Consider the following 144,179-nt stretch of genomic DNA (forward strand, 5'->3'; position numbering starts at 1 on the left):
AGTTTATCTATGTTTGTACTTATCTGACATAGGAAAGCCCTGTTCCCACCTCAGATGTTATTAGCTGAGACAGGTTGACCATACAGCCTAATTTCTTAGAAACTTACAAATAGAGTACAGAATTCCCAATTCAGTTTTCCAATAATCCTGAATCTGAAACTAACTTTTAAAGTTGGACTGACTAAATATCTGTAGCACAAGCATGGGAAAACCAGAAAGCTAGAAACCCATAATATATACATAAATGGAATAATAACTACCAAGAGGAAGGAGAATAGTATCATTAAAAAACAGAGAGAACACGCAGAGATTGAAATAACTGAATCATTGATTCAAAGCATAAGTAATTGTATTTCTTCTGGCTCTGAATACACATGAAATGATGACATTTTATGTATGTAGCACACATTTTCCTTAGATTAGGTATTTTCTCCTTAAACACTTCATTTTCTCTGTTTTCTTCTTAATCCTTCTAAACCAGTACAAAAAGTTATAAATCCGGTCAGATCCTTGACTACTGTGGCTTGGCTGCAGTAAATAAATAGGTGTGAGACTTTGTGCAATAAAATCACTAATGATATAACAACGCACAATGGTGATGATCTTAAAAATATAAAAAGTAGACAGAAATCAGTTTCATTTGGATTCATCCATAAAGGAAGGTCTAAATATAGTCAACTTGAAGTTACCAATGTTGTAATTTAGAAGTAAAAATATAATACAATGTATACAGCTGAAATATTTAGAATATACTGAAAATTACTAAGCTCAAATTTTGAGGGTAGTGAAGATGCAACATAGTTTTATTCTAAGCCAGGGAAAGAAACACGTTCCTCCAAACTGTCCTAGAAAATTGCAAAATAAGCAGAATAAAGGTAATTTTATTAGATACTGAAATGAGCATCCTGGTTGCAAAGTTGTGTGTTAAATACAATGTCACAAGAAGTACTTTTAAGGAAATTATCAGTTTAAATAAGGGTAGTTGTAAAGTTGGCATGGTGGATAGGTGCTAGGTTCTATTACAAATGTTGTCATAAAGATACAGGTATGGAATTTACCATGAATACTGGTTTAAGAATACCAGAAAAAGTAACGGTTTCTTCCTTAATGTTCAAGGATCACCTCCTCCAGGCTCAGGAGCAATGCATCCCAACAAAGAGAGAGTCAGGCAAAAATGCCAGGAGGCCTACGTGGATGAACAGGGAACTCCTGGAGAAACTCAAACAGAAGAAGGAAGCCTACAGAGGGTGGAAGCAAGGACAGGTAGCCTGGGAAATTACAGAGAAATAGTCCAAGCAGCCAGGGATCAGGTTAGGAAAGCTAAAGCCCTGATAGAGTTAAACCTTGCCAGGGACATCAAGGGCAAAAAGAAAAGCTTCTATAGGTATGTCAGTGATGAAAGGAAGACTAGGGAAAATGTGCATCCTCTCTAGAAGGAAATGAGAGACCTGGTTACCTGCAATATGGAGAAGGATAGGGTACTTAATAACTTTTTTTTGCCTTGGTCTTCACTGGCAAGTGCTCTAACCACACTGCTCAAATCACAGAAGGCAAGGGCAGGGACTGGGAGAATGAAGAACCACCCACTGTAGGAGAAGACCTTAGGTAAGACCATCTAAGGAATGTGATGGTGCACAAGTCTATGGGACCTGATGATGTATCCGCAGGTCCTGGGGGAACTGGCAAACGAAGTTGATGAACCTCCGTCCATCGTATTTGAGATTTCATTGCAGTCTGGTGAAATTCTTGCTGACTGGAAAAGGGGAAACATAACCCCCATTTTTAAAAGGGGAAAAAAAGGAAGAATAATTGCATAATTTTTTATAAAAAAAAAAACCAAAAACCTAGCTGAAGACATGCTGTAATATAAAATTTATCACTGAAGGTATCTTATTTGTCCTAAAGCATATGAAAGTCACAGAGGTTGAATTCATTGTTGTTATTCAGCTTAAGGGCTTGGCTTAAGTTTAGCAGATCACAGGATCCTTCCACAGTTTGGAAGGGACCTTCAGAGGTCATCCAGTCCAATCCCCCTGCCAAAGCGGGTTCACCTAGAGGAAGCTGGACAGGAACATGTCCAGGCAGGTTTTGAATATCTCCAGATAAGGAGACTCTACAATCTCTCTGGGCAGCCTGTTCCAGTGCTCTGCCACCCTCACCATAAAGAAGGTTTTCCTCATGCTGAGAAGGAACTTCCTGTGTTCCGATTTGTTCCCCTTGTCCTGTCACTGGGCACCACTGAGAAGAGTTTAACCCCATCCTCTTGACACCTGCCCTATAGATATTCATAAGCATTGATAAGATCCCCTCTCAGTCTTCTCTTCTACAGGCTAAACAGACCCAGGACTCTCAGCCTTTCCTCATAAAAGAGGTGCTCCCTTCCCTTGATCATCTTTGTAGCCCTCCACTGGAGTCCCTCCAGTAGTTCCCTGTCCTTCTTGAAGTGGGGGGCCCAGAACTGGACACACTACTCCAGACAGGGAGTACCAGGGCAGATGGGAGGGGGAGGATGACCTCCCTCGACCTGTTGGCCATGCTCTTTTTAATGCACCCCAGGAGACCATTGGCCTTCTTGGCCACAAGGAGACACTGCAGCTTCATTGTCAACTTGCTATCCTCCAGGACTCCCAGATCTAGTATGGGCAATGGCACACTTCTGAAGGTCAGCTGCAAATCATTACACAAACTGACAGAGAACCTCACCTAAGAAAGACCAGCTCATGCAGATCATAGAGTTTTTATTGATGTGACATCTGAGACACATTGTGAAGATAATAACAACAGACTCCACAGCATTTTAGAGGTAGGTAAAAATCTATCTAAGGCTAAACCAGCCTGACTGTTTGATCTGTTATGTTAATGATTTTGTATTTTGTGAACACTGTAAGTTCCCAGAAATAGGAGGTCCACCGAGGTGTTTTGACTCCCGGGGTAGGACATCAATATGATGCCCTTCCTAATCTATGCAAGCATGAGCCTTCTGACCTCAGCAGGATCTGAGGCAACTCCATCTCTCACATGCTTGTACATGTCTCTATTTTCTCATATCTGGTAGCTGCTCAAAAGGGGAGCAGAGTGGATATTTCTCTTATACTGCCTTGACTATCTCCCTCAAAAGAGCCACAAAGATATTTCCTCACTGTCTTTCATTTTATCTGGTTTAGAGACTACTGTTCACCACCAGCATACATCAATATGATAACTTGGAAGTGATGTGTTTCATCCTTCCATTTCAAGAACCTGGTGTGCACATTAACCTCCTGCAAACTGCTCTTTAGACTGTAGTTTAAGCATCCTGTAATAGACTAAAAAGATTCTATATTAGAATTGTACTCATGTTATATAACTGTATCAACAAATATGCATTTAGATGCTTCAACATAATTAATTTTAAAAAAGGATTAATCTGTTCTTTAAAAAAGGTGTCTACTTTGACATCTAATACCACAGTATTTACATAACATTTTAATTCACTGGAAGGTTCAGCATTCTAAAATATGAAAATCTGGACTGTTGATGATATTTTAAAGGTGATGCAACCTCTTTCCTTTCTTTTAAAAATAGTACAAATATACTTATTCATTGAATCTTTAACTAGTATAAATATATTTTTTATAAACCACACAAGATTAATTGCCTCTGCGTGTGGCACAGGGAATGTCAGTTTCTCACTTGACAACAGAGGGAGCAAATACAGCTAATTTAAGACAATTTTCAGATTATTATAGGAAGGTGAACTCTATCCCACTCTTCCTTTCAGTTTCTGGGGCCCCTTTGTCATTATCTGCATTTCTAAGAAACAATAATGCATCAGTGCTAAATTTATCTGCTTTTATTCCTTTTCCTCCCTTCTGAAATTTCTTAGTTGAAATCACATCCATAGTTAATCTCTGGGATTTAATAAATTTGTAGCCACAAATATCTTCTAAGAATGCAAAGCCTGAATTTTGTGAGGGTCTTCTAAGCCAATTTAGTGTTTTAATGTATATACTTAGTCTAATGAAATGTCCTTGTAAATTTTCAGATTTTTCTGTAGCAGCTCTAGCCCCAGGCCTAAATTCAGGATCTGTTCAGTTTCAGGCCAGCGTGTAATGAGATGAAGATCAATAAGAACAATTTTTGAGAGACTACAGAGATATGCATAAGAACGATAGAGAGTGAATCCAGGTACTTAGTACAATTTTGACAATATCAATGACAACCAGCTCCCTGTCAGAAAAAAAATAGATGTGATGCAGCACCTTCAGAGTGGTATTTTGAAGAAGTCAAGGAATGAGATGAACAATGAGGAGAGGCATTTGAAGCACAAACGACTTTACCCAGAGCTTTAAGGTGGATCATCCTAGGTATTTTCTTCCTAGTGAGCTCTTCAAATCTCATAAACTTAAAATAAATTACAAATTATGTCACAGAAAAGTTGCATTTTTAAATGATAAAACTTGAAATGACCAAGGAAGACAGCACAGAAACAAAACATAAAAGGTTGAAAAAGGGCTCAGTAAGAGTTCTTGCCTTGCCTACTGTGATTTTACAAGCAGGTCTCAAACTTCAGGCTTGGTTTCAGTCAACTCAGTAACTAACTTGGAACTAACTGCAGTTCTTGTTCGTAGGAGGATTTCTTCCATCACTTCTGACACTTCACTTTCTGTTTCCTGGTCTTATCAGCATTCTTTTGAGCTTCCATCTTGCAGCTCCTTGCAGGGACTCCTCACTGCTACTGCCATATCCTGCGATCTTTGGAGTCTCCTTTTACTCAGCAGGCTCAGTTACTTACCAGGGAAGGAGCAGTCACCTCTTTTCCAGAAAATCCACATTACCCACTCACTCTCAAGGGAGAACACACACGTAAATCATACATTGTCTGTCAACTAAGTTCAAGTGAAGCTTTCATGAAATAGAACAAAATATTTTTTCCAGATTTAAAAAGCAGCAACAAAAGAGAGGTTCTCTGTTTCATGTTATGGGGTGTTTTTCTCGAACATAATAAATTAAATGCTTCTCTGAAAGCTATTCTGTTTGATTGAGACACTTCAAAGGTTAATTTGCCTTTCTGTATATACAAGTTCCTTTTGTTACCAACTGTCTAGTTTTGTCTAGCTTCATGTATAGAAACATTTACATAAATCTGTTAAAATACTGGCAAGATCCCAACATTACAAGGTCATTCTCAAGTTACATAATTAGAATACAAATTGGTTCACACATTGACACACTGCTAACAAAATAATGCTAGAGGGTGCTCTTTATTTCAGCAGTGTTTCAAGAGCAATAAAATTAGTAACAATTATAAATATAGCAGTTAGTGTTGCCTAAAGCAAGAGGAGCTGGTTGAAAGCTAGTTTTGTGATAACTACCCTTAAAGCAAATGGACTCTTGATCAAATAACACTATTGGCAAGGAAGACCAAACAATCTCCCTAAATGTAGAAATGAATCATGTTTATGATAACCCATCTAAAAGTTCTGTACAGTTATGAATTCACATCATGCCCCTCTCCCCTCCCTACTTCCCCTCTTTCACCGCCCCAGTAGGGTAGGGAGAAGAGGGAGAAAAAGGGAAAAAAATTCTTTTGGCTTGAGATAAAGACAGTTTAATAGAACAGTAATGGAAGAGGAAAATAATCATAATGATAAAAGAATATACAAAATAAGTGATGCAATACCATTGCTCACCACCCAACGATTGATTGCCCAGCCTGTCCTGAGCAGTGATCATGGATTCCTGCCCCTCGACCAACCACCTTTCATATACTGAGCATGATGTCTATGGTATGGAACGTTCCTTTGGCCAGCTTGTTCTGTCTATGTTCCTTCTCAACTTTTACGAGAAGCTGAAAAAGTCCTTGATTTAATATAGGCATTACTTAGCAACAACTAAACCAACATGTATTATCAACATTATTCTCATACTAAATACAAAACACAGCAGCTACTCAGAAGAAAATTAACTGTGTCCCAGCTGAAACCAGGACAACATTCTTTAAAAACAGAAGTTTGTTGAAAAAGCTATAATAGTTTGCATAGATGTATTTGAATGTGTGTTACTTGTATGATATATTGGCAGAACTGCAGTTCTGCAATTGTGACACAAACGAATGTGACTTGCTTGTCATCTTAAATTCTCTGCAGATTATCACGTGTGATCATTTGACAGAGAACCTGCCAAGGCACAGAATTTAATTATTTTAGCAATGAATTTGTGAATCTCAGACAAGAGAGGAGAGGAACTTTCTGAGAGTGAAGATATTTTGGGATGACCAAGTTCATCAAGAATCTAATGAGATTAGATACCTTTTAGATAACTGCACACCACCAAAACATCTGTTTTCTGTAAGTATCTAAATGAAAAACAGACACAGAATGTTCTCCAAAGTTGTGTATCTGTTGAAAAACATTCCAACAAATAGAGGCAATTTCTCATTATTTTTTTAAATTCCAATGTTATAACTATTTAATCTAAAGTGATTTTGTGACTGGAGTATATAATGATATTGATTGGTATCTCACATTTCTATGATGTCACAAAAACCTTTCCAGGAGCTCTCCCTTTTTACTTGAGACTTTCGTCTCAGCTGGGGCTTGGCTGTCCCCATCCCCAGGAAGGTGTCCAATGACCAGGGCTGGGGCTGAGGCTGCCCTAGTGCCCTTCAGCTGCCCTGGTTCTGGCTGCATGGTCCTGCCCTTGACAGACCCCAGATGGCCCCTGGCCACCCCAGCACCTTGACTGCTTTGTTGTTCCCTATCCACAAACACACAGTCTGTTCTGTACTACATAATAAATCTCTGCACTCAAAAGGTACTTTTCTGAAAAGCACAATGCAGCTGAAATAAATAGTAAAAAGAAAAAGAATAGGAAATGGAATTTTCCAGGTAGTTTTACAAAGGGTCGCATGAGTACAGTGATGAGTCAGGGTTACCAATGTCCCCAAATTACTGTGTTTTTCTTAATGAGGAAGGACTGTGAAAGCAATTTCAATTTTTCAGTTGAGATCCATTTATTCATCTGACAGAGTGAAGGAATACGAATGTAACTGTTACCAGTCAATTTAGCTTTAGAGCCAAAAAAATGCAGAAAAAACATCTATTTTTTCTCATTGATGAGATTACAGGTTTAGTTGTTGTATAAATTATGCAGATATGTTGTAGGTGCACAGTATTGTCAACTTTCACACTATATTTTGTGACTATCACACACTAATTTGACTGATTAATAGCACCGTGTCCAGTGTAGAAAAAAAAAAAAAAAGTGTATGTTAAAATAATTTAGAACAGTTAACAGGGATAGCTCAAGAATTATTTATCTGAAAAGGATCATCACCAGATGGGGATTTTTTAGTTGTGTTCTGGCTATCTGCAATGTTCCTTATTAAAAAAATGGACAGAAATATAAACCACTACTGATAACATTTGCACATGTCAAAGGGGCTGATACAGTGAGAGTAATAACGAGATCAAGTCAATCAAAGAGAGAACTGGACCATTTGGTGAGGTAAGTCCATTCAAAGAAAATGCAATTTAATACAACTATAATCAAAGACATACCCCCAAGAACAAGTTCATGCCTACATAATGAGACTATTCTTAAAATCAGTAATGGGATAGAAGGGTCTTTACTGTTGAACACATTTATGCCAGAGGACACAGTAATGGGTCCTTCTAGGGTTAGCTGCCAACGAAAAACCTCATCACTATCTCACACTCCCAGTAACCCTCCACTGTACTCAATGTGAGTCAAATTTAGGCAAGATATGTGTTCCCTCCTCCTCACTACAAGTGGAAAAATGAGCTCTGCACTTCGTAGCACCTTAACAGATTTTCCTGCATTTTGTCATTCATATTTATCTTCTTATCCTATCTTCCTTTCACTTTCCTCTTTCCAGTTGCTTGAGAAACAGAATAGTGAGATTATCCACTGCTGCAAGGTAAAGCAAAGCATCATACAGGAAAAATGAGAGAAGCATTTGCAAGAAGAGAAAAGGATATTAGTAAGTCCTATGAGAAGGACTGGTCAGTAGGACACTATGGGGATCTGTGTCTAACAGTAAAAGGCCAAAGGTAAATGAGCTAGACAAAGGGAGACAGACCCTCACTCCCATCTATGATTTCTAAAACTTTCCTCAGACTTATAGAAAACCCAGAACAACATTGTTGAGATGAAAAAAATAAAATCAATTTCAGCTATACAGCTGAGAAGCTTTAAGACAGCTCTGGCTACTGCTACCCTTGAATGTAAGACAGGAAACAAGTAAGTAGAATCAGTGCAGTGTTTTTACCTTTGTACTATGGTGTAGGCAATGTTAGATTTCAAATTCTATATGTAATTTTGTTATTTTTATGTTTAAAAACGTATGTTGGAAAACTGAGAAGAACTGAGAACGGTAAATTGATTTGTGCAATAGATGAAACGTTAAAATGAGTATTTCCTTCTCTTAGTTTTTTAGTAGGTCATAAGAAAAAAAAAAATGTGTTGGAAAGTATCTTTACTTGCCTTGAAGGAGAGAAAATGTTGAGAGTTAAGTAACTTTTTTTTTTCCCAGTGAAAGAGAGATATATTAAGAAATTAATGGTTAGAAACTGATGCAACCTAATTCAAGCCTTTATATTTGATTGAATTAATTTTTAACTAATTTTGACCAATAGCTACTTTCTAATCGAGTCGCTGAGAACACTTTTCACATACATGGAAATACATAGCACCTGAGTAGACATGATCCTGAGCATCCCGCTCTACCTGCCTCTGCTCTAGGCAGGGGGAGCTAGTCCCCTTTGAGAGGACCTTCCAACCTATGTAGTGTTTCTGTGGTTCTGTAATTTTATCATATATTCTGCATTATGGTACAAACACCCTTGTGATTTTTAAATGAACACTTTAACTTGACTCCTCACCAAAAAAAAAAAAAAAAGAAACAAAACCAACTTACTTAAAACAAAAACAGTTTTAAGATAGTTTTAAAATATCTCTTCAAGGTGATGAGGGAATCTGATAGTTAACTGAGTTGCTGATAGTTAACTCAGAAGGTCTTGTGGGGGATGTAAACGTTGGAGGTTGTCTTGGACAGAGTGATCATGAAATGATACAATTTTCAATTCTTGCTGAAGCAAGGAGAGGGGCCAGCAAAACTGCCACGTTGGACTTCCGAAGGGCAGACTTTGGCCTCTTCAGGAGCATGGTTGAAAGTGTCCCTTGGGAGACAGTCCTGAAGGGCAAAGGTGCCCAGGAAGGCTGGTCGTACTTCAAGGAGGCACTCTTAAAAGCCCAGGAAAGAGCCATACCCAAATCCCAAAAAACAAGCAGGAAGGGAAGAAGACCAGACTGGCTAAACAGAGAGCTTTGGCTGGAGCTCAGGAACAAAAAGAAGGTTTATGATCTTTGGAAAAGGGGCCTGGCAGGCAAGGAGAAATACCAGGAAGCGGTGAAGATATGGAGGGGGAAAATTAGAAAGGCCAAGGCTCAAGCCGAGCTCATCTTGGCCACTACAGTTAAGAATAATAAAAAGGGGTTTTTTTCGGTATGTAAACAGTAAAAGGAAGATTAGGGATAATGTGGGCCCACTGATGAATGAGATGGGCACCCTAGTGGTGGAAGACACGGAGAAGGCAGAGTTGCTGAATGCCGCCTTTTCTTCAGTCTTCACTGCTAAGGCTGTCCCTCATGAATCTCTGGCCTTGGAGGCAAGGGGGAGGGTATGGAGAGAGGAAGTTTTTCCTCCAGTAGAGGAGGACCAGGTTCGGGACCACTTGGCCAAACTGGACATTCATAAGTCCATGGGCCCTGATGGGATGCACCCAGGAGTGCCGAGAGAGCTGGCAGATGTTATCGCTGGGCCACTCTCTATCATCTTTGAAAGGTCATGGAGAACAGGAGAGGTGCCTGAAGACTGGAGGAAGGCCAACATCACTCCAGTCTTCAAAAAGGGCAAGAAGGAGGACCCTGGGAACTACAGGCCAGTTAGTCTCACCTCCATCCCTGGGAAGGTAGTGGAGAGACTCATTCTAGATGTCATCTCCAAACAAGTTGAAGAGCGGGGGGTTATTGGAAGTGGGCAACATGGGTTTACCAAGGCTAAATCATGTTTGACCAATCTGATAGCTTTCTACGATGCTATAACTGGTTGGTTGGATGAGGGAGGGCAGCAGATGTCGTCTACCTCGACTGCAGCAAGGCTTTTGACACAGTCTCCCATAGCATCCTCATTGGGAAACTAAGGAAGTGTGGGCTGGATGAGGGGACAGTGAGGTGGATTGAGAACTGGCTGTGTGACAGGACCCAAAGGGTAATGATTAATGGAGCAGGTTCAAGCTGGAGGCCTGTAACCAGTGGTGTCCCCCAGGGGTCGGTACTTGGTCCAGTCCTGTTCAACATATTCATCAGCGACCTGGACAAGGGGACCGAGTGTATCCTCAGCAAGTTTGCCGATGATACCAAACTGGGAGGGGTGGCTGACACCCCAGAGGGCCGTGCTGCCATCCAGCGAGACCTGGACAGGCTGGAGAGCTGGGCAAGGAAGAACCTCATGAGGTTCACCAGGGAAAAGTGTAGGGTCCTGCACCTGGGGAAGAAGGTTAGGCACCAATACAGGTTAGGCGTGGACCTGCTGGAGTCAAGTTCTGAAGAGAAAGATCTGGGGGTCCTGGTAGACAGCAAAATGACAATGAGCAAGCAGTGTGCTCTTGTGGCCAGAAAGGCCAATGGAATCCTGGGCTGCATAGGGAAGAGTGTGGCTAGTAGGTCGAGGGAAGTCCTTCTCCCCCTCTACTCTGCACTGGTGAGGCCACAACTGGAATACTGCATCCAGTTCTGGGCTCCCCAATTCAAGAGGGATAGGGAACTACTGGAAAGAGTCCAGCGAAGGGCAATGAGGATGATTCAAGGATTGGAGCATCTCCCTTATGAAGAAAGGCTGAGAGAGCTGGGACTCTTTAGCCTGGAGAAGAGAAGGCTGAGGGGAGACCTTATCAATGCTTATAAGTATCTGAAGGGTGGGTTGAAGGAGGAGGGAGCCAGACTCTTTTCAGTGGTTGCCAGTGAGAGGACGAGAGGCATCGGGCACAAGCTGGAACGTAGGAGGTTCCACTCAAATATGAGGAAGAACTTCTTTATGGTGAGGGTGACAGAGCCCTGGAACAGGCTGCCCAGGGAGGTTGTGGAGTCCCCTTCTTTGGAGATTTTCAAGACCCGCCTGGATGCAGTCCTGAGTAACATGCTCTGACCTGCTCTGGGCAATCCTGCTTCATCAGGGGAGTTGGACTAGATGATCTTTATGGTCCCTTCCAACTCTAAAAAGTCAGTGAAATTCAGTGAAATTCAGTGAATCTTTATACAAGAAATGCTGCAATATCAGGAAGGGACTTATTTTCTAACATAACTCTTCATATAAATCTTTCCATATCATAGCTTAATATCTAGGGTCAAATGGTAACAGTGCTAAGGAGTTTTAGATGAAGTTGGTCAGATAATTAACCATTGTTACCAAGTTATTGTGCAATAACTAAAGATCTCCAATGTTGAATCAAGGAAGTGGGCTACTGTCTTTAAACTAATTTTCTGTTACTTTTAAATGAATGCTATCTCAGGAGATACTTCTTAGACATTAGAAATTATTATAAAAGACTAGGCCAGTGTTAAACATTCAGATCTTTTTTCCTCCACTATAATTAATAATTAAATTGCCAATTTCATAAAAATGACATTAATGAAAGAATTCTATTTTTTTGTAATGATCAATAATATATATTTAATTTAACCAACACTTTTTAGTTACATTAATCACTTGTTAGAATATAGTAATAGATAACAAAATTACAAAGGGTCCAGAAAGATCTGACATGTACAGCAATATAAAATTAAAACTTGCTTATAAAATATTCAAAAATACAACTCATGTATATAAGTTAAAATTTTGAAAAAACGTTTCAGCTAGACAATATTAATCAACACATAGAAGTTTGTTTTTTGCATATACTTAGGAACCACAGAAGTATTTTCAGATTAGATAAATTTCTGTAAATTTCAGGAGAAAAGATTATATGTATTGAGTTAAATTTAACTAGAGAAAAATGGAAAATGGAAGTTGTGTATATTTACTTTCTTCAGTTTTCAGAAGAAAAAGGTTCTGATATTTCATGGTGGAATTATGTGTTTATTCTTAAATTTGTTTTGTACAGAAGGAAGAGTCTGAACACTTTGATTTAGTGAAACCAAACATTTCAAAACAATTTAAAACTTTGAAAAAAGAAAGCTATTGTTATCACATTTAATCCTAGTTTATCCTGTATATCTGTAAATTCTAATACAACCAGATTGATTTGCTCACTATTGCTTTATGAAAATTATACATAAAGTAGAAGGTTTTGTTAGGTTTCACTGATAAAAATCTTAAACTTGAATGCTTTATTTCACCTTTTACGTTTGAAATCAAATGTCTATAATTAAGGGGAAAATTAAAAATTCAGGAAAGTTTTTAAGCAAAGGTAAAAATGAAGTAAGACTACAGTATCAGTAGATTAGAGTTTTCTATGCAGCAAGAACGTTCACAATTTTGATGCAGAGGGATTAAGTCATAGGCCAGGGAACTGATAATCTCTCACTTTAAAAATGCAATCCAATTTCACTAAGTATATATGTGGTGTGCTTGAGCTCTTAAATTCCTGAAAAAAAATAATCAAGGAAACAGAAAGATTTTTAAAATTAATACGAAAATCTGTTAAGTTTTTAAAGGATAAAAGCTACAGGGCATATTCTAGTTGTTTCTAGAATTTCTGCTCCCTTTTTGTATGACTATTCAAATATCAGCCAAAATCCTGCAAGAACATAGAGTCTTGACTCTGCACTTACAAAAGACAACATAATTACTGTGATATGATTCAGAATTAATCTCTGTATTAATTTTACATAGTCTCTCCCACCCATGATCAAGTTTAAGTTTTCCCTAAAAACTGTAATCCCTATGTCTAGCACAAGGCACAGTGAGTAACAATACTGCTTGAGGTTTACTCACATATCTGTGACCTTCCCAGACTTCCTGTACGTGGGAAGGAGAACGTTTTGTGGTTTTCAAATACTAAATATCCATACACAGTTGAATAAAGAATATGACAAGGCCATATGGTTATACTTTCTGGGGGAAAAAAAGCAACTCTTAGGTGCCTTTTGTATGTGATGTTTCTTTCTGCTAATCCTTCACAGTTAATTAAAAGGGGGAGAATACAAAGTTCCGCATCCCCAACTAACTGATAAAATATGTTCCTCACAAATGGTTCACTTGGAGTTGCTTTCATGTTGACCCAAGTTTATGGAGGGGTTCTCCTTTTTAAATAACTTTATATCTTATAGTCAACTCTAAGTCTACCACTTCCAACTTTATTTTTTAATTATTGAAACAACAGCATAATATGAAAAAAAGACTAACCAAAATAAGTCATGCCAAAACAGAAGAAATAGCCTATTAGTCACTGCCAAGGACAGTTTTATTTAATTTTCCTCTGAAACCTCTTAGCAAATGCGTTCACAATTTAAAATATCTACAGCAGCACAAATGCTTAGCCTGAAGTAGCCAAGAGTTGCGGATGGTAGATTTGGAATTGTAACTAATGTGGCTCTATGCCCAGAGTGAAGCAAGTCTGTTGCGTGGTATCTTGGCTTTGTGCTTAAATTGTAAGGAGAAATATATAGACATGTGTCAGCTGAATCTCTTTTGTCTAGTATCCATTTCTGGTTTTGCCAATCACATCCTGATGCACATGATTACTGAACTATTCCCCTATTTGAGCTAACATTTTTCCAAGTGGGCCATCCTTACTTGATCCCTTGCCTTATGCAATGACTGCACACCTACTACTGCAGTTTATTCAGTTGTTAAATTATAATCTCTACATAGTCAAAGACAGGGTCCTGGAACTTTCTTTCCCCCTCCCTCCAATAATTAACAACATTTTAAAATGTTCGAATATCGGTCATTGTATTTAATAACTACTCAAATTTCTCTCATGGAGACGTTTAAATTCTCATATACCTTAGTGTGAATTCTTCCCAGCTACTCAGAGCCTTTCTGAAAAGCCAGTGAAGGAAACCAATAAGGCAATATTTGCTATTCTTTCATATACAGTGATACCTATATCGTCAAGACATTTACCATATCAAATGGCAAGGTACTAATCCAAACATTTGTAATGAACTAATAGTTAAAAATCATAACTTTAATTATGCAAGTATGATAGAATAATAAAATAACTGAGGTTTGAATGGACCTTTTGAAGGTCAGACAGAAAAACTCTTTACTCAAAGCGGAGCCATGTAACAGTTAAAGAAGGTTGCTTATGGTCTTGTCATTTGAGTCTGAATATCTCCAAAGATGAAGATTCTGCAGCCCCTCTGGGAAAATTTTTCTGGTGTTTGATAGCTCCCATGGTGAAAAAAAAAAATCTGATAGAGATTTTCCATGTTCCAAATTATTTCTGTTGTCTCACATTATTGCACTGTATAATTCTGAAAATCTGGATCAATCTTCTCTACACCTGTCTTTAATAAGCTCTAGAAAGCAATAATAGTCTCCCCACAAGCTTTAGGATCATAGAATCATAGAATAGTTTGGGTTGGAAGGGACCTTTAAAGGTCATCTAGTCCAACCCCCCTGCAACGAGCAGAGACATCTTCAACTATGTCAGGTTGTTCAGAGTCTCATCCAACCTGACCCTGAATGTTTCCAGGGATGGGGCATCTACCACCTCTCAGGGCAGTTCCAGTGTTTTCCCACCCTCATTGTAGAAGATGTATTCCTTAAATCTAGCCTATATCTACCCTCTTTCAGTTTAAAATCATTACACCTTGTCCTATTGCAACAGGCCCTACTAAAAAGTCTGTCCCCATCTTTCTTATAAGCCCCCTTTAAGTACTGAAAGGCTGCAATAAGGTCTCCTTGGAACCTTCTCTTCTCCAGGCTGAACAAACCCAACTGTCTCCACCTGCCTTCATAGGAGAAGAGTTCCAGCCCTCTGATGATTTTTGTAGCCCTCTTCTGGATGTGTTCCAGTAGGTTCATGTCTTTCCTGTGCTGAGGGCTCCAGAGCTGGACACAGTACTCCAGGTGGGGTTTCACTGGAGCACAGTAGAGGGGCAGAATCACCTCCCTCAACCCACTGGCCACGCTTCTTTTGATGCACCCCAGGATCCAGTTGGCTTTCTGGGCTGCAAATGCACATTGTCGGTTCGTGTCCAGCTTTTCCTCCACCAGTACCCCAAAGTCCTTCTTTGCTCTCAGTCCCTTCATCCCCCAGCTTGTACTGATACGAGGGGTTGCCCAACCCAGGTACAAGACCTTGCGCTTTTGAACTTCATAAAGTTCTCATGGTCCCACTTCTCAAGCCTGTCAAGGTACCTCTGGATGGCATCCTGTCCCTCAGGCGTGTCAACTGCACCACCCAGCTTGGTGTCATCTGCAAACTTGCTGAGGATGCACTCGATCCCACTGTCATTGATGAAGATATTAAACACTACTGGTCCCAGTATGGACACCTGAGGTACACCACTTGTCACTGATCTCCATCTGGACACTGAGCCATTGACCACTACTCTCTGGGTGTTACCATCCAACACATTCCTCATTCACCAAACATTCCATCCATCAAATCCATCTCTGTTCAATTTAGAGAGAAGGATGTTGAGGGGGAATATGTCAAAGGCTTTAGAGAAATCCAGATAGATGACATCCGTAGCTCTTCTTTTGTCCACTGATGTAGTCACTCCATCATAGAAGGCCACAAGGTTGGTGAAGCAGGAATTGCACTTGATGAAGCCATGCTGGCTGTCTTGAATCGCTTCCATGTGCCTTAGGATAGCTTCTAGGATGATCTGTTCCATGGTGTTCCCAGGCACAGAGGTGAGGCTGACAGGTCAGTAGTTCCCACGGTCCTCCTTTCTATCCTTTTAAAAAATGGGTGCAATATTTCCCCTTTTCCAGTCACCAGGGACTTCACCTGACTGCCAAATGTCATGGGGAGCGGCTTGGCAACTACATCAGCCAATTCCCTCAGGACTCTGGGATGTATCTGATCAGGTCCCATCAACCTCTGTATGCTCAGGTTCCTTCTTCAGACTAAACAGACAGCTTTCCCTCAGCCTCCCCTTATATGTCAGTTGCTCCAGCTGGCTTCCAGTAGGCCGCTGGACTCAGTTTGAAAATGTCTTTCCTGTACGGAGGAGCCCATACCTGGAAACAGTATTCCAGGCGTGGTCTCAACAGTGCTGACTAGAGAGGAATCATCCACCTGATCTCAAAGCTTTTCCTAATGTATCCTTGGATGCTGTTGCCATTATTTGCTGCAAGGACACATTGCTGGCTCCCATTCAGTTGGTTTTCTACCAGGATTTCAGGTTATTGTTTGGGGGTTTTTTTGGTTGGTGGTTGGTTTTTTTGTTTGTTTGTGTTGTGGAGTTTTTTTAATACATATATACACATGCATCCTGGGACTCTCCATCTAGCAGTCCTTCAAGGGTAGACTCTCAGTGTCTCTTTTTCCATGCAACATAGGACACAGGCTTTTGCCTCTGCCAAGTCTCTGTGAAGATCCTGTTAGATCTCCTGTTTATTCCTCCCAGTTTTGCAATATTAATTATTTATCCTTGAACATTTTAAATAAGGATTTCAGACATTGATTCTGATACTATATAATCTGAGGGATTTTTGTGTTTGTTTGTTTGTTTTTTAATCTCTAGTCAATATGTCTTTTTATACTCAGCTGCACTACAGTCTATCACATTTGCTGGATATTGCCTACCGAATTTCTGAAGTCCAGATTTTTCTTATCTCTAACACTTGATGTCTTGATATTTAAATGCCTACTTCACTTTAAGTTTGAGAGCAGTTTTTCTGAAGTCAGTTACATTGATTAATGTTAAGCATGAGCTTAATTGCATTGTTGGACTGTGGCCAGAATGACCGATGTCTCATCTGTTGCAAGCTATTAATGACTCTTTGTAATCAATGCAGATGTAGTGAGAAAGTAGGATGCCTTGTTCCTCAGTGAAGGGATGTCTGCCTCCTAAATTTAGATACCTAAAACTTAGGTTAATATTTAGGACTAGAAAGTCTAAACTACTAATCTATGGTCTCTGTGATACAATAGGGAGAGATTAAGATCTTTGCAAAATCCATCTTCCCATTGCAAGGAAAGTGAAGTATTCTTGGGAGCTGTATCTTTTTCACATTGTTCCCAGTAGAAGAAATGAAGACAACTGGCTCAGAATGCATGATAAACTTCATATGACAGCAGCAATGAGAGATGACTATCACCTTGGTAGTCAAAATCATGCTACAACACTACAGTACTTCAATTACAACTATTAAGTATGTGGGATAGATTTTTTTTTTTCCTTACTCTTGTGCCATAGTAAGCACAATTATACAGAAGACTGTCCTTAACTGTTGATCTATGTAAAGAGGAAGTTGCATCTCGAGGAAGGAACCTGGGCATTTGGGGACCATGCTTCTTGGAGCAACTCATTAGAGAACTTGGAAGAGGAAAACCACATCTTGCTTCTATTCTTAACAGTAGACAGATGAATTCAAATTTCAGTCTGCTAATAGCCATAAAGCATTAAAATTCAGCTTCTGTGTGGAAAGGATAAGGCTCACCTATCAAATTACACTGTAATAATACCTAATTTTAAGTTCAGCATTTTAGAGGCTTTGAGGAAGAGTATATCACTAAATAACCAAATAGGCAAAGGGGAAAATGGAACAGCAAACAAACAAACAAACCCTAGCTCTACTGAACAGCAGAGCATAATCTTGCAGAGGTAAATAATTCAAAACGGAAGAGTTCAAATAAAATCAAGTGGACAGAGAATGAAATTCTCAACTTAAATATTAAGGCATAATGATGTAAAGTAAAAATAGTTTGGTATAAATTTTTCTTTGAGTAGGATTTATACAAAGAGCTGAAAGGATTCACAGACAAATAAGGATTGAACAGGCTGAACAGAGGAGATGGGATGCATTAGATTAGAAATATTACATATTTTTTAACATACATATTTACTATTGAGAAAGATAGAGAAATCATGTCCTTTAAAGCTGAAACATCATATTTATGAAAGGTAAGTCTCAGAAACTTTCTCACATGTCAATAGAGGTGGTTTTAAAACAAAATTAAGAAAGTAAACACATTTACAGGACCAGAGATTGTTCACACAATAGTTCTAAAATAAATCAGATTTAAAATTACTGAATCATTAGATGTGGTGTGTATTGCCCTTAGCATCCTTCCACAGAAGAATGGAAGGCAATAAACAAAATGCCACTTTTTTGAAAGAGCCCTGGCTAACCTCAGGAACTGTAGGGCAGAAGAAATACAACAGAGAATAGAATAAATATAAAATATAGAACATAGGAATCAGAACACAGAGCAGTAAAATAAAACTTTAATTTGTCTACCAGATACACTGTTTGAAACCGTAACAGCAACAGAATTAGTGGGTTTGTTTGTAAATATAGTCTATTTAGAGAATAAAATTTTTTGAATTAATTTTCATCTCACACACCTTTGAAGAAGTTAACAAGCAGAGGAAGAAACACGATCTAGTCAGTGTGCCTGTATTATTTCATCTAGGAACACCTCCAATTTCCCAGGACATCATACACGGTATCACAGAATCGCATAATGGCTAAGGTTGGAAGGGACCTCTGGAAGTCAACTTGTCCAACTCCTCTGCTCAATCAGGGTCAACTACAGTAGGATTTACAGGACCATGTCCAGATGGTATGGTCTGTCCTGGTTTGAGGAATGCATTTAGGAACTACACTAACTGCACGTAGTACTCGAGAAAGATCACAGTGCCAAGAATCTCTCTGCTCTCCTCACTTGCTGCTGCCTACAGAGGTGAACTTTCAGTGGTCAGGCTGTCTAAAAGCTGTGGTGGAGTCCAAAATGACCTAGAACACCTCAGGAAGAGGATCACAAGGTATGCTGCAGCTAATATGTAAGTGCAGGTATAGACATAGAATATGTAGATTTGTTAAAAATAATAAAAAATCCCAAGCTGTCTTGTTACTAAGTTAATTAAATTAGCAGTCACAGAATAAGAGAGAATGTTTTTCAATAAGTAAAAATATTTAAAAGGTAGAAATAAAGGAAGAACAAATGAACACTTCTTATAGTGGAGATAAGGTACAATGAAGTTCTTCAAACCTAGTCTGGAGTTGTCAACATGTTTACAAAATATATAGAAAAGGGAGTAAAACCTGAAGCAACAAGATGTACTGATACAATGAGTAGTGAAAACCAAAATATTACTAAAGATCAGAAGAACGTCACAAGTCCGAAAGACTGAGTGATAAATGCAATTCAGTATTTTATACGCAAAGCAGAACTGAAGAGGAGAAGCAACCATAAACATACATGCACAGTGATATGTTCCTAATTAATTGTTAGAGTTCAAGAAAATGGTCTTATAGTCATCATACATAGTCTTCTGAAAACAGGAGGAGAGAGGCCATAAAAACAAGAATGTTGGTACTAGGTCTGTTTGGAATGGAGTTAATTTTCTTCTTTCCTCATAGCAGCCTGGTGCCGTGTTTTGGATTTGTGACTAGAACAGTGTTGATAAAACACTGGTGTTTTGGCTGTGGCTGCACAGTGTTCGCACAGTATTGAGGATTTTTTTGGTTTTGTTTCTGTTTTAACTTTTTCTCATTCTGCCACCCCAGCGAATAGGTTGGGGGTGCACAAGAAGTTGGGAGGGAACAAAGGCGGTACAACCCCAACCTACCAAAAGGATATTCCACACCATATGACATTGTGCTCAGGAATAAAAGCTCAAGGAAAAGAGGAGAAAGGGGGTAGTTTACGTTATTTGTCTTCTAATTCCCAGGAAGTGGTTAGGCATCTGCCTGCTAATGCAAAGTAGGGAATAAATTGTTCATTTTGCTTTGCTTGCAGCTTTGCTTCACATGTTAAACTGTCTCGACCTATGAGTTTTTTCTGTTTTGCCCTTTTAATTCTTTCCTCCATCCCGCTGAGGGGGAGTGAGTGAGTGACTGGCTGAGGGCTTAGCTGCCAGCTGGGATCAATCCACTGCAGTATTACAAATTATTATAAAGAACAAAAAAGATGTAGTTTTGCCACTTTGTAGTTCCATGTTGAATGTGCATCTTGAAAATCAAATATATTCTGGTCTTCTCATGCAATTCAAAGATGATATTCTAGAAATAAAAAAAAGTTACAAAGGGGAGAAAGAAGAATAAGTTAATGTATCATCAGATGCCTGCCACTTGAGAAGGTACTAAATAAGCAGCTAGAGAGGTGGTGGATGTGGGGACATACATTAGACAGATGATAAAACTATGAACGATGTATTTATGAATAAATAAGGAATAGTAAGTAATTCACAGCTTCTCATGGCTTAGAAAGATTGCATTATGCTTAATTTGACAGACTGAAAGCAAATCAAAATAGTGGCCTTTTCCACCCCAATTGTAATTAAATTAGTTAACACATCACCAAAATATGTTGTGAATGCGAAAATTTGGTTTAAAATGTATAAGATGGTAGTGCTGTTTAACTATTTTTTTTACATCTATAAATTACTATTAAATGCTATGATCTAGATGTGCACTTCATTTAGGAATCACCTTCAGAAGCTGAGATGGTGCAACAGATATAGATTTTCTATTATACTATTTATCTGAATATTTGTTATTAACCACTGCTGGGGACAGGGCATGAGATTAGATGTAGTATACAGATCTTTCACCTGTGCCATCATATAAATTGTCATAAATTTATGTACCTCATAAACCTGATGTATTCGCATACAGTAAATGTAGTCAATAGAAAGAGCCAGATATCTCTGGAAAGTTACTCACCTAGGTTTCTCTTCTAGAGATACCTTAGGTAAATGTCTACAGTTGGATTGTATGAATACTTCTCAATGATTTGCATCAGAAACATTTTCTGTTTGTGCAAAAGAAGAGATAACTGTCCATGAATATTCCCAAATATTCCATGTGTTGAGAAGACCAGAATATGCAATACTGAAGGTAGATGTGATTCTTTAGAGTTATTTTAGAACCTATTTTCCCTCACTTAGTTGTGCTATGCACAGATAAATACATCATTTATGCTTGTACAAAACTAAAAAAATATTTATAAGATTCTGACTGGAGAGACCTGTAGCATATAACTCCACTTCTGTCTTAAAATACGCGATAAAAGTGTGTCTTATTAATTTCCAAGCAATCTTGACTCAATGGCCCTTCTTAGAATCACACAGACTCAAAGGAAAAAAAAAAAAGAATCACATTATTTTCTTCATACATTTCCTTATACATTTCACTAACAGGTCGTATCAAGGTGCTGTACTTGTTCTGCTAGTATCTCAATACAAGCTGTATTAGGCTGCTACTGTTTCAGATATTTAAAAGCCTTGCTTTAACACTGCCAAGATATGCCATGAATGTCAGAGTGCTTTAAATCAAAACTGAAAACTAACTTGTTTTTCCCTTTGCTTTCCATCATTAGCTTGGCACTGCAAGCTGTGTTATTAATTATTGTACATCTCTTGCAAAGCACCTTGAGATGTCTTGCTGAGATAAGGTACTATGTCCTCTAAATGGAAGTTGCTTCTGCTATTCAGTCAGAATCAAGTCTAAAGTACAGTAGACCAAGGTCTTTCAAAAGTTTCATCAACTCTAGAAAGTTTAATGTAAGTTAATTCTATAAGGTTGATTCTAGAATCTGCAGACTATAGTTTACAGTTTACAGAAACATTTACAACTGTGTCTTCAAAATAACTGTATATTCATAGTGTTTTATATCAGCCTTGCATATCTTTATTCAGGTACAATGAACCACATAAAGAGAAAGACAGAGGAGATGCAGATATGAGATTTCTGTTAGTATTCATATGATGAACTTCCAAAACATACTATTCGCACCATGTGTTACTGTGTTAGCTTAGAGGGAGTAATGAGGAAGACAGATAGATCAACCTAAGAGAAGTACAGTTACAAATCAGGACAGTTTCTTGAAGGAAGAAACTTCTTTAATACTGCTGAGTTATTTTAATGTTTTGGTTAAACATCATGGAGCTTCAAATTGCATCTGAGACATTAACAGTTTATTTTAAAATGGGATTAGCTGTAGTTTTGTGATGCTTTAGAGCCAATCTCATTCCTAGCAACACTCTTTTAAAAATGTACTTGGCCTAATTCCACTGTGATTCAGGCTTTTTGTCAATACAAATGGTTTTCTACAGCAGGAGAGGTTTAAAGGTTACAAAAGATCTACCAAAATTATGAAATCACAGGAAAAAAAATAATAGAGAATGGAAGATTCTTAACATTAGGGTTGACTTCACTGCTGAAGTCAAGGCTTGTTCAAATATAAAGAGGACTGACATTTCTCCTCAGTTAGTTCACCTTCTGGCTATGCATGCGATGAGTATCTAGCTCATGCATCATCCTTTATACCGGTAGATCTCCAAATATACATGAACATAATTTTATCTCAGAAAGGAAAAGTCATCTTTCAAGAACTCAGAAGAAGATCACTGACACAGCTGGACACTGAACTCATGTGTCCTATGGGTGAATACAGCTCTCTGCCTAGTCTCTCCATTCTAGTTTTATAAACACACTTTCAGAGATTCTCTGCTAAGGCAACAAGATAATTATTTTAGCAGAGGAGCTCTAAGGTTAAAATGCAAGCAACTCTAAGCCATGGCCAGATATTTATTAAAATCAACCATTAATAAAAACATCTTGTATGCCAAATATGGGAATTGAAAAACAAAGTTTGAGAAACATATTTGTCTGTACTTTTCTAGTTCTGTGTCTCAGAATTCTTGTCCTGTGTTTGGCATGGAATGCAATTCCAGGTACCCTGTGGCTCCCTCTCTGCTCATTTCTGCCAGTGAATCATTGTATATTAAATGCCATGTACTGTGGAGACAGAACAAGCAGACTTCTTGGTATCCACAGAAAATTGCCAGGGAGCACTGAGACATTCACAGGACAGGTATTACAACAAAATGGACAATTTTCACAATTGTAGCCTAGGCATTGCTAGCCAGCAATGGACAGGCATAGGAAGAAGTGATTACAGCATCCCGACTGCAACTAAAAGATTTCCTATTTGGTGTCAGATCTAGCCTCAGGACAAGCTTGGTGGTTAATGAATATTTTACGGTTAAGTATGGGATGACCATACATGAAAAAAAAGAACGCATTATGGTGAAGGTATCAGTCATAACAACATTTATCATTCTGGGCCCTTGCACAATTAAACAAGTAAAAATGATGACACTGGGATCCTGATAGGATCCTGGGAAGGAACATTTTACGTATTTCTTGCTCCCTTCTTGCTACCTATTTTTTATTACTCAGCAGTACATGGTCATAAAGCGAAGAATATCACTTCTAACATCAAGGATACTGAGTTAAACCTAATGATATGGGAGAACTGACTGGGCACCGACAGAGTCAGCAGTTTATCCCTATCTCTTGAAATTTCCAGGCTCAAGACTAATCTGTACTTTATTTTGCCACTGCATCTTGCATAATGTTTGCAGAAGCCCATGTAAAACACAGGCTGAGGGCTTCAACAGCAAAAGAGATAGAAAGTGTGACATAAGCTTAAACAGTAGAGCAGTAGAATTTCAATGTGATTTCAATTAAAGCATGCACTGAATTTTCATTTTCATAATAGTCATAACACCCTGAAGATTTGACTAACTTTCCCTTCACCTTTTTCTCATCACCGCATGTTATACCATTAGAGCTATGGAATCTCATTTACCCATGAGGATGATGTGATATCTTGTAAAAACTTGTACACTTCCAAAGACCGTATTTGCAAAAACTGTACTTATGTTGAAGATACTTAAGGAGCCGAAATGTGATGACGTTTCCCTAAATGAGGCTTTTATGAAAGAACTAATTCACATTTATTTACATTCATTTTCTTAAAACTACTTTCTTTCCTCTGTGAAGAAATTGTAAGTGGTAGTTCAAAAGAACCTTGATATCAAAGCTAATGTTTGAACTGATTGGTAAGCCAAGTGCACTTAACGAGCCCTTGTGATATACTTTGCTTTGCAGTTATCTCACGGAATGTTTGATTTCAAAAGCGAATAATAAGCCTCAGTTTATCTCACATAGCTTCTGCTAAGCAGACATATTTTGATGTCTATTTTAAATTGAACCTGAAGATTTAAATACTGGTCCAGCTAATAGCGTAATTGTGTTTCTGACAAGACAGTTCAAAATAAATGATGCTATTGACTAGAATGAAAATACAAATCTTAACATTTCTTGCTTTCCAGCCCTACTCTGTTTTCATTCACATATATTTTCTATTTTATCACAAGTGTTTCATTATAGTGCAGACAGAGCTAATACTGAATAAATCCATTTTCTAGCTATTAAATCTCAATGTTTTGAAGTTAATCTGGACCTTATACTGATGGTAGATAAGAATAACCTTTTAATAGGATCTTCTTTTGCTTTTCTATCTGCAAGTCCTAGTGGGCTTAAAATTGGTATCAAGATTTTACAGCTTTTTAAAATAAGCATTCAGTCTTTCCCCATTCTTTCTTGTATATCATTCCAGCAATACAGGCCTGAACAGCTCTGTGTGTACCAATTTTAACAACTAGTTCAGAAGTTAATTTTTCTATAAAAAAAGAATGTGGAATAAATTCTTATTTACCTCCTCAGAGATGTCATGAAGAGGCATTCACATGCTCCACAGTGCTCAGCTGGGATGCTTCTGCAGTAAAACAGCCAATGGTCAATATATAATATGTTGTATTACTATTCAGTTTTAAATTATTATTCACTGCTATTCCAAAAGTTAGATGTCACCACATGTTCATGTGTGAATAAGAATGAAAAATGTGTGTTGCAATAATTATTCATAGTGAATTGTAACTAGCACAGGTCAGTGATGATCCACAGATGCAAAACTGATCAACTTTGATTTTTTAATCATACGTCAATTAACTTCTTATAAGTAGTAAAACTGTGATAAAGGAAAATAAAAATATTTTTATTAGAAATTCAAATCCTTTGAAAGTGTGTTAATTTTACAGGATTTTTTTCCAAAGGTATCACGACATACAATTTCAACACTTTCTCTTAAATGATGGTGTCACATACATTATTTTAGATCAGATGTGATAATTGCACCGTTTGCTCTGATACTAACTATGTCAAACAATTACACTCATACTGTTACCCTTTAGTGAACCCCAATAAATAATTATGACTAAATAGTCTCTGCCAACTTCTCTGACAGTAGTCGGCTGTCCAATTTTTTACTTTGTTCAGCTTCAGATTTCAGAAATCAATTCTTGTCATGCTTTGGAATAATAAAGAGGCCATGAGAATTTAGCATTTTCTCCCAAGAGATTAATAAATGAAGAAGGCATCTTCTGATTTTCTCACTGATAAATCAAACAGCTCTATACCTTCCAGTCTTCCTCAGAAGACTTCTTCCTTCACTGTAATCACATCATCTTACGGGATCTTCTGTGAATTTTCTTGAATCTTATGGAAAAAACATCTAGTAACCAGCAGTATAAGGTATCAAATTGTTTATCTAACACACGTGGACTGAAGCAACAAAATCAACATCCTGCATCCATAAACTACACTGTTGTACTAGTATATCATTCAATTATTTGTATACTATGATCCCTTTTATTTTTTTTTTTTTTTCCTTAGCCCTAACCAGCTAGGATACAATTCCCTGTGCAGGAAGCCTGACCTGTGTTCCTGGCTCCTAGACAGGCTTGTGCTTGGCAGCTTGAAATCATGTTTTGTTTTAGTGAACTCAGCTTAAGCAGTGACCCAGATCATTCTGTATGACTGCCCTGCATGGATCATTGTTTTCTACTCTGTCAGTCTTGTATGATCTACATATTTTGCCAACAATGATTTTTTTATTTGCTTCTATGCCACTGATAAAAATATTTCAAGACCTATTATTGTGCACTTCAGAAATCCAATGGAAATGTCCCCATTAAATGCTTAATTGTCCCAGATGACTTCAGGAAATATATCAGCCAGGCATTACTATGCTTTCAATGGGTCTTTTTTTTACTGTAATACTTCTCTATACTAAGTCAAATGTTATAAACAAGTTTATTCTTCTTCACAAAAGATGAAATCAAATGAGAAAAACCTACTGATGATGTTCTTTACAAAGAGTAAAGTAATTGTTGAATAATAGATGACATACACAATGAAGTAACCTGTTATCCCGTAACAGTTATTTTATTGCATTAATGTTCTTCAGTATATTCAGAAGTTGTGTAAAAAAATAATTTGGTTTTTTTTTTTACGTTTATGCTTACAACAAATTTTCATATTTACCACCACATATTAAGTTGTACATATCATGCACTGTTAAAAACGGCTTAAAATTTATTAAAAATAATGAAAGGAGAAAGAAACACAAGACTAGTGTCCTTAGTCCTAGTTTTGCAACTGTATTCTAAGAAACCAATGTAGAGTGAGTGATGTTTTGTTTTGCTAATTTCTTTTATGTCATTACTGTTTTCTCTGTAAATTCATGGACGTTATCACAGTACACAGGAGAGAAATCTAGGGTATTTTTATATAATTAAAATAAAGTAGTTTATATATCCCAAGAAACATATTTTTCCATTGTAATAAGCAGGTTCCGAAGAGCTGCATTTCTTCAAAAGCCGCATTTACTTTCATTAATTATAACAAAATTTTAAAGGTGTTTTGGAGACCACTTTAAGATTGAGATCATATGCTTGAATCTGACCCTTACCAATTATGGCTAACCACTTTCACAAAAGTTTAGATTTTAGGCTCCTACCTATCTTACAAAATACTTTTACAGTAATACAATCAAAGCTTATGACAATTCTGAAAACAGACAGATTAGGTAGATAAACTATTTATTGTAAAAGAGAGAAGAAGGAACACTGAACATTTCTATTCCTGGAGCATTGTACAAGTGACATTCCACCAACTGGAGACTGTCAGGCATAATTCACAATGCCACATTTTTCTTTCCCCAAGGGAGAGAAGTATTGCATTTTTCCTGAATATGAAATCTCTCATCCCATAAACATTAGCTGTGATAATACACTTGGTAATTCTATAATCATGCATGTTTTGACTACTTCTCCTATGAGGATGCATCAAAACTTTGTTTCAACAATTCTATGGTCCTGATGCTGTTCTAGCTCACCCCTTTAGGGCACCTTGTTTACCATATATGTAGTATAAAGCAAATCAAAGAAGAGGCAAACCAGACACACACAAAAGCATTCAGTTGTTTAAAAGTTTCACCACCCTCATCATAAAAAATTTCTTCCTTATATCTAGTCTAAATCTACCCTCCTGTAGTTTAAAAACATTACCCCTTGTCCTATCACAACAGATGCTGGTAAAAAGTCTGTCCCCATCTTTCTTATAAACACCCTTTATATAGTACAATACAGCAATCGAGTCTCCCTGGAGCCTTCTCTTCTCCAGGCTGAGCAACCCCAACTCTCTCAGCCTGTCTTCATAGGGGAGGTATAATAATAATTGATGATTAATTTACTTCTACTTCCTTTATTGTTATGGTGCTCACCTAGTGATACACTTCAGGCACAGGAACAAAAGTAAAAGGGAACAAAACCCAAAATGGATGCCTAAAACAATGCATGTATGTCTATAACAATTTAAATATCTCATATTTCTGAAAGAAAATATACTCATCAGAATTGTACTCAGAATTTTTTAGTGTCTTACATAACGTTGGAAAATTAATATATTTCTGAGAAAAGTAAGAATAATTCCATTCAAAATGACAGTCTAATCTCCTACAGCCGTTATAACTTTTATAATAGCTGTTTTCATTCTTTATGAACCAAGTGCTCTAGACTAATCAACTTTTATGAGGTGCTGCGTATCACTTTAAAATATATTCTAAAGATGTCAGTGAAGTATTTTTATGTATTGAAGTTTATTAAAAACAAAAATTGAGATAAAATGTTTACAGAAAACATTTTCATACCAATTCTTCTGAAGAGCTTCAACTTTAAGGCATTTAAATCATATGACACAATATAAGTCTATTTTTTAAGAAATTCAGCCAGCCTTTTTAAGTCTCAGAAGCACAATTTTAGCTGTTAAGACGCACAGTTTCAATGCCTCAAAATTTCCAGTTTTTTCCTACAAACATTTTTAAAATATATTTTTCTCCATGCCATGTGGTACTACTCAGACATCTGTAATATAACATCATTTTAGTGTCTTTCTTTCACACTGGGAACCTTCAACATCTTTCTGGAGGTTTATTCCTTACTTGCTTGTTTTAATAATGGTAGTATTTATTTCTCCTCTGCCTCTTAATCCAGTTTGGTGTGCATTGGAATTAACACATTACTTTCTTCCCACACTTCCCTAGCAATTTTCCTTAATCTGGTTCTTTTTCTAAAACTCACTTTTTTTCTGACACAAGAAGAAGTGGAAAATAACTGGACTGGATTCAATTTAGAAGATGTAAATTTCAGTCTCAGTACTGCCATTCATCTTTTGGGTGATATGAAATAAATTATTTCTCTGTGAAGGTCACTCTTTCTTTTTCCAAACTTTGGCTATCTAGAATAAAAAAAAAAAAAAAGAAAAAAAAAAAGTGCTTTGAATATGGAGAGGTTGCTCTGTCACCACAGTAATATGAACTTTATTTCTTTTAATTACTCTCTCATAGTACCACTCCTTTTTTTGATCCTCACCCCACCTGAACCTCTATTTCCTCTGATAAAAGCCCTCTAAGATTACAGTTTTCTTTAATAACCCTCAAACATCCATGATGTTACCTTTTCTTGCCTTTATCAGTCCCTATTTCTTTAGTTCTTAATTTGTTCTGATTTGAAACTTTTTGTTGACTGCGTTTTACCTCCAGTGCCCATACCCAAATTCCTCTTTCTTATTGTCAACAACAGGACTGTAAATCTTGACTGATGAATCTGCATGAAGACAAATGTTAACTAGTGAGAAAACACAAGTAAGGCTCTGTTAGTAAGTACGAAACTTTGGATGCCCAAGATGACCACATTACCATTTTCTGTGGCTTTTATGTACTAAGACCACCTATAAAGAGACAGTGTTTTGGTTTAACTCTCTTAAAGGTTCTCAGGGTGTCTTCCCTGGACTGGAAAGGAGGATCTCTTCATACAACCAGTTTTTTGTGACATCACACAAAAGAAAAATATACAGGAATTAATTTTGTTCAAATTTCAAGGGAATCTAAAAATCAGATACATCAATAGTGTGTTTGATAATTAATATTGAATAAACTAGTAGTAAATAACTGGAAGCAAACAAATACTGCAAACAAATACTCAAGTACTGCGTCCAGTTTTGGGCCCCCTACCACAGGAAAGACATTGAGGTGCTGGAGCAGGTCCAGAGAAGGGCAACGAAGCTGGTGAGGGGTCTGGAGCACAAGTCTTACGAAGAGAGGCTGAGGGAGCTGGGGCTGTTCAGCCTGGGGAAGAGGAGGCTGAGGGGAGACCTTATTGCTCTCTACAAGTACCTGAAAGGAGGCTGTAGAGAGGCGGGGGTCGGTCTCTTCTCCCAAGTTACAGATGATAGGACAAGAGGCAATGGCCTCAAGTTACGCCAGGGGAAGTTCAGGTTAGATATTAGGAAATATTTCTTTACTGAAAGGGTTGTCAGGCATTGGAATGGGCTGCCCAGGGAGGTGGTTGAGGCACCATCCCTGGAGGTATTCAAGAGAGGAGTTGACATGGTGCTTGGGAATATGGATTAGTGTTGGGTGGTGTGGTGGTGTGTGTGTGGGTTGCGTGTGTGGTGGTTTTGTTTTTGTTTTTTTGTGTTGTGTTTTTTTTTTTTTTTTTCATTGGTTGGACTAGATGATCTTAAAAGGTCCCTTCCAACCTCTGTGATTCTGTGATTCTGTGAAATATACTGGATGTGTTCTGTCACCCACAGTCTTTTAACATCAATTAACTAGATAATTATCTTACTATTTCTTAAGACACTCAATTTGTTGACAAAATTCATATTATTTTTATTATGTTATTAACAGTGGTTTTCCTTAGCCATTTTATGCTCAGAATTCTACTTTTCTCACTTAAAACAATGTTGGAAACTGCAGTCTTGCCTACTGACTGTAGACAAGATAATGATCAGCTATTCTTATTTTCACTGATTGCTTGTTTTTAAAGAAAATTGTTTATATTTTAAAGCATTAAAACCAGTTACAGTACTGTTTTTTCTCAGTCTTAAGATGTTGACTATATTTTTTCTCTTTGGTAGTTTTATGAAAACATAGTGACCATAAAAAATACGCTTATTTTTCTAGATTCCCTGTTTCCTTTCTATTTTCATCTATAAAGTCAAGGAGTTGATGTGCTTTGCAAAGATCAAGCAAACAAATACATGAATAGTATCTTACATTTGTAGTGAAAGCTGCTGAAATCAAAAGGCCTATAAAAAAGCCTGATGGACTTCATCAATTTTTCATTATCTTCTGTGCAGTATCATGACTTCAATGGTCATGATCTAACCTTGTCTATAGGTTGCTAATCTAACCCTGTCTAATTTTACTTTGTCTATAACATGGTGGTAAGAAACTGTCCAAGATGTCAGAAACACAGATCTGAGCTCCTGGATGCCAGAAATAAAGATTTGAACACCTTCTAGCTAAGGATAAACCAAGATTATTTCTTGGTGATTAATAATTAGGTTATTTCATAAAAACCTGATGGCTCACTAAACATGATCTGTGGTGTAGGTGGGATCAGTATCTGAAATCCAGGAAAATACATTTTCCAAGAATGTGAGTGAGGCTTGAGGAAGAAGATGGAATATAGCTCTTATCAAAATACCAGTCTTTTTGGACCATCCCCCTAAGATGCCCAGCCCTCTTTGTATATTGTGCAGATTTAAATGCCTCGGTTTCTTATTGCACCATGAGAGCCTTCTACCTAAACCCATTGTACTTCAGCCACTAGTTCTTGTCTTCTACAGTTGATCCAGCTCTAAATGTTCATTGACCTTGTTCTTACTTTGATAAGTCATAATATAGCTTAAAATTAAGTACGACCTTTGCAGCGCTCTATCACTAGGCTGTTTATCCTTTTATGCATTAGCAGGATTTTAAAAATATGAAAATTTATTAGCTAATGTTCACAATACATATAATGAGAGAAACAGTTTAATTCATAGAACAAACCAATGATTTATTGCCATATTATGAAATATGATACATAGAACAAAATGTCTTATTATAATAAAATTCCAAAATGTAATTTCAATTTTAGCTGATTATGTGTTATTCACTCTTCATTATGATCCATTCTATTGTAAAATCATGCAATACTTAAATTTGTTTTTCAAGTAAATTCTGTCTTGATATCCTTTTCTTTAGAAATTTCTGTTTAGTCATATTGTGTAAAATAAGCCTCAAACTTGTTGCAATTTTTAATTTGAAAGATTTGTGTGCATGTGTATATGTACAAGACAAATCAGTGAGCAATACCACATAAAGCAATTATCAATGTAGTCTTCTAACTTATTTACACTTTCTTCTGTGGTATAAGAGTATTAATTTTCTCCATTGATTCATTCAGAATAATACAGAGTGCCTTGCAGTAATCTTTTTTTAAGCACTACAAAAATTCAAACCCACAGCTTGATGAAAGCCTATGCTTAATGATAGACTTCTGTTCATGATCTATGGATATTGTGCGGGCTGGGACCGTGTTTGAAATACAGAAATAATGTATTAGTCTTTGCAAATGTTAATTCAAGAACATATTAAGAAAGGGTTGTATTTCGAGAAGAATCCTTCAGACATAATATCTAAGATTTATCCATAGTCATATTTTCACAATCACACCGATATTGCTAAAAACTATGTAATTATTTTTTCTAATAAATAGTGTGGGTATTTTTTGGTCTGACTCATTTCATTGTTTTCAAAGCCACCTGCACAAAATTGAACTATGGAGCGTACCTGCTAGCTGGGAAACAATTTTAAAGAGATTGTTATCAGACATTCCCTACATTTTAGTGCAATGTATGTTCAGTGAGATGATGATCTTTTTAATATCAGTGCAAAGGAGTTTAATGAAATGAGAAAATAGGTTCCATATTAAATGAAATAGTAATGTCACACACTGAAGGGACAACAGAAAAATATGCCTAAATGTAAGAAAAAGACATTTACAAATCCTAGCCTGTTTTTGTTGTCCAAAAATAAATGGCATTGGTAAGCAAAGTAAATATTATCCTCTTAATTAACCTGGTTTTTAAGCATATATAATTAAACCTCCAGCTTTTATTGTACTGTTTATAATTAGGCTAATTTTTTTTTTTGATGCCCTGCTTTATGAAATCCTGTGCACCACCTACTCTCCTTTGCAGTTGCTGCTACACATAGACATTATGATTAGGGACATGATGCACAGGTAGCTGGGTAGTCTTGGTCAGGACATATACATGGAAAACAAACAAAACCCAAATCTAACTTCTTAGGTGTTATTTCTGCTTTTCCTTTTTCAGTAAAAGATATTCTCATCTGAATATCTGGACTTAGAGAAGGTACTAGCACTCAGATGTCTGAAACTGTCAGAGACGCTGTAATACTTATATTTTATCCATTAAATATCTCTTGTTGTGGGATCCAGACACAATAGAAAGTATCAAAGGCAAGAATCCGTCTGCAAAAGTCTCCCATATAAACTACTGGAATAAATGTTTTGAGTATTTGACCCGGCTTTCACAACGTGAAAATCAGAGATGGCAACATTAGGATCCTCAGGCTGTGGAGAGTATGTAGTAAGTATGTAGTAAGTAAAATTCCAACTGGTGGCTTCTGCAGAGGGCATAAAAATTCACTATTAGAAACAATTTTCTATTAGCAGTGAATTCTCTGTGCCTCTGGATATATTATTTCCTAGGACATCCTCTTGGCTTCAAATTTGCCAGCAGTGTGCCCAGGTGGCCAAGGCCAACAGCATCCTGGCCTGTATCAGGAATAGCATGGCCAGCAGGAGTAGGGAAGTGATCGTGCCTCTGTACTCGGCACTGGTGAGGCCTCACCTCGAGTACTGTGTTCAGTTCTGGGCCACTCACTACAAGAAGGACATTGAAGTGCTGGAGCATGTCCAGAGGAGAGCCACCAAGCTGGTGAGGGGTCTAGAGAACAAGTCATATGAGGAGAGGCTGAGGCAACTGGGCATGTTTAGTTTGGAGAAGAGGAGGCTGAGGGGGGACCTCATTGCCCTCTACAACTACCTGAAAGGAGGTTGTAGAGAAGTGGGTATTGGCCTCTTCTGCCAAGGGAATAACGACAGGACCAGAGGAAATGGTCTAAAGTTGTGGCCAGGGAGCTTTAGATTAGATATTAGGAAGAATGACTTTACTGAGAGAGTGGTCAGGCCCTGGAACAGCCTGCCCAGGGAGGTGGTGGAGTCACCATCCCTGGAGGTATTTAAGAAACGTGTAGATGTGGCACTTCAGGGCATGCTCTAGTGGCCGAGATTGTGGGGGTCTTTTGTGTGTGTATTGTTGGACTTGATGATCTCAGAGGTCCTTTCCAACCATGAAGACTCTGTGATTCTGTAATATTCCTTGCTGTGTTCTCCTAAGATGTCAGACTGAAGTTAAAAATTGAATTGATCTTCCATGTTAAATTCTGTTATTTTACTATAATAACCATCTAAGAAGATGATTTCTTGATGACAACTAGGTCAGAGCTGATCAGTAAGAAATGATACAGCATCCCACTGAAAAGCAATCAATATATTGTGGAAAACAAAAAAAGTGTTTGTCTACCTTAATAAGGAAATTATTCTATGCCATTGTTCAAGCTTATTTTGGCCGGTGGTGTGATGACATTTTTTCAACAGATTTAGGCCACATATTTAATTGCTATTATATTGTGCAAATCTAAGGAACAGAGGAGCACATTTTCTAGAACTAGATCTCATTCACAGATCTGAATACAAGCCATTCCTTTAAGGAAAAAACTGCCAGAGCTCCTAATTTACATCTTCTGGTACCAGTTGTGAATGGTACAATGTTAATTTTTCTGTAAGTACAGGATTTGATCAAATCTGTGGAATTTCCACAGAAAACAAAAGTAGAATTGAAATAGCTAGAGAAATGAAGAAGAAAAAAAGTCACCATTCCAAGTATTGTTACAAGGACCACCTAGAACCAGCTAGGATAATATCACAGAGATATTAAATAAAAAGGTTGTATTATTTCAACAACCAGGGTTGGAGTGACTACTTTTGAATGGTCTGTCCAGTTCAGATTTAGACACTTCAAAAGGACCTTCTTGGGTATGTAAGAACCATTTCAAAAATACTGAGATACAAAAAAAAAAAACCACCTGACAAGAGATAGGAAAATCATTAAAGGATCAGAAAGTGTGCCTTATTGTGAGCAATTCAAGGTCTGCATAAATCTAGTTTATTCTGAACAAGATTAAATGGCTGAATAAATCACAGACTATAAATCTGTGACCTACATGAGGAACAAGAATTTGAAATTAGATGGCTATGCAGTATAACAGAAAAGCAAGGAATGGTAATGGAAGCTATAACGACTGAAAAACCAAACAGACTTTCTAAGAGAGAGACTAACTAGTCATCAAGGAAATTTGCAGTGATTTTATAATATTTTCTATCATTGGAATTTTAAAATAAAGGTGGTTATTTTTCTCAGCTATGTGCTTCCGTATAAGGAGCTACTACATATGCAACAGGACACTCCTGTCTTTTCAGAAAGTCAGATTGAATAATTGGAATTTATTACTCATACAGCTGACAAGATCTCATTTTCCTTCAACCACTGATGAAGTACCAGAAAGTATATATCCTTTCAGAAACACTGTGGCTATAGACAATTACATTTGTTCAGCTGACTAATTCTCTAAGGTCTCTTGACTCAACTACTTGAAAAACAAATCACCTGGACAAAGATGCCTTGTGTCATTTTATGAGCTTAAGAATTCTTCTGACCTCCATCTGCCACTCCAGAGGAACACAACTCTCCCACAGGTCTTTTGTAATGTCTGCTGTTCTTGTGCTGATGCCACAGAAACCCTAAAACATCAAAACCAGCCATCAATATTAAGACAGCTGAAGTGAGTCCATTGATTAAAAAAGACCTTATGCAATGGACTTACATTAGGACTCTACAGTCTTAATTCATATAATGCTTTTCCCCAATTCTATTCTCTTCTGGGCTTTATTTAATCATAGAATCATAGAATAGTTAGAGTCGGAAGGGGCCTTAAAGATCATCTAGTTCCAATCCTGCTGTCACAGGAAGGAATAGCTTCCGCTAAAGTTAACCAGAAGTTATTATTTGAAGATATGTATTAAAGTATACAAAATTTGCCAACTTAAATCCCAAGTAAAATTCAACATCATAAGCATTCAAGAAATTAGTGAATTTTATGTAAATTGCTACATAATACTTTGTCATAACTAGAACCTATCAATCTTTTTTTCCCCATTAATAGTTTACTTGAATTAAATATCTTTTGCATACAATAATATTTAACTGTTTTTCACAAAGGTAAATTATAGATACTAGGGATTTTTTTTTATTTTTTTTTTTTTTAATTTTCAATTTCAAGCACAGACCCTTATGGCTCAGACTCCATGATTCTCAAAATCAACAAGCAGTGTATGCTGATCTGCACATTTAAAGCAAGCTCTACAAATACAATTTGCTGTGTAGGTGCAGGTGACTAATTATCAGATTTATTGTGAGTCCAGTCTTCTGCACAATGTTGAATTCGTTACACTTACCTACACATTGTGCTCAGGACCTCCTAACTGGTAAAGCTGTCAGTGGGCCATTTAGGTTATTATTGCATCCTATACTCCTCTTTCTTGATTGGAGGAAAGTGGAAGAAATGTCTTGGTTTTAAAAGAGATTTTTCTTCACTTTAGTGGCCATAAACATTCAAATCTCATTTTCTTTCATGTTTATCATCTTCATAACTTTCAATTTGAATCTCCCATCAAATACTTAGGACAAAACACACATATGAAAAAGCACAAAGCCTATGTTTTTTACAAAAACATAACATTAAAATAAAGCACTGAACGTTATACCCTTTGGGTTATAGTTAAATATGGTTGTTTTGAGCTCAGGTGTTTTTGAGGCTCTTTGCCCTTACATCAAGTATCTCAAATCATAGAATGGATCAACTGAATGTAAGCCTTTGTTATTACATTTTTGAGAAATCAGGGACAAAAAAAAAAAAAAACAAACAGTTCCAAGTATTAAGGTTAAGTGTATGTACGGACAGGGGGAACAGAAAGTGTACAAAGAGTGAATTTACTCAGCCCTATAAGGCCTTAAGAAATTATTACCTACACTCAAAGGAGAAGACTTATTCTGTGTATTTGGGATTAACTTTTAGAGTGTCTCATCTCTCTCCTCAAGACAAAAGGCATTTTGCCTTTGGGCTTCCAATTTCAGCACAAAGACATTTGTGTCAATAGGCTGTTCAGAAAGACATAACATTACTTTTTAAACAGAAGGTCAGAAGAGATATCTGGCCTATTTTTTCATGCTTAAAAAGAACAAACAAAACCAAGGAAAACCATATTTGAATATAAAATAGATTACCAAGGAAAAATATATTTGAATATAAAACAGATTTCATTACTCTGAAAATGCATTTTTTTAGGAAATAAATTGCTTTTGTGGGATTGGCAGTGGAAAAAGTATAGCACAGAAAAAAACTGTGCTATACCTAAAACTCCCTGGTCATGATCTGTAGACAAAGAAAAATTGCAAGAATCAAGACGATGCCATTCTGACTTCTTTCTTCCACCCAAAATGTCCTATCTCACCGAGGATGTATTCTGAAATGCTCCCTATTGGGTAGCTATCTTAACAACATCATTACATTTCAGAGGGAAAAAAATAAGTGTGTGTATACTTGTGCATATGCTTAAAGAACTATTAAAATCTTTCTTTCATCTAAAATCTGTCCTGGTCCGGTTATAATCATCATTCTTCTGTACAGCTACAGAATTTGAACGGTCTTCAGCCACCACATCAATCATCATAGTCAATTTATGTTTTCTTCATGCCCTTGCTGATATAAAATGGTAAGATAAGCTTCCAAACACTAATATTTTAGAGTGTTGTCAAATATTGAGCATCAAAGCAATGATCCTGCAGGCTTGTCTGTTCTTGTCCAGGCGTCTGGTACGTGTATCAGGAGAGAGATTGCCTGAAGATATTTTCTGTCACTTGTTAAAATACAGTGAATGGCTGAGAGGTCAGCCAATGAAATATTGCAGAGACAACCTCAAGGCAAATTACTTGTGTGGTATTGTTTCCACAGAATAGAAGATTAGAATTAAACACCATCTGCTAAGGCAGAGTATGTATACAATGCTATCAAAGCCTACGAGCAAAAATAGCTTAACATCATTGTACAGAATCCTGTGAATGTCTTGCAGGAAGACTGATGCCAGAGGAAATGGGAGCCTCCTCTAAAAAGAAGAAAGAGTCTATGACTTGTTTTTTTGGTTTTATGATGCCTTTAAGGTCTTAGCCAACTCTGTTCATTCACTGGTCTGTTTTCCTTCTGTATCCAACTTACCAAATTCCATCAAAGTGCCACAGATACTCATGCATAAGATCTTTTGTTGTGTTAATACTTGAGATTTAAATTCTTAATGCTATGTTATCTGAATAACAAAAACCACAAAAGTTTGTGTTCTTCAAAGCACAGAATCATTTCATTCTTGCACTATCTTCTTGGTGTCTTTGGTTTGTCCTTTCTAATAGATTTTGTTTTTTTCCATAGTCTTTTTGTTTCTTATTCTATACAGAGCTGCCTGCTGTGGTATTCCTGGGGTCATAGATGTCAATGGGAATGCACCTTTTGACATCAAAGTTTGTATTGGTTGCTGTTGAGATAATATCCTGAATTGATTGCTTCATCCACAGATAGACCATTGTATTTTGTTTGCTTCTCAAACTTTCTTTAGCAGTGTTTTTTGCTAAAACAAAATCTGTTTGGCTTACTGGGCTATGTTGGTGTCCCTCAGGGGTACTGTTTAATATCTTCATCAATAACATTGATAGTGGGATTGAGTGCACCCTCAACAAGTTTGCAGATGACACCAAGCTGGGTGGTGTGTTTGACATGCCTGAGGGAAGGGATGCCATCAAGTGGGACCTGGACAAGCTCAAGAAGCGAACTCACGTGAACCTCATGAAGTTCAACGAGGCCAAGTGAAAGGTCCTGCAGATAGGCTGGGGCAACCCTCGGTATCAATACAGGCTGGGGGATGAAGGGATTGAGAGCAGACCTGAGGAGAGACACTTGTGGGTGTTGGTGGATGAAAAGCTGGACATGAGCTGACAATGTGTGCTTGGAGCCCAGAAGCCAACCATATCCTGGGCTGCATCAAAAGAAACATGGCCAGCAGGTTGAGGGAGGTGATTCTGCCCTTCTACTCCACTCTGGTGAGATCCCACCTGGAGTACTGCATCCAGATCTGGAGTCCTCAGCACAGGAGAGTCGGTCCAGAGTAGGGCTCCAAAAATGATCAGAAGGATGGAACTCTTCTCCTATGAGGATGAGTGGAGACAGTTGGGGTTGTTCAGCCTGGAGAAGAGAAGGCTCTTGGGAGACCTTAATGTGTCCTTTTAATACTTGAAGGGGTTTTATAAGAAAGACACAGAGGATGTTTACCAGGGCCTGCAGTGAGAGGACAAGGGGCAATGGTTTTAAATTGAAAGAGGGTAGATTTATATTGGGCATGAGGAAGAAAATTTTTATCATGAGAGTGGTGAGACACTGGAACTGGTTGCCCAGTGTCCAAATCATGACACCCAGAAAAACTGGGGACACCCCACCATTGGAAGGGTTGAAAGTCAGATTGGATGGGGCTTTGAGCCACCTGATCTAGTGAAAGGTGTCCCTGCACATCACAGAGGGTATGGACTAGATGATCTTTAAGGCTTCCTTCGAACCCAAACCATTCTATGATTGGGCTTCTACTGATTTCAGTGTGAAGAAATCTCTGTAAATTCAAGCATGTCATTAATGATGTGACAATAGATATATTAAAGTTTTTAAATGTTTGAAGAATTATCAGGAAGTACTGAAGGAGCATGTTGGTTTTTTGCATTTACTAATTTCTCTTTGGTGAAAGCCCTGTTTCAGTCATTTCAGATTTAGTCTGCTCCTGATTTTAGGCTGAATCTTGTCCTGGTGGATAAGTGACTGCTGCTGCTTCTTTTGTCTCAACATTTCTTGAGCTCTGTCACTGCTGATTCTGATTTCTTTTCTCATCATTACTTTCACTTTAGCCAGAAGGATGAAAACATAATCTCCATATAGTCTGCCAAAAGTGCCTTTTCATCAATTGAGATGGTGCCAACCAACAAAGCAATGAGGAATCATTTCCCCTCTAGGAGAGAAAGCTTGTTATTCCTCTTCTTAGCTACATTCATCAGTGGGAATCCTAAGGTCACTTTTGTGTTTATGTCCAATTTGATGAAATACCGTTGCAGCCCCTGGCCTACAGAAAGTGGTTTTTTATGCTACTTCCCACTTCCCCCCCCAATCCTGTTCCAGACCTTATGAAAGTCAGTTTAGCCTATTTTGCATTAAGACTAAGTTCAGTACAGACTCCTTATCCTAACTCTTACATCTGCTTGATAATGACAATATTAGTCAGAACATGCATGTGAGGAGAAACATTCAGTGTAATTGCTAACATCACCCACCTGTAAAGTATCTGTGAGATTCCTTTTCCCAACAGGCCCTCAGTGCTTGCCTCAAAGCTCAGCCATTTATTGCATATCGCCCCCTGAACTATCTGTGATATCTGGAAATCCCTCAAAGCACTATTTTTCAGCTTCTTGCCCTGTTACCTGTAATGTCCAGTCATTTCTAACATCACCTCCAGCAGTTTCTCATGTTCTGTTAGCTAAAATTTACATCAGGCTCTAGTAATCTGCTTGCATACCATAACACAGGGCATAGCTTCATATTATATGATTAATTTCTGTTTAATAAAAAAAAAAAAAAACCCAACCAAAAACAAAACATCCAAAAAACCCCCAATTACTTTGAAGTTTCATGTTTATGCTATTAACCTTAAAAATATAGCATATGTTACTGTCATGGTTTTACTCCCACCATGCAGCCCCTCTTCCCTTAAAAACGGGGAAGAAAGAGAAATGGAATGGAAAGGAAAAATAAAGTCATTGGTTGAGAAAAATAGAGTTTAATAGAAAAATATCAGAAAAGGAAAAAAAAAACCACTAATAATAACAATATTAGTAATAACACCACAGCCTGGTGAATTGGCACTGTCCTGAGCAGTCATCACAGATTCCTGCCCCCCATCTAACCCTCATTGATATACTGAATATGATGTCTGTGTTATGGAATATTTCATTGGCCATTCCATCGTTCTGTCTCTTCTTCTATGGGAAGCTGAAAAAAAGTCCTCAAATAATGTAAACATCACCTAGCAACAACAAAAACCAATAGGTATTATTGATGTTCCTTTCACAGCAATCACTAGAAAGATAAATTAACTTTTTCTCAGCTAAAACCAGGACAGTTACATTAAAGAGTAAGTGAAAATCACTGTTTAGAACAGTGGGTACTTCACTTCTATTTCTTCTTCCTGTATGCAGTCCTACAGCATCATATTTATTGAATAAGAGTCCTTTAGAATTTATCTGTATTGTTTGCCTTCTTTCTGAAAAGTTGCCTGTTTTATTATTAACAGCAGGCCAGAGGAAATCCTCCACTTTCACTCCAGCCCCTGTAGCTAGTGAAAAGAGGAATATTTATCATGAAGAGGGAGAAGGGAAAGTTCTGACTTCATTCACTAAATTTCCTTGTTTGGAAGCTAAATCCAAAATACCAAAGGCTTTACTGCTTCTTTGAAAAATGAGCTCACTAGAGGAATGGAAATAGATTAAAGATAAAATAGAAATATCGTAAGATACAATAAATGTAAAATTACAAAGAGAAATCAGACGAAAACAGGAAAGAGGAAGAGAGGTAATAGAGGTATGAATGATGGAGAGAAAAGAAATATATACTGAAAAGACTAGGCATAAAAGCACAAAATTAAGACATAGGGAATAAGGAAACTATGAAAGAGGAGAGTGTCCATTTCTTAATGTCAATATATGAATTGCTTTAATGATAAACTGAATTGTCAGAAAAGTGCCCAGGTTAGAAATCTGGATTGAGACATAAAGATCTTCACAGAGTAGGAAGATATTGTGATGGTGTTCTCCCCTGCCTCCACCAACGTGACCTTTATTTTCTGTAACTCTGTTCAAGCCATAACCACCTGTGGTGGACATAATGGGTGTGTCTGGTCATGATGGCTGCACCCAGCTCAAAGTGGATTTGGGGTAGACAGATAACAACACAATAGCCAAGGGCTAACTTGAGCAATGCGCCCACCTAACCATCGTACTGATACTGTGGTCAATATGCAAATATGACTATAAGTCTATCATCTTACTCCCATAAATACTGAACAGCCTAAGAGCCCTTTGAGCTCTCCTGCATGGCAGCGGGCTACACGTCAGGTTCTCCCCTTGGGTAAGGACGCCTCTCAAGATTACGCTTTGAAGTTGAGATTCCTTGCTGCAACAGATCCTCGGTAAATGACTAATAGCATGTTAAACTTTGAAGCTTCACTAAGATTATATCTTACATCTACTGTTCCATGTAGAATCCTTTAGACGTAAAACATTGATCAAGTCTGGGACTAGGATTGGATCCAGCTGCATCTAGACTCCTCTCTGAGAAGGAGTTTAGAAAGCAAAGGGGTCCTCTCTGAACCTCATGACTCAATGGGAGGGTCATCCTGATGGTTTTGTCTGACTGTCCTCTATGCAGTAAATAACTAAGTGTACTTTGCCATCAAATATTGTTAAAACACCATTGCATTTACTATCAAGCTTCGTTAAATCACTGTCTTGTATCAATAAATATAACATTACTTCTCTCTTGTGAGTGAATTGCATCACACAATCCATGACATTATCTAAAAAAAAAAAAAAAAGGGAAGATTCAGAAGAGAATATAATGAGAAACTGAATGTCTGAACTAGTCTTGGAAGTTAAAAATTAGATTAATTATAAACATACATGCATACATATATATAATTAATGTTTAACAATATAAGCAACTAGGAATAAGCACAAGTAATAGTTTTATAGAAACTGAGGATGTGAATGAAAATAGAAAAAAAGATAAAATAAATTTTAATTACTTAAACTTTTTGATTATTTTAAATCTATAGAAGTACGTTAAAATTAGCTGCTGTACACTTAGATTTTCTTGGAAAAAACCTAATGTTGTTTTGAACATCCACACCCATGTATTTTGAAAAACAACCTAGCGGAAAACCATAATAGGAAACTGTTTTAACTAAACTGGAGAATAATTTTTAGAGCTGGTTAGGAAAAGATGTATTCATAAAAAAATTTTATACTGGGAAAGCAACAACATCAATATTTCACTGAATTTCACTGAATTTTTTAGAGTTGAAAGGGACCATAAAGATCATCTAGTCCAACTCCCCTGCTGAAGCAGGATTGCCCAGAGCAGGTCAGAGCATGTTACTCAGGACTGCATCCAGGCGGGTCTTGAAAATCTCCAAAGAAGGGGACTCCACAACCTCCCTGGGCAGCCTGTTCCAGGGCTCTGTCACCCTCACCGTGAAGAAGTTTCTTCTCATATTTGAGTGGAACCTCCTACGTTCCAGCTTGTGCCTGATGCCTCTCGTCCTCTCACTGGCAACCACTGAAAAGAGTCTGGCTCCCTCCTCCTTCAACCCACCCTTCAGATACTTATAAGCATTGATAAGGTCTCCCCTCAGCCTTCTCTTCTCCAGGCTAAAGAGTCCCAGCTCTCTCAGCCTTTCTTCATAAGGGAGATGCTCCAATCCTTGAATCATCCTCGTTGCCCTTCGCTGGACTCTTTCCAGTAGTTCCCTATCCCTCTTGAATTGGGGAGCCCAGAACTGGATGCAGTATTCCAGTTGTGGCCTCACCAGTGCAGAGGGGGAGAAGGACTTCCCTCGACCTACTAGCCACACTCTTCCCTATGCAGCCCAGGATTCCATTGGCCTTTCTGGCCACAAGAGCACACTGCTTGCTCATTGTCATTTTGCTGTCTACCAGGACCCCCAGATCTTTCTCTTCAGAACTTGACTCCAGCAGGTCCACGCCTAACCTGTATTGGTGCCTAACCTTCTTCCCCAGGTGCAGGACCCTACACTTTTCCCTGGTGAACCTCATGAGGTTCTTCCTTGCCCAGCTCTCCAGCCTGTCCAGGTCTCGCTGGATGGCAGCACGGCCCTCTGGGGTGTCAGCCACCCCTCCCAGTTTGGTATCATCGGCAAACTTGTTGAGGATACACTCGGTCCCCTTGTCCAGGTCGCTGATGAATATGTTGAACAGGACTGGACCAAGTACCGACCCCTGGGGGACACCACTGGTTACAGGCCTCCAGCTTGAACCTGCTCCATTAATCATTACCCTTTGGGTCCTGTCACACAGCCAGTTCTCAATCCACCTCACTGTCCCCTCATCCAGCCCACACTTCCTTAGTTTCCCAATGAGGATGCTATGGGAGACTGTGTCAAAAGCCTTGCTGCAGTCGAGGTAGACGACATCTGCTGCCCTCCCTCATCCAACCAACCAGTTATAGCATCGTAGAAAGCTATCAGATTGGTCAAACATGATTTAGCCTTGGTAAACCCATGTTGCCCACTTCCAATAACCCCCCGCTCTTCAACTTGTTTGGAGATGACATCTAGAATGAGTCTCTCCACTACCTTCCCAGGGATGGAGGTGAGACTAACTGGCCTGTAGTTCCCAGGGTCCTCCTTCTTGCCCTTTTTGAAGACTGGAGTGATGTTGGCCTTCCTCCAGTCTTCAGGCACCTCTCCTGTTCTCCATGACCTTTCAAAGATGATAGAGAGTGGCCCAGCGATAACATCTGCCAGCTCTCTCAGCACTCCTGGGTGCATCCCATCAGGGCCCATGGACTTATGAATGTCCAGTTTGGCCAAGTGGTCCCGAACCTGGTCCTCCTCTACTGGAGGAAAAACTTCCTCTCTCCATACCCTCCCCCTTGCCTCCAAGGCCAGAGATTCATGAGGGACAGCCTTAGCAGTGAAGACTGAAGAAAAGGCGGCATTTAGCAACTCTGCCTTCTACGTGTCTTCCACCACTAGGGTGCCCATCTCATTCATCAGTGGGCCCACATTATCCCTAATCTTCCTTTTACTGTTTACAGACCGAAAAACCCCCCTTTTTATTATTCTTAACTGTAGTGGCCAAGATGAGCTCGGCTTGAGCCTTGGCCTTTCTAATTTTCCCCCTCCATATCTTCACCGCTTCCTGGTATTTCTCCTTGCCTGCCAGGCCCCTTTTCCAAAGATCATAAACCTTCTTTTTGTTCCTGAGCTCCAGCCAAAGCTCTCTATTTAGCCAGTCTGGTCTTCTTCCCTTCCTGCTTGTTTTTTGGGATTTGGGTATGGTTCTTCCCTGCGCTTTTAAGAGTGCCTCCTTGAAGTACGACCAGCCTTCCTGGGCACCTTTGCCCTTCAGGACTGTCTCCCAAGGGACACTTTCAACCATGCTCCTGAAGAGGCCAAAGTCTGCCCTTCGGAAGTCCAACGTGGCAGTTTTGCTGGCCCCTCTCCTTGCTTCAGCAAGAATTGAAAATTGTATCATTTCATGATCACTCTGTCCAAGACAACCTCCAACGTTTACATCCCCCACAAGACCTTCTGAGTTAACTAACAGCAGGTCCAGTAAGGCACTGTCCCTAGTTGGTTCTCTCACCAGCTGCGTTAGGAAGCTGTCTTCCATGCACTCTATGAATCTCCAGGACTGTTGCCTCTCTGCTGTGTTATATTTCCAGCAGATATCTGGGAAGTTGAAGTCCCCCATGAGTACAAGGGGGAGTGATCATGAGGCCTCTGCCAGCTGCTTATAGAATATTTCATCTGCCTTTATATCCTGGTTTGGGGGTCTATAACAAATCCCCACCACGATGTCTGCCTTATTGGTCTTCCCCTTAATTCTTATCCATAGACACTCAACGCTGTCATCGTGCAAATTGCTCTTAACATTAAGGGCCATCCCACCACCTCTCTTTCCTTGCCTGTCCCTTCTGAAAAGTTGGTAACCATCAATCATAGCACTCCAGTTATGCGAGTCCTCCCACCACGTTTCTGTGATGGCAACTAGATCATAGTTTTCTTGCTGTACGATGGCCTCCAGCTCCTCCTGTTTGTTACCCATGCTGCGTGCATTCATGTAGATACACTTCAGCTGGGCTAATCGTCCCATTATTTTTCTGGGAGGGCAGGCACTAATTCCCACCTGTTCATGTGCAGACATTTCTGCAGTTACCATCTTATCACTACTCATGTCTTCACCGCCACATGTGTCCTTCTCTCCCTCATCAACTGCCACAACAGGCTGGAAGGCCTTGCTGGCACCTTTACCTACTAGCACTGGCACGCTATTCCCGGGCACCACTTTAGTAACCTTGGTTCCAACCCCATCCCCCTTCAAAACTAGTTTAAAGCTCTCTCAATGAGCCCTTCTAATTCTTGTCCCAATCTCCTTTTTCCCCTTTGGGTTAGGCTTCCCCCACCTGCTGCCAGTATGCCTGGTGAGCTGTAGATCTGCCCGTGATCAAAGAATCCAATGTCCTGCCGTTTACACCAGTCTTTCAGGCATGAGTTGATCTTTTGAATCTTCCTATTTATCCCCCCATCCATCCCTGTGACTGGTGGGATAGAAGAGAACACCACTTGTGCTCCTGATCCCTTGACCAGTCGTCCCAGCACTCTTAAGTCCCTTTTCATTGCCTTTAGGCTTCTGGTGGCTACCTCATCATTGCCCACTTGAAATATCAGTAGTGGGTAATAATCTGAGGGCTGAACCAGGGAGTGAATTTCCCTCTGTATATCCTTAATCCTGGCCCCAGGGAGGCAGGTGACTTCCCTGTGGGACGGGTCTGGTCTACAGATTGGGCCCTCTGTTCCACTCAGAAGGGAGTCACCTACTACAATCACCTTTCTTTTTTTCTTGGTTGATGAGGTCCTGAGGCATGGGGGTGGGTGACTAGTCCTGGGTGCCTCACTGGGTAGATCGTCCTCTTCATTCTCATTTACCTCGTCCCCAAAATCCAGAACTCCAAACCTATTATGCAGACATAACTGGGAAGGTGAGGGAGGCTGTTGGGGGTTCCGCTTGCCTCTCCGAGGAAGGATCAGCCTCCATTCCCCCCTTTCTATTAAGTCCCCTCTCTCTGCCTGGTGACAGGGTGGGAGGGGATCATCTACTTTTATTAGAGCCTCTTCTTGCTGCCTTTGCCTCAGGGTACGGCTCCACCAGTCTATTTCACTTTCGCATTCTCTGATGCTTCTTAACCTTTCCACCTCTTCTCTCAGTTCCACCACCTGCCTGAGCAGGTCGTTTATCTGCTCGCATCGCACACAATGGGTGTCTCTGGGTCCCTGTGGTACCACAGCCAGGCTCAGGCATTCAGTGCCGCCAGGGCCCTGTACGGCCGCGTCTTGGCGTGGGAACTCGGTCTGAGTTCCCACATTCTTCTTCACAGGGCCTTTGGGGCGTTTCGTTGCCATTTCCTCTCCTGAGCCTGAATGGACCATTCGCCCTCAGACTCTCCCTCTTTGTCCTGTGCATGAGCCCCACACGCTCTGCGCACGTGCGCCTGCGCGCTAATGTACCCGCCCTTGCGCTCACGTGCGCCCGGCACGCGCTCTGAACCTGCTGCGGCTGTAGCTGCTTTTAAATTTGCCGCGGCTCACCCGGCCCGCCCCCAGCCACGTCAGCCTCTCGGCTCCCTCATGAGATTCCCGACTCGTTTCGGGTCTCTCCGCTCTCCTTCAGCTTCTCCGTCTCCGGGAAGCCCCCTCTCCATCGCGATCTAAATCAAATGTAAAGCCGCAGCACTCACCGCTGCCGCTGTCGCTCTCCGCGTGGTCTGAGGGAAGCTCGCGGTATGGCCACTTTTAAATTTGATATATTTAATATATATATATTAATATATTAAAATATACTAATATTTTAATAATTATTATAATTATATATAATGTAATTATATATTATATTATATATAATATATATAATATATAATATATAATATATTATTATATATTATATTATTATATATTATATTAATAATATAATATAATATGATTATATATAATATATTATATATTATATATTATAATAATATTATTATAATAATTATATAAAAATAAGATATTTGAAACAAAGTTGGGGTTTTTTTTCTGAAATCTGATAAAAGCTTTTGGGTTCATTTTTTTTTTACTACATTTGCTTTAACTAATAGCAAATATGTTGTTTAAATTCTGTTCTTAACATTATCTGCTTAAAATCATTATTCACTTAATTTCAGATAAGCATGTACAAAATGACAAAATTTTGTGTTTATTTTTGTTCCCAAACATGCAAAAATTATTCAAATTCTGGCATTTAAAAATGTGTAAAAGTTGTTTACCAGGCAGCTCTAATGGGTGTCAGCCTTCTTTCTCAAAGTAAGTTTTTTCCTAGGATTTTCTAGGAGCGAACCTAGACAGCGGCACAACATATTGATTTGAGCTATCTTGTTCACATGGTTGTGGTTGGATTTCTTTAAGGATAGATATTCAGAAAATGCTGGCATCCAATAAAATTATGTAGACTAGCCTGTTTGTCACAATTTCCCTATTCTGAACTGCTCTGAAAAAGTCTATATTACATTAAAAGTACTTAGAATAAACCTCTAGGCTGTAATTAACATCCAACTTCAAGGATTTAAAAGTGGTATCTCTACTTTAAGGTAGAAATATTGGTTTCCTTCCTTCTAAAGGGAAGTTCTTCCTAAAGACTGTTAATTCCATCCTGAAACATCCCATGCAAGTAGCATAAATCAGACACTTAACTTCTGAAGGCCTTCAGTTATGTGAAATTCTGTTATAATTTTTCACTGTGTTTTTGCCTAATCCTTGTTCCATAAGGAATGCAGACATTTTGTTTTCTTTTCAAAATACTTTGAAACACTTTTGTTTTGAAAAGTTTTTTCCCTCTTCTACCCACGAAAGAGAATGATGTATGAGATAAACTTGACTAATGCCAAAGAGCTCTTAAAGTGAAGTTAGCACAAGGTCAAGGCTCGCATCCTCACCTGAACAACAATAACCCATCTTCCTGCAGACTTCCAATATTTTGAAAATGCAGGTGGATCGAGATCTGCAGAATTTTTTTTTTTATTCTGCTTCCTAAACTGTGGCTTGCCTTACTCATCGTATCATAGAATCATAGAATCATAGAATCATCCAGGTTGGAAGAGACCCTTGGGATCATCGAGTCCAACCATCTACCCTATACTACAAAGTTCTCCCCTATATCATATCCCCCAACACCACATCTAAACGTCTCTTAAACACATCCAGGGATGGTGACTCAACCACCTCCCTGGGCAGCCTATTCCAATGCCCGACCACTCTTTCAGTGAAAAATTCTTTCCTAATGTTCAGTCTAAACCTACCCTGTTGGAGCTTGAAGCCATTCCCTCTTGTTCTGTCAATTTATTCTTATTTATTCTTATTCTTATTCTTATTCTTATTCTTATTCTTATTTATTCTTATTCTTATTTATTCTTATTGTTCAATAAAACATTGTCACGGTTTCAGCTGGGATAGAGTTAACTTTCTTACTAACAGCTGATATAGTGCTATGTTTTGGATTTAGGATGAGAATAATGTTGGTAATGTACTAATGGTTTTGGTTGTTGCTAAGCAGTGAAGGCTTTTTCTGCTCCTCATACTGCCCCACCAGCGAGTAGACTGCGAGTGCAGAAAAAGTTGGGAGGAGACACAACTAGGATAACTGATCCCAGCTGACCAAAGAAATATTCCATGCTATATGACATCATGTTCACTATATAAAGCTGGGGGAAGAAGAAGGAAGAGGAGGGGGGGACATTTGGAGTTACGACGTTTTGTCTTCCCAAGTAACCATTACGTATGATGGAGCCCTGCTGAACACCTGCCTGCCAATAGGAAGTAGTGAATGAATTCCTTGTTTTGCTTTGCTTGTGTGCACAGCTTTTGCTTTACTTATTAAACTGTCTTTATCTCAGCCTATGAGTTTTCTCACTTTTATTCTTCTGATTCTGTGCTCCATCCCACCTGGGGGGGAGGGACAAGTGAGCAAGCAGCTATGTGGTCCTAATTGCCAGCTGGGGTTAAACCATGACACACATGGAAGTGCAAATAAAGTCTGAAATACAAAATGTTTCTTATTCTAAAAGCACAGAGGATATCAATTCCATTTGGAGCAAAGTTGCTAAAAGTCTCAAATGAGCACTGTTGACAGACCTAAGGATGATTATCCAAGTTCCTCACTATTTCCATGAAATACGTGCCAGCAGTTCACAGGTGTTTACCAAAAGAGTAGGTGAAAATGAAATTGAGTGTGATTTCACTATGGCTTTCACTAAAAGGTTCTTGCCAGGTGCACCTGTACATCTGTTAGTGTGGTGGCACACATTGCATAATTTTTGTCATATCTCATGCTTCCTGTGGTTATGTCTAGACAGAGAATAACTACATTTGTTATTTTTAAGTCTGCGCTTTTATAAATAGAAAGCTAAATATATTTGGCTGGTCAGTCACTTAGGTGGAGGCAGTTTTACAGTTTGACAGCTAAAGGCAAGTTGTCAGCAACAAATATTTTCAGGGAAATCTATTGAAAATGCTACTCTCTCTCTTGCCAGACTATTGAGTAGAACTCTACAGGAGCTGTGAAAGGAGCTAGTTTCCTGCTATCAGCTAAAATCCTTGATCCACAGGGGCTAGAGCAATATCAAAACAATAGGATTTTGCTATAGCTCTATCAGTCCATACAAGTTCTGACCAGTATGCTCTTCAGGAGACGGGATAGGTTATATGATCTAGTACCCTGTCTAACAGACCCTATGGTAATGCTTAAACTATGAATAGTGTGACCTGCTACTTGTCAGTGACAACAGACAAATTAATGACAAGCTGATACAGCAATTAAACTATCTAAAGTGGTTAAAGAATATCTTTGCTGGGAAAACTGTTATTGATTGCTAAAAAAGTTGATTCACATAGGGAAAAGAAAGAAATGGTCATGGTTTTAACTTGAAGGTAGAAGTTGCATGGAAGATATCTTTCTTCTCTTGTCTGAATATTATGGGTTTCAGATTAAGCTACCTAGAAAGAGCAGAAACAGAGCATATACTCATAGGGGAGTTTATTTTTGTTTGGGTTTTTTGTTTGTTTTTACAAGGGTAGATATATTTGCACATCTAAATATGCTTACCTGTAAAATAATATCAGTGAAAGATTTGTTCTCAGATTTTATGGTTCTCTGCCATACTTGGAGAAGGAAGGAGATTTGTGTCAGTCTAGTAGCCAAAGTAGAGGCCTGTTGCACTCAGGAAGTGGCACAGACTGCAAACTAAATAAAGCATAAATAGTGTTTATTTGCCATGAACCCAGAAAATAAGAAAACCAAAATAACATGTTCAGCAGCAGTGCATTGACATTTTGTAGCATAATTAAATGTAAGTACTTAAGTAATGCACAATGGCAAAGAAGTAAAACAAAACTTGTGGTTTAATTGCTCAAAAAGAGAACTGGAAAACATGTGCAAGCAGTAAAATCTGCAAGATAAAAACAAAGGATACAGAAGAAGTAGGAAAGACACGTGACAAATTCTGAACTACTCTTAGTCCCCAAAATAAGACGAACTATGTAAGGAGAAGATAAGATCCCTCCCTTTTTTGGGGAAAAGAAGGCAGGAGCATAAAAAAAAGCAGTGGTGAGAAAAACGATGGGGAAGAGAGATTGGTCACTTCAGTTCTGTTTTTTTTTGCTCATTAAAGAGCTTTCACATCTGGCCAATTTGCATTAGGTGACTAAGAATATGGCAAGGTCCATAGCCACCAGCAGTAACTACACAGCATCCACTCTGTGGTACTGTGTACTCTCAGCTGATGTAGGATATGATCATCAAACAATGACTGCTTCAGATAGATAGTGGTAACAATTGGTAATGGGTGATGCCTGTTGTCAATGTCAGTCCAGCAGTGTTGATTTGAATTTAGAAACTGGACTGGATTATCAGTCATCTAAAAAACATTCCCATCATAATGAACTCTAATTCCCTGTTATATATCCATATTCAGTTGTAACATGTGTCTTGATGTCTAAGGGATAAACATAAATGTTTGAAATGACAGCCCATACCGTCTTTAATATTCAGTGGAGAAAAATAGGTATCCTTAGTCTGATCCCTTTTAGTTACCTATTTAGCTCTACAGATAAACTGTCTTATGGAGTACACATTTCACTCCACTGACTATGAAAGGCAGACTAGAATAATTAGTTCTCCAGTTGCTTTGAATTTACCTCTCTACCTTCAAACATAAGTAGCAAATACAGTAAGTAAGAGCACAGAATCTTTTGAGTTTCAGCTCGCTTCTGACTGCTGTGGGAAAGATCACCTTTCTTAGAGATGAGTGACATTTAGCTTTTTAAAACTCTCTTAGTTGTAGAGTCAGATAGATCAACTTGTGTCCAGGACCTGGCAAAAATGTAGGTCAGAATTTATGCCTGGAGTGAATCCAACTTTCTTTGCCTCCTGGCTGCTGGAAGCTCACTACACCTGGCATGTTCTCTGCAAATGAACTGCCTCCCTGCTGCCAGTCCTTTTGACCCAACAATTGGGCTTGAAACCAAATCATCTAGAATGCTTGACTAGGAGCCATAAGACAAAAGTGATGAACTGATGACTAAGATGAGCTGTTACGGGAGCAGGCAGGCAGCAAAGTGAAAACAAGCAGGATATATAAGAGGACTTTCAAGAAGTTGAGGGAAGGAGTGCTGTTCAAGGAATTTCAGAAAGTAACTTTTGGGAGGGTAGTCTGAGGAGAGAAAAGTTATTTCAATTACGAAGGAGACTAGCAGAAAATGGGAACATGAAGAAAAAGGTCTGAAAAAACAGAATTTGTCATAGAAAAACAGAAACAAAATAATCTTGAAATATTGCTTTTTCTGAACTATATTTTCTCATGTGTTGTCTTTCCTTTGAAATGCAAATGATCTTCTAAATTTGCAGTCATTCTTTTATTAGCCCTACTTGAAAAGTTTAGTGTTTTAAGTCCAGTTACAGTTTATGCTTTCATTACAACTTTTCCAAATGTTTTCTGCTGTATGTAGCTGACACAATGGATTAAAGAATACTAGTACCAATAATTGCTTAATGAAGTCATATGACATCTGACCAAGCACTCAGTTATTCCATCCAATATACTTAAACAAACCAAAACCAAAACCTTTTTAGCAAAAAAAACCAAACACCAAAACAACAAAACAAAACTTTACTATTCTCTGATGCTTCTGACACTGTCTGCGGCCTGAGTCAAGTGTCCTTTAAGTGGACAGGCATTACATGCTTTATATTCTTTCCAGTACATGTAAATATCAAGTTTGTCAAATAGTTTAAAAATGAAATGTAACATCTTAATGAAAACTAAAAGCTGCCACTTGCAATACAAAATGTGTTGACAGAAAATACCCTGCAAACATACAGTCTATATTTAGCGCGCGAGAGCATATGAAATTTGCTGAGTAATGTATTTTATTTTGGTAGCTATTCATTCGACACAGAATATACTACAAAGCCCTTTGTTGAAAAGAGTTATAAAACTGTGACTGTTCTTTTAGTAAACCACTGCATCTGGAATGCTTTTGCTTTCATAGAGATGATAGTTTATTTTTCCTTTAAATGTGCTGAAATATCTAATTAAACTTAGCTAAATTAATTACTTCAAATACTGCTTTCCAGTCATAAATATTTTAAGTCTCAATAGCTGACAAATCAATTTAGCAAATGTGAATAACTTGATCTAACACAACTTAGAGCAACCTACTTTTCCTTGGCTTTAATAAACAATTATCCCAGAGATCTCACCTTTGTGGGTTTGGATGAATATAGGCTGGACTGGAGAGGCAGAGAGGAAGGACGATAGTGTCTGAAACACTGGAGCGCAAATGGCCTCAGATTATGCATTCCATTTATTTTCCACTTCAATGAGGGTAGATATAAGCGCTGACCCTTCAGAGTTGTCAGTCAAAGAGTCCCACCAGGTGTATCAACACTGCCAAATAATAAAAGGCCAGAAATAGCTCAGAGGATTAAATGCTTGCTTATCCACACTCTAACTGTTCACTTCTTCCCTGGTTATGGTTTGGACACATAGAAATAAGTTCACCTCAAGGATAGAGGTGCACAACTGGGAACAAGAGGAGAGCAGAGACTGAGAATAAAGAAGAAAAGACATGGCTAGTCTTCAACAGAGCCTAAGAAGAGTGAAGAGAAGCTAGCCTGTGAAAGCTAGTCTGCAGGTAAGCTAACGAAATCTAATCTCTTATTTGGCAGTATAGACAGAGACTGTCAAAATAGGCAGATTTTCTAAGGAAGAAATATTCACAGGAGTATTGATGGCAGGACTGCAACTTTGTAGTGCACTGTTCAATAGAGAAAAATAAAGTTATTCCAAGAAAGGAAAAAAAAAAAACCAAAAAAAACCCCAACTTTTAGTGGATGACTGTTTACAGAATGACAAATAGATTAAAATTGTGCAGGCTGCAATTATTCTTACTCAATTTAAATAAAAAAGAATTTTCCTAAAAATGGAGGTATAAAAATAGGTATTTGAAGAAGAGTAAAATGGAAAAGGAATGGAAAATACAATCAAGACCAAATTGATGGTCGGATGAAAATCCAGACTTCTAACAATGACTTTCTATATTTTTAGAAAAAAAACAAATTAAAGTGAAAAGGCTTGAAAATGTAGAAACAAGACTTTCACAGGGAAGTTATTTATCTCATGGTAAATTCTGAAATGCTCTGTAACTATACACATATGGCTTTAAATAAAGTTGGTGTCCAAATGAAACTACTGGATTAATGCATGAGTAGAACCACACAAAACCGACTTCTTCCCTTTCTCTTTTCATAGAATCATAGAATGGTTTGCTTTGGAAGGGACCTTAAAGATCATGTAATTCCAAGCCACTTGCCGTGGGCAGGGACACCTCCCATTAGATCAAGTTACTCAAAGCCCCATCCATCCTGGCCTTGAATGCTTCCAGGGATGGGGCTTCCACAAAAACTCTGGGCAACGTGTCCCAGTGTCTCACCACCTTCACAGGATAGAATTTCTTCCTAATATCTAATCTAAATCTACCTTCTTTTAGTTTAAAGCCATTACCCCTCATCCTATTGCTACACTCCCTGACAAAGAGTCCATCCCTCTCTTTCCTGTAAGCCTCCCTTAAGTACTGGAAGGTTGAAAGTCAAAAGCACAAGTCCCAGTACCGGCTCCTGAGGAAGAACACTCATAATTGGTTTCCACTTGGACATCAAGCCCATTGACTGCAACTCGAGTGGGATGTTCCAGCCAATCCCTTATTACCAAGTGGTCCATCCATCAAATTGATGTGTCCGTAATTTAGAGATAATGATGTTGTGCAGGAAAGCGTCAAATGCTTTGCACAAGTTCAGTTAGATGATTTCACTGAATTTCACTGAATTTTTTAGAGTTGGAAGGGACCATAAAGATCATCTAGTCCAACTCCCCTGCTGAAGCAGGATTGCCTAGAGCATGTCAGAGCATGTTACTCAGGACTGCATCCAGGCGGGTCTTGAAAATCTCCAGAGAAGGGGACTCCACGACTTCCCTGGGCAGCCTGTTCCAGGGCTCTGTCACCCTCACCATAAAGAAGTTTCTTCTCATATTTGAGTGGAACCTCTTATGTTCCAACCTGTGCCCATTGCCCCTCGTCCTCTCACTGGCAACCACTGAAAAGAGTCTGGCTGTCAGTTACTCTTCCATTACACACCAATGCTGTAACACCATCACAGAAGGCCACCAAATTTGTCAGACACAATTTGCCTTTAGTGAAACCATGTTGGTTGTCACCAATCATCTCCTTATTTTCCATGTGCCTTAGCATAGTTTCCAGAAGGATATGCTCCATGGTCTTGCCAGGCACAGAAGTGAGACTGACTGGCATGTAGGTCCCTGGTTCTTCCTTTTTTCCCTTTTAAAAAATAGGGTTTATGTTTCCCCTTTTCCAGTCATCAGGAACTTCACCATACTGCCACAACTTCTCAAATATGATTGACAGTGGCTTAGCAACATCATCTGCCAGTTCCCTCAGGACCCGTGGACGCATCTCATCAGGTCTGACAGACTTGTACACCTTCAAGTTTCTTAGATCATCTTGAACCTGATCTTCTCCTACAGTGGGTGGTTCCTCATTCTCCTAATCCCTGTCTTTATCTTTTGCGACTTGGGCAGTGTGGTAAGATCACTTGCCATTGAAGACCAAGGCAAAAAAGGCACTGAGTACCTCAGCCTTCTCCATGTCCCATGTGTCCAGGTCTCCCATTTCCTTCTGGAGACAGCCCACATTTTCCCTAGTCTTCCTTTCATCACTGACATACCTATAGAAGCTTTTCTTTTTGCCCTTGATGTCCCTGGCAAGGTTTAGCTCTATCAGGGCTTTAGCTTTCCTAACCTGATCCCTGGCTGCTTGGTCAATTTCTCTGTGTTTTTCTCAGGCTACCTGTCCTTGCTTCCACCCTCTGTAGGTTTCCTTTTTGAGTTTGAGTTTCTCCAGGAGTTCCTTGTTCATCCATGCAGGCCTCCTGGCATTTTTGCATGACTTCCTCTTTGTTGGAATGCATTGCTCCTGAGCTTGGAGGAGGTGATCCTTGAATATTAACCACCTTCCTTGGGCCCCTCTTCCTTCCAGGGCTTTACCCACAGTACTCTGCCAAACAGATCCCTCAAGAGGCCAAAGTCTGCTCTCCTGAAGTCCAAGGTAGTGAGCTTGCTGTGACTGCCCTCCTCGCTGCCCTAAGGATCTTGGACTCCACCGTCTCATGGTCACTGCAGCCAAGGCTGCCCTTCAGCTTCACATTCCCTACCTGCCCCTCCTTGTTGGTGAGAACAAGGTCCAGAATGGCACTTCTCCTCGTTGGCTCTTTTACCACCTGGAGAAAGAAGTTATCATCAATGCATTCAGGAACCTCCTGGATTGCTTATGTCCCACTGTGTTGTCCCTCCAACAGATATCGGGGTGGTTTAATTCCTCCATGAGGAGCAGGGCTTGTGAACGTGAGGCTGTTCCTATCTGTCTATAGAGGGCTTCATCTGCTTGGTCTTCCTCGTCAGGTGCCCTGTAGTAGACCCCCGCTGTAATGTCACCTGTCCCTGCCCTCCCTTTAATCCTGACCCATAAGCCCTTGGTTGGCTCCTCATCCATCCCCAGGTGGAGCTCCACGCACTCCAGCTGGCCACTGACACAGAGGGCAGAACCCTCTCCTTGTCTCCCCCACCCGTCCTTCCTGAAGAGTTTGTATCCTTCCATTCCAACACTCCAGTCATAGCAGCTATCCCACCACATCTCTGTGATGCCAAAAAGATCATAGCCCCGTGAGCACACACATGTCTCTAGCTCCTCTTGTTTATTCCCCATGATACATGTGTTTGCATAGAAGCATTTAAGTTGGGTCTCCGATGAAGCTGACTTACTGGCTGGAGTGACTGGTATTCCTTTGTGCTACACTCCCAGTACTCTCCAGCTGACCTGTGATCCTTCTCCAGGCTCTGGGCATCTATTGCTGGCACTGGCATCAAACTGGTAGTAGTGGGATAGATTGAGGTTCCCCTACCCCTGCAACTTTAATTTAAAGCCCTCTTCATGAGCTTGGCCAGCCTCTGACTGAAGATGTTCTTCCCCTTCTCTGACAGATGGACCCCATCAGCCCCCATCAGCCCAAGTTTCTCAAAGCAAGTCTCATGGTCTAAATAGTCAAACCCCTGGCTGTGGCACCAGCCATGTAACCATCTGTTGACCCGCCAGATTTGACTGGGCCTTTCAAACTACTTTCCTTTGACTGGGAGGACTGATGAAAAAACTGTCTATGCTCCAGAGTCCCTTACCACCACTCCCAGGGCTCTGTAATCCTTCTTGATACTACTCAGATTGCTCCTTGTGGTATCACTGGTGCCCACATGAAACAACAGTGGTGGACATCGGTGACAACCCTGATATAAGCCCCCAATATGCAGCACACCTCTCTAGAGAGTGCATCAGGTTAGCAAACAGGTGCCTCTGTACCCTTCAGAGGAGATTCTCCTACTACCAGCACCCATCACCATTTCTTTGTTGCACTGGTTGTTATACGGGGAGCAGATTGGGTTGCCTTATTCAGCTCCAGCATCTCTCCTGATGTGACAGGTCTTTCCTCTTCAGTCTGCAAAGTGGTGAAGCAGTTCTACAAGAACACCTCAGGCTTTGGGGGAAGTCTCTCCCTCACACTGGTCCTTGCCTTTGCAAACTTCCATTCTGCATTATTGCCCCCCTTCCCTTCCGTGTATTTTCAGTTGTTTGACCGTGAACTGTGGGTCCATTGCAGACTGCACTTGGAACCAGCTAACTCCTTCTTGGACTCCCTGATGTTACACAGCTTCCTCATTGCCACCTGCAGCTCAGCCACCTGCTGCAGGACATCCTCCACCTGGGTACCCCTTTTGCAGGCAGGTCTGCCGCCTATCCCTGCTCTAGGAGAAAGGTCTAGACACTTCCTGAAGTCTGAAGTCTGCACTGCAGCCTCTCTGTCATGGTTTGGGCCAGACTGGCCACTGAAACAAACAACACATGCTCTCCCCAATCAATCTCTCCAAGACACTCATAAGAAAGACACTTATGAGTTTAGAAGAAACTAAACTACTTTAATAAAAGTATTAATAAATAATAAAAATAAAAGAAAGAAATGTATATAATATATACAAAACTGTATCAAGCTCCCAGAATGACAATCACATATTCGGCAGGCACTGGGAAAGTCCCAGACTAGACTCAGTGACAGACAGTAACTGAATTCTGGATCTGGATTCAGGAATGCACAGATCAGGATCAAAGGCAGATGAACAGACAGAGTCCTCCTCACACGCTGGCCATTGAAGAAAGAGGCTGACCCTTCGATCCTTTGGTTTTTATACTGAACATAATGCAGATGGGATGGAATACCCCATTGGTCAGTTTTGGGTCACCTGTCCTGTCCGCTCCTCCCCACAGGTGCGATCCCTCTAGCATTTCCTCTTCTGATCCTCCAATGGGGCAAACACCCAACTTAGCTGACCTTGGTTGTTATAGCAGTAAGTATAAGCAAGAACCTCTCTGCATACCATTCCTTGGCATAAACTATAAACATAGGTCTTATCACTCTGAGAAGGAGCAGTTTCTGCACAATATGCTGCTAATTTCAGAGAGTTCAGTTAGCTAGAAGAGGCTTAGCTGCAAAGTAAAATTACTAAAACAGAAAATTGGTTCTGTTTTACCTCAAACCAGGACACTCCATATGGGTGGAAGCATTGCCCACTGCTGGGGCAGATGGTGTAGACCCCTCAGCCGGAGCTTCAGCCTTTCCTCTCAGACGAGTGCCCACCATTCTGCCTTGAGAGTCAGGTAGGATGACCTGTCAGGTACAATGAACCTTGACCCGTGCAGATGGTCACAGAACGGTTCCTGTTTGCTGGATTATGTGTCCTTCAAGTCTCCCACTCAGCCAGTGGAAAGACCCTCCTTCGAAGAAGTGCCCTCTCCGTGCATCTGTGCAAACTGCTGCCCAAACTGCCACACCACGCCCTGGATGATGACCCAGTCCCTCTTTGCCCTCTCTGTTTGCAGTGCTGTGGTTGCTTGTGCTCCCAGGCTTCTTTTCGTAGGTGTGGAGATGGTCACAGTTGCTCTGGCAAAGCTCAGGCTTCATCAGTGTCTCCCGTGAGGGCGGACAGCTCCTAACAGGTCTCTCCACTGCCCTGGCATTTCCCTACTTCAGGAAAACCCCTTGTGTGTCAAGGTCTGATTGTCTGGCTGACTTTTCTTTTTCCTCAACAGTGAAATTTTATTTTCTTCCAAGCTAGGCAGTGCAACCTCCCTGTGGGACATCAGGAGCAGTCTTCACCCAGTGGTGGGCTGGCAGCATGGGGGCAGCACTCAAGGACTCCACCTCAGAGCGCAGGGTAACTCACACGGGACCTCATCACCTGGGGGGGTGCATTGGCATGGTGTCAGGAGCAGCAGGGGGACACTCAAACTGGGGCAGCTGCATTTCTCAAAGGAGAGAAACATCCATAGATGATAGACGGGGAGGGGGTGATGGTAGACCCCGTGGCCAGGAGGGTGGCATTTGTCATTGTGTGAGTGTGGCGCGTGTGTGTATGCCTGCATGTGTGCATGTGCAGGTGGTGGCAGAGGATGAAACCTTCTTGGGAATAGTTCTGGAAGGGTATTTAGAACTTTTTAGTTGTTTACTAACATTTTTTAAATATCTGCTATTGTGGTTTATCTGTTGTATTGGTTAGATTGATTCTAAATATGGAATTAACTGATCCCTGGTTAACTACATGTCATTAATAAAACAATAAATGGATTTGATCCTGAGTTGATTGAAATCACACAAGCGGAATACTTCTTCCCTGAGAAAAATATCATATAATTTTTTCTTTACAGTTGATCCCGTAGCACATCCATTCTTGTGAGATTTTAAGACCGACAATAGGGAAAAAAACCCAAACTCAACATGAGTTCAATATTATATCTATATTATAATAATGGCATTGTTGATAATTTTCCATATTACAAAAGCATTTGAATTGTGCATTGCTCTCTGTGCAACATATATGTCGTAGAAATGAGACAGACTTTCAAAGATATTATATGTTTTTCTGAGACAAGGTGAAAGAATTTTGTGGAACTGAGACAAGAATGAGGATATTTTGAGTTAGAAATTGTGAAGAAATAGTGTCAGTAAAGCATAGTAACTTAAAGAAATAGAATATAGGTGAACTATATATGAAAGACTTTAACAGTATCAGCATAGTGTAAATGCTAGTACAGGCACTATACATATAAAATAATGTATTAAATATACGGCTAAGTATTATCACTGAAACATAATTTCAGGCAAGTTCTAAAACTTGCTGAACTTCTGACTTGTTACTGTCAGTTATCAACTTATGCACATCACAATACATGGAAACATGTCTACTTTGAAGGCAACTGAATTTATGGCAAAACTTACCTCTTTTTCTAAAGTTGGCTTTAATATTGTGTGAAAATGGAAAGGGTTGCAACATGAAGAGATGCTTGTGCCAGTAAAGGCAGAAGAAAAAAAACAAGTAAATGAAGTAAAAAATAAGCTGTACTGTGGTCATAAGAGTCAGTCAAAGGATGGTCCACATTTACAGTAGCTTTATAAGGTTGTATTGGGTTTGTGTGGCAAGGTTTTTGTAGCAGGGAGCGGGGATGGGGTGGGCGGGGGAGGGGGCGCTACAGGGGCAGCTTCTGTGAGAAGCTGCTAGAAACTTCCCCCATGTCCGACAGAGCCAGTGCCAGCCTGTTTCATTTCACAGTTATGAAAGTATTTTGCACTCTTTTATTCATATTTATCAGTATTATGTCCAAAACTAGTGTCTTGCTGTATCTTGTTATTATCTATTACTGTAAGCCCTGAAACTGCCCATAAATTACATCAATCTTGAAGATTTCGTAATTTATAAGTGACCAACCAGATGAGTAATCGGTCTCATTATCACAAAGGGGTTATAAATAAATTAAGCCAGCGTTCCATGTTTTACATTATTCTTATATTAAGCAGCGTATATACGAGAGGAAAAAAAAAAGTTTGAAATGTGAAATATGTAACAAAACCAGAGTCAGTATTTCTGTGTGTAGAAACTGTGAGAAAAAGTAGTTATTAAAACAAGAATTTGTTCCTAAAATATATGCCTACTTAAATTGGAACAAAAAGAACTAAATTCTTCAGCAACAGGAATGAATACAAGGGCAATAGAGCTATGGTGGCCTATGCTGGCCAAAGATTTGGCTATAACTTTCTTTCAGGTACGAAGGTAGAAGGATTTAATTTTCCAATTAGATGGACTGCCAAACTAACAATTTTTTAGAAGCAGGAACTAAATGATTACTTCTGTGTTTGGGATGTTCTGTGCCATGTTTCCAACAGAAGCACCTTTATTCCAGTTGTTCAAGACCAATGGAAATAAGAATTAACAGGACAAATACCTGCAGATTCTTAAAAAGTTTTTTGCTTACAGAATGTAATAAAATCTCACTTAAATCAATAAACTGGTTCCAGAATGTGCCAAGAGTTACACTGATGAAATGCGTACAGCAAAATAAATAACTAAAATTGAGGAAAACAGTTAACCGACACCCCACTGGTAAACAATGGAATGTTACATGTTCTACAAGGAAAGCATCTTATTGAATAGGAACTTTATCTTAAACACAGGGGCAAATGGAAGACTAGTCCCACTTTAAAACCTTCAATTATATTTTGACTTTATTTCAAACTAACACCTGCAATTGTTAATGTCAATGTAAAGATTAAAATAATTTTTAGCTTTATATTAGTTATTCTTACATTACTCAGACCTCTTCTTCAGACAAAACATTCCTTTAAATCAGTATGTTTTGTTTAAGATGTTTAATGAACAAAAATAAGGATCCTAGAGTTTAGACTTTCAGACGTAATACAGTTTAGTGGACAAAAAGATTTCCTATACAACACATTTGTAGTTGTTTTTTTTTTTTTTTTTTTTTTTTTTCTGTGCCCGGTATAGTTTAATATTAGATTGCTTCTCACTGAAATGAGCAGAAATATTTTAATAGCTGAACTTAACTATATATAATTCATAAGTGTTACTTATTTCATAGTGATTCGTGCATAGTCCAGCACATTTCCACATTCTGAGTCTCTATCTACATTTCATACTTCAAGGGTTACATCTGCAGCTGTTAAGTGAAGATTGAGCCTTTTTTCATTAAAGTAGATTGCCGCTGGATTAACCTTCTGCTTTTAAAATGTACCATTTAATCAGTGCTGCTATTTTCTTGTAATGGAAAAGAGCAAAGCTTATGACTGTTGGCTTTGTTAAGCATACTGTACAAACAATAAAGTTTTCTGCTTACATTGCAAAATCATTCAGCCATGGAGAAAAATACTGTAGTATGGAAGAGTATATAATTATTAGTGTTATTAATTTTTCAGTTGACTATATTTGAAATGGAGCAAAACCAAATGATTTTTCATGCATCTCACACATGTATTTTACAGAATCTAAACAGACTTGGTGGACAAGAGCAGAGCAACAGACGTCATCTACCTGGACTTATGCAAAGTGTTTGACACTGTCCTGCGTGACAACCTGGTCTCAAAATTGGAAAGTCATGGGTTCGATGGATGGACCACTCGATGGATAAGGAACTGGCTGAATGGCCACACTCAAAGGGTTGTGGTCAATGGTTCAATGTCCAATTGGTGGCCAGTGACGAGTGGAGCTCCTCAGGGGTCGGTACTGGGACCAGTGTTGTTCAACATCTTTGTCAGAGACATGGACAGTGGGATAGAGTGCACCCTCAGCAAGTTTGCTGATGACACCAAGCTCGGTGGCGCGGTCGACACGCTGGAGGGAAGGGATGCCATCCAGAGGGACCTGGACAGGCTTGAGAGATGGGCTGGTGCAAATTGCATGAAGTTCAACCAGGCCAAGTGCAGGGTCCTTCCCCCTGGACGTGGCAATCCCAGGCACAAATACAGGTTGGGCGGAGAATGGCTGGAGAGCAGCCCTGAGGAGAAGGACTTGGGGGTGTTGGTGGATGAGAAGCTCAACATGAGCCAGCAATGTGTGCTGGCAGCCCAGAAAGCCAACCACATCCTGGGCTGCATCAAGATCCTGTGGCCAGCAGGTCACGGGAGGTGATTCTACCCCTCTACTCTGTGCTCGTGAGACCCCACCTGGAATACTGTGTCCAGCTTTGGAGTCCTCAACACACGAAGGACATGGACCTGTTGGAACGGGTCCAGCGGAGGGCCACAAAGATGATCAGAGGGCTGGAGCACCTCCCCTATGAAGACAGGCTGAGAGAGCTGGGGTTGTTCAGCCTGGAGAAGAGAAGGCTCCGGGGAGACCTCATAGCAGCCTTCCAAGATCTGAAGGGAGCCTGCAGGAGAGCTGGAGAGGGACTCTTTGTCAGGAGACGTAGTGACAGGACAAGGGGTAACAGTTTTAAATTGGAAGAGGGGAGATTTAAATTAGATACCAGAAAGAAATTCTTTACTGTGAGGGTGGTGAAGCACTGGAACAGGTTGCCCAGGGAGGCTGTGGATGCCCCATCCCTGGAAGTGTTTAAGGCCAGGCTGGATGGGGCTTTGAGCAACGTGCTCTAGTGGGAGGTGTCCCTGCCCATGGCAGGGGGGTTGGAATTAAATGATCTTTAAGGTCCCTTCCAACTCTAACCATTCTATGATTCTATGATTACTTTTGAAATTTATTCCATGGAAAGAATTTCTTACCTGGAAGTAAAAGTCAGGCAGACCCTCAGAAGAAGCTGAAATAAATTAATATGCTGATTTGTATATGGCAAATACTTGATACAACGACTTTAACAGAAGGCCATTATTTATCATAAGGCCAAATGGCATAGCATACAATATTCTTGAAGGGGGAAGGAAATTGTAGTTTCCAGGATAAATGATCTTCTAATTCCAAACATTACATAGCAAAATTTAGAGCAAATACAAAAGCTTAAAATTATTACTGTTACTGTTGTGAACTGGTAATAAAACATACTTTTACTTATTAATAGTTGATATATTCATAGAATAAAAAGTGTAGTCTTTGTGTTGCTTTGAAAAAGTGATGTATTTTGAAATTAGAAATATGCAGAAAGTGCAATGGGTTTGAGGCTGAGAAACTCAGGGAAAGATGGGGAAGAACTGTTATGATTTGCTGCTTGTTGAGCTGAGATGGTGTGAAGAAGTTCACCTTTCAGATGGACTAGAAGACATCTATATTTGCTCTCCATTCAAACTTAGGTTTGTTGTGCTTTGGAGGGTTCTCTGTATTGTGTAAGAGACAGTTTACCTTAAAATGCCAATCTATTTTCAGTTATAAGCTGAAGAAATATCAGTTCACAGAAAAATAGATTTATTGTTACAGTAAATTTGGAGTAGATAAACAAAAGCAATCCTCTCCCCATTTCTTTTTGATAGATGATGGCTTAATTTATATTAAATAACAACAGATTGTGTGTTGTATGTTAAACTGAAAAAAGATTATGTTAAGCCACAAGACTTTCACAACTTGTTTTCAAACTTTCCTTTTATTATCTTTCTGCTTTTGTTTCTTTGAATTTTACATTTCCTCCCCCCCCCAAAAAAAAACCCAAACCTGCTGTCAAACCTGCAGCTTCATGAGGTGAATACCAAGATCATCACTTGCTAGTGATAAATTGGTAATTTAAGATTTTCCTGCTGATTTCTGTGCATTATTCCTCCTTAATGTGCTAATAATAATTTCACTTTTTAAACTATGCTACACTAATATTTATTGGTGTAGCATGTATTTCATTTTGTAACCCTAGCTGAAATAAATTTTTATATTAATTTAATTCTCCTTCTAGAGCTGCTTTTAAGTCAACTTTTTATAACTATACATACACTCTTTCGTTTTGTAATCATAAAAACTTTCATTTTATGCCTCCCAACAAATTAGTACATAATGTGTTGGAAAGTAGCTCAGCCTGGGGTTTTCTAAAGACATTTTACTTAGACTTTAGAGTCTGAAGCTCAACAAAAGAGAAATGACAAGATTTCTTTTCTTCTCTCTTCTTTTCTCCTCTCTTCTTTTCTCTTTCCTCTCTTTTCTTACAGGAATTTTAAAGCATTCCTCGGTTTACTTACTTGTGTCACTTCCAAAAATTTTTAGCAATTGCTTTTGTAAAAGGTCTCTTGAGTTGTCACTAAAATGTGAAGTTTCAGTGTATTTAGTACAATTAATACAAACAATTGCAAAACAAGTAGAATGAAACAGAACTTGCAGTCCGTCTTAGCAAGACGATGTGCAAAAGTGCTTTACTATGTCAGTAAACAACTCAGATTGCAAGAGAAATATGCAAGAAAGGAAAATATGTGCAAAAATTTGCTTAATTTAGGCACATACATAGCAAGGCTATTTTTATCTGAACTGTGAAATGGAATTTTTTCATGTTTTCTGTCATGAAATTATGAGAAGGAAAATGATATAGTCCTGGCAATAAAAGTGAGGACTGACTTTTTTGTGTTTCATCTTACAGAATGTATAGAAAAAAAAAAAACATAACAAGACAAGACCCTCATTCCTGTGAATGTGTTAATTACTCAAAAATTTCAACCATATTACAAAACTGCGTTTGTAGTGGGGTTAGCTAAGTGACCTACTGATGCGAAATTTCTCAAAATTTTCTGAAGTTGCTTATGACATTTAAAATAGTTTTTAAAACATAGCTTTTCCTTTGAAATGTCTCTAAATTTATAACACATTAAGAACATTTTAAAAATGGGTTATGCCTGAATTTCCTCCTCTCTTAGTTTTCATTGACAACCTGTCTTTAAAAATGTCTACCTACACAAAACTTGGTGGAGACATAGATTGCAAGGTCTGATGCAACAAATAGTTTAAAAGAGGATTTTTGGTTTTCTTTATTATAAATAAAAATGAGTGTGAAAGGCAGTGTATAATGAAGAAAAGATATATTCTTGGAAGACGACATATTTTCTAGATCAAGGAAATGCAAGTTTAGCTCTGTCTTTTCTGGTTTCAGAAGTTATCTAATAATATAACAATCATAAAATATAAGCAGAAAGCTATGAAAAAGCTGAGATGGTTAGCCAATTTGTCATTTATATGGTAGGACTAAACAAAGGACAATATTAGAGGTTTATCTTTTTGACAGAAAAGTGAATGCATGGATTTTGTGAGTGTGGTAGTAATAAATCACCTAATAATATGTTCATAATTATATATGAGTGTGCCTAGATGAGTACACATACACTTCAATCACTCAGACTGAGACTAAGCTCCAGATTTTAAATATCTAGACAGACTAAGGCTTTTAAGCAGGTAGGTACTGAAGAGTTGTCATATTTGAGGGAGACACAGTCAATACAGCCAATAGAGCTCAGTTCAGAGGGTTAAAAATAGGCCTGAGTACCACTTGCAAGATATACAGAGTATTTGCACAGGGCTGGAAGATGTGTTACAGGATCTAAATGTTACCTTCATCCTTCAAAATTAGCAATTGGATGCCTGAAGGATGCTGCAGGGCATCTCAAATAGCATTGGACAACTTCATAGACAACTAAGACAAGATCCGCTTAGTGTACTGACTAGGTTCTTACTGTCTATGACTGAAGCTTATTCTCTTAGCAAAGATGGAGACATGTAAAATTGGGTATCTGTAACATGAGGCTTAATATCAAACTTAGAGTTAAAAAGCCCTATTAGATTATTCCTCAGAATACAATGGGAGTTTAGCTCACAGGTAAATCCTTATATTTTGGTGCCTAAATTTGATTTCTATACTCTGGAGTTGAATCCCACCTTTAAATCTGAATGTATCAACTCAGAGACATTTCTAGACATGGAAACGGGAAATAGGTTTGATGAGTTGCATTGCAGAAATCTTTACTTCTGTTCATTATCTATAAGGATGTCAAACAGATAGATGTATTATATGGAAGACATCTACTGTTAGTTCTTATCGTTGGGGTTCATTTTAGCTGACCAAGAATAGATGGCTCCTGAAAAATGACCTATTCGAGGTGTTGCCACTGACTCTGGTTGCAGAAGAGGTAGAGGTAATCTTAAATTCCTGAGAGACCCTTGTCAATGTTCTCTGAATGTTTTGAGATCTCAGGATATTGCAAGTGGCAATGGATGTCTATATTTAGGCAACTGAACTGTTCCTATAATCACAAGAAATAATTACATTTAAATAAGTGCTAAATTTCATTATTTCAGGAGTAATATTTTTAGCCATGTTTCTCTAGAATTTTAGGTAAAGTTTCTATTGCTAGGTATTCTGTATCAATATAAAGTTTAACACCAGTTCCAAAGTCTCTCTTTCTGCACCCAAACAGGTCAAGAAAGTCAATGTAATGCAGCAGTTACATACAGAAGTGTCCCCAATATTCTAGAAAAAGAGGAATACATACTACATATTCCTGTGGATTTTGCTTTATTTACATCCTGCTGTTCACCTCTGCAGTAGCTTAAATCATTACAGCATTATCTGCCCATCCTGCTCTGCAAGGAAGCACAATTAGTAACTAATTTGACATGAGATTGAAAAAGGGATTTTCCTGTCATCTTTCTTTCAAGGTGATAACAGTGTTACTCCATGCTTCTTGCATTTATTAGTCGGGTTTTTTTCGGGGTTTTGTTTCTTTTTTTTGGTACATGATAGTTTATCAGATAATTTGTTCTTTGTAAGCAACATAATTTATTTAGACTGAGTTTGAATCTGCATAGTTTCATTTTCTACACTGGTCTCCCATTGTTATCGGATAACACAAAACTTCATATCAATTTCACAGCTGGCAATAAAATCTATAAATTTCAGAAGCACTGAGTATATTAGAAATGCATGCAAGACACTTCACTCCTTGCAGATTTAGAAACCATCTGTGTTGAAAGCCATATGTTAAATCTTTACATAAATAAAGCATACTTTTCACAAAAATAGTACATTTTCCTTTTTAATGTATTTAAGCAGCATTTGTTACACACCAAGTGAGGTTCACTGCCAGGTGCTTGAGGGAATACTTCTGGTCGGCTCAAAAATTGATTGTCAGAGGTGTGGGCGAGGAAATCACCATAGAGAGAGTGAACGGCCAGCCTAGCTCACCATGACATTTAAAATTTCATATAATGACAACTTATGTTACTAGACACCCAATGTGTGACTTGATTGTCACCAAGTACAGGATACACTAACATAACATTTACTGGAAATAAGCAAAGATGTGAGATTTGATCCAATTAGAGGTGTCACCAGTGGGGAATCCAGGGTCTTGTGTTGCTTCTCAGGCGCTGATTTCTGTGTTACAAGGTTAGCTTTTTCTCAGTTCCTTGCCTGACAGCTCTTCACTAGGTTGTTTTGGAGCTTGTGATAGCTTTGAATAACAATGCCTCCCATTGATTATGTAAAGCCCATTTGAGACTTGTGATGAGTGGCAAAAGTTGTTTAGAAATCTCTGTGTAGAAAGAGGAAAGAAGAGAGGAGAGGAAGCAGGAGAGGAAAAAGGAGAAACAGAAAGACAAGACAAGAAAAGAAGGGCAATTAATGGCTTAGACCTAATGATTTCAGTGGGATGATTTCAAAGCTCTTTGCTTAATTCAGAATAGAAACTCAATTTATGTTCAAAGAGGCTATCACAGACCACACCCTACTGATCATCCAGAGGTTGCTTTCCTCCATCTGTCCCAGGAGAAGATGCATTTCTTTCATTTTGTATAAGTAACTTACTCTGAATTGAACTAAAGAGAGATAGACATTATGGAAAGAATTCAGCCCACTTACTTTATCTCACTCTGATTTAGGCAAAATTTGTTGTCTTAGGTTTTCACTTATCCATGGCTTCCTGATTTTTGATGCATATAATATTTTTCAGTCTTGCTAGGCAAAGTTCTCTAGGTACCTAATGACAGTTTCCTAGACATGCTCGTAAACATTCCTTTTTAACTCAGTGGATGACTAAGAGCAACTTTGATTCAAAGATAAACCAGAAGAGACAAAATTCTGCTTTAATTTCTGGCAAAACTAATCCATTAGATATGCTTAAACCATGCCTTAAATAAATGAAAGTATTAAATTTAGTGCATGAAACTGTCAGACACTTATATGTAGTTGCTGAAGAGTTTAAATACTTCCATATAAAACAGAACTGTTGCAGTTCGTCTTCCACACACAGACATTTAAATTCATTATTTCTCTTATTAAAGGATATCCTAGCAAAAGTATAGAACATATTTGGTGGTATTTCTTTTTCCATCCTTCCTATTGAAGTGAAGAATGCAAGTCAATACCATGAGAAAGATTCCTACTTCTGTGGCCTACAGAAATAAACAAATTACTGGTGCATAGAGATAATTATGGGTTGTACATTTTACTTCAGACAGCTTTTATCGGCTGGATGCTAAGTGAGCAGAGGATTTGGTAAGGGGACAGAAAATAGACTATTGTACTCACTGCTCTCTTCACCTAATTCTTTACTATAGGAAAATCTATTGACTACAGAAATCCCAGGTCTCTGAGACCAGTTGGAGAGTTTGGAGCAAGTAAGACTTACCCTCAGAAAAGAAAGTTAGGGAATCTTTGAACAAAATGGACAAAACCAAGGCCATCCACAGATATATTCACAGGTGCTGAGGGAGCTAGCCTCCAAACTGCAAGGCCCCACTGATAATCTCTGAAAGGTCATGGTGATTTGGAGAGGTTCCTGAAACAAATATGAAACAAATATCTCTGCTATCTTCAAGAATGGCAAAAAGAATGATCCAGGGCACTCGATACTTGAGAAGATGAAGCAAATAATCCTAAAAAACATTTTGAAGAAAATTAAGGCCAAGAAGGTGATTGGGATTAATCAACATGTATTTACAAATGGTAAATCATACCTGACCCACCTGATGAAATGTCTACTCAGTGCATGAGGGGAGGGTAGTGAGTGTTGTTTCTCTCAAATCAAGAAAGGCTTTTGAAGCTGTCACCCATAAAGTCTCCATAGACAAACTGAAGAACTACCTGCTAGATAAGCAGGCTGTGAGGTGGACTGAAATCTGGCTGAACTGCTGGGCTCAAAAAGTTGTGATCAGCAGCATGAGGTCTACCAGGAGTCCAGTTGCTAGTGGCATATCTCGTAGTAGGGACAACACCTTTTATATTTTCATTGAGGACCTACATGATGGGACAGAGTCAATGCTCAGCAAGTTTGCATACGCTACAAAAATGGGAGAAGGGGTTGATACACCAAATGTTTTTTTTGCCATTCAGAAGGGCTTTGACAGGCTTGGGAAATTGGCAGATGGGACTATTATGAAAGTTCAGCAAAGGGCATTGCAAAGTCCTAACCCTTACAAGGAAATAACCCCACACACCACTACAGGTTGGGTGTTGACCAGCTGGAAAGCAGCTCTTCACAGAAGGTCTTGGTGGACAATGTGTTCTTTCAGCAAAGAAGGCCAACATCTTCCTTTTCTGAGGTAGGAAAAACATTGCCAGTAGGTCAAGGGAGGTGATCCTTTGCCACTGCTTAACACTGGTGAGACATATCTGGAGTTCTGGATCCAGGTCTGGGCTTCCCGGTACAAAATTGGCATGGACATACTGGAGCAGGCACACTGAAAGGCCACAGACATGATTAAGGGATTGGAGCATATGTCATACAAGGAGACACTAAGAGAACTGGGGTGGTTTAATCTGACGAAGGCAAGGCTCACAGGAGATCTTATTGATGTGTATAACTATCTGATGGGGAAGAGTAAGGAAAGCAAATAAACATAAGAATCACATGAGAGCATGAGAGTGATCAAGCCCTGGAACAAGTTGCCCAGAGTCTCCAGCTATGGAGATATTCAGAATCTGACTGGACACAGTCCTGGGGAAACAGCTGTCAGTGCCCCTGCTTTGAGGAGGGTGGTTGGACTAGAAGATCTTTGAAGGACAGGCAGCAAACTCCTAAGGAAATAGTCCATCAGGAGGCTAAAGAGACAGCTTCCCCAGAAATTGTTCTTCTGTTGGTAAGAAGTGTTTAAGGAATTCTGTTGAATTACTACTATGGAAAAGGCTTACAATGCAACTTCTTCATTCTACTTTGTAAGGAACCTAGTCACAGGAAACTATGTTGCATTCTGAATCACAGGTGAACAGATGTGAAGACACTCAGCTCTGAGATGAGTGATCTTCAACACATCTGTATAGCTTATATTTCTAATGGCTGATTGTATGCAGCTCCTGATTTATTGTTAGAGAGTATTAAATTGCCTGTAGAGGTGCTTAATCCTATTATAATCAATACCTCAATGCATAAAGAGATAGATGTTTCTTTTTGGTGCTCTAGTTCTTCAAAGGCACTTACACCTTTCAATTGACCATATAGAGAGTCTTAGTGCTGTGAATCACTCTGCTGTCCTGTAGAACATAGATTTAAAACCGGCTAAGTCAGAAGGCAACCTGAGCACCCACCCTGAGACTTTAGACTAAAGATTTGAAATGTAACTAACTCCCAATTTCCTAAATATTAGCCTTTTTTCATACACTGTTGTTGCCTACATTGTCTTGCCATGTTCTGTTAATAAGGCTTCTACTTGAACTTATGCTCCAACTAATTCACAGAGGAAGATTAAATTAAGTATGTGTGCTTATGGAGTGTCAAAACTTAAAGTACTTTAGATAATGAAATAGCTAATGATTTATTTTAAAGCATAGCAGTGATATATAAAGTGGCAGATATGTGCTTACATAGCTTTGGAGCTTCTGCTTTAACACCTGAATTGTTTTGCAAAATTAAACCTTTACCAATCTCCTTTGATTCTTTGAATTCATGCTTGTAAACGAAGATTACTAAACTAAAGTTCCGTAAAAGATAAACTGTGAGTATAATTCAAAACCGCTTGTTTCATATATTCAGGCAGCATGTTCATCGAGCAAGCCAAACAGGAATAAAGTCTACACAGCAATCACCAAGAATTTTTAACTGAAATAACAACTTCAAAATATCTCTGAATCAAATTTTGAATTTCTTTTCAGTTTAGGTACATTAACTTGACTTTTTGTGTTGCTTTAACCTTCAGTAATTTGAAAATCTTTGAAAAGACTGTTGGAAATGCTGTTTTAATGTCCATACCTCCAATAATCAACTAAAATTATTTAAGAATGTAAAAAGAAAAACAAATGGTATTATTAGCTAAACTACCTAATCTACTTTTCATAACTTCATGAATGCATAGGGAGTTTCAAAAAACATTAGAAGGCTGACAATAGGAATGGGTTTTCAAAGTGGAAGTCTGGATGATCAGAACTCTCTTAATATGGAGCACACCTCTGAATAGAATAAAGTTAATTTTAATATTCTTTCAAAGTACATAGGTATTGCTAAATTATTCCATTACTAAAACTTGCTAGCTGAAGGATTCTGATATTTTTCATCTTGAAAACATTTATAATGAGCCTTGGACATAGTTTCATTAGTTTCATGTGCTGAACATGGAGCTACCAATCTTCCTTATCAAAGCCTTTGTATTGTCACTTTTGCTACAATCCTTTCTGTCATTACAGTCTTGATATCATCTCCAGTTTTCTTCTTGTCTCTATGAACATGTTATAGAATCATGGAATAGTTAGATTTGGAAGGGACCTTAAAGATCATCGAGTTCCAACCCCCCTGCCATGGGCAGGGACACCTCCCACTAGAGCACGTTGCTCAAAGCCCCATCCAGCCTGGCCTTAAACACTTCCAGGGATGGGGCATCCACAACCTCCCTGGGCAACCTGTTCCAGTGCTTCACCACCCTCACAGTAAAGAATTTCTTTCTGGTATCTAATCTGAATCTCCCCTCTTCCAATTTAAAACTGTTACCCCTTGTCCTGTCACTACATCTCCTGACAAAGAGTCCCTCTCCAGCTCTCCTGCAGGCTCCCTTCAGATCTTGGAAGGCTGCTATGAGGTCTCCCCGGAGCCTTCTCTTCTCCAGGCTGAACAACCCCAGCTCTCTCAGCCTGTCTTCATAGGGGAGGTGCTCCAGCCCTCTGATCATCTTTGTGGCCCTCCGCTGGACCCGTTCCAACAGGTCCATGTCCTTCGTGTGTTGAGGACTCCAAAGCTGGACACAGTATTCCAGGTGGGGTCTCACGAGCACAGAGTAGAGGGGTAGAATCACCTCCCGTGACCTGCTGGCCACAGGATCTTGATGCAGCCCAGGATGTGGTTGGCTTTCTGGGCTGCCAGCACACATTGCTGGCTCATGTTGAGCTTCTCATCCACCAACACCCCCAAGTCCTTCTCCTCAGGGCTGCTCTCCAGCCATTCTCCGCCCAACCTGTATTTGTGCCTGGGATTGCCACGTCCAGGGGGAAGGACCCTGCACTTGGCCTGGTTGAACTTCATGCAATTTGCACCAGCCCATCTCTCAAGCCTGTCCAGGTCCCTCTGGATGGCATCCCTTCCCTCCAGCGTGTCGACCGCGCCACCGAGCTTGGTGTCATCAGCAAACTTGCTGAGGGTGCACTCTATCCCACTGTCCATGTCTCTGACAAAGATGTTGAACAACACTGGTCCCAGTACCGACCCCTGAGGAGCTCCACTCGTCACTGGCCACCAATTGGACATTGAACCATTGACCACAACCCTTTGAGTGTGGCCATTCAGCCAGTTCCTTATCCATCGAGTGGTCCATCCATCGAACCCATGACTTTCCAATTTTGAGACCAGGTTGTCACGCAGGACAGTGTCAAACACTTTGCATAAGTCCAGGTAGATGACGTATGTTGCTCTGCCCTTGTCCACCAAGCCTGTGGCAGTATTCTAAAAGGCCACCGAATTTGTCAGGCACAATTTTCCCTTGGTGAAGCCAAGGGCAAATCCATCACTAGGTTTCATAACTCTTCTTTTAAGAACTTAAAAATCTTTGTCACATTTTTTTTTTAATTTTTGAAGGTCATCCTTTAAAAAAGATGGCATACTTAAAAATAATGGCACTTTGAGCTATTCTTCATTAACTCGCTCCAGTCCAGTTACTTGACAACATGCTTCTTCTCATCAATCTATAATAAAGTGTAAATGACAACACACTATATGCCATCAGATTATTTGGGAAACTGAAGTTTTGCATACCAGTTCCCTGAATAAGGACTTCTCCTGAAGTCCAAATTCCTTGGTACTTTCTTTCTTCTCTTCCCTTATGATCTTCAAACTTTACCTTCTCATGGTCACTATAGTCACAATTGCCATTTACTATCATTATAATGAGCCAGCTATTCTTTATTTATCAGTTGCAGGACAAGTACAGCAGCACTTAAAGGTAGTTCATCCAGGACCTCCATTCAGCTACTCCTCCTCATCTTCTCTCCTACCTTTTCTAAAGAACTACTATCCATACATCACAATACTCTAGTTGTTCATGCTACCCTGATATGTATTTAAAATTAGCTGTAATTTCTTACTGACGTCCAGTTCCTTGTTTCTTTCCCATGCTGTACACATTAGAGCAAATGAACTTCAGATGGATGTCTGCTCCATACTTTGCTGTTTCAAGGGAAACATAAATATCTCCCCCATTGTCCTTTCCCACCCACGTTCTCCTACTTATTTTCAAGCTTTGATCTCCTTTCTCTGATGAACCTTGCTTAAAGCTCTCCTTGTTGTGTTAGCAAGAGGCAACTGTGTTGCCCCATTTTATCAGGTGAACCTTGTTTCTCTTCATCAGCTCTTAATCCTTGAAATGGGTTTTGTGATTATAGGAGCCAAAGCCCTGAACATGACAACAGCTGTTCAGCCAGGAGCTGACCTGCAGGATGCATGGGTTTCTGTTTCCTTTCCCTTTAACAGTACGATTGAGGACATCATCGCCTGGGCTTTGTCCCTTTCATCTAGCCCTAAGAGTCCCAAACTTCCATCTCCCATGGTCCTGGGAATCTTTTTCCTACCCCTGCTAAAGTACAGCTGTTGAATGACCTCCTTCTGTGTGACATGGAGCTCTGAACTCTGCTAGATTTCTGCAAAGATTCTTTCACTTTCCCATGTGTCTTCCTTGATGCTATGCAATCTGCTGACCTTCTCCCTCATCTCCTTCCTTTTGTGGCTTAGCAGCTTGACTAGAGCACACCTCCTGCAAAGGAAGCTACCTTCACTCCCAACTCCCACCAAAGAGAAGAACATCAGGTTCACTATGCAGCCCAAGATTCAATGACTACATCCCCCTTGGAAGTCTCTCTTGGGTCAATGCCTACACTAATCTACATGTTGCATGACTTGGACTGTATCCTTTTGTATCACTGTGCTGAACTGATTGGTAGTCTCAAGAAGTGTATTGGGCCTTTGGTATTACCACGTTTACACTAACTTTTGTACAGACTACCTAGTTCTCTTTTGCATGATGTATTTCTAGTACTTTTGGTTTGCTGCATTCCCTGCTATCAGTTTAGAATAAAAAAACTGGGCACAAATCTTCTCTGTCTGTTCTGAGATCGTGCCTGCTTGGAAGTCAAATGTCTCTTGGTTGGCAGTCAACTTTTTTTCTTGGCAGTCACTATCTCTCAGTTCACAGCTTTTTGGTGAGTGAGTCTTGTGATTTTTATCTGGAGAAAGAGTGGACTCTTGCAAATTTCATCTGGAAAAAAAATTAAAAGTTGGGTTTTTTCTTTGTTTTTTCTTTTTTATTTTCCTCCAAATTACATTCATATGGAATATAGGTACAGGGCTCTGGTAATGAGAGGATATATCTATATTGAAAAATATCTCAAAGATTCATTGATGATATGCCAATGAAAATGTTTTTGCAACACATTTTCTATGCCTTGTCTTTGATTGCTTAAAGGCAGGGTTTGCAACACATTTTCTACTTAAGAACTCAGATTACCATTAGATGAAATATATGACACTACTCTGAAAAGGCTAATCCTACTTTTACCATTCTATTTTCTTGATATTCTACTCCAGGCTTATTTCAGTATTTCAGAATCTATGAGATTATGGAACATGATGGTGTAGTGTATAACCCGACATGGTCAGAAGTTAATTGGTATTTAAAACCTTTAATTCCAAGAACTTGTCAATGGTTTGAAGCTTATTTTACCAGCAGAGTACAAAGAGAACAGCAGAATGGGAGCTTTACAAGTGTACAAGTGAGATGTAGGAATTTAGATCTAAAATATTTATATAGCTGAATATGTTTTAGTTTGGAGCTCTGTTTTCATGAAATGGATGATTTGCCACAATGAAGTGACAAAGAGCAGTGAACCTGTATCCTTTTGCAAGTATTATGGGAAAATAGTACTCACAGAGATCAAAATTTAGTCTCCATTAAGCTCCTTGTCTGACTTTTACTCAGGGTGATTTGTAGTTTGTTCATTTGAATCACCTGATGTTGGATTTACATTCAGCTTTGCTTATTATTGATTAAAATAATTTGAATATTTATGTCCCTGACTTTTATGAATCTATTTCTTCAAACTGAATGAGCCATTTTCAATCGATGGAAACTAATTTCCAGTCTGCTGATTTTTTTTTTTATAGAAAGAAATTTGAGTACCAATGTGCAGGTATATAAAAATTATGACCCTTTTCTTGATGGTCACAGGATACTACTGAATGCTTAAAATGATACCTATTCTAAGTCATAATGCAGTGCTTTTTGTTACATCTAGTGGCTAATAAAATTCCCACTGGGCAGTAATATTATACTCTAAGTACTGTAGTTATTCTGGTTTTCCACTTCACTAGCTTGATGTTTACTATCTTCTCTGCCACTCTACTACCACCCTCAGAGTAAAGAATTTCTTTCTGGTATCTAATTTAAATCTCCCCTCTTCCAATTTAAAACTGTTACCCCTTGTCCTGTCACTACGTCTCCTGACAAAGAGTCCCTCTCCAGCTCTCCTGCAGGCTCCCTTCAGATCTTGGAAGGCTGCTATGAGGTCTCCCCGGAGCCTTCTCTTCTCCAGGCTGAACAACCCCAGCTCTCTCAGCCTGTCTTCATAGGGGAGGTGCTCCAGCCCTCTGATCATCTTTGTGGCCCTCCGCTGGACCCGTTCCAACAGGTCCATGTCCTTCGTGTGTTGAGGACTCCAAAGCTGGACACAGTATTCCAGGTGGGGTCTCACGAGCACAGAGTAGAGGGGTAGAATCACCTCCCGTGACCTGCTGGCCACAGGATCTTGATGCAGCCCAGGATGCGGTTGGCTTTCTGGGCTGCCAGCACACATTGCTGGCTCATGTTGAGCTTCTCATCCACCAACACCCCCAAGTCCTTCTCCTCAGGGCTGCTCTCCAGCCATTCTCCGCCCAACCTGTATTTGTGCCTGGGATTGCCACGTCCCGGGTGCAGGACCCTGCACTTGGCCTGGTTGAACTTCAGCGGACCCTGCACTTGGCCTGGTTGAACTTCAGCTCCAGCGTGTCGACCACGCCACCGAGCTTGGTGTCATCAGCAAACTTGCTGAGGGTGCACTCTATCCCACTGTCTATGTCTCTGACAAAGATGTTGAACAGCACTGGTCCCAGTACTGACCCCTGAGGAGCTCCACTCGTCACTGGCCACCAATTGGACATTGAACCATTGACCACAACCCTTTGAGTGCGGCCATAAAATCTAATAAAAATGTCCAAAAAAGGTAAATAAATTAAAAAAAAGAATCTCATAATATGTAAACAGAACAGTGAACCAGATGTTATTTATTGCACATATGTATCTAGTAATGCATAGCCTTATCTAGAGGTAGGCTATGTGTTCCTATGTTCAAAGGACTTATGGATAGAAGAATCAACGAAACATATGCACGGTACACTTTAAAAGTCTGAGTAGGTAATCTCACCCACTATATTGAAAACAAAGTAGCATCACACAAATTTGTCTACCATGGATGCCATCCAGTAACTATGCTCTGATCCACACACATGACTCAGGATCAGATTGCAGTAGACCCAGATGTGATTTTTCTCTACTGAAATACCTTTTAAAAAATTCTGAGTTCTAAAATTTTATTTTCATTCTGAATGAAAATGTGTTCTGAAAAAAAATGTGTCTCATGAAACAAGATGTTCTTTGATAAACCTCAGTTTTAAGATCCTTGAAGTAATTAATTTGGCTAATTTATAACTTTTCACATATGAAGGGATACTTCCTCTTAAGTGATGTTAGGAGTGGACACCTCTTCCAGTTGCTTGCACAAGGACTCCCTCTAGCCCAGCAGCTGGAGCCCAGCCCAGTGCCCAGTGATCTTGGGTCTCTTCCCATGCTGAGGGACACAGCTGCCACTTTCCCATTTGCAGGTTCAACCAATCGTGAACTCTCCAGGTTCACAAGAACACACACATTCATGGATCCCTGAGTACGAGCACAGACCCTATGTCTGCTAGACACTCCTGCTCAGATCCTGTCCCCTCTTATCTGCTCCTTGGGTGTCCTACTCTCCAGCTCGTCCAGCTCTGTATGCGCTGCAAACACACAGCATTCACGCACTAATCCTACAGGCACCCCACACTAATGGGGCTCCTCCAAATAACAGCATAGACCCCCGTACCCACTTGGTACCCCCGTACCCCCACCCTGTTGAGACCCGGGGCACCCTTCACACCAGTGAGTACAGCTTCAAGTTCGCTAGTGAATACACACCACGCACACAAACATGCGATTTGGGGAAGATATAGACACTTGCCCTCCAGCAGCTGGTATGGGCTGTGACCCATGGTCCTGCTCCAGTGGCCAGTGCTGAGCCTCTCACTCGCCTCACTCACCCCAGTCTCCCCAGTAGCTAGCTTTTGGGACATACATCATTCCTGCCCCAGTGGTCAGGGGTTAAAGACCCCCACTTACTCTAGTTGCTGATGCTGAGACCTCACTGGCTCCAGTAGCTGACATCATGGGCCAGGGGCACCCACACCTCCATTCTGACTCCAGTAGCTGGCACCAGAATTCACTCACACATGCACTGGTCTCCCCAGGAGCTGGTACTAAGACATTGCAGCACATGCACACACACACAGGACAGAGAGTGAGATTACGCAGTGTTAAGAAAAGATTAAATAAGATATAAGAAGATAGGACAGACTGCAGTGATCAGGTGCAGGACTCAGCCAGACAAGTTTACTGACTGGCGTTGTTTTACACACAGCCCCTTTTTTCTGCCTATCCTGTTCCTTCCTGCCTATTTTTGTTCCTTCCTGCTCCTCTTTCCCTTGCATATTGCCTTATCAGTAGGCACAGTCCCATCAACTTCCTTTGACACTCAGGACCCCCAGGTTTGCATCCTCATCTCTTGCAAAGTGATGGTTTCCTTGCAGTTTCTTGATATCCCATCAATTAGTGTGACTGATCAGGTTTGTTTCTGGTTATTGTTTGTTAACACTAATTGGCCACATTGTATGTCTCTGTGTGTTTGTCTCCCTCCCTTTCCTTATCCTCCCAACTGAAAAAATAAACATTTTCACACCCCACATACTCTTACAAATTCATGCCACTGACAAGGTTTGTTCTTATCATGACCTCCCTTATGTGTTAGCCGAGTTTGTCTCTGTATATTCTGGTTTGTGGCTCCTTTGATCAGATGTCCTTAAAGAAGCAGACACACTCCTTCCACACAATGTTACACTTCCAACTTATTTCTGCATAAGTATGCATAAGTGTGCAAAACATGTATAAGCCTTTTTGGTTGCACTGCCATTGACATTTGAATATGACAATAAATTACAGGCATCGAAAAATTAGAGCAAATGTTATTGTAATCAAAAATTCACGTTCAAAATCATAGTTGTACCTTAGAACTCTTGTCTCATTAAATATTTCATCAGATATGGTACCCAGTCTTCAGTAAGAGTAAATGTAAGAAATTGTAAGAGCCAAATTGTTGCCATTCCCTATAGACTTTTATAGTTGTAACAGTAGGACCCTCTAAGGGTCTTCTTAGAGGCAACCAATAAAGAACAGGATATGCTGAAACTAGTGATATATAGGTGGAATAAATTTCAGTATGGTTCTTTCATCCCACAGTTATCTCCATTTGCCTCATACTGCTTCTGTCACTGCTGTAATCTTGGAGTTGAGGAGCCAGTTCGATTCTGGAAAGAAATATATTCAGAAAAATAGATATTTTATCTTATGATCGGGGAAATATGTGGTACAGAATCTTCATATTACTCCACAAATTATGCTACAAAGGGGAGTAGTAATCATTTACCCAGCATAATTAAGTCTAAGAAAACAGTAAGATCCCCAGCATGCAGTTATAGAATCATAGAATGGTTAGAGTTGGAAGGGACCTTAAAGATCATCGAGTTCCAACCCCCCTGCCATGGGCATGGACACCTCCCACTAGACCAGGTTGCTCAAAACCCCATCCAACCTGGTCTTGAACACTCCCAGGGAAGGGCTATCCACAACTTCTCTGGGTAACCTATTCCAGTGCCTCACCACCCTCACAGTAAAGAATTTAATCTTAATATCTAATTTAAATCTACCTTCTTTCGGTTTATAAATTTAAGACTATTTCTCACAAAGGTATCACTCACTATCTGACCTCAGTTACTGTGTTCAAGAGACACAAAGACAGACCAGAAACTATATTCACAAGTCAAATGGGCAAATGCAATCTCAGTGACACTGGTTTTATATTTTACAGTATACAGCACTTGCCACTGGTTCTAACATCTACTATTACCCTATTACTGTTAATCTGCCTCTTCTTCTCTCATAAGAGGTAATGATATCTTCATCTTTTCTATGAGAAACACTTTCTTTCCCTTGCACAGCTAGGGAAAGAACAAACTCTTGTGTCAAAATATCTCAATGATTAACATACTTTTAAGTTAAACTCAGAACAAATTGTTCTCAGCTTGCATATAATTTCAAGTTTGTTGCTTCTATTTCAACCCTAAAAACAGATTTACATGGCTGAAAGCTTCTCAGTTTGTCTGAATACACATCTGGTCTAATGAAGGAGTATATATTTTCCTACAAACGTTGTCTCTTTTTATATATTATAATACTGATATGTCCAATGGAGGCAGGAGGACTGATTTTCCACTGTCCTATAGCTTTAAATGCGAATGTATTTCACCACTAAGATTTTATAATATGCTTTAGTCTCTTTATCCAAAGTGTTCAGACTATCTTTAGTCACTGGTATATTGACCTGGATGAGTCAAAATACACTTTAGAATGCCATCAAATCAAAATTATGTGTGTTACACCTACAGTGAATGAATGTGTAACGACACTAAGTATAAAGTAATTGAAAATCAGTTTTGTTATATCCTGTTAATTACAGCCAGAGAGTATGAATTAAGAAAACCGTTTTTTTTTCTTTCGTGGCTGTTCTTCAGTTGCTGCATGACTATAAGCAATTTAAACTTTCTTGGGTTTCTTATATTTAATACTTACGTGGAAAGCAAAGGTTAATAAAATAAATTAATATTCACTTATATTTCAATATTCAAGGGACACTTCTAACACGTTTGCAAAACACTGTGAGAGACTTCATCATAATTTTTTTTTACATTGGCATATATATTTCTTTATATATACATATATCTATATACAGTTACAAATGGTGTTCAGCTGTGAGAAGTGTTGTGAGAAGTGAGAGCTTACTGATAAGACCTTACCTTCATTTTAGAACATGCAGTTCTATGCTCAGAAGCATTCATTTTCACCTATTTAAATAAGTCACCTACTATAATGAATTCTCTTTAAATTAGAGTTTCATTGAAGGGTGCTGATTACGTCTGAATAAAGCAGCAGGGCAAGTTCAGAAGGTTCCTACAGAGTGGGAATTAAAGAAAGAAAACAGAGAAGCTCTGTGGGACTTTAACCTTATCTAATTAAAACTCCCCCTGAAAACTGCTTAATTTGACCTTCAATTTTATTTCAGGTAAAATAAATCAATTTCTGTTTCCTAAATGAAGGAATTAAAAAAAAAAAAAAAAGAGAGAGAAAAGGTGAGTTTGGCATTTTACCCAATCCTTAGTAGCAAAGATTCCTTCTGCAAGGTTTCTATCAATATTTTAAAAGGCATAATTAAATCAATTGCTGTAAAAATCTTATATTGTTTGTGAGCAAAGCCCACAGTTTATTGAAGGTGATGTTTATAATAAAGTCACAAACACCATTATATCAGAAAAAAATGTTGATGTCTTGTTTTCATTGTTCCTGTTCTGTGTTTTAATTAGAAGTCCATTAACTACGATGATCAAGCATATCTTACAGAGATAGTACTCCTTGCAGCAGTTTAAGTACACTTTTTCCAACTGCTACCCATTACTGTCTTAGAGAATTTCTGTCCATCAACATATTTCATAGCAAGTCAGAAGCTTGGAAACTCTCTTCACAGAGATGCAAAAATTTTAATCAGGTCACCTGCAATTTGCATGAGGTTACTAATCACAGAGATGAAAGAACACCTTTCCCTAAAGAAGTTTTACTGAGGAAACCAATCTAATAATTCTTTTCTAAAAATGCAGACTACTGTAGGACTACTGGTGAGAAGTGAGAGAATAAGTAATATGTGAATGAGGAAAGTTTTTGTCACAGAATCATGGAATCGTCATGGTTGGAAGGGACTTTTGAGGTCATCAAGTCCAACAACAGAAAAACCACCACCACCACCACCACCAACAACAACAACAACAAAACCAAACCAAACCAAAACCCAAACAAAAAACCCCACCCACTACACACCCACAATCACACACCACACCCACCTACAAACAGACACAAACCAACAATCTCGGGCACTAGAGCATGCCCTGAAGTGCCATGTCTACACGTTTCTTAAATACCTCCAGGGATGGCGACTCCACCACCTCCCTGGGCAGGCTGTTCCAGGGCCTGACCACTCTCTCAGTAAAGTAATTCTTCCTAATACCTAATCTAATCCTCCCCTGCCGCAACTTTAGACCATTTCCTCTGGTCCTGTCATTATTCCCTTGGGAGAAGAGGCCAACACCCACCTCTCTACACCCTCCTTTCAGGCAGTTGTAGAGGGCAATGAGGTCTCCCCTCAGCCTCCTCTTCTCCAAACTAAACATGCCCAGTTCCCTCAGCCTCTCCTCATATGACTTGTTCTCTAGACCCCTCACCAGCTTGGTGGCTCTCCTCTGGACACGCTCCAGCAGCTCAATGTCCTTCCTGTAGTGAGGGGCACAGAACTGAACACAGTACTCAAGGTGAGGCCTCACCAGTGCCAAGTACAGAGGCATGATCACTTCCCTACTCCTGCTGGCCATGCTATTCCTGATACAGGCCAGGATGCTGTTGGCCTTCTTGGCCACCGGGCACACTGCTGGCTCATGTTAAGCCGGCTGTCCACGAACACCCCCAGGTCCTTTTCTGCTGGGCATCTTTCCAGCCACTCTTCCCCAAGCCTGTAGCATTGCCTGGGGTTGTTGTGACCGAAATGCAGGACCCGGCACTTGGCCTTGTTAAACCTCATCCCATTGGCCTTGGCCCATTGATCCAACCTGTCCAGATCCCTCTGTAGAGCCTTCCAATCCTCAAGCAGATCAACACTCTCACCTAGTTTGTTGTCATCTGCAAACTTACTGAGGGCACATTTAAGCTGCCTACCTGCTCAGCAGTTAAAGACTGAAGTTATTCTTGACAGCATTGGACATACAGCTTAAAATGTCAGGGCAGCTCACTGGAATTGTAGGAAATAGGCCTGGAAATATCTCTCAAGCAATGGTTTCAGCCCCCTGTTATTACAAACAATAGTGATGTATGTCTTTATCTCTACCAGAAAGACACATATCCTTAACAGCCTCTCTGTTAAATTTATTGGAAGGTTGTTTGAGCACTTTTAAAGGTACAAGCAAACAAATAATCAAATCATAAAATCATAGAATGTTTTGGGTTGGAAGGAACCTTAAAGATCATCTAGTTCCAACTTCCCTGCCATCGGCAGGGACACCTCCCACTAGACCAGGTTGCTCAAAGCCCCATTCAGCCTGGTCTTGAACACTTCCAGGGATGGGTCATTCACAACTTCTCTGGGAAACCTGGTACAGTGCCTCACTGCCCTCACAGTAAAGAATTTCTTCCTAGTATCTAATCTAAATTTCACCTCTTTCAGTTTAAAACCATTACCCCTTGTCCTGTTGCTACACTCCCTCACAAAGAGTCCCTCTCCATCTCTCCTATAGGACCCCTTTAGATACTGAAAAGCCTAGTCTCTTTGAGTCTTTGACACACTCAAACAAATACACACACATACAAGTGTGTTTGTGGGGTTATTATTTTATTTGATTTAAAGTACTTTTTGGTCTGTCTCCTTAGCTTCAGAAATTGAAAAATTATGTGTCTGAATCTAAGCTATCCACATAGTCTCTCTTTGCAGTCAGAGAAGAAATGGGTGCATCTAGAGTGTTTTTCATGTGTTGGATTACGGTAAGAAGAATCTTCTGCTGGAGTTGTTCCTTTCTTTCCAGTAACTAAAGGCAAGCTTATAACTATCTAAGCTTCAGACAGCTCACTTTTAGAAATCTAAGACAAGGTAACCCCAAGTAGCAGTAACTTCCATTAAAGACACTGGACAACTAAGTTCAGTGGAACAAAAGATGAAATTTAAGAAGTAATTGCATAATTTGCACACTTGCAATCAAGTTATGATTTCAATCATTATGTGGTCCTACAATTAGCTAACACTTAATGAACAATTAAAATATTTCATGAACAGGTGTTTGGGTTTTTTTAAATTATGCACAGATGATCTTGGATCCAGTGCTCCAAATTACTTATGGGAGATAATGAATTAGATTATTTTTTTTAAAAAGGATTAAAAATATAAGTTTATATCCCATTATTTCTTGGTATTTAGATGCTAGAGTCTTTCATATGTGTCCTCTGATCTGTTATCCAAGGAGTGATAATCCCTGACTACAAAAATAATTTTGTCTAAACATGCTTTCTTATAATTGTAAAATCTTTTCAAATTCTAATATACTGCTATAATGAATATTGTATAAGGAATAATAAAATGGAGTTCATATCAGGAGATAGAAATAATGTAGATACTGAACATAGACAAATTATTTATTGTCATTGATTTTGAGTTTCTGATGTGAGTGGTAGATACAGCAAACAAACTTTTCAATGTCTTTTAATATTACTAGTTAGAGAATTTGACTCTTCATTCAGACAGCAGCATTTTAGCAGTATACATCCTTATAGAAGTCTCCATGTAAGAATTATAAAAAAGATTTTTACATTCTCTACAGTATTTAAAAACTAGTTTGTTTTTTGTTGGAGTGGTTTGGGGTTTTTTTTTGAAGGTCGATATGTTTTCTGCAGGTTTGGTTTTTTTTCTGGCAGCTATTTTGTTGTGTTTTGTCTTTAATTTTCTCAATGGTTTGGTTAGAGGAAGGAATGGGCCACAGCATCGTTTTTTTGCTGGAGGCCAGAAGCCTTAAGTTTTATTATAAACCCATTTCAAACTGTTAGAAAATGTGTTTATATTCATTACTAAATCTAAGTGGTCATGCAGTTCATATATTGCGCTCTCTCAGAAGTGCAAATTCTGTGACATTGCCACTAACACTGAATAGGATTCACTATTCTGCACTGTGAAGTAAACTGGGGTTTTAATCCCTTTTATGTAATAAATTCACTAAATAAAATGAGAGAATAATAAAGTGAATTTTTGGTTAAAAAATTCACTTTAAAATGTTTTTAAAAAACTGTGCTTCTAACATAAAAACTTTAGAGCACAGCTTGAGAAAAAATATTCTTTAAGGAAAACTATGAAAGACATTAATTACATGTAGTATGAGAAAACAAATTCTTACTATGAGCTATAGTTATAAACAGATTAATTTATTCCTGTCTTTCATCTAATTTTCCTTTTTACTATCACATTTTATTTCAAAATTAAGTTAATATTACCTTTTACATTCTACATTTTGTCGCATCTAATTTTGCTATACACTTTCATCCTTTTTTCATCCTTTCATATACATACTTTCACTGAGGCAAATATACTATCTTTTATATTGATAAGAGGGATTTATATTTATTAATATATTTTCAAAATATTACTTCTTAATGAGGTATGTTGTAGCTATATAACAGGTAGACACACTACTATTTAAAGTAATCTAAGTTAATTAGGATCACAGTGATACAAGTTTTAAACTGTTATCTATCACTCACATCATTAGGAAGTCTGTCACATTTTACTAGAGGTGATTTTTAACCTATTTTCTTAGCAGATCTATAGTGTGTTCCTTATAACATAGGTTTATACACTTCAGTAGAGCACGGGTTTCTGACACCATGACAGAGATAAGGACCCATGTTAGCAACATAAATAAGGATGTCCAGTACCTCTGATTTTAGAATGTAGGAATTTCAAAAATTGAGATTTTAATTAAGGAGAAGATGGGAACCCAAGATGATATGGAAAGATCTACTTTTTTTTTTTTTTTTTTTCCGATTTTAATCTTACCTGCAGACTTACAGTGCCTATAGCAGCCTTCAACAAAAGGACAAGAATGTACAGACAAGATGAGGAGACAATGATGTGTCTGTGAGAAATGTTTATGTGCTGAACTCAGAAGTTATTTTTTATATATGTTAATAAAATCAATAAAAAAGTAAATGCTGTAGAACTGAATGTAACTCATGTTGTCTGTTACTGTTCAGACACTTAAAATTCAGGTTATACTGTAGTCAACAATTAGCTATCAGTTCTAAAGAAATTTTGTGTTTAAATAAAATCTTTGTTTTCCTTCACCCATAACTACCATGAAAAGGTTTGCATGTCAGAGTAATTATGTTGCTGTATAGATTACAGGAATGTTTTTTCCTGCATTTGCAAAAAATACTCATAAAATGATTTTTATGGAGATATATTTTAAGTGTTTTGTGGATACAAAAGTTGAGGTAATTAAAGGCACAAGACAGACTATGTTTGCATAAACATATGACCCTTGATCATTTCAAGGCTTTTTGACACCCTGCTCACTGTTTCCCCTCTTCAACATTTTCATTTAGTTGGGACAATTGCATGAAATTCAGGAAAAGAAATTTTTCACTATGGGGTCATGAGGCACTGGAACAGGTTGCCCAGGGAAGTTGTTGAGTTTCCCCCCCTCAGAATTGTCCAAAACCAGGCTGGATGGGGCTTTCAGCAACCTGGTCTAGTGGGAAGTGTCTCTGCCCATGTCACGGGTGTTGGAAATAGATGATCTTTAAGGCCTCCTCCAATGTCTGTCCAACCTCACAGTAAAAAGTGTTTTCTTGTGTTTAAGTGGAATTTCATGTTAATTCGTGCCCGTTGCATGTTGTCCTTTATCTGGGAATTGTTGAGAAGAGTATGTCTCCCTCTTTCCATCAGGCTTGTATACACATTGATGAGATCACCCAGAGCCCTTTCCAGGCTAGATAATCTCATCTCTCTCTGCCTCATCTCATATGAAAGACGTTCCAGTCTCTTAATATCTTTGGACCTCATACCTGTCTTGTGATCATGGACCTGCCCTCTAATCAATAGAGTGTGTCTGACTGATTGCTATCCTGACCTGACTGACCTTGTGGCTTGACCTCCAATCTGTCCTATCATTACCTGATGATCTGGACTCTTGGTTGAACCTGGCTGCTACCTCTGGGGCTGCTCTGCTTCCCCTCTGCTTAGGAATGGTAGGACAGGGTCCTGGCTGTCAAGGCCTCCCTGGCATGTTATTGCACTCTACTTACCATCCGTTAGGGAGCAGCTGGACCTCTGCTTTCTGATACTTTGTATCGTTATTCACAATGAATTTGAGTTCCTGCTTATTGCAGTGGGTTTGCATATTCTATCTGACACTCACAGGAGTCTGAGTTCATTTGAAAAAAAATAATAAAACGACAAACATCAAAGAACCAGAAATCTGAAAGCAGCAATCTATGGTCATTGACTAAAGAGTTCTGAGATTCCTAAAGTTGCAAACACATATTTAGTGCAGTCTGGCCAACATCTGCTAAAGCTTATGGTGTTCTTGGAAGTGGGCCACCTTCAAGTAGCATCATGCTGCACAATTCTTTTTTTTATTAGTTTCTCGGACAGCGATCTGTGATGGAGATAGAATCCTGACACATGGTAACACAAAAAGTAAGGGTGAAGCCTCTTGTGAATAGACAAATTATTTAAAGAGGGAAATTGGTTTCAAAAAGAAAGATAAATACATGCACAAAGGGATGCATTTCTGAAAACTAAATTACAGAATTTAAAGTAATTCCTACTGGTATGACCATGCAATCACAATATTTATAAGACCCAATTGAATGGTCATTTGTAAAAAGAATCTGAATGACTGAACAGTTCATGCAGCTGAGGATGCAACAGGATGCTTGTTTTAGGTGATTTCCGGTTTTTACTATAACCTTGCTTCTCAGACCTTCCCATGTTGTGATGATTCTGCTTCAGTTCTGTTTCTGCCTCTGCTCAGTTCACAGAATCACAGAATCATCATGATTGGAAAGGACCTCTGAGATCACCGAGTTCAACCATACACACACACAAAAAAACCCAAACCCTTACAGTCTCGGGCACTAGAGCATGCCCTGAAGCGCCATGTCTACACGTTTCTTAAATACCTCCAGGGATGGCGACTCCACCACCTCCCTGGGCAGGCTGTTCCAGGGCCTGACCACTCTCTCAGTAAAGTAATTCTTCCTAATACCTAATCTAATCCTCCCCTGCCGCAACTTTAGACCATTTCCTCTGGTCCTGTCATTATTCCCTTGGGAGAAGAGGCCAACACCCACCTCTCTACACCCTCCTTTCAGGTAGTTGTAGAGGGCAGTGAGGTCCCCCCTCAGCCTCCTCTTCTCCAAACTGAACATGCCCAGTTGCCTCAGCCTCTCCTCATATGACTTGTTCTCTAGACCCCTCACCAGCTTGGTGGCTCTCCTCTGGACATGAGCTATCACCCTTCCTTGGTGTCCCAGATGGAGTGATACATTTCACTCATAGAGAGAAGCAGTGATATATTTTATATTATTGTATAAAACAGGCATTTAACAAAGTTTTATAGTAAATGTGACAGTGTTTTAACAAGATTCGATGGCAAGGCACACTTGATTACTTACTGCGCAGAGGATAGGGTAAGACAGAACTGTCAGGGAGATGCTCCTGTTGATTTGAGGTTCAGGAAGGACCCCTTTGCTTTCTAAACTCCTTCTCGGAGAGGAGTCTAGGTGTGGCTGGATCCAATCCTAGTCTCAGACTTGGTCAACAATTTATGTCTAAAGAGTTATATATGTGCAATCAATCCTTTGTGTCATTTAGCTAAAATTTCAAAGTTTAGCAAGTTAGCTACTTTCTGAGGATCTGTTACGGCAAGGAATCTCTGAATCTTGAGAAGTAACCTTGAGAGGTATCCCTACTCAAGGGGAGGTCTCAGTGTGTAGCCTGCTGCCGTGCAGGAGAGCACAAAGGGCTCTTGGGCTGTTCATTATTTACGGGCATAAGATGATTGACTTACAGTTATATTTGCATATTGACCACGGTATCAGTACGATGGTTAGGTGGATGCATTGTTCAAGTTAGCGCCTATTATGTTGTCGTCTGTCTACCCCAAATCCATTTTGAACCAGATGCAGCCATCATGACCAGACACACCCATTATGACCACCATAGGTGGTTATCTTTTGGACAGAGTTGAAGGAGATAAAGGTCAAGTTCACAGTGGAGCACACCATCACACTTTTTTTTTTTTTTTTTTCACACCCTACCTCATCTCTTTGGGTTCCCTGCTTTGATCACTTGTTACTTGTTACTTGTCTTTTCTCTTGTCCTACTTTTGTACTGAAAATGACAAGTAAGAACAAGATCAGGCCATTTGTACTGTTTGTGTTTATTTTAGTCCTGGTTGGTAGCCTCCATGTGTGTGTATGTGACTGTGCACACACGCACACCCTAGGGATACCTGCTCAGCCTTGCCATTGGCTGGACCTGGTGTCAAAGGATCATAACAACTTTGCTTGAGCAGGCCAGGGGCCTGTGTCCTGAAACTCACCATCCTCAGCTTCCCTTTAACAAGGAGGAGCATCACATGGAGGCCATCATGTCACAAGTACTTTCAGAAGCCTCAAGAACAGGAAATAATTTACTAGAAGCAGACAAGAGAGTCAGAGATGAGAGTCTTGTGGGTGCAGGGGTGGGGAGGGAATGACTCCAAAGGGGTCCAGATGACTTCAAGCTACCTTCAACCAGCCAAGGCAACTCTTGCCCCATGAGAGAAACCATTCTTACCCCTGTCAGAGCTGTGACACCACAGGGACCACGGTGCTGTGTGGGAGATCATCTGCAGTTGTTGTAGCTTCAAAATGGAAGTAAACTGGTTTAGTTAACCAGAAAGAGACTTCTCTCCTCAGTATATCACTAAGCAGTCGCTAAAGTATCTTGTATACAGATGTACCCAAAATAACAGAGCTCTGCTACTGCTTTGTAGTCCTCCATGTCAGTTCCTGGGGCTGTAACCAGACAACACAAATTAAGTTTTGAATTGTTTAATCTCATAGTAAGGCATGAAGCCCAAACATGGGTGAGCATAAAGTTCCCATGAAGTAATTTTTACATTTCCCTTCCTGAATCACATAAAGAATTTAAGCATAGTAGAGCCTATATTTCTTCCATGGTTTTATTTTAAAATATAGCAACACAACTCCTTCAGTTGAAAATACATGCAGTGTTCACTGACTGCCAAAGCAAATAATGAAATGAGCAACTTGTATTGAATGTTCTAGCTAAGTTTTACATATATGTATATACCTTACACTAGGTCGTAATGTCTGACTTTCCACACATTAGAAATATTTTACAATACAATGCTAATTATACAGCTGCTCCCCAAATAAAACAATGTTCTTTCTAAAGGGAAAAATATTAATACAGCAATATCTTTACCTTTCCTGTAATCAGGCATTAAGTTCTATTATTTTCATGCTGGATAGCACTACACAGGAATATTAAGACAAAGTTATTAATGATTTATACAACATCTAGGTTGGCTATCCTTGAACTTTGTAATAATGAAATACATTTGTTTGCCTGATAGTATCCCCGTGATGGATTTTCACATAATATTTTCTCAAAAAATAATTAAAAAATAGCAGTTTAAGAAAACAGAAAATAGATAATCAAACTTACCAGGCAGTAATATCTGGTCATTGGCAATTCAACCTCACTGATTTCATACAGGAGTGCTTGTTACACTGGCAACATCCTTGTTCTTTCAGAGGTAATGTAGCCAGGACAGAAACTCCAGTGGCTTGAACCTTGAACACCACTTTTTCAATTCCATGACAACATTGGCTCAAGATGTAGCAGTAGAATGTGATCTTTTATAATTCATTTCACAAATGACATGTTAAATATCCAAAGAGAAAATTGTGACTAGTGTAGAAAATTAATTTTATAAAAATTTCAATATGTATAAATTAAAACTTTAATAACAAATGAAGGACATCTTGAGTAAATGAAGACAAACTCTCATTTTCCTTTCCAAATTTCAATAACTTTATTGGCTTAAATAGGTAATTGAGCACTGCCAGACTTAATAAATTACACAACCTGTGTTAAATTCATTTTCCATCAGTAATTGTTTAAATGCATTTTTAACATCTATCATTTGCAAAATATTTTAAATTGTGCACTGTCACAAATTCTGTTTTTTTGTCTCTTCCTTTCTTATGTTATATCTACTTTTGTTTGGGATTAAATCATACCTCGCTTTTTTCCAGAAACATCCAAAGTGAATTCAGATTCTTAATAGGAAAAAAAAAAAAAAATGTCAACCCCCCCCCCCCCCCCCTTTCTGAAGGAAAAATAAAGTATGTTTCATAAAATTTTCACTTTACAGGGATATATTAAGCTAGGAAATGAAGTCCTCAAGCCAAATGAGATCTCACATGAACACTGAGCACTTCTTCCAGCTGTCCTTTTTCATTAGGGATAAATCTGGCCCATGGTTCTCAGTAGAAAACAATTAACTACTTTCATTATATAGTGGTGATACAAAAGTTGACATTTTAACATGTTTTTTTCTTTTTCTTTTCATTTTCTAATGTACACTGCATCAAAATATATTTAGCTTGCATCAAAATATATTTAGCTGTCTTTTAATCTCTTTTTATAATCTTTTTATATCCCAAGAGTATCATCATGGCAATACGCTGACAAAGAGTACCCTTACGGCAGTGTGAGGTAAATAAAGTGTCATTAGCCCAGGTATTAGCAAAGTTATTGCAGAGGAGATTCTCAGCAAAGTTTTCTGAAGATATTCTACTGATTCATCTTAGTTTTCTTGGCTTTTCTTAGGGATTACTGTGTCAGTTGTGTGTGATATCTTCTTTCATTTAAAGATGGATATATTTTTATTTTAATTTGCACAATAATAATTAAATATGAAGTTTTGAAATATCATAGTCAACCTTAACCAAGGGTTTGTTTTTCTACAAGTTTTTACTTTCTTAAACAGGTACTCCTTGTGCTTAAAATATCTTTATTTGTTCAAAAGTCAGAGGTGATTTCACTGGAGCTTGAGCAAAGTTTTCCTTACTATATCTTTCACTACTTTCTCTGTATAACACTGGGGGCAGAGCGGGATTTGATTTTGACATCTATTTTCACTTCTTTTTTTTTTACTTTTTTTTTTTTTTTTTTTTTTTTTTTAAGGGAGAGAAAGTGCCAAAGTTTGAAAGCAAAATCTTTTCAAGACAGTTATAGGAAGTGAAAAAATATTTCTCAGTACACACAGTGGAATCTGCCAAGATTTTCTGCAGTTTTGGAAAGCATTTTTTCCCTCAGAGATAACTACTCATCCTTTCTATTCAGACTGCCTAGGCCCAAGGGGCTTTTCTAGGACAAGCTGCACAAGGAATACTGGAAATGTCTAAGTGGAGCAAAATCATTTTCAAAACCTGAAACTGAGGAACAAAAGAAAAACATTACCAAAGGGATATATTGGAACCTTGATTTTAGAGTCTCATTTTTGTGGGTGCTTAATAAATGTTAACTTAAATATGGGATATTTCCATCTGTGACTCTACTATTTCAGTGAATTTCCATGTACGTCATATGTACACACTTTGTTGCTAAGTTGGATTTGGCAGGAACTGTTTGCAGCTTCAAGTGAAACCCTATCAAGTTTCCCTGGCAAGGACCTGGTGGAGAAGTTGCCTACTCAAGTTATATATGTTCAGTAGTGTAACTACATTGTCACAAACAGTCATGTACATGACCTTTTTAGAAAGAAAGGCAGAAATAGAAAAGAACACTAAATAAAAAAACCAAGTGTATGTAACCCTCTAGGCTGGACATCAGAGGTAAAAGAGCTATTTGCTGCCATCTATTGATGAACTGGACAAAGAGGTGGAAAGAACAACCAGCTCTGTACTAAACAACTCCTCTACTAGGATACAACCACTTGGTTGGTTTTGGAAATTTGCTCAAGATTTCCTCATGGGACCAATGAAATAACTTTACAATTTTTCTGTCACTAAAAACAGTATGACTGTTCTCAGGGATGTTAATCATCGCTAAAAACTTGATGGTACCCTCAGGTACAGAGAATCTACTGTGAAAAAGGAGGTGGAAAATCCATTTGTACCTTGTGGGAAGAGTGCATCCTTGGTAGTGTAGGAGTAATGCAGTCATACAGAACAGTAAAATCATATACACATTATGATCATACACATTATTAAATGTCCCTTCTAGAAAAATTACACAATTAAAATGTATCTGTGACAATACTGAGGAGAGATGATGGGAGATCTGCAACAACAAATAGCTGCAAAATTTGACTGAACACTTACAAAAAATTGTTTCCAAATTTTGTGAAGGAAATTTCCTTGTGTTATGCAGGTGTGTTGCTTATGTATAGCCCTTGAAATACTATATCTAAGTTTTGTTTTTAATTTTGCCCATATCCTTGCAAATTTTGAACCCAAAATTTCTTTTGGCAAAGTCTGATCAGATTGGTTGCACAAGAGGAAAGTGCTTTTTTAGGCATAATAAATCAGAAAAATCAAGGTAAATTTGTCATATTCATTTTCCATTTTATTCCACCTTGTTCTGGTGTTGCTTTTATTGTCTTCTTTTTCCTTCTTCCTTTTTTTTTTTCTTTAATAGTGACAAATGCATATTTTCCTCATTGAGCTGTTTAAAACTGATCTTAAAAGCCACCTTTATATGGACCTTTCTGAGTTATAAATTAAAGTAATATATATTTGCCTACTTCTAGACCTATGAAAAAGAATCAATATGTCAATCAGATTAATGTTACTAAACATTTGGTTAACTGTGATGTAATCTTTAACACCCTTTCAAATCTGATCAAATTATATGAGGGTACACACAAAAATGTGCAACTGAATACAGTTTATTTGACCGCAGAGAGGTACCTGATGCCATTTGAGATGCCCTTAAGTGTTCTTCCTCACCACTAGGTGCTGCTCCACCAGGACTTGGGGTTCCCATAGCTTCTGTATGGTATCTGTCAGGTGCTGGCATATGTCTTGGGTACTTCAGGGTGTCTCAGATGACTCTACAAGCCTATTTATAGAGAAGTGAATTAAGTGCATGATGCTTTCTTCATACTGCAATGAGTACCAGGAAACATCTGCCTCCAGCATACTTTTGTCTCTTTAAAATACACAGAAGACTTGCAAGACTAAATCACAAACATACCATTAGTTCATGGTGATTTAGATTAAATATTAAATACACATACAACATTAAATATTAAAAGTTAGTTAATATAATAAAAGTAAAATCACTTGTAATTTTCTAATTTTCATATAAACACTGTCATCAAAAAACATTTTCTGTAATAGATGATTTACATGTAATGTATGTCCTCTTTTTGTGACCAGATCTCTTGAGGAAAACAACTTGGATGGGAATAAATTTCAAATTGAGGCACTTATCGTTTGTTTTTTTTTTCTTTTATTTAGGGAATTTTTAGCTATGAAGACTAATGTTTTTCATGTTGTTAAAAAAACTGAATGCACAGGAATGCAGCAACACTATATTTTCCAACATAATGGAACAAATTATTTATAGAGCCAAAAATAGAACTTATGAGTGAAGGAAATTAGAACTCTTTAACCTTGAATGTTTAAAGCACAATTAAGCTCCACACACGTTGGTTTATAGTGATAATGAAGCATTGTCACTATTTCAGGTATTTCTGGATATCCAAGATATTGGCATGGAATGATGAATATGAAACAGAACTTACAGAAGCTTTTCATTCCTTTGGACAAGCTGGGAATCAGATAGGCCTTTGACAGCTGAAGCATTTCTTTATTGAATGAAATAGAATATAAAATAATGACTATTTGGGACACACCATTTTGGATGTTAATCAAGATATTTAGGGATACAAATTGGGCTGGGCACAGCAGGAGCTGCATGGCCGGAATTCTAGAGCTGCCCAACATTATCCGCAGGGGGGTTGCTGTAACAGTGAGTGGAATACTCAATAGGAAGGTCCAGTCAGTCACCTAGCTCCAAGTCTGTCCATTGTCTCAAGCCAGTCCATTAACTCATATCTGCAGGTAACTGGGTGGTGAGGTCTTGGATCACTCCAGGAATTACTGACTAAGGCACAGCCCTGTTATCCACCTCTATCAGAATTGCAGTTGGGCTTTATATATTTCTGAAATGTGCAAAATCTCTTCTGCTATCTCCCTTTATTATTGTTATTGTACTGGCAACAAATAACCTTAAGAAACTTGCACTGCACGTCATGCAGTACTGCAAGAGGAACTGAAAGGACAGTTAAGAAACAGAGCCTCTGGAATTTATAATGTGAGATGACAATTTTGTCAGCATCACCAGTCTTTGGTGAGTGAGCTCATGGAAATTCAGAGTAACTACATTTTTCTGTTAACTTGACAATGAATGATTGCTACTAACTTCTAAAATGTTCCAAATGAAGTGTGTATATATGCTTTCAAACATCAGACAGATTGAGTGAGAAAAAACAAGCTACAATTATGAGTTCTATGTATGAAAGAAATTCATGTAAAAATATAACAATTACATTGGGGGACAAGAAAAATACAGAAGAAAAGAAAGATATATAGAACTGAGAGCAAAAGAGATACTGATGAAACAAAACATGAAATAAACTGGTGAAAGGGGGTGAGGAATAAGTTTAATCAATTATAGTTATATTAACATGTGTTTCATACCTAACAAACATTTATATTTTTGTTTCATCTTTGATCCATGTTTTTTACCTAAATGCCGCTAAGACAATTAAACAACATGAAACATGAGTAACGAGAAGGGAAAAAGCCTGTAGACTCTTGTAAGAGTGTGACCTGAACCAAAGGGAAATCAAATCAGTAGCTTCAAAGCGCTTATGATTTTCTGCTCGGACATTCCAGGCAGTTCTAGGCACAAACAGAACAGTTGGATTCCTGATTATGAAATGGGTAAGAGCTACCTGAATGCCCAGCTTTTCACCTTTTTCAGTCCTTCCCCCTGCCCCTCCTGTTTATGAGCTTTTGTTGGATAACATATTCTAACAGATTAAAGTGTTTTTATGAAGAATGTCTAATTCTGGATGCTAGGCAAGGGAGGCGTTTCTTTCTCAGGCCTCCCTCATTTTCCCCCAGAGGGCAACTTTTGAAAGATGTTTTGGTCCCAGTTAGTAAATACATAATAAAACAGTAAAATTATTCAGATCAAATCAATCTGGAAGAAGCGTGAAATAAGGCAAGATTTGAGATGAGCCTTCCAAAGGCTTATCTGACCTGCAAGCTGTATTTTCAAGTATTAAGCTCATTAAAAGATAAAACAAAGCAAACAAAAAGCCTTCCTTACTGTGTGTGATGTATTCTAGTTTCTGTCAGAAGGCCCTGGGCAGTTTGACCTAACATTAGCTCTGCTCAACTCAGCAAGTAGTCAGTATGCTGGGGGGCAGGGCTGTCATTTAGGGGGTTCTCAACAGGCTACAGAAATGGGTTGCTGAGAAGTTCAGCAAAGTCAGATAGAAAGTCTTGTTCCTGGTGTAGGATTATCCCATGTGAAAATTTAATCTGGAAGCTGCTAATTGGCTAGAAAGCAGCTTTGCGTAAAAGAACCAGGGGTTCAATATTCACCATGGTGAATGTGAGTCAGCAGAGAGTCCTTGTGATGACAAAGACTAGTCACATATTCAGCTGCATTTGTAAGGCCAGAGCTAGCAGACTGAGGAAAGTGATTATATTTCTCTGTTTGATATTTGTGAGACGGCATCTGGAGTATTGTATCTACTTTTGGGGTCCTCAGTACAAAAAAACACGTGGACAAACTAGACTGAATGCAGCAGGACACTAGGATGGTAATGGATTTGAGCACACCGCATAAGGAGAGACTGGGAGAGTTTTCCTTCTCAGCCTGGTGAAGAGAAGGCTAAAGGCTGTATCTAAATAATGTGACTGGATTAACATGTTTTAATCTTCCAGAATGGGACTCCTCCTGTTGTAGACCTGTACATTTTAGGTGTTTGTATCTGAAGAGCTATAGGGATGTTTTGTCCCAGCCTAAGTGAATAATGATAGATTTTGCTATTAAGTGCCAATTTATGAAAGCAGATAAACTTACATGTATTAAATAGAATAGATTGCTACTGATATTTGAGCCTTCATAAAGCATATATTTATTTAGTGTTTTATTGTTACTAATTATGCAATTAGTGGCTTCATTATTTTGCAAGAGACGGACATGGTGATTGTTTGCAAAGAGTTAAAAAAGAAAACTCACAAAATGAAACGTCTCTACCAATCTGTGTTAGATGAAAAAGGCCTTCATTTTGTGATCACTTCAAGCCTGAGCATGGTAGCAAAGCATACCAACCATGAATTTCTGAAACAGCATTTAAGATACCATCTTAGAATGTCTGCCCAGCATATCTAGTGTGTTAGATATAGCTATGGCAAATCCTTGATATTGCAGAAAGAAAGGACAGGTGGATTTGGAAAAGAGGCAGTGACACAATATAGAATATGTATAGTTAGTTGTGGAAAAGATCAGAGATAATTCCTTCAATCAGCTGTCTGAATTACTGAAACCCACCTTTTATGACTGTCATTGTCTTCACATATTTGTGTTAGTTACGATGCAAGAGAGAAAATTTCAAAAAATACTATTTTCCTTTTGTCCCAGAAGGAATTACATGACTAAGGGGATACATAGATACTCAGAATACTCTTTGAGCTCTTGTCAGTTTATGCAGTTTTTAATGACAGTAACAAAAAGAAAGTTCTATTTTATTTTATAGTTGAATTTCCCTAACCATCTTCAACCCATGTACGCTTTGTCAGCCATACTGAGAAATAAGCACCCTGATGTCACACGTTTTTGTGATATTACAGTGACAATGTCAAGCTTCACTTTTTCTACTGGTAGCTTTGCTTTCAGTTTCCTGAATAAGTTGCACTTTCATCTCTCTAATTTTAACCCCAGCTGGGGATACCCAACCACATGTGCATTATTTTGATGGTTGCCTTGTCAATAATTCGCAAAAATTCATAGGAGTGTATCTGATTTTACTTCTTTATAGTCAAAATTTCTTTCCACAGGGATCATTTGTCATTATTTTGCTGAGATTCTCTCCTTTCTAATGCATGGTTTCCATTTGCACTCTTCTTTCCTGATATGTTGCTTTGAAGTTGCTTTTGTTAAAATATGTTTTGTTGAGTTTTATTTTGTGATAGTGAAGTGATTCAGCTCATTCAGTCAGAATGTCCAACTAGGAAACAAAATATACATGTCAACATTCATTAGAATATCAAAAGAAAGGCATTTCTGATTTAAAGGATATTTCTGTCATACAATTTCTAGGTGTTCTTATTTGTAATAACGTTTGTATCAAATGTATGATGTTTCATTATTTCTCCCTCATATTTCTTAGAAGTTTATTATTTAAGAAAAAATGCATGTTGAATCCAGTATGTCATGATAGTTTAATGTTTATCTTACCATTAAAGCACCTACTTTCCTTCCTTTATTTTTTTTTTTTTTGGGGGGTGTGGGGGGGTGGTGTTTGTTTGTGGGTTTTTGTTTTGTTTTGTTTTAGTTTGAAGGAATCTGTGGCTTTTAACAGTTCCAGATGTTTTCAGAAACAGAGTAAACAGAGACTGAAATATGTAAGTACAGGCTCAATCCTTTTCTAAGTTGAGACTTACATCAATTTAATACTATTCATACAGCAGGCTCTAGAATAGATTGGTATGGTAGAAAACAAGTGTATATGACTCTTGGAGGAGAACGCATATTACAGAAGCACTGTTTTTTCAGTATCCTACCAGTATAGACTAGTGCCTGTGAAATATGGTAACTGATCTGCAAAGAGAGAAACCTCAATTAAAGAGACATTTCAGAAAAAACCTTCAGTTGAATAAGGCATTTCCCAATGTAGGGGTCTCCAGGACTCTCCAGAACTCTAATTCTTACTCCAGTGACTCAGCACTGGTTCTAGGGAGACAGAAAATGGAACAGTCTTTTTCCACCGCCTAAATGTGAGATTAGCTGAAGATATTTGTGAGGAAAACAACAAAAAACAAAACACAAAATAACAACAAAAACAAACAAACAGAATAATAACTACCAATAACAATGAAATGTGAAAAAGTCTTCTAGTCAGGCAACCCACAGTAACATTGGCTATATTGGATGTTATGGATATGCTGACAGAAGCTCATCCATTTAGTCTCTTGAAAATGTCAATAAGCATAACAAAGCAGAGGTGATCTGTAGGAATTTAGGAAGAGCTAAGGATCTGTGAGCACTTAAGAGCTTGTCCCGGTTTGAAGTAAAACTGAACCAATTTTCTGTTCTGTAATTTTACATCTTAGCTAGGCTTCTTCTAACTGTCTGAAATTAACGGCATATTGTGGAGAAAACTGCTCCTTCTCAGAATGATAAGACCAATGATTGTGCTCCATGCCAAGGAATGGTATGCAGAGAGGCCCTTGCTTATACTCATTGCTATAACAACCAAGGTCAGCCAATTTCGTTATTTGCCCCCTTAGAGGGTCGGAAATGGAAAAAACGTAGAGGGGTCACATCGGTGGGGAGGAGCGGACAGGACAGGTGACCCAAAGCTGACCAACTGGGGTATTCCATCCCATCTGCCCCATGCTCAGTATAAAAGCTGAGGGATCAAAGGGTCAACTCTTCTTCCTGCAATGGCCGACGTCCAGAGAGGACTCTGTCTGTTCATCTGCCTTTGATCCCGATCCATGTGTTCCTGACTCCAGAGCTGGAATCCAGTTCCCATTCGTCGCTGAGTCCAGTCTGGGACTTCCCCAGTGCCTGCCGGTGATGTGACTGTCATCCTGGGAGCTTGATACGGTTTTGTATATATTGTATCTATTTCATTATTTTCCTTTTTTTTTTATTTTGTTTTATTTTAATATTAAATCTTCATTAAAGTAGTTTAGTTCATTCTAAACTTCTAAATCTCCTTATCTCTTTCTCTTCCTCTCCCCTCTTTTTTGCAGGGGGAGAGGGGGAGGGAAGGTCCATCTGTCGGTCTGGTTTTGGTAAATTCGGCCGAAACCACGACAGAACTGCACACCAAATCATCTAGCTAACAGTCGCATAGTGCATACTGAGACAAATTCTAGAAGGAAAACCATTAACTGGGTGGAACAGTAATAATTTAGAGATAAAAGGCAACTTTTGGCTAAAGTGGAACTGATGGAAGAAAATGAATGCAATTATTCTGTAGCACAAAATAGAATTAATTTAGAATATCTTTTAGAGATGCAAAGATGAAGAAACCTTAAAAATGTTACATATTCCAAAAGATTCATAACTGGAATCCCACACACACTTCTTTTAGGAATATAATATCAATATAAAAAGACTGCCGGAAAAAAAGGATACTGAAAAAGGCTCATGTTTAATACACTTTAATAGACGTAAATATCAATGAAAGAAGAAATTATGGAAGCTGAACAAATACTAAATATAACTTTTCATTATCATTATAAAAGTTGCATTCTAGCATATAAAAAAGCTGAATAAATAAAAAATTATGGAATAGAACTGCTAAAATATGCTTAATACTCATTCAGTGTCAAGAACAATGCAATTTGATGAGAATTCATCAACTGAATATGTAGATTTCTCTTTTCCTTATCTTTGTTTTATTTCAGACTGTGCCAGTTAAAATGGCTAACGTCATCATAATAGAAAAAAAAAAATTCCTCTCTTTCAACGATTAATCAGAAAATAAATGGAAACAAAGCTGAAATATTGGAAGTCACTGAATCTTTCATAGCATAACATTTTTTTCACTGCATTTGAGTTACTCTCATAAAGTCTGGTAAAATATGTATTTTCTCAAATTAAGAAAAAAATATCTTTGGTTTCTATATTTAATTCAGCATATCATCACTACTCTCAAGAACAATTGAAATATGTCACAAGGTTATTTAATCAAATGATTCATTTAGGAAATTATGACTTTTTATAGACTTGGAATATTCTACTGATCTTCAAAGTAACTAAGTGAAAATGACATAGTCTACACGAGATACCAATATGGCAGTTTTTCCTCAGCATGAGTGCCTCAGAATTTTGCTGCCCCCCAACAATGATATCGACAAAATACCTCTACATTTTAAGAGATGCTTCAGTGGCAGATCATTTGAACACTGTCAAGCTCTTTTGTACTTCTTATTTCCTGTTAGAAAACAGTCCTTTAAATTATACTGTCTGACCAGAAGTACACCCATGAGCTCTTTTTTGGTGGTGATGAGAAGCAAGACCTAATATTTGCCTTTCTCATGTCATGATAGGTGAAGCTTGGTCATGATAATAACTTTTAGAGGAATGTAGGAACATGTGACAGTGAGAAAAAAATGAATATCAAGAAACATATTTCAAACTATTGTGGCAACTTCAACTGGAAAAAAAAATTATCTCAGTGCTGTATTTGTGAAGATTTAGGGAGCTTTTGTTATTAACACAGAAATTGCTCTTAGAAAAGTATTACTTTTTGAACGAAAATAAAATTTTACTGTAAATATAATTTTGTAAGTAATTTACATGGAACATTTTTATGACAAGTTTTTTGATATGAAAATTAATTATCTATTTCAGTGTATCTCATGGTAAAGCTTCCCCTTCAGTTAAAAAGCCTCCATGATGTATGCACTATTGAGTATCTTGTAACAAGTTTATGACAGTATAAGGTTTTCACTGTCTTGGTATTATAAAAAGTTAAATGAGTATCGATACAATTCAAAGAGAAGATTAGAAATAATGATAGCTTTTCTTTGGTTTAAAATTTAGCTTTAAAGCATATGAAAGGTTAAATCAAGGAACAATTTCTATCAAGTAGGCAAATAAGATGATAATACACCTCCTACTATTGGGTTAACCCAGTCATGCCATAAAGAGTTCTCATATTAAATTCTATGGGTGAAGTATTTTATAAAAATGCTAATTAAGGTTTAGCAAAATCTGGTTTGCTCTGCATTTACTTTTAAAAAATGTCTGTTCAGCATGGAAAAATAGGAACATGGCAGATGTTGTGGAAAAATCAGCATCTATTGAGGGTTTCAAGTGTTCCTAAAAAAGACTTTTACTGCCTTTCTGAATAAGATCAAAAGAAGAGAATTTTTGTTAAGAAGGGAAAAAGAAAGTCATTCTAGTGAACAGAAAATCAAATAGCATATGCATCTATTTTTTAAACAATCAGCTGCAGTAAGTGATGTGCATTTTGTTCTGATGGTAATAGTTTAAAGATTTATTGTACTTCTGCTTTACTGGTTTTGGCTATAAGAAGAAAAAGCAAAATGTAAGGGAAAAAAAAGTCCTGCTGATTTTGACAAAGTTTAGAGATTGACCGTGACAATTAACATTACATAAAACTAATAGTGAATATGAGGGGGAAAAGCAGACTAAATTTCTAGGCATTAGAGCAGGGAACTGTAGTCTCTCTGTGTTTACAGAATAAATAAATTTAAAGGTAACTGAATAAAAATACTTTCCTGAAAGATTCCTATGAATCAGATAATGATATTCTCCAGTTCCATGTCTGTTTTCACTGATTCAAAAAATCCACTGATTTCAAAAGAACGCCACAAATAGATGAGTCAGGAAAAAATCTCAAATATGCAATCCAATGTCATTTCTAGTTAAAAATTCAAGGTTGAAAAGTGTTTTGCAACACCTTAGGTGCTGTCAGATGGACAACCACATACCATAGTCTTTTTTTAAACTCTTTTTATATATATGCAGATATACAAAGATTTGTATTTGTAATAAATTCAATAGCATTTGCATAAATCATGATAAATCTCTAGTCTTATGTGAGTTAACAATTTACTTCTCAAAAGCCATTGATTTCTGCAAGAGAATGGGGAGAATGGATGGCATATTCCAAGCTTTTTTTATGAAGTACTTAAATTTGTTCTGAACAAGGCCTTCATTATTATACAAATTAATTATTAGTTCTCCACTAGATTAGAGACACATATTTGAATTGTTTGAATAACAGAGACAAATTCTCTTGAAATTTTTTCTGCCTTGGCCCTTCTTAGATACACCCAAGTTGGTGCGATTTGCCAGGCGATTTGCCACTCTGTGATGGGGAAGACAAGGAACTGAAGATGAGAGGTATCTTCCTTGCTTTTTGTGTTCCCTTTTCTAGCTAGCAGTTTTATTTCCTAGTCACCCAAATGTCACTGAGCAGAGCTACAAGATTTATGGGACTGAGGAACTTGTCTGGGTGCAAGGGTGGAAAAGAAAATCCCAATGCTTCCAGCTCAGCATTTACCCAATGCGGTGCCCTGTGGCAGAGACATCTACTAGCTTCTTGCATTATTAGGGAGATCAGACTTATTAAGAAGCAAAGTAAAAGTGAGAGAAGAAGGAGGGAGATCTGTTTTCACTTACAATATCCCCCAAACCCTATATTCTTTTGCTTTAGAAGTATAATTATATGCAATTCATGGTGGTGTCATGATACCTACCTTTTTATTCTGTTTTTTAAAATCAGTATTGTAAGTCAAATTTCTTATAGTTGCTGGCAGAAAAATGAAAGAACCCCTCACTGTTTTCATTGGTAGTATAATTTTGAGTTTTTTTGTAATGTCTTATTGCTGCAGTAGATAGAGATCCACAAATTTTCATTCTGCACAACACACAGTAAGACACAGAACACCTTATGTGTAAATCAAAAGGGAAGACAGGGTAGAAAATAATAAAAACTGTAAAACATAATAGTACTCATCTCAGATCTCGGGACAATGGGACATTAACTTCTATTTCTGTGCATTTTCTTCCCTGTTTCGTTTCCTACATGTGTATCTGATAGTCATGGAATATTTTTCTTTTACATGTGTTACTCAAAAAAAAAAAAAAAAAAAAAGAAGATATCTCATTGTAATCTGGATTCAATTCATATTATCTAATTTTAGATGACCATGACCAACTTATTGGCATCGGCATTTGATCTCACTGGACAGACTCTTTTTACAGTCTGGAGTGTAATAAGTACTTTTCTTGTGTAATTAACGTTATTCTACTATAAATATTTGAAACAGAAAAAAACTCTAGGCTAGGAATTCCTGCTTTTCCCCTGTGTAAGCCTAATAGTTGAGACATAAAAAAGGAGTTTTAGAGTTCGAGAATATTGTAGACCCAGGAGGGGAACAGCACTGTGTTGAAAACCAGTAGAGGGAAATTAAAAAAAAAAGTTGCTCTAATGGCTTTTTCATAAGAATCAGTGTAGTTATGTTGGAAATATTTTATATGGAAATTTAGGGCAGACTAGATATGTCTAACTTTGTTTACAAGGAGAAAACCTGCAGTTTCAGAGTGTAAAACTGTGAAGACTGAAAAAATCTCTTTTAGAAGACTTCGTGCAGCAAGCACTGTATGTAATTATGACGACTATGTTTGCTTGCTTCAACTTAAAAGACAGAATACTAAAACCCAAGTGCAACTCCTTGGGTTGGATAGCAACCAGTTTAACACTATTTAGCAGCAGAAGACTGCATAAGTGTTGGATATCCAGAAAAAGAGGTGACAGAGCTCTGTGACTTGGCAACTGCAACAGCTTTACTGAAAAATTTAAGTTAAGGAGCTGTCCTAGCAAATGGCTTATCAAGATTTTAAGCTTATCTGATCGTTATTTTATATAGGAAATTACATATGTGGTCATCACAAATTATTCTATTTATTTTCTTTTTTATTGTCAATTTCTTCTTTCCCTTAATAAAGTACTTTTTTTTGATTCTTTGTCTGCGAATTGAGAGTTATAATATATTGAGTATCGAGACAGCTTATTTTCCCACATGTTCGAGTGGTGTCTTGAGCCAATATTTATTAGTGATCCTAGAAAATCAACCTTTCCTTTGTAGATACCATTCATGGCTTAGCAGAAGAATTTCACATCTAGAAAAATAGTTCCAGTGATAGAATTCTGTATTGTATAAATCTAAAATGAGGTGAAATGAAATCCAGGGAAACAGCTGAGATGGTGATAAGGGCATGCTTCAAGCAGCTGCTCAGTGCTGTGATCACAGATTAGAGCCCTGTGGAACACTGTGATGTATACTAATAAATAAGTGTAGACATGGTCTAAATGCCCAGAAGATGTTGATAAAATCTGGTTCAGATAGCAATCAAAGAATGCCTTTGGCAGTGTATGACAAAAAATTGCATTGATAGTATAGCAAATGAGGACAGCATTCCTTATGGGTTCCTGATATTTGTGAGGGAAGATAACATAAAACTATGTATTAAAAATTTAAAGGAGAATACAAAATATTGGTCCCAGAACTAAAAGCATTAAACATTTTGTCCTTTTCATACCCAAAAGTCACAGACGTTACATCAAGAAATAGTCACAAAAACCTCTATTTTTGCAAAATTATCTAAGCCTATTGAATATGCTAAAAAAAGTCAACAGCGGTGATTTTGACAGGTTTGTTGTAAAGTGATGTGGATACTGGGAATCAGATATTCCAGTAAAAAGTAACTTGAATGTGAGTGAACTGGATATCTTACTCCTCAGGAAGCTATCATAGACTAGTTTTTTTTTACTTAATAGGATAAATAGTAATTCAGAAGTCAGAGCCTCTATATAGCAGATAGGACTCTAAACTGGATCTTTATGAAAACCAAACTTTTTTTTTTTTCTGCCCAGAGGTTGTGTTTTTATGGTGTCCTATTCTGTGGAGTGAGACAATGCTTTTATCCTTGAAGAAATTATGTATTGTTAACAATTTCTTTCATTTCTAACATTCACAGACCATTTTTTTTTTTTTTTTGAAAAGAGAAGAAACTATGACAGACAGAAAAATTTATTCTAGATTTCATTTACTGTAATTGGAATATCTTTGTAGATGCAAGATATTGATATAAGAATTTTGATTTTGGGGGGCACAATTTTCTGGATATTAACTGTAACTGGCCCTCCTATGCATTTTTATATAAATTTATGTTCAGACATGCACACAACCACACAGATAACTAGACAGACAGATAAATGTGCACACACACACATACACATTCACATACACACTTAGGATGTATACTTACATACCATGTATACTCTTTCACTGGAACCAAGCTGAGAGACCATACCAATCATTACTGTTCATCAAGGTACCAAAAGTGGTATCAGGACAAGGTCAAAAAATATATATACAATTGCTTTATTAAGATAAACAAAAATTATCTTTCTATGAGACCAGATCTTCGATCTGTGTAAATCTGCAAGTTGCATCCTAGCTTCATGTCAGGAATAGATCAGTCATGTACCAGTTCTCTCTCATTTTCTCCTGTTACTTGTTTTCTATAAAGGAAAAATATAACATACAAGTTATTTAGAAATTAGTGTACTACCCAACAAATCAGTGCAATCAGTGGACCAGTCCAAGAAGTGTAGGCGAAAGCAGGCACATTTAGACACAAGTGAAGTATGCTAAAATATGTAGGGTTTGGTTCAAAGGGTTGTTCCAGTAAATGAACTGGCGTAGGTTTTCAGTCCTTAATACAGCAAGTCTCTCTTTTTTTGTGAGTTTTTTCATAAAATCTGAAGTTGTCTATGATAAGAATTTTTTCTTTTACATATATTGCTTTCAGTTCAAACTTCTGAATACATTTGAGTGTGTAATTTGAAAACAGAGTCATGTTTTGCTTTGAAAACAGATTTTTTTTCATGTATAAACTTAGTGGAAAACAGTGATTAAAAATACTGATCTAAAAAAATAACATTGAATCCAGGATACAGAAAATATGTACAAAACCCTCAGAGAACAGGGCTGAGTAGCATCTAGTACCTGTAACTTCTAGGGAAATCTCCTGACAGTCTAAAAACTGGTCACTAAAACTGTTTGTGAGACTGACTAATATGGCATTATCAAAATGCATTATTCAAGACACCAGAGCCTGATGAAAGTAGAATGCTATCACACTGTAGCATCTTGTCATTATTAAAGTCTGTCCTTGGAATCTTGCCTAGTAGTATATCTTTTAACAGATTTCATAAATCCTACTCTATTAAAAAACGTTCATAGAATTTTTTGAGACAATATCATTTTAGTCTATGTTGCTTGGGGTTTTTGTGGTGGTCTTTTTCTTCCTTTTTGCAAAGCATTAATCAACCTTAAGGCTGAAAGCAATTTTATAGAAGCAAACAGTCTAAAAATGTTCAGTTTTCACCATCAAATATATTTATATTGTACCTTAAACTACATTTAGCTTCCACTCACACACTAGGAAGATTTGGTTTATGTACTTTTACACATCTTCAGACTTTTTGTCATGGTTAACAGCTTTGTAACAGCTGTGCATTTATTTATCAAAAGTATTCTTTGTGTCTGTTTTAAGCTTGAAGGAGAATGATTGGGAATGATTACTAAAGTCATGTTTAATAATTTGTTTGTGCCTTTTTCTCCTCGATTTATGTTTTGTTAAGACATTCTGTATTTTCTCAAGACCGCTCAAGGAGCATTTCCATCTCTACTACCATTTCTGCTGCTCTTGAAATACCTTCACTTAAGTGTCCCATCCAATCTTGAACTATACTCCCAGTTCCCTTTTTTACTAATTTGTACCCAATTTTGTATTGACCTCCTGAATTTCAGGTACATTCCTTTCTATCCTCTGTCAAGTCCTCAGTATAGTATATGACATTACACTTGTGGAGTCTGGAGCCCTCAGCACAGGAAAGACATGGACCTGTTGGAGTGAGTCCAGAGGAGGACCAGAAAAGAGATCAGAGGGATGGAGCATCTCTCCTGTGAGGACAGACTGAAAGAGTTGGGGTTGTTCAGCCTGGAGAAAAGAAGGCTCTGGGGACACCTTATTGTGACCTTTCAGTACTAAAAAGGGGGCTACAGGATACAAGGGGAGGGATTCTTTAACAGCAAGTGTAATGGTGGGACAAGGAGTAATGCCTTTAAACTAAAAGAGGGTAGATTTAGAGTACATATAAGGAAGACATTTTTTACAGTAAGGGTGGTGAAACACTAGCACAGGTTGCCCAGAGAGGTAGTAGATGCCCCATTCCTGGAAACAAATATTCAAGGTCAGGTTGGACGGGGCTCTGAGCAACCTGACATAGTTGAAGATGTCCCTGCTCATTGCAGGGGGGTTGCACTAGATGACCTTTAAAGGTCCCTTCCAACCTAAATTACTCTATGAGTCTGTCACTTTCCTCACTGTCCAGTTTCCCTTTATCTGTCTTAACAGCAAAAGTTAAGAAGCCTGATACGACATCTTCCTTCTATGTAATTGTCCATCCTTTTCACAATTGTATCCTTGATCCCCTCTCTGTGCTTTCCCAAACACAGCTTAGACATTTTTCCAAACACGTCTTTCTTCACTCTGCAGATCCTCAAGTCATGCATCCTGTCTCCGGTGAACGCTACAGGCTCTGCAATTATAAACTCTGTGCTCAGTAGTAACTTATTTTATAAATATTTATACATGTTTAAAGCAGATAACTTAAAATTTGTTTTTCTATATACTTAAAAAATCTCTGTCTTTACATGCACACTAAATCCATTCTCTCTTGACTTTCACATTGCTAATATAAGCAGTATCACCTGGAACCTAAAGAAACACTTCCTGAACTAAAAGGAAAATTTTAAAACCTCTCTTTTTTACCCGATGTTATAGATTTCAATTTTCATCTTGCACTTTTTTGTACCTCTTTAAATATGTTTAAGAGATACAAACGTGTCTCATTTTAAACACATTTTAATGTTTCTATCAGTTTTCAGATCATGGAAAGGTGGTGTCAGGGTTTAGTCTGGGCTGGCCACTGAACAAACAACAGAGCCTCTCTTTAACATCTCTCCCTTCCCAGGAGAGAAGAGAGAGAGACTTATGGGTTGAAAAAGAAACTAAAACTACTTTAATGAAATATAAACCTAGAACTATTAACAATAAAAAGAAAATATAATTATATTAACAAGAAAATAATGAAACATATACTATATGTACAAAAGCAGTATCGAGCTCTCAGAATGATGATCACGTCACTGGCAGGTGCTGGGAAAGTCCCAGACTCGACTCAGCGATGGATGGAAACTGGATTCAGGAAGTCATGGATCAGGATCAAAGGCAAATGAACAGAATCCTCCTCAGATGCTGGCCATCAAAGGAAGCGAGTAACCCCTTTAATCCCTCAGTTTTTGTATTGAGCATGATGCAGGTGGAATGGAATAATGGAATACCCTATTGGCCACTTTTGGGTCACCTGCCCTGTCTGTTCCTCCCCACAGGTGCAACCCCTCTACGATTTACCATTGCAGGCCCTCCAACATGGCACATAACAAAGTTATCTGACCTTGGTTGTTATAGGAATAACATAAGCAAGAGCCTTTCTGCATACCATTCCTTGGTGTTAACTAGAAACATCAGATCTTATCACTGCTCGAAGCAGAAACTGTCTGAAAAACATACAGTTAATTTCAGAGACTGCAGTCCATTAGAAGAAACTTAACTGAAAAGTAAAGTTACTGAAAAGAAAATTGGTTTTGTTCTACCTCAAACCAGGATAGATATACTAGGATAAAAGAAAATCTGTCTTTAAAACCATACAACTCCTTCTGTTATATAATAATATGTAACGCCAAAACTCAAAGGAAAAGCTAAACTATCAACAAACAACAAAATCTGCAATAAAGAACGTTATGGATAATTTCAGTCTATTTCTTTGCAAAAAAGTTCAAAGAATAAGGGCTTCTAGGAATCTTTTGCAGTGCTGCCTGTAGTTTGTTTTCTGCTGCTGTAAAATAATAGGATAAATACTATTAATATTTTAATAATTAATAAATAATAATTATATAATATATTATATAATATATCTAATATATTATATATAATATATAACAATATATAATAATATAATATATAATAATTAATAAATAATAACAATAATAGGATGAAAATATTGAAGGTATTCACAAGCATCTGAAAGTGATATATAGTTATTATTACATAAAATGTCTACACATTACGCTGAATCACTGTAATGTAGTCATTTAAATGTGGAAATAATATCAGATCCAAACATAATTTAAAAAACGTGTCCGAACAGTTTGCCACTTCTACCTCCAGCTAAAATCTCCTTTTTGTGACAAATATATGTTTGCTTATGCAGTTACTAAAGGAATAAACTTTAAAATATTTTGCAGTTTATTAAAAGTGGTATGCTCAATACAATCCACTGTACAGTTTTAGTGCTTCTGTGCAGTCTGAGGCAATATTTGGCTTCTTTGGAATCTACCATTCACAAAAAGTACTAAAAAGGTTGTAAAAATTGTCTTTAAATTTGGTACCCTGAAAAATTCATTATGTTTTTAAAAAGGTATGATTTTTCTTAATTAAACTTACATAAAAGTAATAAAATATAACATTATGTACAAGAAAAAATAGAAATGAAATAAGGGACAATATAGAAGCATTGTTTATTTATTGAAAAAACTAGATCAGATTTGCAATATTTCTCCTTTGAGTTTTCAGCCAAGGCTTAGTTAATGACCTCTATATAGAAAATCACAATTATGCCTGTCAAGAGATAAAAATATAGTTAAAAAATTTCCTAAAACCAAAAATATAATCTTTCGTTAAATGTTATTCACTGAGTTGTTGTCAAATGTGGGATATTCCACAGATCTTAAAATTTCTCATAATTCAAAACAACTCTCTTGTTGGATGGGTATCCATGTTTGCAGTCAGTGATATGAATGCTTCAAAATTAAAACATTGAATAATAATAGCAATAATAGTAATAATAATAATAATAATATCATCACCACTGAAAAACATGAAGACACTGGTACTTTTCAGCTATCAAGGACAGGTAGGACCATTAATTTCCAAGCACAATGGGGATTCTTCCTGAAAACCTAATGTTACAGTCTGGCCTCTATTAGTTATCAGTTAACAGGATGAGAAATGAATTCCAGATATTAAATTGTTGAGAGGCATAAAATCTATCAAAAAGAAATTGCCTGCAATGTTCTCAGCTGCAGTTATATGACTTGGAATGCATAGTTGTGTATAAGTTTTTTTAAGAAACCAGTTTGAGTCACTACAGTTCTAATTTAAGGTGATTTTGGAAGCAGCTGTAGAAAAGGATCCGAGTATTAAACAAATGTTTTCAGTTAAGGTATTAACTATCTGGATATTTAAATCTGTTTGTGTGAATTTATGATCTGGAAGTATAATCTTCCTAATGCCAATATACATCTGCTGATCTCTTTATCACACACTGTTAAGAGCTAAGAATAAAGTTGCATTTGGAATCCAGGCTATAGGGGCAAAAATCTGTTAACCTTAAAAAAAAAATTGTTTGGTCTGACTGTTTGGAAAATGTTGAATTCATAAAATTATTATAATTCATAGTACTTAACACATAAATTACAAAGAGAATTGGCACATATTTTGTTCCAAATATGAATTAATTTGGTGAAATTAAGAACTGTACTTAGGTGATATTAAGTTAATTTGGAGATATATATACTGAGAAATGATTTATGCCTTTTAAAGCATATTTGTAATAGTCAGTAAGCAATCAAGACAGGCAAGCTGAAGAGTAGACCACAGCAGAACTACAGAAACATGCATCAATAAACAAAAGAAAAACTTCTCCAGGAATTAGAGTATTTATGAGCAAGAAGAAGGAAAACAATGGAAAGACTGTAGTTTCTTCTTTGGAGTTCATCTTTTTTTTTTTTTTTTTTAACCCAAATTGCTAGAAGAACTTGCAAAGAATGCAGATGTAGTCAGCTATGACAGGATCTCTGACATTTGGTGAAGAGTTCTCATCTACCTAACTTGCATATTAGTTTCCAGTATTCTTTGTTGCAGTATACCTTTGCATAGCATACTGGTTTGGGCCAGAATAGAGTTGGTTTTCTTCATAGTAAGTTGTATGGTGCTGTGATTTGTATTTGCAGTGAAAACAGTGTTGATAATGAAGAGTTGTTTTCATTATTGTTGAGCAGTTCTCATGCAGAGCCAAGGCCCTTACTGCTCCTCATGCTGCCCCATCAGTGAGTAGGCTGGGGGTGGGCAAAAGTTTGGGAGGGGACACTGCTGAACGGTGGAGGGGATAGCTGAACCCAATTGACCAAAGGGATATCTCATACCATACGATGTCATGCTCAGCAATAAAAGCTGGGGGGAAGAAAAAGGAAGGGAGCATGTTTGGAGTTAGGGAGTTTGTCTTCCTAAGTAAATGTTAACACATGATGGAGTTCTGCTTTCTTGGAGATGGCTGAGCACGTGCCTGCTGAAGGGAAGTGGTGAATGAATCCCTTGTTTGGTTTGCTTGAGCGTGCAGCTTTTGCTTCATTTATTAAACTGTCTTTATCTCAACCCATGATTTTTCTTACTTTCACCCTTTCGATTCTCTCTTCTATCCCAGTTGGGGAGGAGTGAGTGAGTGGCTGTGTGCTGTTTAGTTGCCTGCTGAAGAAAAATCACAACACAAAGAAAAATGGAAGAGACTGTGTTAGCTAATTTTGAAGTTATAGAGATCTTTAAAGTATTTTCAATTTTCAAGTAACATAGCAACAAAAGAATAACTGAAAGGGGCAGGGTGGGAAAGTAAAAAAGAGAGGAGGAAAGGGAAAAAAAGTAGGAGGAAAAAAAATAAAAAGAAAAATTGCTCAATAAATGTTATCAGTAGTCTAAAGTAACTTCTGAATAATTGAATGAGAAAAACCAATACAAAGGGCACAGAAAAGGAACACACCTATGAGAAAAAAAAAAAAAAGTGCTTAGGTCTTTAAGACTTGGTTATACCTGTGAGGAGGCAACACTTGAAAAAATTCTGAATCTTCCTGCTCTATTGCTGATGTCTCAGAAGAGCAGTTCATTTTTCTCTCCCTTATCTTTACTTCCAGAATAGTTATTTGTGTTTCTGTATTGATTCAATTATATTAAGCTGCTTGTATCTGGTCCTTTTTTCTTGTGAGGGCCTGAGCAAGTTAGCATTCTCGAACTTTTGGGCCAACATCTGTTTTATTACAAAAGAACAATCTGGCATATTATCATGAAATGTTACTGAATGTAATCAGATTAATTTCGTGTTTGGAGCATGTCTTTAGAAGTCGCTATAGTAGGTATGTGTCACAAAGAACAGGAAAAAAATATCAACAAAGGCAAATAATAGCAGATGCTCAAGAATAATGTGAATTGAATCAGTTATCCAATTAACATTTCATTGTAATGTAAATTATGTGCTTATGAGGAAATATATAAGTTATTTCATTTAATTTTTGGGTCACTTTTTAAATTAGTCTTCGATTGTATTGTGCATCCTTGAATAAAGTGAATGAATACTTGACATCTATTTCTACAGTAGACAGGTTGAGAACACGTGTCTTTCTCTTATACATTCTCCAAGAAAGCCATCAGAAGACAGAAAATAGCTAGTATCTGAAATTATACGCTTAAGAATTATTAACATAAATATTAACTAAAAGCTAAAATGAACGTGTAAATTACCTCAGATGACAGCAAATAGCCATAAACCATTTTCCATCTGATCTGTATTAATTTACCCACCCGGTTTATAGCGAAGTTCCACATTATCACGGGCGAGCCATACACACAAAAAGCTGGGCTTTGAAGAAACACTGAAATTGCACACTGAGGAGAATGCAAGTTGGATGATCTGCATCTGTAACAATTATTGACAGAAATTTTGGCTATTGAAGTTTTCTGTTTATGTCTTTGAAAGTGAAATACCTCTGTCAGGTAGAAGGTAGATTTTTCTCCAGTTCTCTGTTTCACTTCATTCTGTGGTTGCTGAAAGGCAGACATGATTTTAAAAAAAGATTTTAGGATTTATATACACTGAAAATTTTATTATTATTCTATCCAGATTTGTACACTTTCTGCTTATCTAGTTTCAGTACAGTCAAGTTGTATCAACAAAAAAAGAGGTTTTTTGGGGGGATTTCCACTTTATCACCACAGGTGAACATCAACAGCATTTATTCATCCACACTTACCCTACTGTCTACCTCCTGCTGGGCTGTGCCTACTGAGAAACGTAGCACTTCTGCAAGTGGGGAGAAAGTCTTCTAGGTATATGTCTGCTGGGAACAACAGAAGCATGTAGGATTATACACAGTGATAATGCTAGTTCACTTGGGAACATGAACTCCACAGACTATCATCATAGTCACCTACTGACACCAGGATCACAATGTAATGACCTCATCTGTCCTGGAAGAACAACACTATTAGTAGCCATGGTGACTGATCCAATCTTAGTCCCACTGCGTATAAACACAGACCATCTGAGAACCAACTCTCCAACGATAATTGACCACCCATTTGATAAAAAGATATATCATAAACTGCCCTTTAGTGAGCTATAAGTTTCTCTTTCTTTTTATGTTTCTAATTTGTAACAAAAACTATTTTTAAGATAGTGATTTTAAAATAAAGGCTAGTGACCTTTAAATTCTGGGCTCAATAACTGCTAAATTGTCAGTAATTGCTAATTTGACTGCCACTTAACAAGAACAACTCTGCAAGAGGTCCCATTTCACGCAGTGCTTTTCTTTTGATGTGTTGCTTGTGAACTTTTTCTGTATGAGATTTATTTATTGAAGCGAGGTTAAGTACCCGTCTCAAATAAAACACACCCATTCTATCAAGCTAATTTCAAATCAGTAACAGTTGCAAAATTTCAACATCAAATTTTTCAAATTCAGTTATGATTACTAAAAGAAAACAAATCAATCATTTATTAACTCAGTAACAGAGCTGGCTGGTTATTGAAAAATAAAATAATGTCTAACTGTTTATTTGAATAAAGACAAAATTTCACTGGAAATACTCAAAGACTGTGACTGCAATTTTTCTAAGATTGAATGCGGAAAGATTTGTTTCTTGAAACGGTTACAGAATTAAAACAATTCCAAATGCTTGCAAAAATTTGCATTAATTCCTAAAGCAGTTGTATGGCCATAGATACTGTTTCTCAGTCTGCAAGAATGCTCTTACTTGCTTGAAGAAAGAAAAAAAGCACATCTTGCGGAACTGATGGCAACCTGTAAATAACAAATAGGTTTTTCAGGGTGTGTGGGGGGTGTTAAGTAATAATCATAATAAGTAGTGCAATGACCATCCCATAGGCTGAAAATTTCTTGATAAAACGCTCCTCAACTAATTTTGAAAAAGTTTTAAAATCTAACGGATAATCAGAAAATTGGTGAAAAGCTAGATTTGTTGAAAATATCTTTTCACAGAATCAGTTGTTGAGGTTGGAAGGGGCCTCTGGACCTCCACTTTATTTAACGTCTCTGCTCAGAGCAGGGCCAACTGAAGCAGATTGCTTAGGGTGATTTCCAGTCAAATTTTGAGTGTCTCCAAGGACGGAGACCTACAGCTTTTGACAACCTGTTCCGGTGTTTGATCACCCTTACAGTACGTATTCTCTTATGTTTAGGTAGAATTTTCTGTATTTCAATACGTGCTCATTGCTCTTGTCATGGCCTATCTCTAAGAAGAATCAAAGTCTGTCTTCTTTTCTCACCTCATCGGGTATTTATTTAACAACATAGATAATACGTCCCCTCCATAATCTTTCTCTTCTCCAAGCTAAATCATTCCAGCTTACCCACCACCTCCTCATATGGCAGATGCTCCAGTCCCTCAATCATCTTTGTGGCCCAGTGCTGGATCTGCTCTAATAAGTCACTATCTTTCCCGCACAGGTATGCCCAGATCTGGACACACACCCAGTCCAGAAGACTGGAAGAAGGCTAATGTCTCTCTACAAGAAGGGCTTAAAGGAGGATCACAGAAATTATAGACCCATCAGCCTTACTTCAGAACCTGGGAAAGTTTTGGAACAAATCCACCTCTCTCAGCGTGTCGTCATAGGACAGGTGCTCCATCCCTCTCATCGTTTTTGTGGTCTTCCTCTGAATCCGCTCCAACAGGTCCATGTCCTTCCTGTGCTGAGGACTCCAGAACTGGACACAGTGGGACCAGGTGGGGTCTCAAGAGAATGGAGTAGAGGGGCAGAATTACCTCCCTCAATCTGCTTCTTTTGATGCAGCCCAGGGTATGGTTGGCCTTCTGGGTTGTGAGTGCACATTGTCAGCTCTTGTCCAGCTTTTCATAAACCAGTACCCCCAAGTCCTTCTCAGGAGGGCTGCTCTCAATCCTTTCATATAATCATAGAATCATAGAATAGTTAGAGTTGGAAGGGACCTTAATGCCTTGGGCAGGGACACCTCCCATTAGACCAAGTTGCTGAAAGCCCCATCCAGCCTGGTCTTGAACACTTCCAGAGAAGGGGCATCCACAACTTCTCTGGGCAACATGTTACAGTGCCTCACCACCCTCAGAATAAGTAATTTCTTCCTAATACCTAATCTAAATCATCCCCCAACCTGTATTGATACTGGGGGTTGTCCTGACCCAGTTACAGTTCCTTGCACTTGGCCTTGTTGAACCTCATGAGATTCACACAAACACACTTCTGGAGCTAGTCCAAGTCCCTCTGGAGGGCATCCCTCAGGCACATCAACCACACTACTCAGCTTGGTGTCATCTGCAAACAGGCTGAGGATGCACTCGATCCTACTATCTATGTCATTGATGAAGATATTAAAGAGTACTGGTCCAGCATGGACCCCTGAGGGACACCACTCGTCACCAGTCTCCATCTAGACATTGAGCCATTGACCACTAGCCTCACTATCCAATCAGTTCCTTATCCACTGAATAGTCCATCCATAAAATCCATCTCTCTCCAATTTAGAGAGAAGGGTATTGTGAGGGACTGTGTAAAGGTCTTACAGAAGTCCAAATAGACAACAACCATAGCTCTTCCCTTGTTCACTGATGTACTCACTCCATCATAGAAGGCCACTAGGTTGATCAGGCAATACTTGCCCTTGATGAAACCATGCTGGCTGTCTCAAATCACCTTCCTGTCCTCCATGTGCCTTAGCATAGGTTCTAGGAGGATCTTCTCAGGCACAGATGTGAGGCTGGCAGGTCGGCAGTTCATGGGTTCCTCCTTTCTACCCTTTTCAAAAATGGGTGTGATGTTTCCCTTTTTTCAGTCATTGAAGACTTCACCTGACTGCCAGGACTTTTCACATATAGGGTGGTGTGACGAAACGGGAAAAAGGACTTCACTGAGAGGTTCAAATTAACAATTTATTTGGACTTCACTCACAGGTCCAATACGTCACTATTGCGAGTTCTATGTGTACAATGGCGATTACACTATTGCAATTTAAAAGCAATTCACGGAATACACTATTGCAACCTACAAGTGTTCCCAAAAAGTAACAACACAAACCACAAGCGCGCTAGATATTAATACCTTAAAAGAGTGCACAAATCACGATCTTAATAGCATGCCATATACCATACGTATGTTTCTTTATCACTTACCCCTTCTCTCAGGTAAGGTCGCTCAATCCCTGGGAAGTTACCCTGTACAGCGTCCTGGACAAGGGGGGGGACGAATCTCGTACAGGTCATCTGTATCGTTGAAAGATTACCCCCATTTTCCTCCTCAAACCTTGCGGTTTATATTTCCTAATTCTGTGGGGGTGCAGGATTATGCCTGAGTGGATTACACTATCTGGGATGTTTACCTCTGGTGGTGCGATGGTTAAGTCTCTGTTGCCAATTTTGTGATGTCTAGCACTCAAAGTCATGGGACTAGTGGTGGGATGGGACTCAGGGCATTTTATTTGTTAAGGGAGTTAAGGCTCCATTCAGTTTCGGTTCTTATTGTGATGCAATCTTGAGACAACCCCGGGCTGAGCCGTTTTTGCAGCTCCCCCCAAGTTATCTCTGCATAGACAAGGCAAGGCGGAGATGAAGCTGAGTCGGATGACAACCCCCTGCATCTCACCTATTGTGCTCTGAAACCGGTTTGGCTGGGTGCTCCCATACAGGTGGCTTGGCAACTACATCAGCCAGTTCCTTCAGGACTTTGGTATGCATCCTGTCAAGTACCATAGACTTCTGTATATTCAGGTTCCTCAGGTGGTCAGAAAGCTGATCTTCTCTTACAGTGGGAGGGACTTTGCTCCCCCAGTCCCCATCCTGTTGTCCATCCACTGGAGAGGTGTGGGGAGAGAGGCTGCCAGTAAAGACTAAGGCAGAAGGTTGTTGAGAACCTCAGCCTTCTCCTCATCTTTTTAACCAGTTTGCCAGTCTTGCTCATTGGAGCCAGGGGGTGTGTGTGTACGCTTTCTTTGACCTTACTTTTCTGGCTGACATATCTGAGGAAGCCCTTTTTATTAATCTTTGTGTCCCTTGCCATGCTCAACTCCAATCGTGCCTTGGCCTTCCTGCCCTCATCCCTATACAACCAGGCAGCTTCCCTATACTCTTCTCAGAATACCTGTCCCTGCTTCTACTGCCTGTGTGTCTCTGTCTTGCTCTTTAGTTTGATCGGCAGGTCTTGACTTACCCATGCATGTCTTCTGCCTTCTCCTGATTTCTTACACCTGTGGATCAAGAGCTCTTGCACTTTGTGGAAAGTGTCCTTAAATATCTGCCAGCTCTGTTCAGCTCCCTTGTCCCTGAAGGCAGTTTTCCAGGGGGTCCTATTGACTAACTGTTTGAACAGCTGGATCTGAGATTCTTCTATAGGGGACTCATCCAGGGCACTTGCTAGCTTTGGAAATCAAGACAGTATTTATTCACTGGAAAAATGGAAGGATGAAATGTTTATTATGATGGAGAGGCTAAATCAGAGGTAAGGAGTACCAGAGATATAACAGAGATCTATGGCTGTTATCAGGATGTCCTTATTCTGTTGTTTATCTCCCAGAGTTCCCATTAAATACACTTTCATAATTATATGGACAAGTTTTGTAATGGTGATATCAGATATTTTCTTACATTTATCTCTCAGGGTTATGGGTGGAATTAATCTGCTGTAACCTGAGTATCTGCGCATTAGATGGCTAAGCTTGCGTAGGTCACCTTAAGCTTGTCTTATTTTTAATATACAGAAATAAGAACCTCCCATAGGTGACTGATCTTATTTAGTGAGAAGTTGACATAAATTAGATGAACCAATCTCTGGAAGTGTCTGGCTTTTGCCTTTGATTGTACAGGCAGTCTGGCATGTTTAATCAGATTTAGACATCTCTGTTTTTTACATCTAAGACTGAGTTGTATCCTATGCTTAATTGCTTGAGATGGATATGCTCGGGATTGTGAGTTATCTGATCTGGTATTTTGCTTCACTGATTTTCTTCACTTCCAAATATTCTTATACTAATTTTATTTTAAACACTCGGGATAAGATTTGCCTCATCTGTCTGCCTCTTTCTCTGGAGGAAGATTAATATATGTGAGCTCATTGTCTCAATTCGTATTTTACAATGAGCATCTAATCAGTGCAGTTAATAGAGTTTGATATCTATATGAGGTTGTTGTGGTTTATTCCCCAGTATTTATTTCCAAATCATGGATAGGGTTGCACTCATAACTAACTGAGTTGCAGATGTCTGGCCTTAAGACTTCTAAAATTAAACAGTCAATCCTTAGTGTTCTGCTTTCAAAACCAGGAAATTTTCAGCATATGCAACTGTAAGAAAACTGCAAATTAGTCAGGGGAGGTGCTATTCTTACTTAGCTTTCAGCCATATACAAGTTAGGCATCTAGAATAATCCATCTAGCAAAATTCGCTCTATTATCATAGAGAGAAAATAGGTGTTCCATCGTGGGAAACAACTTCACAAGTACTTTACACTTTTTAGGCAGTGAGATTTAAGTGAGACAAACAAAACGAGTAAAGAATACTGTACATATGTATACTGGTCAATTTGCTCCGCCCTCAATTAACATGCAAAAACATGCACTGAAGTTCTGATTTGTGCTCACTGTTATCTTGGGAAATGTGTTTCATCTACAATGGTTGTTTATCTCTATAAAATAAGAATATGGTGCTTTTCTCTTTTGGAAGCCAAATATAAAGAGTAGTTGCTATGTTTATGATACCATAATTAGTGGAGCATGAAAGGTATTTGGCTGCTAAAAGATAATTTGGCTGAAATATATTAAAAAAACGGTCTTTCCACCTAGCAACAAGCATCTAGTTGACAGTCACAGAGCAGGAATATGATTATCTGGGCTTCCTCCCTAATAAGTAGAAAGAGATAGTCCTCTTCAGATGTTGATATATCTAAGACTGAATTGCTTTTTAAAGACTCTTTTTTTCACTTTCAACTAACTACAGAGTGAGTTCATGATGAATAGGATCCTAATTTATGTATTTTGAATAAGTGGCTAGAATTAAGAGGGATGAAACAAGGTCAGAGAGCAAGGTCTAAGGAATGGAATTTGTGGTTGCAAGTATTTGACTGCAAAGGAGCAATTATGTTTCTCCAGTAAATATATTTATCATGGAAATTTATGACAAGGAGCAATCAAGATGTGATCTAGCAGTGGAATTCTCACACTGAAATAGTCAGATTCTTTTATTTATGAGAGACATTTCTGAAGACAGTTAATTACATTTTCACCTTTTTAGCATCAGGACTTTTGAAAAAAATGGTATATATTAGTATACACATATGTCTGTGTGCATACATGTAGATACATAAATGTGGATACACTTTCCTTTGTGCTGTTTTTTTTATATTCAAAGAGAAATAATATAAACACATCCTGCAGACAAAGCTAGGTGGTGTAAGATAACCTGTCAGTAAGATGCAAAGTAGTGATGGATTACTATTTTCCTCAGGACTATCTTCCTTCAATCTGTTTTAATTATAGCAATATTAATTTTTGCCATTTTTTTTCACACCTTCTCACACAGCTTTACTACCGTGATAGAAGCAGGTGAAAGACCCTGTCTTCTGAATCTGCACAACAGTGGCACTAGATCAGCAAAAGGTAAAGATCTTACTCATCAAGTAAGATTCAAATATTCCTCAGCTATGACAAGCATAGACTCAGCAAATGCATTTCAAAGAATAAGTAGATGTTAAAAAGGAAAGAGTGAGCACAGAATCTTTTGCAAATGCCTTTGAAGGCAATGCAAAATGTCACACAGTGTGAATTCAAGCAGTTTAGATAGGTTAGCATGAAATTTAGGACCTAAATTAATTATTTTAAAAAACACTGATTTTTTGAAATCTTTTTTTTTATATTTAACTTATTTTGGAATTATAGTGGCTTAGAATATTTACTGTTGAATAGATGAAAATGTACATAACAGACCCTTGATTTAGGTTACACTGTTAAGCTAGAAATTTGATAGCACAGCACCAGTACTTAGTCTGGCACGAGCAGTAGTGCTGGAGCTCTTCCATTTTATACAAATAATAAAAAATTGGCTTTAGACAGGGCTGTAATGCAGCCATTCCCCTTTTGCTGCCTGTATTAATATTCTGCCCACCAGACCAAAAAGAAACATCCACTGAACAGAATATTGGAGTATTTCTGAAGTAAAATTATATCAACTGCAAGAGGAGAAAAGAAGTCGCTACTCTTTGCACTGTGTAGTTTATCTAGAATGCCCAAAAGTGATGATACTGGTTTAAATCCCTTTGGCAGAGAATGGAATTGAGATTTTCCATAATCTGCCAAATCGTCAAGCCACTGACCTAAGGAACTGGAGACAAGCACTGCTATCATTTATTTTTCTTCAGTTGCCACAAATTATTTTTTCCCCCTTTTTTTTTTATTTTTTATTTCTTCAGAGAGATTGGTTGGTAAATTTGTCCTACATTTAAACACACACAAATAAAAAGAAAATTTTAATTCAGAAACAAATGTATATCATTAAATACCTATAAATAGTATACAACTTGAAAAAAAAAAAAAAAAGAAGGAAAGAATCATCTTCTGGGAAGGGACTGAGTAATCCCCAAGTCTTCAAATTCTAAATCTTACATAAGTCTAACCCTACTGTTCAGGGCTAAATACCAATACAAGTGAAGTCCAGGGACTGTAATTGTACTACATAAGTTCTCTGAAGGTCACTCTTTTTTTTTTTTTTTTTTTAATTTTATTTTTTCTTAATAACATTATGTTGTTTTTATGATCAGTCTAATAATCACTAGTCCATCTGATAAATCAGCTGGTGTGTCAGTGTTGATTTGTATGTAACTGCTTAATCTAAAAGTAGCTTTTGATTTTATGGAGTGGGCCATATCTATCAATGTGTGTATTCCTTACAAGTGCCATAAACTTTTTGTGAAAATAAGGGTTATTGGAATTTTATAGGGTGGAACTAAAAGTCAATTCATTCTCTTTTATCCTGTGGTCTGTCAGTTCTCATGTCCAGTTTCTCACAGGAAGTAACTAAACTAAGTAATGTAAATTATCATTCATTTACTTAGAATATATGAACAAATTATTATTGGCTCAAAATAGATATATTCAGTTTATTAAGTGGAATAAAGGCATGTTAAAATTAATTTTGATTGTTAAAATCAAAATTAAAAAAACCTCTACATTGTTAAATCTCTGATATAAAATACTTGTTCTTAAATTAATAGTAAGTAATTATGTGGCAAAGTAATACAATCTTCACATCCATTAGTAGGAAATTACAGCATGATAACATGATTTAGATTAATATTTCAGACTTTTTCCTCATATTATTTACAGTCAACATAGAAGCAAGGTGTGAGACATTCACTCTCTATTAAGAACTTAGTTTTACTTCCTCAATGACAAATATATCACACAAAGAAATCTTTCCATCCAAAGTGACAATTACAGAATTATTACCATAGACAGTTTGTTTCATTTTATTTTTCATGGACACTCAAATGTTTATACTGCATGAATAAATTATCAAGTAAAAAGATTTAAAAAAAAAGAAGTTTGAGAGAACATGCAGAATGGTTTGTATCATATCAAAACAGAAGCCGAATAGGGGTGTCCTAAAGGGTTTGATAAAATAATCCAAGATAGCTGAATACAGAAAAGCCTTGCTGAATTATGAACAGCAGCAACTCATAAAATTCAGACGATTGGTGTTTATCTTTGCAATGATTCTTACCAAATCATCTTTAAATCTAAAACAGGCTTTCATATTGTCCTTTTATAGAACTTGATGAAATAATTATTAAAAACAATTTATGTACTGATTAATATTTAGTTTTATTTTGCATGGGGAAAGGAAAAAAAAAAAATTTATTGCTCCACTATATTGAATATATAGAAACTATGTGGCTATGTCCTATGAAACATTTAATTGTTTTATTTTATATGGCCACAGGATCACAGTGCATGAAGGTTCAGCCTTGATAAAACTGTTGTAAACTGTGGTCTCCACTGTTGCATAAAACAAGGCTGAGCTTTGATACTTCATTATTAACAAAATAACATCATGAAAAAAAATGTATGATTATTCTTTGCTTTCAGGGCAACATTTTGTGTACCATAATGTGCCCGTTTTTATAGAATCATATGCCTGCCAAGCATCATCCATATGGACTGACAATTAAATTTCTTCTCTGCTGCCATTTAGCCATTTTGGACTGTCACTCAGAGACTGGTCGCCAGGGAGTCAGCAAATTTCCCCTAAAGCAATCCCTGTGCTTCTAGGAGAAACTAGATGACAGCTGATACTATCTTCTACAGAAAAGGCAGATGATAACTGTTTTCCCTTTATTTTTCATCCCTTATTGCTCCTCTGTTGGATTCTTGCATCTACTGTACCTGTATAATCATGACAGCAGTGGAAGAAGAGAAAATCTCATCCACCAGAAAACAGCTTCTGAATTACCTTCTCACTCAGACAACTTCCCTCCCATCTCTTATGTTGAAATTGCAATTGGGATACAACTGTCTTTTTCTTTTCCTATATAATGGACTTAGTTGGCCACTGAAAATGTGCAAATTCATGACTTGAGCCCAACGAAATTGCTTTTGTCTCTCCTTTCCTGCTTTCAGAATGAGTTTAAGTGGGAATAGTGATAACATAGGACTGAGCGGATTATTTTATCAAATTCTCAGGACAGTTTTCTTTAAGCAGGCTTTGAATTCTTTATGCAGGCTTTGCAACTTTCTTCTGGACAATGTTCCTAACATTTTAGGAGCAGAAACATTATTTTGTAATGCTTCCAGTCACAGTTGATCTTTTTTTACATAAGATGGCTCAGGTTTGTCCTTTTTTTTTTTTTTTTTCTGTATAAGAGAATAAATTCTGGTTGTGTTTATGTTAAAGAATACTCAGTCATTCTTACCTTTTTACTATGATCAGCATTTCATCATACACATGGGGAAAGAGAGGCTGGTGAAGTCTTGCAGTATATATTACTGTGAGCAACTGTTTCTTTTTTGTTGAACATGTGCTTAGTAGATTTGGTATGTCTTTGTATGTCAATACACATCAATGTTTTTCATTTTCATTTAGTTTCCCCTAAATCAGGGTGCTTAAAGCAAAATAAACACACACACACATACATTTATATGTATAAATACTAGTGTTGAGGTGTGCAGGCAGATGACTAGGCCCTGGCCTGATATTTAGCTAACTGAACATGAAAAACATGAGAACATGAGCTTAGCATGAGAAACTGCTGAGTATAATGAATAAGAAATTAATAACCTGACAAAAGTTTCAGACAGCACCATGAGAAATGGGAGGATTTTGCATGTGGTTAAGAGAATTTATGTGAGAGACAGACCCCCATTTCAGGTAATTGGAGGGGAGCACTGAGGACCTGCTGGGGAGTGGGATCTTGCAAGACTACCAGTGCTTCAGTAAACCTATCAGAAATACCAAATTTGGATACAGATATAGCAGACTCTGGACTAAAAGGGAACACTTAGGTGTGAACTACTTAGTTGGAGGAGAAAAGTGAAAATAAAGGGTGAGATCATGTGCATGAGGGAGGAACAAAATAGGGAAAGTGGAGAGACTGGAAGATACAAGTGGCTGATGGCACGTAAAAAAGACTCAGCCATTTTTCTTTTCTGCTGAGCCCTATATGTGATGATTTTAGTCTGTCCAACCTTCTTATTAAACTTTCTTCCTATTTTCACACTATTTTCTGTGCAAGTGCACTCTCTACTCTGAGACCAGGTATGTGAACTGCTAGTGAACTTCAGGCCAGATATGGATACAGGAGACAACAATTGGAGAGACTGAGGTCTCTATCTGTAGTATCTATCAGCTGCTGGACAGACTCTTTTTGTGTGTGTGTTTGTGTGTATGTTCTGGTAGTAAACTTCAAGCTGGACTAGCCGGTGAGTAGGAGGACCCTAGGAAAGATCTGGGTTCTGAGTTAGTGAATGAGCTGAGGACCTAGGATCCAGGCATGAGTATTAGGTGAACTGAAAGACTGTGCTAATACTCAAGAGATCTGTGAATGCAGGTGTGACTGGGAGTTAGGGAGGAAAGGTGTCTATCTAACAATAAAAAACTTCATTCCTGATCAGTTGGAGGGGAGTAACAGGATTCAGTGACGTCCATATTCATGTGAATGCTGCTGTCATTAAAGGTACTGGCCTGTGTTGGTCTCTGTGTCTGTATATGTGTGTGTGCGTGTATGCTTCCGTGTGCACACACATGCACATGCATCTTTTGGGAACATCTATTTACTGGCTGGATCTACTGAAGGAAACGGTAGCAGCTACAACTACCAGCTTGGGGTTCCCTGGGATGTGAAAGTGCGCAAAATTGGGATCTCGCAGACTGGGAAGAAGGAATACCCAATGCCCCAAGGACCATAATATTCAGTTTCCTTAACAGTGAGGCGCATGGAGAAATTTAGCTTAAGGTCTTTGACAGTTGTACTCTGTATGCATGTTTGGCTTTCTGAGCTTTAATATGAAGTACTACTGCTTACATGATACCGAGAACAAAAACCTCTAACGAGCAGCTTTGATATGCTGTTTGCATTTCCTGCATTTCTCCCGCTGTGTGCTCCAGGCTGCTTCTGTTGTGAAATTCAGTGTCAGTATTAAGAAACGTATTAGAAATACAAGTGAAATTCAAGCACAAGTCCAGGAGAAAACCAAAACAATCTAACCTGATTGTAATGCTTCGATACCCAGCTGCTGAAACACAGAACCGTACTGAGTATGAAATATTTTCTTCTCTGTTCAACATGTGAGAATAACTGATGCTTCAGAATAAAGACCAAAAACAGACTGAACAGAAATTTTTCCTTGTCATGCAGTTCATACTGCTAGATAATTTTAAATGTTGAGGTCAGAGACATTTTAAATCACTTGTTTAACTCTGAATTGTAAGAAAGTACTTCTGACTACAGAGAATCTATGGACCCAAAACCTCTTTTAAAGATAAATTATTACGATCTTTCCTCTAAATATGAATAGGTGTACTTTTTCTTTTGAAATTTACCCAAGTAGAAAGGACTTAATGAAATGGCTGTCCCTTTTTTAATACTATTGGACCGTGAATGAAATAAGCATCCAAAAATACTTGTTTCAATGCCTCTCTGACCAAAATGATATTCAAACCAATTCTAGGAAGTCAACAGCTGTTTTGGAATACAGTGCGATAGAAACCTGTGCTGTTTCTCCTATTGCAACTTAATATTGTGACTACAGGGACATAATGGCAAGGGCGGGGGGCGGGGGGGGGGGAGGCGGACAACAAGTGAGACAGTGTAGCATTCCATCCCCAGGGTAAATGGCACAACTGAAGTCCTATCTCCTGTGTGTGTACATAAACATATGAAGCATAAGAAAAAGAAGGAATTAAAAGGCTATACCCAATCATAGAACCACAACATAACTACGGTTAGAGACACATGGTGGGATAGTTTCAATGATTCAATGGCTGGAGGGATTCAAGATCTTCAGAAAGAAAAACAGAGAGAGGAGACAAAGAAAAGGCTTGTACCTTACCTGAAGGAGTAGCTTGAGTCTACATATGTATTCTTAAGGGACGGGTAAGAATTTATTGGTCGGGATCAGAGACTAGCTTAGCAGTGGCAGTGAGATTATGGTGGACACATTCTGGAGATCACATTGTTATGTTATGTGATGAAAGCTTGTCTGCACAACGAGAAAAATCAAGCTGGGGACCACTTAAGCACACTGTGGAGGATGGATTGCATCTAGAAGAGCTGGTTAATGTCTTTATGAAGCTGATCTATACCATCTTTGAAAGGTTTTACAATCAGGGAGTTCCCTCATATCTTCAGGAATGCAAATGTCACGCCTCTCTTCAAGGACGACACATGGAAATAGAAGCAGGTCAGGCTAACCACAGTCCCCAAGGACATAATGGAGCAAATCCTCCTGGAAGCTATGTCCAGGCATGAGGAGGACAAAGAGTGATAGGGAATACCCAGCATTATTTTATTAACATGTATGGCCAACATTATTGGCTTCTATGGTGGAATGACTGACTTTGTGAACAACAGGAGAAGAACCATGTACTTTGACTCTAGCAAGGCTTTCAATGAGGTATCCCATAGTACTCTTTTAGCATAATTGGTGAGTTATTGACTAGATGGGTAGATTGAAAGGAATGATAAATACCGGCTCGGAGAACTGGACACAAATATCAGCAGCTCAAAGTCCAACCTGCAGCCATCAATGAATGGTATTTATCAAGGATTGATACTGGAAACAATATTGCCATTACTGACAAGGATGATGAGAGGAGCTCACACTGTATGGATGATATTCTGGAGGACAGGACTATCATGAAAGGAGACATCAAAAAGCTGGAGAAACAGGATGACAGAAACCTTGTGGTTTTCAATAAAGGCAAATGCAAAAAAAACCCAAGGCATATACAGGCTGGGTACCTCAAACTTGCCAGAAAGTAACCTTTCAGAAAAAAGACTTCGAACTCCACTCGAGCAACAGGTTATGTGTGAGTCAATTTTATGCACTTGTGATGATGGAGACTAATTACAGAGTGGGCTGCATTTGTAAGAGTATAGCTAGAAGGCTGAGGGAAGTGATTGTTCTCTACTAGCATTTGTGAAAGCACACCTGGAGGCTTGTTTCCAGTTTTGGGTCCCCAAGACAAGAAAGACGAGTTAATTCAGCAGAAACCCATCAAGATTGTCAAGGGGCTGGTGTACATATGGAGAAATTAAGAGAGATGGGTTTGTATAGTCTGAAGAAGAAAAGGTTTGGGGGAATCTTACCATTGTCTTCAACTACTGAATGGGAGGTCAGAGAGAAGTCAGAGCCAAACTCTTCTTTTTTTTTCTTTCCTAGGAAATTTTCTTTCACTTCAGGTTTTAGGTGGCCTAAAATATCTGAAGATGCTTTCTGATGTGTAGACTGAGAAACTTTCTCTCAGGCAGCTAGAACTTTTACATGATATAAGAGTAACTGTGGAGAAACACAAGGGTTAAGCTGGTTTCATGTCCTATTGATAGGAACTTAGATCTTACTGAACTTGAATATTAATGGTGAATAAAATCTTTTTTAGCTTCTCTTAGTGGCTTAAATGTACAAATAGGTACATAGGAAACTTGGGTTGTGGTCTACCTGTGTGCTGGATTCTTTTTACCAGTAAATAAGCCGCTAAATTGTTCCTTGTGGGATGAATTTATTGGTAAATAAATCTCTTCCCATAGCAAAAAAAAAAAAAAAAAAAAGGTAATTTAAAAATGGCAAACCTCTGTTGACAGACATTAACAAAGTTTGTATAGTTGGCTTAATTGCATCTTTAAAATGACTGAAATAATCCTCCCAAACATCCCTCCTTATTATCCAGGATTATGAATAAACCTTTAAACAAATTTACAATCTTTTAAAGGCCTGATTCTCAGCTGGTATAAATTAGCATATATTCACTGAAATGTGTAAATTGATGCACCTCTGGCATCAACTGGATTTAAGTCAACTAAGAAACTGCCCACTATTCCACTAAAAACTCTTCAACAGAGTCTGTTTAAAATACTATGTTACTTTCAGGATGGATTATAAGAATATAAATGTGTTTCCCTCTAGACATAAAAATGGTTGACATTTCCTGGCTCAGATGATCTTCAATAAATTACTTATTTTCCATAAGGCTTTTTTATACATAATTTCAAAATGCTAAGTATGCTATCTTTATGTCTATTTACACAATAGACAATAATAGCTATGATTTGAAAACAAAATTTTTTATTTGGTTGAAAGTAATTAGAAAAATAATCTATTTACATTTACTTAGCTCTGTGAAGATTGTTTTTCTGTGAGCATGTTTGGATTGTTGCTTATGCATTTTAAAACCAAATTCTGACTAGATATGTAGTTTTTAATGTTTCTAACACTCAAGATGCTCTTTGGCTGTCAGTGTAAGAAAATTTAATGTGTTACACTGTACTATATTTGCACCACTTTTTTTTTTTTTTTTTTTGAGAGAGAGTTTCACACTTTGTATGTAAAAGTTTAACAAGTTGAACATACTTCATGTCCATAAGATATACCAACATCCTTTGCAATGGCAGTGTAAAAAGTATGGAAAGGTATATAAGTATTTTGTGAAATCTATATTTGCAGAAGAAGGGTACAATGACTTCTACAGCATGGTTCCACTCTTTAGGGTGGAAAGTGTTTCTCTTCTACAAGCAACAACGCAGTGTGGAAAATCAAGAACCAAATATACAGGAAACTTGATTCTTCTCTCAAGCCCATGCTTTAACTCACTCTTTACCTACAGAAGAAACCAAAAAGAAGGAAAAAATTGCCTATAACAATGCTTGCCTTGATTGGATTATATGAAGATGGAATGCATGAAGTATTTGAATAAAGCTCTATAATTAATAGCGTTCTGAAGGAAGTACTTACCTTTAACTGAAAACTCATTCAACTTATATTAATATACCCCCAAATGTACTCCTAATACTTAAGAAACAGATATCCAGGCACCATCTCACCTTTTCAATTATGTATTTGCTCAAATTTTCCTGCAGATGATCATTAGGAAGTCTAGAACTGTATTTTTAATCTTTTCAGGCAATATCAGAGAACTCACATCTTGCTAAGAATATATCCAGATTAAAGACAAAAGAAGACCTCTTGAATTACATCAGTCAAAGGTAGATCCTTATCTTAGTATCTTTTTCACTAGAAATCCAGGTTATATTTAGTATTAATCATGACTAATGTGGGCCATATTTTTGATAACAGCATAGAGAAAGCAAATTTATTTCAATTTTATGTCATTTCACCCTTCTGCACTATAATTTCAACAACATATTTTGAAAAAAAGAATTTTTTCTTAGAACATTTTAAAAGCACACTTTGACAAAGAAGAATGAAAATTGTTATATAAAAGCTTATTTTGCTTTTTATAGAATGTATTCTATGAAGGTCTTAATTTATTGTGCATAACAGATCTGGGAAAACACATATGTTGCTTCTTACTTATTTGATAGCCGTCAGAAAAGTTTGAGAAAAAAGACCCTACCAAAAAAGAACTGAAATATGAATGTTTATTTAAAGGCACTTTTGGAAAGAGATTTCAAAATTACAGTAGACCCTTAAACAAGTTAGGAGCAGTGTGGGGGAAAATATATTCTGAGGAGTAGTGAGCAAAATAAATACAGAGAAATAATTTCCAGTCTTTCATATACAGATAATCTTTCATATATGTATTTTATATAATATCTAAATCATATATAATTTTAATAAATTAATGATGAGTTGTGACAAATATTTAATAATTTAAGTTTTCGGTTTCATGACTGTGTATTGGGTCTGGCTGGGATAGAGATAACTTTCCCCATAGCAGGCCTCAAATTGCTGTGCTTTGTATTGGTAGCCAGAACAGTGTTGATAACACACCAATGTTTTGGTTACTGCTGAGCAGTGCTCCCACAGCATCAATGTTGTCTCTCCAACCTTTCCCCTTCTCCCAAAGGCTGGTAGGCTGTGGGTAGACAAGATGTTGGGAGGGGACACAACTGGGACAGATTGCCCAAACTGACCAAAGGGATATTCCATACCGTATGATGTTGTGCTTACCAATAAAAGTTAAGAGAAAGGAGGAGGGGAGAGAGCATTAATTATTAAGACATTTATCTTAGGAAGCAACCACTATGCGTATTGAGGCTCTACTTCCCAGGAAGTGGCTGGACATCACCTGCTGGTGGGAAGTAGATATTAAATCTTTTTGTTTTTCTTTGCTTCCACGCATGGCCTTTGCTTTTATTTATTAAATTGCCTTTATCTCAACTCATGCCTTATTTTCTTCCGCTGTTCCGCTGAAGAGAGGGAGTGAGAGAGTGTCGCGAGGGCTGGCCAAGGTCAACCCACCACATTAAAGTTTTCAGCTTCCAATATTTGTGACAAGTAATATTTTCATATAAATTATTTCATATTTGAGTTTTCTTCTGTAGTCAAAAAGCAGGGAAAAGAAAAAGATGGCCTAAATGCCAATCATTCTGTTGCGCGTAGAGGCAAAATGAGGCAGAAAAATAATTAGTGGGATGTTTCAGTATAAAGATCACAAAAGGGATGCCAAAGCCTCTGTTTCCAATTATAGAAGGATGACTGAGTTTTTGTAGACCTGAAATGATATCTCCCTTGCTACAGTCTAGTTTTTCTTCTTTGCCTATTAAAATCTGTGGAAAAACTTGCTAAGTAAGAGAAAGATCTACAGCAGCAGTTTAGTCTTTCTGATTCTGTGTCTAAAATTTTTTTTCTGAACGTATGTTATTAAATGTTGAATGGAAACACTGTCTGAACTGATGGTTTTCTATAGAAGATCCTGTAGATTTATTTAAGTTTCTCTGTAGCATTGCCCCACTGCCTGCAAAAGTCAATCCATCAAAGTGGATCAAGCTTAGCATTAGTAGTGACATGTTACTTGATTGTTTGTGAGAATCAATTTGTATAAAAAGAAATATATTTGCAAACTTATATTGGTGGACATATTTTCTTAATGACTGAAGGTATTTTGTAGGTAAAGTAATTCTAGGGTTTTCCAAATATGTTATACTGCTAGTATTTATGTGGAGAATAAGAACAAATTTAAATAAAAATTTAAAAATAGCATATTCCAATTCAACCTTTAATTGCATCGAATAATAAATTAAAAATCATATATTTAAAATGTTCTAAGAACTACTCTCCACACATCCCAATGAATCAAATCCCAAATAAGCCTCTTACTTTCAATGCACGACAGTGATAAAATATAACAACATAAAGTAAAATAGCAATAGCTGAAGATCACAGAGCTAAAACTCAAAATGTTTCAAGTTACTTCTCTACCAATCCACTCTTTCTTTCAAAGATTGGAGGCCAAATTTAGTTACTTAAATGCACAGCCTTTTCAAGGTATAGGATTATACAGTAATGAAAGTAAATAATATTTTTTTTTTTTTTTTTAAAAAAAGGCCTGTTAAAAGCTAAAGTTAAAGGAGTAAATTTTGTATGCAGTTTTGATTCTTTTAGGAATTACCAATATATTTTAAAAGAAGCTTTAAAATCCAGAAGTTTGAAGCTATAAAAACTTCAAAAGCCAAAGACCAGTTGTGACCCTGAGTACTCCTGCTTATTGAATTTAGACATAGGAGTAACTAATGCCTATCAGAAGCTTAATTTCTTGTTTTCAGTTACCTCAACATCTAGTATTATGTAGTATTACAGTATGCAGAATGTATTATCTAGTGTATATTAGGCAACTCAACATCTACTATTATTATTATATTATCTGCTCAAAGAGCAGACTTTGGCCCCTTCAGGGACCTGTTTCATAGAGTGCTGTGGAATAAAGCCATGGAGGGAAGAGGGGCCCAAGAAAGCTGGTTAATATCCAAGGATCACCTCCTCCAAGCTCAGGAGAAATACATCCCAACAAAGAGGAAGTGAGACAAACACACCAGGAGACCTGTATGGATGAACAAGGAGCCCCTGGAGAAACTCAAACTAAAAGCCTACAGAGCGTGGAAATAAGGACAGGTAGTCTGGGAAAAATACAGAGAAATTGTCCAAGAAGCCAGGGATGAGGTTAGGAAAGTTAAAGCCCAGATAGAGTTAAAACTAGCCAGGGATCTCAAGGGCAACAGGAAAAGCTTCTAGAGGTATGTCAGTGATAAAAGGAACACTAGAGAAAATGTGAGCCATCACTGGAAGGAAACCTGATCACCCGGGATATGGAGAAGGCTGAGGTGCTCAATGCCTTTTTTGCCTCAGGGAAGGGTCCAGTCACACTGTCCAAGTCTCAGAAGGCAAAGGCAGGGACTAGAAGAATGAGAACCACCCACTGTATGAGAAGACCATCTAAGGAACCTGAAGGTGTACAAATCCATGGTTCCTGATAAGATGCATCTGTGGGTCCTGAGGGAACTGGCAGAAGAAGTTGCCAAGCCACTGTCCATCATATTTGAGAAGTTGTGGCAGTCTGGTGAAATTCTTGCTGACTTGAAAAGGGGAAACATAACCCTTATTTTTAAAAAGGGAAAAAAAGACCTAGGGAACTACAGGTCAGTCAGTCTCAACTCTGTGCCCAGCAAGATCATGGAGCAGATCCTTCCGGAAACAATGCTAAGGCACATGGAAAATAAGGAGGTGATTGGAGACAGTCAACATTGCTTCACAGAGGGCAAAACTCAAGAGTTGTGGTTGACGGCTTGATGTCCAAGTGGAAACCAGTGAAGAATGACATGGGTTGAGACTGGGACCAGTGTTTTTTAACATCTTTGTTGGCCACATGGACAGTGGGATTGAGTGCACCCTCAGCAAGTTTGCCAAGGACACCAAGCTGTGTGGTGCATTTGTCATACTGGAGGGAAGGAATGCCATCCAGAGCAACCCTGACAGGCTTGAGAGGTGGGCCCGTGTGAACAACATGAAGTTCAACCTGGCCAAGTACAAGGTCTCGCACCTGGGTCAGGGCAATCCCAAGCACAAATACAAGCTGGGCAGAGAATGTATTGAGAGCAGCCCTGAGGAGAGAGACTTGAGGGTGTTGGTTGATGAGAAACTAAACTTAAGCTGGCAATGTGTGCTCACAGCCCAGAAAGCCAACCACATCCTGGGCTGCATCAAAAGAAGCATGGCCAGCAGGTCGAGGGAAGTGATTCTCCCCTTCTACTCTGCTCTTGTGAGAGCCCACCTGGAGTACTGCGTCCAGCTTTGAGGGCCCCAACATAAGAAGGACATGGACCTTTTGGAGCAGGTCCAGAGACGGGCTACAAAGATGATCATAGGGCTGGAGCACCTCTCCTATGAGGACAGGCTGAGAGAGTTGGGGTTATTCAGCCTGGAGAAAAGAAGGCTTCAGGAAGACCTTACAGCGGCCTTTCAGTATCTAATGGGGCCTTCAGAAAAGGTGGAGAGCAACTCTTTATCAGGGAATGTAGTGATAGGATAGGGGGTAATGGTTTTAAACTGAAAGAGTGTAGATTTAGATCAGATATTAAGAGGAAAGTCTTTACTGTGAGGGTAGTGAGACAATGGAACAGGTTGCCCAGAGGAGCTGTGGATGTCCCATCCCTGGAGGTGTTTAAGGCCAGGTTGGATGGGGCATTGAGAAATCGGGTCTTGTGGAAGGTGTCCCTGGCCATGGCAGGGGGGCTGGAACTAGATGATCTTTAAGGTCCCTTCCAACTCTTAACTTTCTATGATGCTGTGATTCTATTATAGATTGTTTTATAGCCAAAATTTCCCAAAAACGAACAGGATGAGCATACTGGAATTTTATTCCTATTTAAGTCCAACAAGCCTGAAAAAATTCTTTTGTCTTTTAAAAAGTTAATCTACCAAACAAAACAAATACACCAACAAAATCACATCCAGATCTGAAGTATGCAGTGTTGCCATAACCACTTTATTTTAAAAAAGTGCTTTAGGATGACAGAATTGTAGCTTCTTTTATTCAACTGACTTTTAGTGGAGCATTCGTCTAGACCACGGGTAACCAGGGTTCAGTTCCTCTTCATAGCCTGAGGACATTCTCTTCTCTCACTGCCAAAAGAGTGACATAATATCCAGACTATACATTTATCTAAGCAAAAGTATTCCTCACCTGTTCTGAGAAAGCTGTTCTAATGTGTAAAAAGATATAAAAATATAAAGAGAGTAAGATTTATGAGGCTGATTTTTTAACAGAACAGAGAATAATTCTTTAGCCTAATAGTTGCAGTATTTACTTGGGAAATGAAACACTTGATTTCTACTCCTTTATTCCAAGACTATTTCTGTAGTTTATATAGAGCCTTTCTACTGCAAAATACAGAGGCCACAAAGATCTCAGGTTTCGATACTGAACTGTTGAGAAAATCCTAAATAATATTAAAAAGCCTAAGTCCAAGTATTAAAGAATTTTCAGATATAGTACTGTCTTCAGAAATAGATTTTGTAGATCTAGATTTTGTAAAGCAGTACAGGTCAGTGTTAGAACTTACAATGATGGGACTGTTTGTTTTGGGGTTGTTTTGGGTGGGGTTTTTTTGTTTTGGTTTTGGTTTTTAATTTCTTGTCAATTTATACTATCTCAGAAGAGCAATGATGATGTCTGGCCATGGAGTAAAAATTGTCCCTTGGGAAAAGGTGTAGAAATTAGACCCTACCAGCCTGTTTTTATTTTACTATGGGAGATTTCGGCTTCACTCAACCTTGGCAACACAAAGGGAAAGTGGATATTTGTACCTGTCGTGGTTTCGGTCGAATTTACCAAAACCAGACCAACAGATGGACATTCCCTCCCCCTCCCCCACTGCAAAAAAGAGGGGTGAGGAAGAGATAAGGAGATTTAGAAGTTTAGAATGAACTAAACTACTTTAATGAAGATTTAATATTAAAATAAAAATAAAGAAGAAAATAATGAAATAGATACAATATATACAAAACTGTATCAAGCTCCCAGGATGACAGTCACGTCACCCGCAGGCACTGGGGAAGTCCCAGACTGGACTCAGCGACGAATGGGAACTGGATTCCAGCTGTGGAGTCAGGAACACACGGATCGGGATCAAAGGCAGATGAACAGACAGAGTCCTCTCTGGACGTCGGCCATTGCAGGAAGAAGAGTTGACCCTTTGATCCCTCAGCTTTTATACTGAGCATGGGGCAGATGGGATGGAATACCCCAGTTGGTCAGCTTTGGGTCACCTGTCCTGTCCGCTCCTCCCCACCGATGTGACCCCTCTACGTTTTTTCCATTTCCGACCCTCTAAGGGGGCAAATAACGAAATTGGCTGACCTTGGTTGTTATAGCAATGAGTATAAGCAAGGGCCTCTCTGCATACCATTCCTTGGCATGGAGCACAATCATTGGTCTTATCATTCTGAGAAGGAGCAGTTTTCTCCACAATATACCATTAATTTCAGACAGAAGAGGCCTAGCTAAGATGTAAAATTACAGAACAGAAAATTGGTTCAGTTTTACTTCAAACCGAGATAGTAGCTTTCCATAGTATCTGACAGAATGGAAGGGTTTGCTGTAATGGTAGTTAAAGTGTGATTCATGGACAGTCTCTGTTTTGGGTAGGTAGGCAGTATCTAAGCTGACATGTTTTCAAGTGCTTAATTCAAACTGCTTTATAGTATAATAAAGACTGTAGTCACAAGTGAGCATGCTTGCCTCTTCACTGTCAGTGTGCCCTGGCCTTCATTGAAAGACAGAAACACCTGCTTATTTGGGAGTACAGGTTGTTGAATAATACAGATAACACATTCTGGGTCTGTATTTCCATAGCTAAGCTCAAGGGATTGTTTTTCTCTGATTATATTTGCACTTTCCTTTGTTTTGGATTCAGCCTACCAAATCCATCCAGCTTTTCATGTTTTTCCTCATAGCTTGTTCATTTTCGGGGCTTTTTAAACCGCATTATCTGTTTCTGAGCTATTTTCAGATTCTCTGCTTATAGTACTGCAAATCTGAACAGGGGTTGTGTGAATGCATAACAAAATCTCCTCCATGTTCTCTGTCTTCACAGATTTTGCTGTATTGAGCGGTTCATTTGGTGACAACTCTCTTTACATATAGGCAGGTGTCTCACTGCGTTTTGGGGCCAGATTCTGTGAAACCTTTTTGGAGTAGACTGCAGCTCTTACCCAAGACACATGCAAAGGGTCCTTTTCCATTAAAAGCAAGGGGGTGTGGGTGGAGGAGGAAGAATGACAGAGGCTTAGTAGGGACTTGGCAGCTGGACAAGGCCAAACCAGCATCCTGCGTTACACCCCAAGAGACCATTGTTATTTTAGACAACCCTAACACATCAAAAATACTCCCCACACACAGCCACACAGACATTAAAAAGCAATAAGGGCTAATTTACTAGTGTTATAAAGAAATTGTGTTAAAAGGGATTATATCGTAACTTTCACAGAAGAATTACACTCTGCTCACTGCCCGCTTAGCAAAAGGAAGGAAAGTGCGTTCAACCTCTGAATTTTTTAAAAAAGGGAGATGGGGGAGGAGAGGTGGGAGGAGAGGGAGATCCAATAAAATGTAGGGGTGGAAGAAACTGAGCCATGAAACCGAGTAAGTGGGTGACTAACAGTGGGATAATTTTTTTCAGCCTTGTCCTTTGTTTTCCTTCCACATTTACCATGTCTGTTTATAAGCCTGACTTGTTATGTCATGCTTGATTTAGACTGTACAGGGCAAGGATCTTCTTTGTGCTGCATCTGAGTGGTATATGACATGTTTACGTGTGAAAAAAAACATATGCCAGTCAGAGAAGAAGAGTTTATCTCAGTAAGCAGAAGCAGAAGTGAGACACCCTAAAAAATCTTTGTAAAAACAGGGCTCAGGTGCTTCACCAAGCTGAAGGACACTTGCCTTTTGATGGCAGATATTTTTATGCAGCCCATGAAGATATTCTAATTGTTACTTTTTCCTTTTTTTGGGGGGCAACACTAGTAAAATGCTCTTTTCTACCTTACCAAAATCAACATAATGAAATCAAAAGTTTAAAACTTTAAATTTTATTTCTCATTTCCCTCTGCCTTTTGAAAATTCCTAAGCATTATGATTTAAGTGGACTACTAATAATATAAAGTAAATAGTATAGAATAAAATAGAACTAGAGCCACCTCTAGAAAAAATACTTTTGAGTTGCTGTGATTTGCACAATGAACTTTAGCTGGAGGAAAGGAAAAAGGAAAAGAAAAAAAAAAAGAGACAAAAAGAGAAAGAGAGAGAAGAGAGAGAAAGGTAGAAAGCTACTATATAGAAATCCAAGTCTAGGGAAAAGGTGAAATACCTTATTGCCAAGTATATACAGTTCCTTATGTTACCTATTTAATCTGTGAAAATTTGGGATAATCTGTAGAATATGTACTTTTTACATGCAAGTTTCACCTACTTTTGGCCAGCTAAAACTGACTTCATTTTAATAAAATGTCTTTATACATGTGTATTATATATATATATATGGGATTTATAAAGAGATTTTGTTTGTTTTGTTTTGTTTTGTTTTTTCAAGGAAACCTAACTGGAAGTCAAGAACCACAGAATCACAGAATCACAGAATTGTTGGAGTTGGAAGGGACCTTCTAGAGATCATCTAGTCCAACTCCCCTGCCAAAGCAGGATTGCCTAGAGCACATTACTCAGGACTGCATCCAGGCAGGTCTTGAATGTTTTTTTCACATATATTTTGCAGAGACAGGAAAAAAATAAGCAAATATTTATGTGTTTTCATTATTTTATTAGTATGTCAAACTTATACCTCTCATATGAATGAACTGTTAGCTTTTTTGATTATAAATAAGTAACAAAGAGCGTAAGTTTATGACTGAGTTTTCAAGCAACATGTATCAGTCCTTGCACCATGAAGATTAAAAAACACCTTAGTGTTTTATAAATCTTTCAGGGTAGCATGACTCTCTTGTTCCAGTTTAACTTCATCACTAATGGATGTGTAACCGTGTCCTGTTGACATGTATCTGGTAATACCATTCTCCCAGTTCATGCTGCTGTGCTAATCATGTTGACTAGTTTAAAATGAAGACAGTTTCAGTCATGAAGTAATTTATTTTATATAACAGAGTAAGAGTATTCTATTCAGCACTTCAGATTTTTTTATGTTTCAAATATTTTCTTTTGTTTTTTACCCTTTTTGCCACGGCATGTGTTCATCAATATATGTACTTTTCTTTCCAGTTCACCTTTTCACGTTGCTGTAACCACCCCCACAAGACATTTGCCACCATTCATGAGTCAGTAAAGGTATAGAGTACTGGCCATATAGAATGTGAGCTGTTGTAAGGGGATGGACAACCCACGGACACTTAACTGTGCCACAGCAGCACACTGTCTAAGACTTGGGAGGTGTTAACACCCAGATTTGGGACAGGGACTGGAGGCCTGGGCACATGAAAGAGCGACGACCCAGGGGACCTATTGTTTTGACAGCCATCATCTGATTGTTCCAGGCCACTGACTAGCGGATTTAAAGGCGAGGTCCTGGGATCAGGATTTTCCTGTGGTCCATCACTATGACCGTTTAGCAAGCTACTAATTCACACTTACAAGGAGAAACTTGTTTGATTGCACGTGTCCTTAACCTGTCCTTCAGGTACAGTCTACAGTAACTACAGATCTCAGAAATTTTATGTTTTATCTAACCCTTTTTTTTGAGTGGAAAAAAATTAAATACTGTGTCCAAAAGGTCCTTATGGGAGAAGTGCTGGCTGGGTAGCTGGCAGGGAAGGTGGGGAGAGTTACAAAGGTGGGGGAGTTGTTAAAAGCAAAACCTTGGCATGCAAGTAATAGGTTATTTCACCATTCTACTAATACTGTTGATATTAACAGGAGCAGACCTGTCAACAGTGTAGCTGAACTACTGACATTTGTCATCACTTGTCAGCTCTCACATCTCTTTCTGACTGGGGTTGTATTTCCCTTGAACGTCAGGTTTTTGAGATGAGCCCATTTATGATACTTATAAGGCAAACACAGGGGTACAGTGAAGTGGATTTCCCTGAGTAATTACATCTGTCAGCAGTGGCAGTATTTATGATCCAGATTCATTAACAAGACACAGAAGCTACCAGGACTCTGCCTGTAACTTCTGGATGAGTGACTGCTGCTGTCAACCACTGAATGCCCAGAGGAAAGGTGGGGATGGTGGCTTTCAGTGGTCTCAGCAAGAGTGCTGGCAGGAAACAAGCAAAGGTGTTGGTGCTTCCTTGATGCATATCTGCAGAACTGTTAGCCTTGAGCAACACAGCATGATTGGCTTATACATGATTGCATTTTGAGTGTTAGTTTGATTTCCACACACAGTCTTTCAAGGACAGAATGAAAACAGCTATTTATAAATATAGTCCTAATTTATCTCTGTTCTGTTATCTGGTTTAACTGAAAGCAGAGAATCTGTAGTGTTAGAAGAGTTGTAGTTTCAGGTATGAAATTTCAGGATATTTCTAATTTCAATGATAGCAAAAGCAACCTGTCTAGGTGACTATCTCAAAGATCTAGTAGGCCAAAATTTTTAGGTATTATGAATATCTGTTGTATTAGTATTCCATTCAGCACTGTTTATCAAACAGCAGCAAATATTATTCCTTCTGTAGTTATTATTTGCCCATCCAAGACTGATATGAGAGTAAACTCATAGATATCTATTGAGAGGTGACATAGATCGATGTAGATGTAGACGATTTAGATGTAGATGTAGTTGAAGATACAGATGCAGATGCAGTGACAGAGACATATGTATGAAAAAAACCCCAGAAAGTCATACCAAAGAGGGGAGAATACTTGAGGGGATAAAAGGTCTTTTTCCTCCAGATCCCTTTTGTCAAATCATTAATTAGATAAGGATTCCAGGAATGGAGGCTGGTTAATAAGAATTGTGTCCATTTGTTTGGTATTGGCTTTTTTCAGTTAAGAATTTCTCAAATGTTTAAGGTACAAGTAGGGACACATAGTCATAGTGTGTCCTTTAAAAAATGAGAACCACAGAGAAAGACATTCTTCAATACATTTTCTGAAGGAAGACAGTGCATTTTTTTCTAGTGTATAATTAAAATGTATAACAAGAAAAATTGTTTCTGGAGGCACTGATACAGAAACCTAAGGTTATGACAACAGCAACAGATGTTAGTAAGAGGGAATATAAGAACAGATATTGTCCTTAATGCCAGACTGTAGAGGAATTTTGGTTCTACAATTCATCCAGCAAAAATAATACCAACTGGATCAGCAAAATAGTAATATATTGTTATTCACCTTCAGTATCAAGTTCTCATATTTGCAGTGAAAGAGTTTCTACCAAAAGCTACAGTAGTACCAATATAAATTCTTTAGACTCAGCTTTCTATAATTTAGTAATGCATGGTCTTGGGTTCAAACAAAATTTATATTGGATACTGTGGTGTCAGTTGATTTAGAATTAATTACAAAGGAAGTCAGGATTTTAGGCCTATGATGGAAGTTGTCCTTTGAGAAATTTACCAAGGTAAACCCCAATATGAACATATATCTTTTGAAATCAAAGTAATCTTCTAGTTTTTATTTATCCAAAATCATATTGTAATAATAATTCCATTAGCAAATGTTGACATTTTAATAAATCATGATCATTTAAGTTACAGTTAAGATTTTTACAATATTTTGATTCATATTTTACTAGCAATCATTTAATGAAAGGAAATCAACTTGAAGAGTAATAGTTTGGTGTGTAAAGTAAGAAACAGTATCTGATTCTTTTAAAACAAAACCTAAAAAATTAGGCTAAAATTATCATAATACTATTTATTGTAGTTCTGATCAATTTCAGTTAAACTTTCTAAATTGCTTTGTTTTCTGTGTCCACATAAATTACTTTCAGCTTAATATCATTGTAAGTATCTATTGAATTGGGATACAGCTAGCACAGCAAAAACAGTGCTTCATTTGAGTTAATGAAGATATATTTATTTATAGGTATATGTGCATGTCCTCAGTGGGATGGCTTAAAAGCAGGCTGAAACACAGCATGCTCTGTGACCTTTGTTCCATCTGTTCGCATAGGGCCTTATGATATCCATAACTCAGAGTCTACATATTGCACCCAGGAAGCCTAAAAAAACATTGTCCATCCTCCATCAGTAACACGATACTTCTTCAAGGCATGGAAAATACATGTTGATGGCTTAAAGCTAAGCAGGCAATCTGTGAACATTCCCAGTTCATCCACAGTATGTGTAAATCTGTTCTTGGTTTCCTAAAACAAAGAGTAAGTGATAACTTTAAGTTTCAGATGCTGTATAATTTTTCTAACACCTGTATTTGAACACAGAGTACTGCATCCAGTTGTGGGGTCCACATTATAAGAAAGACACGGGCCTGCTAGAGCAGGTCCAGAGGAGGAGCACAGAAATGACCAGAGGGCTGGAGCACCTCTCCTATGAAAAAAGGCCAAGAGAGTTGGGGTTGTTCAGCCTGGACAATGGGGAGACCTTACTGCAGCTTTTCAATACTTAAAGGGAGCTTATAAGAAAGATGGAGAGAGTCTATTTAAGAGGATCTGTGTTAAAAGGACACAAGGCAATGGTTTTAAACTAAAAAGGGTAGATTTAGATTGGATATAAGGAATAAATTCTTTACAGTGAGGGTGGTGAGACACTGGAACAGATTACTCTGAGAAGATGTTGATGCCCTACCGTTGGAAATATTAATAGTAAGAGACAGAGTAATAGATGTCGGTACCAGTGGCCTGTGGTGTATACTCTAAAATATAAAACTGGTGTCACTGAGATTGCATGTACCTATTTGGCTTATGAATATAGTATCTGGTCTCTTTTTGTGCCTCTTGAACGCAGGAACTGAAGTCAGATACTGAGTGACTGCTTTGTGAGAAATAATCTTAAATTTATAAACTGAAATTCTTTACTATGAGGGTGATGAGACTCTGGAAGAGGTTGCCCAGGGAAATTGTGGATGCCCCATCATGGGAAGCGTTCAAGGCCAGGTTGGATCGGTTTTTGAGGAACATGGTCTAGTGAAAAGTGTCCCTGCCAAGAGTGGGAGGGTGGAACTAGATGATCTTTGAAGGTCCTTTCCAACCTAATCCACTCTATGATTCTATGATAAATTCACTGACAATAAATTGGAGAGTAAGTACATTACATCTGGCACAGACAGGGCTGAAGGATACACCCATACTTAAAATGCAGAGTAGAAGTAATCTAAGTGAGTTTAAGTCAACACGAATCCATGATCTCACTTAAAAAGAAAATATTCTGTTTTATATTTATTATAATTTGTCTGTTTTCTCTTTTCAGGAGTAAGGTTTACATTTTTAAATCTCCTTAGTATTATCTAAGCGTGTTAGCAGTCCAGCATACAACTGTGTTTATATACTGTTTGAAGAAAACATTCCTTTTATTGAAGTTTGCACTATATTAATTTGCTCAAGAAAATCTGATGTGGGTTAGGGAGGCAAACAGATGACATTGGTACAAATATATTTAGATCAAATAATGTATGTGAAAAGAGATCTTCTGTAGGAGGAATATATAAATATAAACATACAATTTGGTTAAAAAGATAAGATGTTCTTATGCTTTTTTTACAATAGCAATATGGAACTATTTGCATTAACATTTTGAAACTATTGTTACAGGATACTACTCCTAAACCTTTACTACTATTAGAGAAAATGAAAATTATAATTAACACTGGGAGCTCTAACAAGCTCATCAAGCTTTCAATTCACAATATGTGCATTTAATTCAACATGCCTGTCTCTGTTGGAACCAATTAAGCAAATTAAAAGTCCCATTTCCAAATATCACTTTTTTTTTTTTTTCTTAATGTTATATTTTAACACATCTACTAATTGCTTAAAAGCTCTCTTTGTAAAAGTACCCAAAACAGATTACTGCTCTATCAGTCTTCTCACACTATCAAGTTCCTTACTTTTTCTGGTTTATTTGATGGGAAAAGGAATATTAGACTTTGGTAGGTGACTAGATTTATGTATTTCTAAGTTAGAGATAAGAAAGTCATTCACATTCTGATTTAAAATTTTGGAGAAGGAACACAAAACTGAAT

This window comes from Numenius arquata, chromosome 1 (assembly GCF_964106895.1).
Source record: "Numenius arquata chromosome 1, bNumArq3.hap1.1, whole genome shotgun sequence".
NCBI lineage: Eukaryota > Metazoa > Chordata > Aves > Charadriiformes > Scolopacidae > Numenius > Numenius arquata.